Genomic DNA, 142,719 nt, shown 5'->3' on the forward strand with positions numbered 1-142,719 from the left:
ACATTCAGCAAAAACTGTCAGAGTACGCTGTTGAAAAGTGTAAACATGTAAACAGTGTGTGAGTGTGTGCAGATGAGAAAAGACTTGGTCGCTGCTGATCTGTGTGTTATTTCTACAAACTTCTGGCTGTTCTTTATGCTGATTTATCTGTTCATACATTCATTTTACATAATTTTATCCTCAGGATCTGAAAGCTGAGGCTGAAACATCATGTCTGCAGGTTGACTGTAAAAGGGTTCATCTTCTACATGCATGTGTAAATTAGCATAATGTAGTTTAGAGTTTTAAAGGTTAGACACTGTTGTCCTCTCCACCCTAACCTCACTGAGCCGGGTTCTGATGGGGGTTTTCTTCCTGTTAAAAGGCAGTTTTTTCCTTCCCACTGTCGCCTCATGCAGCTCAGGATGGAGGATTGGATCCAAGTCATGACTCGATGCAATCAGTTGGTTTCTATTATAGGATATGTATGAATTGGCTTGAAATGATGTGTATGTAAAGTGTCCTGTGACAACATTGTTGTGAAGTGAAGCTATACATATAAAGCTGAATAGAATTTAATTGTAAAACCTGGTGTTAAGTGACTGGAAATCCTATCAGAACTCTGTCAGACTGTAACTTCCAGGACTTCTCGCTGTTTAGGATCAGCCATATCAGGACCATAGACTGTATATAAAAGATGGGCGGAGCCTCCGTGACGTCACCCGAAGGTTTCTGAAGAGCTGAATTGAAGCTCTGTGGGCGGTTCCTACCATCACCATCTTGGCAGGGGCATGCGTGTCGTCTCGGCCGGAAAATACAAATATGGGCAAAGAGGTGGAGCTGAGAGGGGGGCTGTGAGCGTCATGGTGGATGATTGACATCGAGCGAACACCGAGCTGCCTGTAGATAAGAGCTAACCAGGAGATAACAAGAGTTAACCAGCTAACGGAGGTAAGCGAGCTAAAGCTAAGTCACGTTGTTAACCGGCTAAAAACCGCGGTTGTTCTACGTTCTTCTGACTTGAAGCGGGAGATCGGGTACCTGTCAATCAAAAGGACACGCCCCTAAATGTGCCGAACTTTGAGATTAAATTACTTTTAAACGGGAGAGTTAGAAAAAAATTCACTCCCCCCACAGTTGTCATGAAGGTAAACCTGACCTATTAAACCTAAAATGGAATTTTGAACCAGGCTGTAAACATGTTTATTTCTGCTGTAAACGTGTTTATTTCTGCAGCAAACATGTTTATTTCTGCAGCAAACACGTTTATTTCTGCAGCAAACACGTTTATTTCTGCTGTAAACATGTTTATTTCTGCTGTTAAGTTGGTCTTTTTAACATGGGAGTCTATGGGGATTTGCTCTGTTTTGCAGCCCCTAGTGGATGAAGGGGGAACTGCAGTTTTATGCACTTCCTTGCAGGCTTCACTTTTAACCGCTGGAGGCTCCATCCATCTTTAATGTCCGGTCTATGATCAGGATGCAGACCATCCAAAACAGGAGAGAGATGTTTCTCCTGGACGTCCGCCCAGCATCTGATGTCTGACCTTCCTGCCTCGGCATCTCCTCTCTTTACCCCCTTTCGACATACATGTCTCATGTTTAATGAGCAGACAATCGATGTACAAAAGGTCTTTTTCCACTTTATGTGTTAAAAGATGTTTTCTGTCTGTCTTTTGTCCTTTTCAGGATAAGCCGAATGCTGTCAGTGTTTCCGAGCTGCATGGCGCCTTGTCTCTGGACAGCGTGCCAGATAATCGGAAGCTGTTCCTCTTGGCTGCTCAGCTGGACTCTGAAGGAGCTCTGAGGAAGTCCTGCCAGGGTTTGGACACAGTCCAGGAGCTTCTGCTCCAGCTCGTCTGATCTGTTGTCCTCCCACAGAGCAGAGCTGGAGGACGCGGACATCATCCTTCTTTCTCTCTTCTCCTTGACACCGAGGCTGCATGTGAAGCCTGCAGCGTCTGATGCAGAGGAGGCTGCAGAGACGCCAGGATGGAGCAGAATCTTCTTGTCTTACATGCTGTAGGAGGACAGACGGGGGACAGCAGGACGGAGGTTTGACTCGAAGCAGCAGAGTTCATCTCCTGCTGTGTCTAAATGTCGACCTCTTCCAGAAAGCATATAGTTTAGACTGTAAATACCGAGCAGAGCCATGTTTATTCCCTCTTGTATGAAACTTTTTTCTGTTTTTTTTTACGTGTGATTAGATCCAAAGAGCTCGGGTTCCCAGTTTGGAGCACCTGCTATGTGAATTAATTTCCGGGGCTTTAGGAGGATATTCGCTGACTTTTACAGGGTTTTCTAGGATCTGCGGGAATATTTGGTGGGAGTTTAAAAGGAAGCGCCGTGACGTTTTGAAGAGCAGTTTTCTGCTTTTTTTAGATGTGGCTGTCAGCACTTCGAGCTTCATCCAGGAGAAAAACAATGTTTGGAGTGGGATAAAATAAACACATTCAGCGGAAAACAATAAACATGGAAACAGTGACATTCGAGCAGAACTGTAAAAGCCTCAGAAGCAGCAGCTAAAGCGTAACAGTCTACATATCTGATGTAGCTCCAGACTCGTACTTCCACGTCCGACAGGCACCGTGTGATTACTGTATTGATGTGGCATCTATTCTACTGTATGAAGACTTTTACACATCAGGACCGATGCGAATAAACAACATGACATTGCGAATAATTCTGAAGCTACCTCAATCAGTGTTCAACAACTAGAGCAGCAGAACAAACACAAACGTAAGAATTTTCCAGAACGTATCATTTGTAAATGTTTAAAAATGTTAAAAAAAAACCCATTTTGCAGGTCCCTCTCTGCTGTGCTTCAGCTCTGCTTGCAGCAACTTTACAGTGTTCTGTATGTAATTCCCACTTCCGTCTCAGACCTCACTGCATCGATACTTTCTGACGTTAGCGTGGTTTAGCCGACACATCCACCAGGGGGCAGTGAAGAGGTCTGACTTTTCTCCGTTCCACCCATAGACTGTGTATAAAAGATGGGCGGAGCCTCTATGACGTCAACCGTAGGTTTCTGAAGAGCTGAATTGAAGCTCGGTGGGCGGTTCCTACCGTCCACCATCTTAGCAGGGGCATGCGCGTCTGGAAAATACAAATATGGGCAAAGAAGTGGAGCTGAGAGGGGGGCTGTGAGCGTCATGGTGGATGATTTACATCGAGCGAACTCCGAGCTTTCTGTAGCTAAGAGCTAACCGAGCTAACCCGGAGATAACAGGAGCTAACCAGCTAACGGAGGTAAGCGGGCTAAAGCTAAGTCACGTTGTTAACCGGCTAAAAACCGCAGTTGTTCTGCGCTCTTTTTACTTGAAGCAGGAGATCGGGTACCTGTCAATCAAAAGGACATGCCCCTAAATATGCCGGACTTCAATATTAAATTACTTTTAATTGGGCAAAGTAGAAAAAAAATTCACTCCACCCACAGTTGTCATGAAGGTAAACCTGATCTATTAAACCTAAAATGGATTTTTGAACCAGGCGGTAAACATGTTTATTTCTGCTGTGAAGTTGGTCTTTTTAACATGGGAGTCTATGGGGATTCACTCTGTTTTGGAGCCCTAGTGGATGATGTGGGAACTGCAGTTTCTGGGGTTTTTTTTTTTATTTTCTATCCGCCGCTTGCTTCCAATTTCCATTTCAGACAATAACAAACATCATCAACTATTTAAATCCATCATGGCTGCTTCTTTGTTCTTCGCTGGTAGCATATAAGCTAACTGCACAACAATGCTGCCCCCCCTGGTCTCCGGTGGTACTGCTCTGTTTGCTCCGTCAGGGTACACATCTGAAAAAACTGCTTTTCTATAACAAAATTAGTCACATAAATGACAAAGAAGATGGACTAAATGGTCCGTATTTGTCTTTAGCGTGTAGCATTAACCCTGTCGGCACTTCGTTGTTTCCGGGTTAAAATATTCAGCGTACTTTCAGATGAAGTGCGTCTTAAATGGAAAAAAGTAAACGTGTAATATACAGAGTAAAAATAAGTTTGATGTTTGTTATGTAGACTGTTTGTGTGTACAGTTTTAACGTTTCCATAGTCTATTCAGCATCAACCTGAACATCGAGGACATCGATGTCAGTGCTGGATGGATTTCCCTCGGCTTAAAGCCTCTTTATATGTGACTGTAAAGCTCCTTTCACTGATTAAATAACTGTTGCTTCACTCTGCTGTAAATGTTCATGATTCCTTTTTTTTTGTTGTGCTGAAGAGAAAAAAAAAGCAGTTTTTACTGTTGTGTTGTTTCCAGTCACTGCTTTGGCTTTATGTCTCCTGTTAAATGTGCATAAAGCACACCTTCACATTTTTGTATTAAATTTAAGCTGATGAAATAAAATTTGATCTTTGTGACATTTTTATGTTGTGGATTCAGGTAGAAGCTCCAGTTAAAGCAAAGGCAGTACTGTTACATGACACTGACCTCCACATCATCAGAATGACAGCACAACCTTTTCATTCAAGTCCATTGATCTTTTTACCTCAGTCTGTTGTTGCTTCATGTAAAAATGTGACGATTAAGATCTGAAGGAATCTCTGTACACTGGGACAAGGCCAAAAGTAAACACTAGATACGTTAATACAGCGTTAACCCTTTCCTGCTTTAATAAATTAAAAACAATGCAACATCTTTTTAAAATACATTTTACCTCTATCTTTAACTATACTTTTTTTGTTTATTGGTGGTATTTAGAATTTATCATGATTTCTGATTTAATGTATTTTATAAAAGATTTGTAAAATAATATAATTATGTCATTTAAATCTTTTATAAAATATAGCTGTAACATTTTTTTTCCTATTTATTGCAAAGTCAAAGATGCATAATTCCATTATGTTCATTTATATCATATATTTATTTATTCTCCAATGAGTGGAAATGTATAGGATGACTCACCAACATCCACTGAAGTGGTTTAATTACAAAAATACCATCCTCATTCATGAATATGCAAGAAAAAAGCTTGTAAATAGGTGTCCAGTACAGGGCCACTATGCATGCAAGGGTTAAAAGCAGACATGATTCTCTACTAAAATCACGGCATGAACTCAGGAAGACCTCCAGAAGTCCCCGTCTGTGAACACAGTTCACCCTGAAACGATGCTTAAAGCTCCATCATGCAAAGAAGAAGACATTCGTGAACATCGCCGTCTTCTCAGACAAATCTAATTTAAAACAGTTTTAGAGCAACTTCTGCTCTAATCCAGAAAAAATGTCTCTTTCAGGGAAGACCTTTCAGATTTCAGCAAGACGATGCCGAACCACATCCTGCATCCATCACAGCAGCCATCTCTGGAGGCTCTCGCCATTCGCCGACTGTCTAGAGCATACATGTCAAACTCAGGCCCGCGGGCCAATTTTGGGCTGCACTAAAATTATATTTGGTGATGATTTCAAATATGTATTACATCTGGCCCGCCGATCCATTATACAGCGCACGTACCCCTAACACTACAAATCCCACAATGCTATCTTGGTGACTTTGAAGCCAAAAAATGTAGATTTGAACTTTTTAGCGACCAGTTTGTGGTTGATGTGAAAAGCGCACCAACCAACCTCAAAATGGAGCTTATTGAGCTGCAGTGTAAAGACACGCTCAAGTCAAAGTATGATTCTGTCGGTGCTGCACAGTTTCCACCTTACCTTCCCGACTCCATGCCCAAGCTGCGCTAATGCTCTCTATGTTCAGCAGCACATATCTGTGAGCAACTGTTTTCATTAATGTAGATGAACAGAACACACCTTCATTCAGTCCTGAGGATTTCCTCAGCTCAGATCCTGACTCCACAAACTGATGACTTGCATGTAAAAAGCGACGCCAAGTATCTGGAATGGAGCCTTGTAAATCATCAGAGTAAATAGAATCAAACTGGATAAATATGTTATTTACTGAAGGCATGGTCTGTCCAAAGTTAAGAGATAATTATTTCTTTTAGCTGCTGGCCTTGATGGCCTGTGATGAAAAGATTTAGGTTACAATTAAGATGAATATAAAGTTCCAGATATAGAGGCCTGATATTTATTTCAGTTTTTGTTTTTTTTTTTAAATCAGCTCCAGGTTCAGGTGTTTAAGTAGAAATACGCCCAACTATTATTTGATATATGACAATGTTTCATACAGTACTGTATCTCAAAGACAAGGAAAACACGAATAACAGCCGTCACACTGAATAAGAAATGAGTTTGGCCCTTCACTTTGCTCCTCTTTTTAATTTTGGCCCTCTGTGTATTAGAGTTTGACACCGCTGGTCTAGAGAGCTGCACAGCAAACTCACAAAGAGTTTTAAAATGTTATGGGATTAAAAAGAATCGAAAGGACTTGGGCGTATTTGCATTGCCGTGTTTGGACAAACATTGCTAAGATTCACAGTGGAGTCTCTCTATTGGCTGGATGGACAGCTTATCCTGGGAGAAGAAGGTCAAGGTTAAACATCTGAAAATGTCAGACTATTTTACATTCAGCAGCTGCCTCATTGAGCCAAAACACCCTCATTAAGTCAGGGGAGAGCAACACGCTTCGTGTAAAGCTCATCATGACGCAGGCAAAACCCTGAAACTGGATGGAAAATAAAAGCAGAACAAATCCACTTCTAAGAATCCACTTCACGGATAAACCGAGGAATCTGTGGCCATAAAGGGATGGACGTGTTCAGCAACAATACTCAGGCTGTGGTGGTTAAACCACGTCACGGTGGTACTAAAGTACATTTGTGCATCAATAAGAAGATATCAGATATAAAGATGTCAGTGAAACACAGAAGTTCATTTTCTACGTTGAATGAACAGTCCACAGAGTGTCTGCAGAGGAAAATCAGCTCATTTACTCAGTTCCACAGGAATCAGACTAAACTTCTGGATTCCTGGAAAAAAGTCAGATTAAATTTTGGTCACATTTTCCACTGAAAAAGAATCATTGCTGAGAGCACTTTGTTCTATTAGTCATGTATTAGATAATGTCCAACAAAAACGTCCAAAGTGTCTTCATTTTGTCCTGTTTTGGTGGAAACGGGGCTTTAAGCCCATTTATGCTCGACGCAGAAGACGGTTGTACAATTTCGTCCAACTCCTGCGTCTGTTAGCCGCGTAATTTGGGTGGTTTTCAAGGTGCTTAGCTATCTGTCAGTACCACCAGAAACAGCAGGGGGCAGTGCTGAGTTGTACAGCAGAACAAACCAGAGAAGAAAAGAAAGAACACGGCTGTGTCAAGAGGGTCCTGGCTGCAGACTGGAGAATGAGGCGGGGCTGGGTGTCTAACCCCGCCCCCTCAACACTTTGATTGGTGGCCCTTGCTAACCCTTACCCCTAACACCCGTTGCCCGTCTAACCACGCCCATTTGCAATCTAACCACGCCCATTTGGCGTCCAACTCTCCCCATTATCCAGCCCCGCCCCATTGGCTGTGTCCGAATGTCCACCACATTCCCTAACCCCCCCATTTACTACACAGGGCTACTCTACATACTGAATTGTTGGTGATTCAGACACAAAGCTGGCGATTTTCTCCTCGTCACAGATCACGTGACTATCGACTGTCACCACAGCAACCACTACGCGTCGTTCACAATCCAATCCAAACTCGTGAAAATTTCTTTATGTTCTTTGTTGCATATTTATTCAACATATAAATATATAAAATGAAAGATCTATCACTTTTATGAACCTGCTTTGACGTTCGTGTCACTTCAAAATCCTGCCCACATTGCATTGTGGTCTATATTGACCCGTCTAGTGACCATCGATGCTCACTACTTTTCCAGATTTTTCTCTCTGGACATCCGGACACCCCTAGAAAATGGCATGAGCATTATATAGCGCACTTTGTAGTGAATAGGGTGCACATTTGGACACAGAAAGCACCAAATAAAAAGCGCACAAAGAAGGTGGAGAAGCATAAAAACTTAGTTGGTTTATTCCTTTTCTTCTTCTAGTGTTTTTGGATGGTTGTAGAGAAATTTGTAATGGTGCATTTCCGCTACCAACTGGTGTTGAACCGGTGGAGGTGAAGTCTTAACACTGCCCCCTAGTGGAAGAACTGGTTTTTATGGGATAACCCCCAGCTGCAGCCTGCAGAATTGGGCGGGGCTGGATATTGGGTGGAGTAGGATGTCAATTGGGCGTGGGGTTAGGACTAGGGTTAGAGCATAGACCAGGGGTGTCAAAGGGGGAGAGAAAGGGGGGTGCAGTCCTGGAGGGCCGGTTTTTGTTGGAGACAACATCTTCTGATCTCAGAGGCACCTGCTTGACTTGCCTACATTATCCTTTTTCCAGCTAAGCTCCCAAAAAACAAACTTTTCAAACAAAGAGACCGTATTTGTCAACCTCTAATGGCGCCACCTGTAGGCTAATAGATGTAAACATAACAGCATTGTCAAATAAAGTTGATATTTTCAGGCTAAATGTCATATTTTTAAGGAAATGATTTACTGTAACTCTGCAGCTATCTAAATTCTCTTAAAAAAAAAAAAAGCTTTAAATAAAAATGTTTCATGTTCCGGTCTTTTAATCCTGGTCCTCCCACCGCCCTGCACGTCTCATAGGTAACCTTACTTCAACACACCTGACTCAAATCAATGGCTCAACTTAACGGCGAGCAGTTAAGTTAATCTGCATTAAGCGTTCTGGAGTTGGTCGGAACTAAAACATGCAGGGCAGTGGGCTCCGAGGACGAGCAACACTGCCATATTAACAGCCGCAGGAACATAAAAGACGCATGGAAATATGAGGACGTCAACGTTTGAAGGCTTGAAATGGACATACACTTGCATGAACTTAAGTGAAGGTGGTGCCGGTCGGGTTTCCACCAGATGACATCATTTTCAGTGACGATGTTGGTCCTCGTCTGATCTTTCAAAACCAAGTTAACAGATAACCATAGTCAGTTGTATGAGGTAATTTACGGGGGGGGTTATTTCACAAATGAACCATTTGGCCGATTTGCACATTAACAGGATTAACATCACAGATAATCTCCGTAATTATTACAAAGGACATGAAATTGGAGGTAAAACCAGTCCCGTTGGAAAAGATCCAGTTTTATCTACCAGTACAGGACCGGATTAAAAGTGCACAGGCCCCTGGGCCCAGATTGTCCCACCGACCCCCCTTCCCCACCGCAACATTGTGAAAACTGTGTACGATAGTGTGAAACGACATTTCTAACGCCTCTCAGCCAGTGGTAACCAGTAGCAACACACTGGACACTGTGGTGTAACTATCTGGCTTTTCTGTACATTTTGTTTCACGTCCAAACTGCTGATGTATGGCCTAGGTGGGCCCCACTAGTCTCCAAAAGGGCCCCAAGTGGGCGTTGGCCCCTGGTGGGCCTGTAATGCCCATTGTATAATCCGGCCTTGAGTACATGTTCCTGCTTACTTTTGTTTAAGAAAGCACAATATTTTATTCCGATGTTATGCTGATGATACTGAACTGTATCTCCACAAAACCCTGATTCAGTCCATTCTATATTGATTTCTTTTATTAATGACTTGTTTATTGTTTTCTTCTGATGATTGCAGAGAACTTTGAATGTTTATCCAGAATGCAACTCACATGAAAAATGTCTTTCTGATCAAACCTTTAAAAAAGATACTGGATGAAAAATTTCTATTTAAAACCAAGTTTTATTCTTGATCAAAAAGTTAAATAAATGGATCAGAGGGAAACAGTTGTCACAGAACTCGTCAATAACACAGATCTGCTGACAGCAGATACATGAAGTTTGGGTTGGTTTGGATCCATAAGCAACCTCCTAACGAACCAATTAGCTTGCTCGGCAGTGCAAAACATGCTCGTTCTTTGCATATGTGCCGAGCAGGCAGGTCAGTGCAGTTATCTCCAGTTCTCCATAAGATCCAGGTGTTGCTGGGCAAAGATCTACCAGAGCAGCCGAGTTTACATTTAGATGAAACACTATTTTCACTGCGGGCACAAAGCAACACGACTGAATCACAAACACACGGAGTGAAAAGCTTGAAAAAAATAAAGTGAATCACGATGCGAGTCAGCGCTTTGCTTCATCAGATGGTTTCCAAGTGGGTCCAGACCAGTTCTACAACTGGTAATGAACATTTTACAGAGTAAAGTACCGATGCGAGGCTTAAGAGTGAAAGGTTCGGGCATCTGAGGTCTGTTTGTGAGACAACAGTTGGAGATACAGTGGATTTTACTGCAGTGATCACATCTACTGAACCCCCTAAGCCCCCAGCCTGTAAATACGGAGCGAGATATCGGTTATCTGGTCGGTACGATGTAGCCAATAATATCACTACAGATACCAACATCCGAGTCGGTGTTGTTACAGTCGGTACCAACGTTGGTATCTTTACATTACAGGTTTTAACAAAATAAAAGCTTTATTTCTAAGATTTCTTTGCGACCATTTCGCATTTACTGCATGAGCCATAATTCTCGAAACCTCCGCGGAGAGGACGGCGATACAAAACATTTCGCGTTTTTGGTTCCACGACCACTGCTGCTGTCCTCATCAGAAGTCGTCGTCCGTATGCATCTTTACTGGTAGTGAACTGGTCATGTGACCCTCTATGTAAACGCGAGAAAAAGGTTTCCATTACGCTTTGGTGACACGTCTGAAAAACCACCTCACGAGTGCGTAAAAATATTTTAGAAGTTTTTAAATTGAATTCTAGCAGATTCTGATGTGAATGGCAACGCAGCTCGTATCTATTCTATAACGTCACGACTTTACGGCCTGAAAACTGTCAGAATCTTCATAAATAAGGAGGACGAAGTGGTTTTTGGCAGAGTCGGTTCGCTGCCGTGAGGAGAGGCCTTCATGCTTGAAATCTGCTTTTTACTTAGAAAACATGAAAATGGGGTTTTTATGCCATCAGTAAAACTGATCATTCTAAAAGTTAACACATTAATTCCATAAATTCATCTCTTTAACACATCATCAAAGTGGTTCTCATGTTTTTCACAAAAACACCGGTAAGGATGGGCTAACTTGTATGTTTTTACAGCTAACGGCTGGAAAATGTCAGGAAATAAATGTTGGATTCTCCAGTTTACGGAGACGGGTCAACATGGTTTTATTTATCTGTATAAACATTCATCCTCCAACATCTGCACAAACATCTGTTAAAAATATAAAAGTTTTTTTTTATCCAGCTGAGAAGCAGAAAGACGTCGACGGGCGGCGCTTTCTACTTCCGTCCTGCTGCTGTGGATTCGAGCAGGTTTTATGTTCAGTCCTCTGCTCCACAGTCTTTCCAAACGCAGGACTTACATCAGTCCGACTGTCCAGGTTCAGTCCGGACCCGGCTACAGGACCATGGGCTCCGGAGCGGCGAGCGAGCTGATGAAGGCGTCGTAGTGCTGCGGGTGGCAGCGCTTGTACTCGCTGATTTTCCTCTTGATCTGTTTTGGCGTGTCCTGGTAGTAGTTCTTCTCGTCTCTGGCCATCGCCTGCGGGGACGAAGACAAAGGTCAAAAACAGATGGAATATTTACTATCCAGCACTGAAAAGAGATCTGCAAACAGATAAGGAGGAATATTCGTCAACATCTGTCGCCTTGGAAACGGCAGGCTGATGTAAAATATAGTTTTAAACTGTTAAATGTAGTTTTATCAGCTTAGATGAGCTGCGTCTTCCTGAAAGTCTCTACTGCCAGCTGATACCACATGTCCCCGTGAAAGACCACGTTAACCACATGTCTGACGCTCACAAGTGACCTTAAACTTGCCTTGAAGTTGTCTTTGTGTTCTCTGATCATGTGCTGGACGTACTCGATGAGGTCAGAGGACAGCGTCTTGCAGTCTTTCTCCGGGACGCTGGCCTCCTCCTGCAGCTCTGCAGGGAGCAGAAGCAGCATTTTGAGAAGATAAAAAGGGAAAATAAGGACCAGTTTTTACTGGGATAAAACCAAAACAAAGTCACTCTGCAGAAATCGAAGCGCTTCGGCTCAGAGTGAACAAAACCGCGGCGTCAGCAAAGAGTCCATTTATAGATCTAAACACACGACTCACTGTGGAGGATGTAGGGCTTGGTGACGACGCTGGCAGGACGTTCGTCTTTGCTGAGAAGCTGCAGGGGTGAACAGAAACACGTCAATCCATCAAACAGCAGATCGTCCATCTTCCTCTCACCTGACAGGTGAGGAGGAGGAGGAGGAGGAGGAGGAGGAGCGCGTCTCCGGGTCTACAGAGGGAGCGTTGTAGTCTGGACATGATGGATGGCTCTCCGCTGCCCTCTTCTGGCTGGAACTCAGACTGCAGGATGACGAGACGTCCTGAGCTGGATGTGAGGAGGGTTTCTGTCTCTGCAGGAATTAAAACTCACCGTCGGCTTCTTTACCGGCAGAGAGCGGTTGGGATCAAACGATAGACCCATCTCCTGCAGGTTCTTGGCCATGGACTTCCTGTCATCCCAGGCGGTTCGGATGTCTGGACTGAAGACATGAAGAATGAGGACATGTCAGACAGACAGTTTGAACTCATCTCATCAACCAGACCCAGAAAAAACCTCATTCTGTACATTGGGAAAAGGGAGGCGGGGCTTGTTGCCACGCTGCAGTTGTCTTCTCAACCTGAAGCCGCAACAGAAAAATGGTTTACAGTCAGGCGTCACGTCTGAGCGGTGGGCATGTCACGGTAACAGATTCTGCCATGCGATTGTCTCAGAAATTATTGCGATAAACAATAATATTGTGCATTATTGTTGTAATTTTAAATAGACCATTTTCAACTAAAATAATAATCCCATAATAATGCAAGTACACCCTCTCAAAGATGAACAAACTTATTTCTACAGAACGTTTAGCTGGATGTGCAGACTAGACTCATCCAGTCCCCAGTCTGTTAAAACCAATCAGGATTTCTCCTGCAGTTTTGGCAACGTGGTTATCTGGATCATATGGTCTCTAAACATCATGTAACACAGTTATGCAATCTATGGTAAAGCTCATAAATATAATATATATATATATGTATATTATATTTATTTATATATATAATTATATTAATATTTATTATTATTATTATTATTATATAAATATATGGGACATGTTTGGACCTGACCAGAGGTGGAATGGTAAAATGTTATTTTTCATGTCATTGTAAAGTTGTGGAAATGCCGTTTGTAACATGAATGTTCATCCAGGTGATTCATACTGGCTGCGAAATGTTTGCAACATTTTTCAAAATATCGCCTTTTTAAGAACATTAAATAGCAGCATTGCTTTACTAACCACGCTGTCTGAGTGCACGCCATGTTGTCCTGTCCTGGTTGTATTTATCTGTTGGTTAAACACCGCAGTGATCGTGGACCATCGGGACGATGGAACTAGCCAATCTGTTAATGTCCTTTTTTCCCAGCTGGGAAAACTGCTGTTGTGTTTTAGGAGCAGATGGAAGCTTGTTGCGTTGCCGTCTTTAGTTAACATTGTCTTAAAACAAATTCCATCTCACTTTGGGTGAGAGAGTGAGCGACAGAGTAAAGAAAGATTTGCTTATTGCAACAGGTCTACTGAGCGACGAACGGTTCATGGCGAGCGGCGGTTCACCGCTCTGTAAAAGATATGAAGCTGATGAAGTGATGAATCAGACTTGTTAGAAGAAACTTCAGTCACCGCTCTGTTTTATGCAAACTTTAAGCTACAGCTAGCTGGAACAGACACGGTTTGGAGAAACTTTGTGGTCATTTGTCTGTTACTGAAGCAGCACTGAGCCAGCCTACCATTTCAGACACTGTTGCCATGGCAGCCATCACCTCTTCCTCTTGTCTTTTCACATTAAATTCAAGTCAAAGAAGCCGCGGAAGAAAAATTGGACAAAAGATATGAAAATAATACAAATACAACATAGATACCAGAGACTTTGATCTGGGTTCATGACTGTAAAATTGTGTCAACTAAACAATAATTTATAACAGAGAAATTCTGAATCTGCAAAGCTTTGTATCTTATTTTCATTTAAAATGAATTTGTCACATCCTGATGTGGTCTCGGCTCAGCAGCTGGAAAACTCCTGTTTTACAGTGTTGTTTCCTTTAAAATGGTCTGACTCAGTAATCTACAGCCGACCTCCAGCTGGACGCCACTCCCGACCCGGAGAGGACGATCCGATCCCGGCCGAGCATCCAGCTGCTCAACAAGCCGGAGATCCGCTGACGTTTCTCTGAAAAACCTCCTGAACTCCAGAAAGTGAGGCGCGTCTTACTTTTGAGCCTGTTGCCGTGGTAACTGGAATACTCAATCTACAAAGGCCCTGCAGGTTTTCAATGTTTCCATGCTCCAACAAACCCGACTCAAATTAAGGACAAGTCAGTTCAAGCTGCAGAACGCTGCAGTAATTTCTCTGGTCCTGTGAACGTTTTCGCTCCCTGCTAGTTAGTTAGAAGATGGTGTTACTTAGATGTCCTCTTCGGGTATGAAGTCAAGACCGTATAGAAAAGATGGACGGAGCCTCCGGCTGTTAAAAGTGAAGCCTATACGGAAGTGCATAAAACTGCAGTTCCCCTTCATCCACTAGGGGCTGCAACACAGATCAAATCCCCATAAACTCCCATGTTAAAAAGACCAACTTCACAGCAGAAATAAACATGTTTACAGCCTGGTACAAATATCCATTTAAGGTTTAATAGGTCAGGTTTACCTTCATGACAACTGTGGGGGGAGTGAACTTTTTTCTAACTCGCCCGTTTAGAAGTAATTTAATCTCAAAGTTTGGCGTATTTAGGGGCGTGTCCTTTTGATTGACAGGTACCCGATCTCCCGCTTCAAGTCAGAAGAACGTAGAACAACCGTGGTTTTTAGCCGGTTAACAATGTGACTTAGCCCGCTTACCTCTGTTAGCTGGTTAGCTCCTGTTATCTCTGGGTTAGCTCGGTTAGCTCTTAGCTACAGAAAGCTCGGAGTTCGCTCGATGTCAATCATCCACCATGACGCCCACAGCCCCCCTCTCAGCTCCACCTCTTTGCCCATATTTGTATTTTCCGGGCGAGACGACACGCATGCCCCTGGCAAGATGGTTATGGTAGGAACCGCCCACCGAGCTTCAATTCAGGTCTTCAGAAATCAATGGGTGACGTCATGGAGGCTCCCTCCATCTTTTACATACAGTCTATGGTCTGAAGGCAGCGTTTGGAAACGTTTTTAGGGACGTGACAACAGACTTCTTGCATATGGAAGCTCTGTTAGAGAAGCTGGTTGTTTCTAAGTGTTGCTGACAAACTTTTCCTGAAGATCCCTATACGAAAAATCTGTTTGATGTGTGTTGGATTTTGTTATTTTTTACAACTTTATTTATCATTTTTAATGATTTATTATTTGTATTTGATTTATTTATTATTATGAATTTCCCTTTGGGGATTAATAAAGTATTTTTCATTCATTCTGGCAACATAAATAAAAGATAATGGAATCTTTGGTAACGTGAATTGATGGAAACCGAATGTAGAATAAAGTTGTATAGTCGACAACGTGTGGATGTTAATAAAACCTACAACAACCCTGGATCCATTTTAATACAACCCAGAAATGTGTCAATGACAGCAGATTCCTCCAGTTTAGGTGTGACGGACACGATGTTCCCTCCTAACACCGGAGGAAGAGAAATACTCTGACTGCTCCTGCTGGAGCCAACGTTTCTGCATTCAGCTTCCTGGGAGGGTCACCTGGTCGATGTCCGAGTCAGATCTCCATTCAGGGGAATGTGCTCACCTGCGTGTGTGTACGCACGCATCATGCAAGTGGCATCCAGGTGGAACTTACAGAGCTACAACATGTCATCAATGTTTTCATTATAACACAATGCCTATGTGCTACGAGCAACAGGTAGTCATTAAAACGTATTAAAAATGAGCTGCAAATCTGTAAAAACTGGGTTGAACCCAAACTGCTGGAGCAGAAACTCAGCCTGAGGCCCTGAGTGATTAACAGAGAACATAATGTAAAACGCTCCAGCTGTAGTCTGATCAGTTTATATGGTGGGAAAAATAAAGAAATGTGATGTTTTCATTCAGGGAAACAAAGAGGATAAAAATAATCTGAAAACTACTTATTATGGGATGTCCAGTTAGTGAAACATGTCTCCTAAAGATGTCAAACATATTCTCCTGAATAAATATCAGTTAATAATGTCTCCCAATAAAAGTCTCCATTTTATTATGCTATTAAAAAGCTGAAAACAGACATTTATATTCAATAATTAATGATCAATAAAAGTCCCTATTTCAATATGTTATTAAAAAGCTACAAACATATTTATACTAAATAATTATCAATAAAAGTCCCCGTTTTATTATGCTAATAAAAAGCTACAAACACATATTTATATTTAATAAATAATTATCAATCAAAGTCCCTGATTTATTATGCTATTAAAAAACTAAAGACATTTATATTTCTCTGAGATGCAAACTTTACAGATTCTGCAAAAAAATAAACAAAATATTTCACTCTGATCCGAGAAAATGTTTACTTTAAACTTAAATATGCTGCAAAAAAGACTAAACTGTTTGCATACAAAAACAATTTAAAAAACAAACACTGAAATAAAAACATCATCCTGTTGTCATGGCAACAGCGCCTCTTACAGGTGATTCGCTGACTTCAGGACTGTTAAAGCCGCAGTTTGTGAACCATAAGGCGGGAATAAACACCAGTAAACCCAGTAAACAACAGCAAGCAACAGTAAGCCCAGTAAACACCAGTAAGCAACAGTAAGCCCAGTAAACACCAGTAAGCAACAGTAAGCCCAGTAAACACCAGTAAGCCCAGTAAACACCAGTAAGCAACAGTAAGCCCAGTAAACACCAGTAAGCAACATGTGAAGCCTCGCCGCGTGGCGGCTAGCGCTAGCAAACATGCTAACTCTTACTGTTCGATCCTCGGCTTGTTTTTCTTCAGGAACTTCTTCTTCAGCTTCTTGCGGTTCTTGTTGTAATCAAAAGTGTTCTTCTTGCTCTTCTTCTTGGCTTTGGGCATGTTTGCGACGCTTCCTGAGTGATTTTAAAGGAGAACAACAGCCGGTGGTTTGATGCTGTGATGGGAGGAAAGCTGCAGCGTGGAACAGCAAACCGGAAGCACGTGTTTGTTTGCTTCCGTTTAATTTCAGTCAGGTGACACGCAGCCCCGCCCACTTTCCCAGTTTAAAAGAGAAACTTTATTCTATTCTATTCTATTCTACAGTCATTTAGCAGACGCTTTTATCCAAAGCGACTTACATATGAGTGAGAACAACACAAGCATGAAATGAAACAGTAGAGGACATCGTAGGAAGTTGCTGGTGGACTGTTCAGTTGGACGCAGGTTCTTCCATGAAGTGCTACAGGCTTGTTTTGTTTGTTTGTTTGCTTACTCCCTTCCCACCCCATAATATCACCTATGTTATAATACAAAGAATTAATACCATAAAGTTTGTTGCAAAGAACTGGGCTAAGTTCTCCAACTTTCCAACAAATACAGCTATACTAAGTGTTGAAGTTCTCCTTGAAGAGCTGAGTCTTCAGCTTGCCCTTGAAAGTAGACAGGAACTCTGCAGAGCGGAAAGAGTTTTATCTTATTTGATTTTTTTTTTTTTTGAGAATATACCCTTACTTGTCAATACATTTATTTTGTTTAAGTAATTAAATAAATTAAGACAATAAGGTGTTAAATTAATTGATCATCAATGGTATCAGAATACATAAAAACGTCAAGTTGATTTAGATGATTTGGGAAAATATTCCACATAATATCACAACTTTGTTGAAGTTTTTTTGAGCCAGCGGATTTTCACAACTTAGTCTAATTATGTAGTAAAGATTAAAACTATAAGCCTCTCAACATTCATAGTATTGAACAATAACAATGTTGAAAATCAACACACTTCAAAGGTTTTTTACAATTCAACCCAAACTGAAAATAAAAGTAAATTCCTTAAGTTGTTTTTTTTTTTTTAAATCCGACACCAATAAAAATACCTTGAAGGTGAAAGATAAAAAACATACAACTTTTTTAAAAATTATTTTAAATTTATTTACTTTATCAGCACTGAGGTGCTGGTGCTGTTATCACCCTGTAGGTGTCACCCAGACCTAAAGAGTATTTCACATGAGGAAACAGTTTGTTCAAACCAGCAGCAGGGACACATGAAAACCCAGAATCAATATAAAGTTGTTTCCCTTTCGCGTCTTTATTTCCAGTATTTTCCAACAATGTTAATATATTATAGATATTTTGGTTTTCACTTGGTTCAAACAGACACATTTTTAAACTAACATTTAAATAAGTTTTTTTTTTGTTTTTTTTTTAGGAAATCAATGTCTTATGAATGAAATTAAATTCCTCAAACTAAAGTTTAAGAATGAACTGATTCAGCTCAGTAGCAGACTGAAAAATATGATTGTGTAACCCTTATTACTGTGTAATAATAGTGTAACAGACGAATGATCTATGACAATAAGTGGACCAGCTATAGAAGAAGCCAAGCCCTTCAGAGCCAGTGGTTTGACCACAATAATGACAGACAACAATGGTCTGTTTTGTTGTCGCCACTTGTTTAAACAAAAAAAAAAAAAAAGAAATAGAATAACAATAGAACACAATGTGAACAGATGATAAAATAATAAAGCCGACAAGTGTCTGTCTGAAAAACCAGTTCCCAGTTAAGTCTTGTTGCTCGTTGAGGCCGTTTTTGTTCAAATCACTGTCTTATCGATGTCAGTATCAGTGCAAGTCAGTCTCACCCCACAATACGTGAGGAAGGGGAAGTGGGATCCCGAATACATGCTTGTGCTCGTGGTCCAGTTGGCTCTCCTCCCAGTTCATGCTGGGAATCTTTCTGGGATTTAGGACGGTGATATCTGGTGCAGATCCAGTCAGAAGCACCTCAGTTTCAGGTCAGCGACTCCCATCCATCCATCATCTGCCACTTATCTGGGGTCGGGTCGCGGGGGCAGCAGCCTTAGCAGGGAAGCCCAGACTTCCCTCTCCCCAGACACATTTGCCAACCACACCGATCCGTCTGTTGAGCTCACGCTCCATCCTTCCCTCACTCGTGAACAAGACCCCAAGATATTTAAAGTCCTCCACTTGAGGCACGACCTGACCCCCGACCCGGAGAGGACAATCCACCCTATTCCGACTGAGGACCATGGTCTCAGATTTGGAGGTGCTGAATTGGAGGTGGGAGTGTGACTCCCATTTCACAAATGTCACTGGGGGGAAAGAAACCCTGACCTACAGGGTGAACAGAGGAAATCCAAGAGCCCATTACATTCACATTCATCATCATTCTACTTTACTTTCTTTGTGTTGTATTATCCCTCCCTGCTCCGCTAACAGTGGGGAATGCACTAAAAATTGACCCCAGAATAACCATGACAAGAGAAATAGGAAATATTTAGACACAATATTATCTGTTTTTCCACATACAGTTAACATTAGTTTGGTAAAGTAGTGTAAAAAATTCCATTTTTACAATGGCTAGGCTAATATTAGCAATATTAGCATTCATAGTAGCGTACCGGGCGACTATCACAGCCATTCAGCAGCCTTTCTGGATTGCATCTCATCATGCTTTACAAGCATGAGCTTTAAAAAGGACCAAGATCACACTAATTGGCTTTAAGAGTTATCCGACCCACATATTTATAGATGGATGTCATGTGAAGCACCATGCTGCATACTCTCCATGATTTGTTAATGACTGCAAGTACAGACTGCCAGATTTAAAGTCTCATCTACTGTGCAGAAGATTTTTCTCCAGACTTTAATTAAGTTAGATGCTGTTTTGTCCCTGCGGATTGGTGCATCCTTTCTACCTTCCTTCAGAGGTTTATAAAGGCATCCATTTGGGGGGAAAAGCCCCAAGGTGGATCCATAATTAGCTGGAAAGACAATATACCCCATTTGGTCTGGGAGTGCATCAGATTAGCAGGAAGTGGAAAAGCTGGGGAGAGGGATAACTTAAATACCGAGGTCAGCCTATTACCACCACAAGCTGACCTCGGCTCAGCAGAGGATGGATGGATTTTTCTCTTTGTCTCTATGTATTATCTAGCTTTATTGAGGTATGCAAACACACAAACCCAACATTATTATTGACCTCCATTTTCTTCCTTCACTTAACTACAAGACATTCAGAAAGTCAGCAGAGTGTGTCGCTTTGCACACCACAAACATCACGAGTAGCAGCTCAACCCCTTTCAGAAAGGATGCATACTGTCTCTTTTAAGCTTATACAAACTGGAACTTGATTGCATCTTCGTCGTCATTGATACTACTGATACTCTCACGAGAGCCCACCGATACTCCTACTATTACCCACCGATACTCTTACTATAGCCTACTGATTCGATTAGCAACTTTTGCTTTACTGAAGACAAACCGTTGTAGCAAAGCAGTGTGAAAAACAAGATGTCTTGATGCTTTTTCTTGATCAGGAAACAGCTTTCAGAAATTATGAATCGGTGATACATACGGTCTCTTTTAAGCTTGTACAAACTGGAAAGTGATTGCCATCTTCGTCGTCATTGATACTACTGATATTCTCACTATCGCCCGCCGATGCTCTCACTATCGCCCGCCGATGCTCTCACTATCGCCCGCCGATACACCTACTATCGCCCGCCGATGCTCTCACTATCGCCCGCCGATGCTCTCACTATCGCCCGCCGATACACCTACTATCGCCCGCCGATGCTCTCACTATCGCCCGCCGATGCTCTCACTATCGCCCGCCGATGCTCTCACTATCGCCCGCCGATACACCTACTATCGCCCGCCGATGCTCCTACTGTAACCTACTGATACTCTTACGATTACCTACTGATTCGATCAGCAGCAAAGCAAAGATTGTAGCAAAGCGCAGTATGAAAAACAAGATGTCAAGATGCTTTTTCTCGTTTAGGAAACTCCTTTCTGAAAGGATGAATCAGTGATGCATACTGTCTCTTTTAAGCTTGTAAAAACTGGAAAGTGATCGCCATCTTCGTCATCATTGGGCAGCTGAAGAACACGGGTGAGACTGAGCACTCCTCCAAATGAGATTTCAGGCAAGGAAACACGATTACCAATGAAAATCAATAACTATCAACGAACTCTGAGCCTGGTGTGTAACCTGTATCAGCATTATGCATGACAAAGCAGTGAATGCCTTTTCTTAATGCACCTTTAATGCACTGTGGTGCTGATTTTATTGATCTGGGCAGGGAAATCCATTTCCTGCAGCTGCTGGGTGAGAGACGAGCCTAACAGCTCTACAGACAGGAATCTGTTGAGGTCTGGATTTTTAACAAGGCGTCACTTCTCTCAAAATGCTCCATTTAAGGTTTCTTTTGCCAAATGAAAGCCCGATTTCTACAGTTTGGACAAAATACAAACTGCGATTTGCAACCGTTTCTACTTTGTGCAAAAGCTACGGTTCATGTAAAATCTGGACTGCGTGACGAGGTTTCTGCAGGTGGCGATGTTTCAGGGTTTTCGACTTGCTGTCGAAAAGCCCTTCTCCTTCATTTCTCTTTCTAATTCCTCGTAGAACTCAGTACTTTGCTGTTTTTTTACAATCAAGGACGTTAAATATTAGGGCTGTGACTATATGCTTTTGTCCCGATTTGATTAGATTTCAATTTTTTGTTTGCCGATTTGATTTAAATTGTGATTCTCACAATTCTTCAATATTTCTGATTTTTGTATATTAAAAACAAAAACAAACAAAAGTATAAAACTTTTTTTGCTCGTAATTTTCCCTTAATTTCAATGAGGAAAAAAAACAACCAATTAAACAGACCGTCATTCTCTTGTTATAAGACAAGTAAAAAGATCAATAAAAACAATACAAATTTTATAATGAATTATTTTTGATCTATTTGAAAAAAAAAAAAAGATATTTTAACAAAAAAAATCTATTTAAAAATTGAGAAACAAAAAAATCCCAATGTTCGATTCGATTTTCCCAACCCTATTAATTATATGTTATATTTGATCATTTAGATAAATATTTCCTCTCCTCCTTCGTCCTTAGGTACCAACAAATGTGAAAAAAAAGTGTTTTCACTTTGCGATACATCAGCACATCTGAAAAGCCACTTAGAGCGTAAAAGGTTTTTATAGATATTTGGGAAGTTTTTGAAGTGCAGGTGTCCATTACCATGTTTTTACTGCGATATTTAAGTTTCGTGCGATTCTAAGTGTAACCAGCGCCACCTGGTGGGTGGAGGCTGCCTCTGAGTTTATAAAAGGCAGGAAGTGTGAGGACGTGCCGGGTGTTTTTGAGGCTGGTGATGAGGTGAGCCTCATGTGGGGAGCTTGGTAAGCAATTAGTATTTTACATGAGTGTTTTTTGTTTTTAGTAATATTTGAATGTGGATACTTTTTAATATTATTTTTTACATTGCAGTGTGGCCACAGATTTTAAAGAAAGTTTGACGTGTTTATGGCTTCGGTGTGGGCGGCACCGACATGGCAGGTGATTTCCATCATTTCAGTATTTTTTGTGTTCGAGATGTTGCAACAGAAGATGTCTGCCGCTGGATACGAGCGTAGCGTCAACCAACTGGTTAATAAATTAAAAAAAACTTAAAAAGATTTCAGGGACCAGAAGACCAGAAGAGAGAGCTGGGACGTAGCGGCAATGGGCGGCCCAGAAAGAACCCGTAACTTGGACTCCGTTCTTGGTGACCAGCCAGTGAATCAAACCACCGGCGTCCTGAACTCTGCCACAGTTAATTCAATTTCCCAGATCATGGCAGATGAAACCCTGATGGCTAGCAATACAACATTTATGCAATCCGGTAAGTACAACAGGAGGATATCCTGCAGTATTAGATGTGGACTGAATAGATTTTGACCTGTTTAAAACTGTTTTCTTTTGTTAGTGAAGCTAACATGCTAACAAACAAATGAGTCACGTGATTCACGTTCGCCGGTAATAAACGCGACTGTCCCTGGATATGCATGCGTTGTCCTTATGATGTATAATGTGGCGTAAAAAAACTGATTGCTTTTTTTCCCCTATGTTTGCAACAGAGCTGGCATCAGTGGAGTTGGAGCATACACTCTCGCCCGCGGCATGCAGCTCACCTTTGCCAGGAATACATTCTTCGCCATCCTCCACATCCACATCACGGTCTTGCAGACTAGATAAACAAGTTAACTGCACAAATTCTTTCAACAGGTTAGTTTAAAGCACTTATGCACTGTTTGGGAATGTTTTGGTGGCCCATGTGTCGTCCGGTGAACAGGTAAACGAAAGTGGAACACTGATGCAGACCTGCTGATTACCCGGAAAGGTCGGAGGACAGAGTACAGCAGGACAGCGAGAGGGATGAACAATTTACTGTTGGGCTACTGGAAAGCCTGAGAAGGATGGAGGACCATAGCAGCACCATGGTTGGACTGATGGGCATATGGTTTCCGTAATAGAAGGACTCTCTAAAAAATAAGTAACTTTTTTGATAGACTTTTTTTTTTTGGTCTGTTTTTATCCAATAAAACCATTCATTGTTCAAGTGGTGTTTCTGTTTATATTAATTCTGTGGGTTTTGTGCTATTACTGTTTTCTTTTTATTTAGTAGTCATGAGACGTGCAATAGCTTGTACCTTTAAACAATCCTTAAACTATTAAACAACGTCCAACAGATAACGTAAGAGCAGGTAAGAAATATTCAAGTCAAGTTCAGAGTGAATGCATTTTGTTTTTAGCTCACAAATGTGAAGGAGGTGTGAGATCATATGATCAAATCTGAGGTCTAATGTGTACTGGATACTCATAAGAAAACAAAAGCCATGTTGAACAGTTCAGGTTCATTTTTATTGATCAATTGAGTTAGTTTTGCAGCATGCAACTGAGTGTGACCAATATATGGACATGCTCACAGTTGTTGCTGAATTACTCCATTAGCTAACCTTATGTGAGACCCTTCAGCATTGGCGTTGTCTGGTATTGTTTGAACAAGCGGCTGGTTGTGATTTTGGATGTCTTGGACTGGCTCAAAGTAGTCATTGTGCTCCTCACAAATATTGTGAAGTACACAGCAGGTCAGCACCATCTTCTTGCACAGCTCCAGTTTAGAGTCGTTTCTTTTTAAAAGCGACCTCCATCGCCCTTTCAACCGTCCAAAAGCCATTTCAACAACTGACCGTGCACGGCTCAACCGGTGGTTGTAGGTTAGTTGCTCATGACTGAGTCTTCCATCGTCTGAGAAGGGTTTCATCAGCCACTTCTGCATCGGGTAAGCAGGATCACCAATGAGGTAATGTCCCATTTCTCAACCAGATATTGAGACCTTGTTTGACCCCATGAACTGGCCATCGCTAAGAATTTCCCATAAAGCAGACTAAAGCAGAACTCTGGCATCGTGCACACTGCCTGGAAAACCCACACACATCCCAAAAGAGTCCTTTCCCATCCACCACTGTTTGCAAAACAATTGAATGCCATCCTTTGCAGTTGTAGTAGTCCCTGGGATAGTTCTCTGGTGCAAGAACTGCGATATGACTTCCATCTATTGCACTAACACCCTCCAGCGGTTATTAAACATGTGGCCATCTGCATTCATTTTAAGGCATCCGGAATGACGATGTGCACCGGAAGGAACACTTTAATGACGGCGTCACAAAAATCCTGAACACAGTTATACACAGTGCTCAGACCAACTCCAAAAAGATGGCTTATTGTCCTGTATTCTCCACCAGCGGAAAGCTTCCAGATGGCAACCGCAAAACGTTTTTGGGCAGGGATGCTCAGACGATAATTGGTGTCCTTCTTCGAAAGGCTGCCTTTGGTTTGATTGCAGATGTACTGGAAAGATTCCCTTGATACACAGAAATTTTGCACAAACTGCTGCGCGGTAAAATTTGTAACAATGGAGTCCCACCAGTATGCTGACCGTGGATGTGCCCAGACGACTGGAGACCTCCTCATTCCGATCCGTCTTAATATCATCTGAAAACAGACATGATTGTCACTTGTTTGCTTAGTAAGTATGCCATCTGAATATATACAGCACATGCTAAGCTGAGATACATCTTGTAGCTAACAATGGCTACTAGTATAGTAACAATAATTATACAGAATAATTACCCTTCTCCATAGACGTAGTTGCCGTTCTCTGCGTCTGATTGTTAAACGCGGACGTACAACCGTTAAGAGATTAGTAGCCCCTCTGTGATACCCCACACAAAATTGGAAGGCCAAGAGCAGAGCTTGCAGGAGAACCACACACTCCTCCATTGTTCACTTTTCTGCTTCGTTCTTCTTCTTTAGGGGGGGCGTTTTAGATGACGCTCAACAATGACGCAGCGCCGGCCAGACTCATTCGGTCGAAACCAAAACGGGTTCTTTGATTGCGCCGGAGCTGAACCGGAGCTGAACCCCCTAAGCACTGGCTCTAGCACCAGCACCAGTTCTTCGTTGGTCGAAAAGCCCTAACACACACACAGGTCACATTAGGTATCAGTAACGTCTGCTAAGTTAACAATGCAACGTAAATGAAGAGCTGAACTAACTTGTCATGGCAAAGAGAGTGTGTCATATGTAGCATGTAGCTCCGCTCAGCCCTGTAATGCTGCCTGACTGTAGCTCCTGTACGTTACTGAGAAGACAGCGGCGAGCGTTGAGGATTGAGTGGAGTTAGAGCTCCATCTAGTGGACAAAAGCTGCAAGGCCATAATCCTGCCCAACCCGATACTGAACTCCCCAACTAATGTCGACGTTGTTAGTTGATTGAGTGAAGAAGGTATCGTCACTTCACGTAACTTTGAGGGCAGCTATCTGCTGCTCTCCTTCTTTGTTAGCTGAATACCATCGCTGTGGGATAGCTCCTTTTTATGTTATTTGATTTTAATTTAATTTAATTTTTTCTTGCCTTTTCACGTCGTTTGGTTTCATGTTGTTTGTGGTCTTCCTGGATCCTTTCTGCGCATGTGCAGAACAATGGACTGATCCCATATATTGGAGACTGAAGTGGGGCCCCGAAACACACATAATGTAATATGCATTCTGCTGGCAGTTTAGGGAATGCATTTTAATCAAAAACATAATTTATGTTAGTAATAAGTAACTAAATGATAAATAACCATAAGTGTATGACAAGTTTTATGGGGACCTAAAGAACTGGGGGCCCGAGGCCTAATGGTAAGTCCGCCCCTGCTGAGAGTACAATAAATAAGAACAATAACTGATTGAAGAAGTAGCTCTGTGTCCTGCCAAACAGATGAAAGATCATAAAATTAATTTTTCTTGTGTTTATTCGATTTCCATTCAACAAACTCTGACAAGTGGACTTTATATTATTATTATTACAAAGTTTAAAAAAAAAAAAAAAAAAAAGATTTTTGGTTTGTGGTGTGCCTTGTGATTTTTTTGTGAGAAAAAGTGTAACTTTGTCTTAAAAAAGGTTGAAAAACATTTATTTAAAGTAACAATAAAACATTACGGGAAATTTAAGCAGAGTGAGAGGTCTGTTCGCTATATTGCATCACAAAAAAAGAGACTTTTGAAAGTACGAAGTGAGCACTCTTCGCTTTTTCTCCTCTTTGGGAGGTGCTTCAGGGCGGAGAGGCGCGGGGAGGAGGAGGAGAAAGAGGAGGAGAAGAGGAGGAGGAAGAGGAGGAGAAGAGGGGAAGGGTGCGGAGCGCTGCCGGACAGGACTGTAGGAAAGCAGAGACTGAGGATCCAGTTTTTGCTCCTTCAGTGGGCGGAGGAGGTGACGGTGTTCAGAAAGGAGTGCGTGACTGTGACGCAGGAGGGGGGGACCACCCGGAGCCCCGCGTGCCGCTGCTGTAACCCCGCACAGCATCAACATGGAACTGGAGAACATCGTGGCCAACACGGTGCTGCTGAAGGCTCGGGAAGGTAAGGATGGAGGCGGCGGGCACGCGCACGGAGCCGGTCCGGCGCGCACAGCAGGGATGCAGGAGGGACGCCCCGGACAGCGGGGAGGGGGGGGTTGTCAGGATCAGGAGAGGAGTTTCTGCACTTCCTCTTTGCCTCTTGTCAAATCTTTCTGCGTGATGCGAAGCAAAACAGGCGCGTGGGAGATTTCTCGTGAAAGCGCGTGAAAGCAGGTTTGCTCCTGCAGGAAGCTGCACGTTTTTCACCCCTGAAGCCAAAAGTCTCTGAAACTTTGTCACACTGTTTTCTGTGTGTTGCTGAAGAAGTTGGAAAGTTGTGGGTAAAGTGCTGCGCATGCGCAGAAGGTCTCCCTGCTGATGCTGCTGCATCGTCCTGCAGGATGTTGAGGCGCGAGCTTCCCTTCCTCACGAGACCTGCAGAGTGGAGGTCCAGGCAACCTCTGCTGTGACGTCATGTTGTCTCCTTGACATCATCATCCTGAAGGATTCTGCTGGAGGACCCCTTCCTGTCACGTTACCTGCTGGACTGGACCAGAACCTGGACCTGGAGCATGATGAGAACGAGGACCAGGAGGAGCAGGACCAGAACCAGTAACAGGATCTGAATCAGAACCACGAACAGGAGCAGCAGGACCACAATTAGAACCAGGACCAGAAACAGAACCAGCAGGACCAGAACCAGCACAAGGATCAGTAACAGGACCAGAACCAGGACCAGAACCCGGACCAAGACCAGAAACAGAACCACCAGGAACAAAACCAGGACCAACAGGACCAGAACCGGGACCAGCAGGACCAGAACCGGGAACAGGACTTGAACCATGACCATGATGAGAACCAGGATGAGCAGGATCAGAACCAGGGACAGAAACAGGATCTGAATCAGAACCAGAACCAGGACCAGCAGGACCAGGACTAGAACCAGGACCAGAAACAGAACCACCAGGAACAGAACCAGGACCTGGACCAGGAACCTGACCTGAACCAGGACCAGAAACAAGATCTGAATCAGAACCAGGACCAGGACTAGAACCAGGACCAGGAACAGAACCAACAGGACCAGAACCAGCAGGACCAGAACCAGGACCACCCTTCCAGCGGCGGACCTTGGCGACCTCTGACCTTTATAGAGAATAATTCAGATCAGCAGAACCGGGTGTAAACCTGCTCTTAGGAAGCGGTTTGTGTTCCATGCGGAGCTTTGTTCTGCTGTAGTGAGACGTAAACCGTCTAAAGGGTCGATCCCGACACATTCTGGATTAATCCGCATGGATTAAACCCTCCTCTTGGGGAGCCAGAATTTTCCCGTGTATGAAGAAACCGTCCCCGGTTTGAGGCGTTCAGGGTCTCGTCCTGTCAGAGTAAACGAAGCTAAAATGATGTAAAATGTTTTGAGACATTCCCACGTCCTCCTGCTACTATCTACCTGCTATCCTCACTGCAGCACCTCCACCTCGGCTGCATCCCAAACGTCTTCTTGGCTTTATTCCAGCCATAGAGGATCATTATTTTCCTGCTTTTCTCATCACTTGTTGATCTTTGGCTGCTCCTGATTGGACGTTACCGTCAGTTTAAGCTCTCTGATTGGTGGAAAGTCTGATAGGAAGTGACTTCATCATAGTTTCTGACGTCTCTTAGCAACATACTTGTGATGGTAATCTTTCATTCTTTTAAATAAAAATGTGATCGATATTGATGTTTTCATTGATCATGCAGGGTGGCTTCATCACATGATCCACTCCACTTTGCAGCTGGATGGTGAAGCTTCTGGACGGGATGTAATTATCATTTTAACATCAGCAGCTGGATTTAAGGTGTTTTTCCTGCCTTATTTTTGGAAATTCTTGAGTTTGTGCTGTTCAGTTGGGATTAACTGGTACTGGTCGACCATTACTGGAGCCAGTGGGAAAAACAGATGTGTCAAAACTAAATGACTCCAGTATATTTAATAGATTTCTTTTTTCGTAAGTAGCAACAAACGTTTGTTTTCTATGTCACAGTTAGGTCCTTTCTGCCACGTTTAGTTACGCAGACCTAAACCTGCAGGGTCCACTTCCAGATAATATGTTGTTTTTTAAAAATTTCTGTCATTTTTTATTGTATCTTGGGCCGATGATGACGATGATGATGATGCATATCAGCTTTCATGAAATTCCATTTTTTTTAACATTAGTTTAATTTAAAATAGGCTCAAAAGAAATTTAGGACCCTGTAAATAAATCATAATACTGTGTTGATTCATAGAGCTGTGTTAGAACTATGAGATACTTGTACTATAATCTACTGATACTCTTCTTATAACCTACTGATACTCATAATAACCTACTGATACTCGTCCTATAACACACCGATACTCGTCCTATAACACACCGATACTCGTCCTATAACACACCGATACTCGTCCTATAACACACCGATACTCGTCCTATAACACACCGATACTCGTCCTATAACACACCGATACTCTTACTATAACACACCGATACTCTTACTATAACACACCGATACTCGTCCTATAACACACCGATACTCTTACTATAACACACCGATACTCTTCCTATAACACACCGATACTCGTCCTATAACACACCGATACTCGTCCTATAACACACCGATACTCGTCCTATAACACACCGATACTCGTCCTATAACACACCGATACTCGTCCTATAACACACCGATACTCGTCCTATAACACACCGATACTCTTCCTATAACACACCGATACTCGTCCTATAACACACCGATACTCGTCCTATAACACACCGATACTCGTCCTATAACACACCGATACTCGTCCTATAACACACCGATACTCGTCCTATAACACACCGATACTCGTCCTATAACACACCGATACTCGTCCTATAACACACCGATACTCGTCCTATAACACACAGATACTCGTCCTATAACACACCGATACTCGTCCTATAACACACCGATACTCGTCCTATAACACACCGATACTCGTCCTATAACACACCGATACTCGTCCTATAACACACCGATACTCTTCCTATAACACACCGATACTCTTCCTATAACACACCGATACTCGTCCTATAACACACCGATACTCTTCCTATAACACACCGATACTCTTCCTATAACACACCGATACTCGTCCTATAACACACCGATACTCGTCCTATAACACACCGATACTCGTCCTATAACACACCGATACTCGTCCTATAACACACCGATACTCGTCCTATAACACACCGATACTCGTCCTATAACACACCGATACTCGTCCTATAACACACCGATACTCGTCCTATAACACACCGATACTCTTCCTATAACACACCGATACTCGTCCTATAACACACCGATACTCGTCCTATAACACACCGATACTCGTCCTATAACACACCGATACTCGTCCTATAACACACCGATACTCGTCCTATAACACACCGATACTCGTCCTATAACACACCGATACTCGTCCTATAACACACCGATACTCTTCCTATAACACACCGATACTCGTCCTATAACACACCGATACTCGTCCTATAACACACCGATACTCGTCCTATAACACACCGATACTCGTCCTATAACACACCGATACTCGTCCTATAACACACCGATACTCTTACTATAACACACCGATACTCGTCCTATAACACACCGATACTCTTACTATAACACACCGATACTCGTCCTATAACACACCGATACTCGTCCTATAACACACCGATACTCTTCCTATAACACACCGATACTCGTCCTATAACACACCGATACTCGTCCTATAACACACCGATACTCGTCCTATAACACACCGATACTCGTCCTATAACACACCGATACTCGTCCTATAACACACCGATACTCTTACTATAACACACCGATACTCGTCCTATAACACACCGATACTCTTACTATAACACACCGATACTCTTACTATAACACACCGATACTCGTCCTATAACACACCGATACTCGTCCTATAACACACCGATACTCGTCCTATAACACACCGATACTCTTCCTATAACACACCGATACTCTTCCTATAACACACCGATACTCGTCCTATAACACACCGATACTCGTCCTATAACACACCGATACTCGTCCTATAACACACCGATACTCGTCCTATAACACACCGATACTCGTCCTATAACACACCGATACTCGTCCTATAACACACCGATACTCGTCCTATAACACACCGATACTCGTCCTATAACACACCGATACTCGTCCTATAACACACCGATACTCTTACTATACTCCTCTAGCAGCTGTAACTCGCTGCATTTCAGCTGTGAAATAATTTCATCTTGACTGAAGGTGCAACAGATGCTGCTAGAGCTGACGAGCAGTGTGCATGGAGGGGTCAATGTCCTTCAGGTCACAAATGGGGGGGGGGGGGGGGGGGGGGGGCTGTAGCTTGCTGTTACGACGATGGAAATACTGCATCTACTTTTATGAGACGTCTAATATCCAAATCAAATATTGTGGTTCTGGATGACACAGAAAGGCCTGGACAGACAGGTGCAACACTGTTTCTAAAGACACTAAAATGCAAATTAAAGACAAACATGGACTTCATGTAGACCTGGATGCAGCTCGTCACACATGCGGTGATTTAACCATCGTGTCTCAGGATATGGTGCAAACACAACACAAAGAGACTCCTTTTGTCTTCGGCTGGTCTCTCTCTGCTGGGAAACAGTCTCATGGCTTCGTTTGGGCTTTCCATGCAGACACAGACTTTTTTCTGCAAGGTAATAACTGGAAGAAAGCAGCTTCATTCATCAGAAGCTGCAGATTGGAGACATTCGCTCCACCTGTTCCATTTCCGATCTTATCAGCCAATCACATGGCAGCATCTAGTCCTGAAGACGACATGCTGAGGTTCCTCATCAGAATGAGGAAGAAAGGAGATTTCAGTGACTTAAACGTGGCATGTTACTGGTCAGAGGTCAGACGAGAATGGGCAGACTGGGGATGAGAGAAGGGTGACAGGAAGTTGTTCTAAAACAAACTATGCAGCTTCATTTAAATTCAACAACCAGCTTTGTTTTGTGTTTGAGGTCATTTTACTGCTAGATGGACAAACGATCACGAGTGAGGGTGTCAGGGTTTGGTATTAAAACAGTGTTTTCATGCACAACATGTCCAGCCTGGAAGCAGATGGTCTCCAGCAGCAGAAGACCACACCGGGTTCCCTCCTGTCAGTAAGAACAGGAAACTGAGGCTACAATTCACACAGACTCACCAGAACTGGACAATATTCATCCATCTTCTGCTTCTTATCCGGGGTCGGGTCGCGGGGGCAGCAGCCTAAGCAGGGAAGCCCAGACTTCCCTCTCCCCAGCCACATTTGCCAACTCTGCGGGGGGGATCCCGAGGCGTTCCCAGGCCAGCCGAGAGATATAATCCCTCCAGTGTGTCCTGGGTCTTCCCCGGGGTCTCCTCCCAGAGGGACGTGCCTGGAACACCTCACCAGGGAGGCGTCCAGGAGGCATCCTGACCAGATGCCTGATCCACCTCAACTGGTTCCTCTCGATGCGGAGGAGCAGCGGCTCTACTCTGATCTCCTCCCGGATGACCGAGCTCCTCACCCTATCTCTAAGGGAGAGCCCGGCCACCCTGCGGAGGAAACCCATTTCAGCCGCCTGTATACGAGATCTGGTTCTTTCGGTCACGACCCACAGCTCATGACCATAGGTGAGGGTAGGAACGTAGATCGACTGGTAAATCGAGCGCTTCACCTTCTGGCTCAGCTCCGTCTTCACCACGACAGACCGGTGCAGAGTCCGCATTACTGCAGACGCCGCACCGATCCGTCTGTCGATCTCACGCTCCATCCTTCCCACTCGTGAACAAGACCCCGAGATATTTAAACTCCTCCATTTGAGTCTCCAGTTCAGCTCCACATTAACATGGTAGGATCAGAATTTGCTGGAACCATCATGACAACATGGATCCATTCTGACCATGTCCATCCCTTTCTGAGCACAGTGTAGCATCTTCTGATGGAAACTTCCAGCAGGATGATGCACCATGTCACAAAGCTCACATCATCTCCACCATGACGATGAGTTCACTGTCCTCCAACGGCTCCACAGTCACCAGATCTACATCCAGCAGAGCAGCTTTGGGATGTGGTGGAACGGGAGGTGTAATATTAAATACATTCAACAGCGGATTAGTTTAAGACAGGTGTGTTGCAGGGATGTGATGAAACCCTGCAGGGCTGCAGCCTTGTGGCTTCATCCACAGTCAGGTTTGTGGCTGACTGTGTGGACAAACTCTGTGTTCATGATCATTTAATTTGATTTGAAGGCCTTAAGACTGAAATCTCCTAAAAATCTGATATTCTTGAGCTTCTTGTGGCATAAATCCAAAAGCCAGACAAATTGGCAAAAAAGCAGCACGTTTCTTTAGTTTGTTGCAATTTTATCTGATGTTGCAGAGTCTTAGTGGAAAGTTGGAGGTGATCTTCATATAGTAGAGACTTAACTTTAAGAAAAACACTAAAAGGTCGAACATTCGTTTTCTACCTTACCTTAGAAGTTTGAAGATGCTTTATGTCCGCATGGAACAAAATCTGAGGAATGTTTCCAACACCTTGTGGATTCTGAGACTATGAATTAAAGCCATTCTGTGGGAAACAGGGGGTCCAACCTGGTCCTGGAAGGTTGACCTCACAGAGCGACCAGTGAGTATAAATAACAGTGTCATCAGCATAAAAGCGAATGTCCCACCGTTGCCCAAAGCTGAACCCTGAGGAACACCTTCAGCCATCTCCAGTCGGGTTCGTGGCCGTCCACATGGAGAATTTAACCGTCCGAAGTCTGAATTTGTTCAGCGTGAAGCATGTGCAGCAACATTGTGATGTTTCATGTCAATGTGGAGCAAAATCTGAGGAATGTTTCTGGCACAAAGTTTTAGAGACTTCGTTTAGAGACCTTATGGCTTAGAAGACTCTGAGGTTTTTTTCTGTGCCATTTTCTGCACATACAGTGCGTTTATTTCCTGGAAAGCTCGAAGGAAAGCGGCAGAAGCGGGAAATGTTAGAAGAGGAAGTGATTGAGATTACGGTTCAGAAGAAACAGTCATCTCTGGACGGTGTGACCAGGTGACCCACTCTCTCCAGGGTATTAAAATAAGACTGGTTTAATTATGTGGAGGTTTTCACACAAATAAACATTAAAAAAGTTTCATTAGTCTGACTGAAAGCTGTTTCCGCTGCTTTGGGAAGCCGTTACAGAAGAAATGGAGGAAATAAGGAAATAAAACAAAAGAAATCAACACCATAAGAGAATTACCAGACTGCATTTAAAGCTTGTTTTTTTTCTACATTCTTGTAAATTTCTCAGCGAAAGAAGGAACTCAAAGCTGTGTATTGACATGCTAATGTTCAGCCAGTATGTTGGAGTGAGAGAGACGAAAATGAAACCAGTCCACACAGGAAGTGAAATTACAAAAAAAAAAGCCTTTTTTGCTCGGCTGCTCATGTGAAGCTGCGTGACACACACATTTCTGCTCATCTACATTGTTAAAGCGGTGAAGAATTCTCATTAATTTCATGAAAATCCAATCTGCTGAAATCCTCCAAAACCTTTTATTTCTTACTTTTATGTTGCTGTTTTGCCTTTTTCTTTCTTTAAAGTTGAAATCAGTATGCAGACGCGGCGTTTTCAGGGCAGTTGTCAGATTATGAGGCTGAAATGGTGCAAAATGAACTTAATAGATAAGGCATCTTATAAGTCCAACCAGCACAAGAAAGCAGTTTATTACCATCAGTACTGTGGGCAAATGATGACAACTGGCAGAGTATGAGGTAAATATATATGGGGTGAACTAACAAGCAGCAGGTGAAGCTAATTAGCAAATAAAAGCAGGTGTGCTGATGAACAGGAAGCAAACAGAAATAAAAACCTACAAAATAAAACAGGAAACTGGAAGGACTGACATTAACATTAGAACAAGAAATAAACCAGAAACCAACCTATTATGACACGTTTAATTGGAATAATGTCATTTATTATTGCTAATTGCTGATCTTTGACCCACATCTGCTTCCATCTTTACGTAATCACCCAGTTTCAGCTATTTCCAGTGAACAGAGACTCATTGTGCGAACCATGCGCTCAGATTACATCCCTCACATGTAAATAAAGAATTAATACCTCTTAAAACTGTCATTTATCCGCACAGAACAGTGCATTGTTGGCTAAACGTACAGGGGAAAGTTCTCCTGGGGAAATATCGGTGGAACAAGCAGAAAATGATCAGAACAAAGTTGATTCATGAGACTCGGTAACATTCTCTTCGAGGCTCGGAGAGTTAATGGGTTGTAAGTGCTTTCTGTGCTGTTGTCTAGGACCTGAAGGTTTTTCAGGTGACGTAGGAAAACAGGAGACGAGTGGAAATGCAGCAGAAACAGTTTGAGGGAGTTTCAAAGTGAATGTTTGGTTTGAGCAGCGTTTTTCTTCTGCTGTTGGAAAAAGTTTCAGTCAATTGTGTTTACAGGTCTTCATGTTCTCCACCGTTGACATGGAAACGTTCGCCAATGTCAGAATTCCATGTTTCTGTCTTTTGTTCTGTTCTATTCACATGATCCGAAACTGCTTCACTGAGGTGGAGGTCCGGTTCTGGGGAGGGTCTATCCTCCCATCAGACCCGTTAGGGTCTGGGTTCTGGGGAGGGTCTGTCCCCCCATCAGACCCGTTAAGGTCCAGGTTTTGGGGAGGACCCGTCCTTCCATCAGACCTGTTTCCACTGATCTTTTGTCCAGTTCTTTGTCATGTGACCTCATCCTTTTCTGGCTTCTTGAAGCGACGTTTCCATGGAGACCATTTCTAATGAGGCTTCGGTCAACAGGAAATGGATCAGCTGAAGGTCCAGATGCATTTCTCAGGTCCTAGTTCAGGTCTTTGCTGGATTTCAGATCCTGTAGACAGTTTTTAAGTCTGTGTTCTTCTTCTTTTGTCCTCCACATGTCCAGGTTCTGCCTCCATGCTGAGACATGTTAACCGCTAGCAGCTAACTGCTAGCAGCCAACCGCTAGTAGCTAACTGCTAGAAGCTAACCACTAGCAGCTAACAGCTAGAAGCTAACCACTAGCAGCTAAACGCTAGCAGCTAACCACTAGCAGCTAACCACTAGCAACCGCTAGCAGTTAACTGTTAGCAGCTAGCAGCTAACCACCTGGACTCCCAGACTCTGTAATTGAAGGTTTTTGGGCTAAAAGGATGAAATTGATGGATTTCAGAGTTCAATAAGCTTGGAAACAGTGATCTGGGTGTAAGATCTGGGGTTGTGTTGGATCTGGAAGCCCTGGAATCTGTGTTTGGATTTACTGTAACTCTGCATCCATCTGGCATCTGTCTCTTTTGAAGCTCTGTCTTTTCTCTTGCTCTACCCCTCTCGTCTTTTCCTCTGATGTCCGCTCGGGTTTCTTTAACTAATCGACCATAGTGAGCGTCGAACAAGTCCATTGTGTTGATATCCAGTTGCTGGGGTGTGATCATAGACTGTATATAAAGAGATGGACGGAGCCTCTGTGACGTCACCCGTAGGTTTCTAAAGAGCTGAATTGAAGCTCAGTGGGCGGTTCCTACCGTCGCCATGTTGGCAGCGCCATGCGCGTCGTCTTGCCCAGAAAATACAAATATGGGCAAAGAGGTGGAGCTGAGAGGGCAGCCGTGAGCATCATGGTGGGTGATTGACATCGAGCGAACTCCGAGCTTTCTGTAGCTAAAAGCTAACCCGGAGATAACAGGAGCTAACCAGCTAACGGAGGTAAGCGGGCTAAAGCTAAGTCACGTTGTTAACCAGCTAAAAACCACAGTTGTTCTACGTTCCTCTGACTTGAAGCGGGAGATCGGGTACCTGTCAATCAAAAGGACACGCCCCTAAATATGCCGAACTTTGAGATTAAATTACTTTTAAACGGGCGAGTTAAAAAAAATTCACTCCCCCCACAGTTGTCATGAAGGTAAGCCTGACCTATAAACCGAAAATTGATTTTTAAACCAGGCTGTAAACATGTTTATTTCTGCTGTGAAGTTGGACATTTTACCATGGGGGTCTATGGGGATTTGCTCTGTTTTGCAGCCCCTAGCGGATGAAGGGGGAACTGCAGTTTTATGCACTTCCGCATAGGCTTCAATTTTTTACCGCCGGAGGTTGCCATAACCTGGGGGGTTTCTCAGGGTTCAGTTCTGGGTTTACTGATTTTTATTTTTATGTTTCCGTCAATCCTCTCATGAGATTTGTTACCATTTAATGTTGGTGACATTCAGCTGTATGTGCACGTTGAGCTTCTTCAGCTGCAGTCCTGTCTTATCCTGTACCAAATACAAACACTCCCTAATAGTTCCACGACTCCTTCAGTGATAAAATCATCAAATATTTACCTTTAAATGCCAATATTGCTCTTCTTTATTACAGTTTGCTTTGTAGTGTATAAGCTGGAGCTCTGCAGACTGTTGACAGGAATGACAGACTCTTTAAAGTCAAACTATTTCCCAGGAACAATTAGAAAATAGATTAGATACGACGTGAGAGGCTACTGGGACTGACTCCTGCTGACGATGTCCCATAAAAAAGGATAAACATGCTGGAAAGGATAATTAAAAAAGAAAATCTCAGCAATATTACATTGGATCAGTATGTCTACGCTGGCTTCCAGTCTGTTACAAGATCCAGTTAGAAGTTTTATGACGTTTTATAAGAGTCCTTAAAGGCATGGCGCCAGTGTACCTGTCCAGCTTTTACAGCCTCCAATCCAATCAGCTGCCAGATCCAGACTACAAGGCGGCTGATGATGGAGTCGTTCATCAGAGACGCAATTGTTTCCTAACTTTGTTTAATTTCATCTTGTTGACTTTTAGACATGTCTGAGTGGCATTACCTGATTTTTATCAGGCAAACACTGTTAAAGAGTGCAGATGAGGATCCCGTGTGGTTTTTATCCAGTTTCCACAGTGACCTCACCTGGGTTTGCCCATATGGGTTTGTACTGACTGGGTTTCAGCTGCCCACTTACGGCCCACATGGGCTCGATGGGGCTCGTACGGCCCACATAGTGCTCATACTGCTCACATGAACCCATGTAACTGAAACCATGTGGAAACAGTTCAAGCCCAGGTTAACTCAGTACCCACATAGCCCAAATTTAACCTTGACGGGCCCCATATAGACATGCTGGCTGGGATTTGGGTACCTATGCCCTACATGGTACCTGTGGACTTCACCAAGTTGGTCCCCAGCTGAAAGCAGTCAGAACCAACTTGAAGCCCATGTGGGAAACCACCGGTGAGGCCACCATGGAAACTGTGGCCTAAATTTACCCCCAACATGGACATGCTGGTGGGGATTGCAGGGGCAGATTTCCAACCGCCAACTTTATGACATTTCATGGTGGAGGAATTGCAGAAATCCAAACTTTCTAGATGCTTTTCAGACCTGAACTGGAAAACAAAGTTTATTTTACATCTATGTGTTGAATCACTACCATCTGAATAATAACCTCCTAATGCCTACGTTAGCATGATGTTTTTTTATTCAGAATTAATAATTCGGAATTAATGTATTTTCCTACGAGTTCACATGAAAATAATAATTCCGAATGAACGTTTACATGAAACACGTCCTCAGTTAATTCCTCTTTAGAGCGGCGGGTTGGGAAGGGTTCTGATTGGACAGAGGGTGCATGACGTATTCCCGAAATAAACAAAGTTGGCTCCCTGCTTCTCGTCTTTTCAGTCGTAACTTGTAAAAACTACATAATAAGAACCAGTTTTTATTATAAATGTGAAGTAGCAGCTCAACACGAACATACTACTTCACTTTCTGCAGCAACTGAGAAGGTGAAGAAAGATAGACCACCGAACACGGGAGGCAAAACAACGCGTCATCGGGACAGGACAAGGTAATGAGCATGCTCAGAACGACCGGAATTAACTTAAAAGCGGAATGAAGGTTTACATGACAGAGGAATTAAATAGTTCGGAATTAACATGCGAATAAACCAGCCACTTACATCGGAAGTTTAATTCTGAATAGAAATTAGCATTAGGAATTAAGTGTTTACATGGTCATTTTTCATCAGTTTAAAGTGGAATTAACTTTCATTCAGAATTAAACAGGAATTAAAACTCCCATGTAAACAGACAGAGTGTTAAACTAAAGGACCATTTTTTGCTCCCATATGTATGAAAATAAGGTAGTTCATTTCAAACGGTGTGATACGTCGCCACTCCCATGGTTACGTTGACTTGGTAGTAAAGTCAGTTCATCCACTAGTGGGCAGTGCTGAGTTCAGAGATTGTTTCAGTGTTCTGACAGCAGCTTGTAGCGGTAACACATCGCTACAAATTTGTTTACAATTGACCAAAAAAACCAGATGAAGAATAAAACCAAGATGTTTTTTTGATTTTGCAGGTGCTTTTTTTTTTTGGCAGTTTTCTGCGTCTTCTTCCTTTTCCTTTCCTGATCTTGTTCAGCTGTAGAACTCAGCACTGCCCCCTGGTGGTTTCCAGTGGTATTGTCCCATTTCTGCCGAACCAAAAAGGGACTAAATTATGCACGTAACCAATGCAGAAGACAGACGAAACTGTCCATCTGTCTGCATCAAGCATGAATGGGCATTAAAGTGGAACTATTATGTTCATTTCAGGCTAATTTATTTTTATTTCTGAGCCCAGAAGGGCTGGGATTGATGGAGTTATTGTCACAAATGGCTTTATTTACTTCAGACCGACCCTCTCCGTAGGCTGTCAGATCAGCCTGCGGGCAAAACGAGTGGATTGAGACTCTTCCGCATTAAGCCCCGCCTCCCGCCACTGCACTACATCGGGAGCGCGCACCGCACCTGCTTTCACCGTCATTGTAACATCTCATAAACAGAAGGATTAGGCTCATATGAACTCAATTAAAAAAACAAAATACAATGTCAGCACATAGCATACAGCCCTACATGTTGGAACCTGAATCAGAGCCTGAAAACGAAGTGGAAAACAGCAACCCACAGCAACGAATGCAGCAGGATGTCTCTCTTTGGTAAACTCACCAGCCATCGTTGGAAATAACTTTATCCCACGTTTTCCACCCGCCTGATGTATTTGTACATGCCCTTGTTAACCAGTAGAAGGTAACCAATCACCGAACCTTATCCCCCGGGACGTCACAAGGATTTCCAAGTAGAAAAAACTCTCTAAAACGATGCGTTTTCCGTCGCCATGGAAACCGAACGGAGAGAGTGCTGGAACTCAAACTCAAACATGCGTTTAGGTGATAAAAACAGTGCCGTTCACATGTCTGATGAGGATTCAACACTGTAACACTGTAGAAAGCTCAGAAAACTCCAAATACCATCATAGCACCCCTTTAAGAATACAAAAATATAGTTTAATTCGACAATTTACGTTTCTGTCTTTACATATTTAACACTTTCTTACATGCTGATGAAGGCAGCTGAACTCTTCCTCTCTGCCTGACTGGACGCTAGCTGGACTGTAACTGTGCGAGGAGGTCATTTCATGTTTCAGTGTCTTCCTGTGTTTTTCTGCTTGTCGTGATTTACATAGTCGCTAATGCACACGGTGGACATCAGGCATCAATCAGCTTATCTGTAATTCTGATATTATCATCTGTTTCCTGGACACACACACACACACACACACAGCATCTTGTTTGCAGTGTATCTAGGACAGTAAACGATTTTTTTCTGCCAGAAGCAGCTGCCGTGCAGGATTTGAATAGTGAATCCTGTCAGATTCACCACCTGGTGGTGAGTTGGCTCAGGTGGTGGGGGACAGTAAATATTTCAGCGGCGCTTCTGAAGCGAATTAACAGCAACAGATCTCTGCTGCGGATGTGAATCCGGTTAATTTCTGACCCTTTTTGAGCAAAAGATTGATCATTTAGTTTCTGTTAGATTGGCTGCAGAAAACGCTCGGCTACAAGGGTTCACCGCTTTCATTACGGTCCTAATCTTACATTGTTCCCACTGATAAAGCCCTCATTCATACGCAGATCTATCAGAAATAAGGGTCGTTAATGCAGTCGGATCTGAACCTTTTTTAAATGAAGCTCATCTGATGTGATTGTGGTTGAAGAAATCGAGGCAGTAATCCATTAAAATGACAGATGAGACATTTTCACTGCAGAATCCACAAAGTTTCCTGGAGTTCGGACAAAACAATTTTCAGATTTTCACACATCGTTGCTTTTCTTTCTTCTACACTTCTTCAGATGGTCGTCGTTATGGAAACATCAGAAATTGTTTTGGTCCTACAAAAAACTCACTACGGTCATTTATGGAAGCAAATTTCTGCCACTAGTAAATGAAAAATGTTCACAAAGTATCTGAAAATTACAAGATTAATGTTATTTTGTCAACAAATTATCTACTTTTTTTTATAAAGACAAAATGTATTAGGTTTCCAAAACGTGCATCAAATAGAAATAAAATAAATTTAATCAGTCATGAAATTAAATAGACACTTTCAGATGTGGCTTTAGGATTCATTATTGATCAATTCAACTGGAAATCACAAATAAATACTGTTGAAAGGACGACTTGCCTAAAAATAGCTTTTATTTTTTAATTTTTTTTATTTTATTATTTTTTAAAATATTTTTTTGTTATAAAAATTATTTTATTTTATTGGACTTCTTTGTTGTTTCATATTTGACACTTATCAGACAAATACTGATGTAGTTTATTTACTTTTCTTAAAAATTGTATTGTGAACCAACAAATCCACCATTTAATTACACGCTGAAATGTAGAGATCTAGTAGAATAAAACAATTCAAATGATAAATAAAGTAAAAATAAAAACCTGCATTCTGTTTAAAAAGAGAAAAATGTTGCAAACGTAGACGAAATCCATCCATCTGGTTTAATAATAAAACATGACATGCTGTGGGTAATATGTATATAAGTTGCTTTTATTATCGCTGATGTTCTGAGTCTTTTCTTTATTTAATGTTATTTCTGCAGAAGTTTTTGTATTTCACCAGGTAACGGTGTGGTTTTCCTTTTCGTTACGTTCATCCTCACATCTCTCCTCTTGAACCAACGTCCTGCTCCGTCAGCCCATCATTTACATTCCGGTTCGGATGGAGAAGCGCTGAAGTATAAAGAAAAGCAACATCACAGCTGCTAAAATGCTGCAGAACTTTTCAGCAAATCTGCTCAAAGCAAAGGTCGTTTCTTTATTCTTTATTTAGCCTCCTGCAGACTAACGGACCTCGGCTGAATCAAACAAACCAAGACGGCTGATGTTATGCAAGGAAGATGCAAGATGATGTCCGACGTGAAAACATTAAGAAAGTTTCAGGCTTTGAATCGGAGAATTGAATCTCATCAGGTCATATTTTATTCCCAGAAGAAGAAAAACATATCAGATGATGGAACAGATTATTTTAGATCTGATGGCAGCATCACATTTATCAGAAGATGGAGCAACAAAAGGTGAAAAGTCTGATTGAAAGATTCAGAGGATCAGGAGGGAATCTCTGTATGCTGGGACACATCTAGATGTTAGTGATCTTCTGCATTTACTCTTTGTGGCCGTTTTTGGGGATGGATAAAAGTAGCCATCTTCAGTTTGGTAAAATAACATCTTATTTCACTGTTACCAGGCGGTTTTATTAAAAGCAACTTACACGTGAGAAGTGATCAGTTAACCTATGTCTTGTGGGCGGGAGGAAGTAAGTACACATGCAAACACATGCAAACACATGCAAACTCCACACAGATAGGCCACTGTTCAAACCTGCCAGCTGAGGCTTGAACCAGCAACCTTCTTCCTTGTTTGATGTAAAACTGTGAAGGTTTTGAAGATCTGAGGGAATCTCTGTGTGTCCGGACAAGGCAGAAAGTCTAAACTAAATGCTTACAAAGCGGGATCCTCTGGCAGAAATACATTTAAACTCATCTAAAATAGTTTAAAATGGTTTTAGAGCAACATCTGCTCCCATCGGAGCGTCGTCTCTTTCAGGAATGACCTTGCACGTTTCAGCAAGACAATGCTGAGCCACATCCTGCACCCATCACAACCACAATGCTATTTTAGTTGTACATTTAAACATCCATTCATCAATAACATGCTCTTGTATTCCATATAAGAACACAATGAAACTACTTTTACAAAGGAAGTTTTCAGCTGTATGAATGTGAACTTTGACCTTTGCCACAGAGAAAGCAGTGAATTCAGAAGCATTGAACCCACTTTATACTCCGAGATCAGAGAAAAAGGCTGAATGAAGGAGCTGTTTTTCTTTCAGGATCTGGTCAGAGCCACACAGAGAGTTCTCTAAACGTCTGAGGTCACAAGACTAATTGTTTATCTCAGGACTGTGAGAAGGTTGAAGTCATGGTGATCCTCCCGGCAATGGCTGCCTCTCAGAAGCAGCCGGAGAACGAAGCCACAAGAGAAACCAGAGGAAGTTGGTGAAGCTGCAGCAGCCTGCGAGTCGCAGTTTCTGCTCCTGCAACAGTTTTCATTCACCACAGAGCAAGAAGCAGAACAAGAGCCGACACGACGGCCGTGTTGCAAGTCTCTGCAGGCTCATTTTCTCCTTGTAATTTTAACTTATACTCTTGTTTTTCTGGTTTTTTTATGATCTGGTCTGATGAATCCTTCCCTTGTTTAAAGTTTTTTGTGCGAATAAGTATCTGCTCAGAGAAAACAGCTGGAGGTGATCATTTGTTCAGGTTGCAGATGGTGCAGGTTAAATCAGTGTTGCTCAAAATGAATAATAATGCAGGAAATATAAAAATTAAAATCTGGGAAAATTATTACACCATAGGCTGTCAGCTGCACAGGTTTTAGTCATCTGCTGAAATCCATTTTTATATATATGTATATAATATATATATATATATATATATATATATATATATATATATATATATATATATATATATATATATATATATATATATATATAAATATCCAAAAAGAGGAGAAAAAATATTGATTATTATGACACATTTTTCTGGGCATGTACATTTTTGCCTTCAAGTCCCCAACAGGAATTTCCTGCCCTGCATAAAAGACTCATCCCTCTGATGTTTATTGTATCGGGTTTTTACAGTTTTTTGTAATTAAATATTCTAATTTTTTTGTAAAAATTAAAATTTCAAACTGGCATTTAAAGTGTGTTACTTTTTTTAGGTGAATATATGTTGTTTAGGGGATTTATTTAAAATAAAAGCTGAAAAAATATTAATGTTAAACAATTTTATTGCAGTTTTTGTACGTGGACACTTTTGACTGCCAGGGTCAACAGTAGCACTAAATTTGAGGAGGGTGTAATGTTAAACCATGAATCTTCGAAGAATAATGCCAATAAAGCGGTGATTGAATGAGCTCAGTTCCACTCCAGTAGCATAAATCTGATTGATTAAAGTAAGAGATTAATTGCATAATTAGCATAAGTAACTGTTTCCTCTTTGACAGGAGGCGGTGGGAACCGGAAAGGAAAAAGCAAGAAATGGAAGCAGATGCTGCAGTTTCCTCATGTGAGTCTTTGTGAGGAGCTGCGACAGAGCACAGGTAAAACACCTTTCCTCCCGTCTGACATGGCAGGGCTTTCATCTCAGGAGTCTTTGTTGTGTTTCATGTGCAGATTGTGTTGGAGGCCTTTGAGACGGATCATAACCATGGCAACCTGGTTGTTGATCCATCTGAACACATCTGCAGTTGTAGTTTAATCATCATAAAATATCTGAGTTACAAAATTCATCTGAAAGTGATTGAAGAGATCTTTTGAAACAATGTTTGATTATGATATTTTGTTTCATGAAACTTCAAAATGTATAAAGTGTAATTCCCCATAACTTCCTCGAATTTCTAAACAAGACTTAAAAATGCAAGGTTTTTTTTTTAATACAGTTTTTGTTATTTGGCAAAATTTATTTTGTGTTTTGTGCCATTAAAACCTAATATGGCTGTTTATGAACAGGAAGTTAGTGTTTGAAAATGCTTCAGAGATCATTATTTTAAAAATATGTTAAAGAACAAAATTACTAGCTAAGTGAAAGTACGGATGAAACAATACTGTACAGAAGAACTAAAAAAATATTTGAATAGTATTTTATAAGAATAGTTTATTAATTGTCAAAATATTTCATCCATCTTCTGCCGCTTATCCGGGGTCGGGTCGTGGGGGCAGCCGCCTAAGCAGGGAAGCCCAGACTTCCCTCTCCCCAGTCACATTTGCCAACTCTGCGGGGGGGATCCCGAGGCGTTCCCAGGCCAGCTGAGAGATATAATCCCTCCAGCGTGTCCTGGGTCTTCCCCGGGGTCTCCTCCCAGAGGGACGTGCCTGGAACACCTCACCAGGGAGGTCCAGGAGGCATCCTGACCAGATGCCTGATCCACCTCAACTGGTTCCTCTCGATACGGAGGAGCAGTGGCTCTACTCTGATCTCCTCCCGGATGACCGAGCTCCTCACCCTATCTCTAAGGGAGAGCCCGGCCACCCTGCGGAGGAAACCCATTTCAGCCACCTGTATACGAGATCTCCTTCTTTCGGTCACGACCCACAGCTCATGACCATAGGTGAGGGTAGGAACGTAGATCGACTGGTAAATCGAGGGCTTCGCCTTCTGGCTCAGCTCCTTCTTCACTACGACAGACCGGCACAGAGTCCGCATTACTGCAGACGCCGCACCGATCCGTCTGTCGATCTCGCGCTCCATCCTTCCCTCACTCATGAACAAGACCCCGAGATATTTAAACTCCTCCACTTGAGGCAGGACCTGACCCCCGACCCGGAGAGGGCAATCCACTCTATTCCGGCTGAGGACCATGGTCTCAGATTTGGAGGTGCAGATTCTCATCCCAGCCGCTTCACACTCGGCCGCGAATCGCTCAAGCGAGAGCTGGAGATCACAACCAGATGAAGCCAACAGGACCACGTCATCCGCAAAAAGCAGGGACCCAATCCTGAGGCCACCAAGTCGGATCCCCTCAACACCTCGGCTGTGCCTAGAAATTCTGTCCATATAAGTTATGAACAGAATCGGTGATAAAGGGCAGCCTTGGCAGAGTCCAACCCTCACTGGAAACGGATCCGACTTACTATCGGCAATGCGGACCAAGCTCTGACACCTGTCGTACAGGGACCGGACAGCCTGTACAAGGGGGTCCGGTACCCCATACTCCCGGAGTACCCCCCACAGGAGCCCCCGGGGGACACGGTTGAATGCCTTCTCCAGGTCCACAAAACACATGTAGACTGGTTGGGCAAACTCCCATGCCCCCTCCAGGACCCCAAAGAGGGTATAGAGCTGGTCCACTGTTCCGCGACCAGGACGAAAACCACACTGCTCCTCCTCAATCTGGGATTCGACTATCCGGCGGACCCTCCTCTCCAGGACCCCTGAATAGACCTCACCAGGGAGGCTGAGGAGTGTGATTCCCCTGTAATTGGAACACACCCTCTGGTCCCCCTTCTTAAAAAGGGGGACCCCCACCCCAGTCTGCCAATCCAGCGGTACTGCCCCCGATGTCCACGCAATGCTGCAGAGGCGTGTCAGCCAGGACAGCCCCACAGCATCCAGAGCCTTAAGGAACTCCGGGCGGATCTCATCCACCCCCGGGGCCTTGCCGCCAAGGAGCTTTTTGACCACCTCAGCGACTTCAGCCCCAGAGATAGGAGAGTCCACCCCTGAGTCCACCAGCTCTGCTTCCTCATCGGAAGACATGTTGGTAGGATTGAGGAGGTCTTCGAAGTATTCCTTCCACCGGCCCACTACGTCCCGAGTTGAGGTCAGCAGCTCCCCATCTCCACTGTACACAGTATTGATGGAGCACTGCTTCCCCCTCCCGAGCCGCCGGATGGTGGACCAGAATCTCCTCGAAGCCGTCCGGAAGTCTTTCTCCATGGCCTCGCCGAACTCCTCCCAATGCCCGAGTTTTTGCCTTGGCAACAGCCAAAGCTGCATGCCGCTTAGCCCGCCGGTACCCATCAGCTGCCTCCAGAGTCCCACAGGCCAAGAAGGCCCGATAGGACTCCTTCTTCAGCTTGACGGCATCCCTCACTGCTGGTGTCCACCAACGAGTCCTGGGATTACCGCCACGACCGGCACCAACGACCTTACAGCCACAGCTCCGGCCGGCCGCCTCAGCAATAGAGGCACGGAACACAGCCCATTCGGACTCAATGTCCCCCGCCTCACTCGGAACATGGTTGAAGCTCTGCTGAAGGTGGGAGTTGAAGCTCACTCTGACGGGGGACTCAGCCAGACGTTCCCAGCAGACCCTCACAACACGTTTGGGTCTGCCAGATCTGACCGGCCTCCTCCCCCACCACCTGAGCCAACTCACCACCAGGTGGTGATCAGTTGACAGCTCCGCCCCCTCTTCACCCGAGTGTCCAAGGCATGTGGCCGCAGGTCCGACGATACGACTACAAAATCGATCATCGAACTGCGGCCCAGGGAATCCTGATGCCAGTTGTACATATGGACACTCTTATGTTGGAACACGGTGTTTGTTATGGACAATCCATGACGAGCACAGAAGTCCAATAACAAAACCCCATTTGGGTTCAGAAGGGGGGGACCATGCCTCCCACTGTCATTGCCCACGTGAGCATTGAAGTCCCCCAGCAGAACAATGGAGTCCCCAGAAGGAGCACCCTCCAGCACTCCCTCCAAGGACCCCAGAAAGGGTGGGTACTCTGAACTGCTGTTCGGCGCATAAGCACAGACAACAGTCAGGACCCGTCCCCCCACCCGGAGGCGAAGGGAAACTACCCTTTCATCCACCGGGGTAAACCCCAACGTGCAGGCACCAAGCTGGGGGCTGATGAGAATGCCCACACCTACTCGGCGCCTCCCACCATGAGCAACTCCAGAGTGGAAGAAAGTCCAGCCCCTTTCGAGGGTACTGGTTCCAGAGCCCAAGCCATGCGTCGAGGTGAGTCGAACTATATCTAGCCGGAACCGCTCAACCTCGCGCACAAGCTCAGGCTCCTTCCCCACCAGAGAGGTGACGTTCCACGTCCCTAGAGCCAGCTTCTGCAGCCGGGGATCGGACCGCCAGGGTCCCCGCCTCTTGCTGCCGCCCAGCTCACATTGCACCCGACCCCTACGGCTCCTCCCGCAGATGGTGAGCCCACGGGAGGTGGGGCCCATGTAACCCTTTCGGGCTGAGCCCGACCGGGCCCCATGGGTGAAGGCCCGGCCACCAGACGCTCGCTCTCGTACCCCACCTCCAAGCCTGGCTCCAGAGGGGGGTCCCGGTAACCCGCGTCCGGGCAAGGGAATATTCATGCCCAGGTTGGTCATCATCATAGAGGTCGATGATGGCAGTAGGAGTTAAAATATTTCATGACATTGAGTATTTATCATGCTAAAATAAAATGGATTTACTACGGTAACATTGAGTTGATAAGCTAAATTTTAGCCACGTTAACATTTGGTTGATGAGCAAATTGAGCTAAATGTTAGCCACGTTAACCTTCAGTTGATGAGCTAAATGTTAGCCACGTTGACATTCTGTTGATGAGCGAAATGTTAGCCACATAAACGTTCAGTTGATGAGCGAAATGTTAGCATGTTAATATTCGGTTGATGAGCTAATTGTTAGCCATGTAGACATTCTGTTGATGAGCGAAATAATAGCCACATTTACGTTCAGTTTATGAGCAAAATGTTAGCCACGTTAACTTTCAATTGATAAGCTAAATGTTTGCCACATAAACGTTTGGTTGATAAGCTAAATGTTAGCCACATAAACGTTTCGTTGATGAGCTAAATGTTAGCCACATAAACGTTTGGTTGAAGAGCTAAATGTTAGCCACGTTGACATTCAGTTGATGAGCTAAAAGAGCTAAATGTTAGCCACGTTAATCTTCAGTTGATGAGCTAAATTTTAGCCACATAAACATACAGGTGATGAGCTAAACGTTAGCCACGTAAATGTTCGGTTGTTGAGCTAAATGTGAGCCACGTAGACATTTATGTTGATGAGCGAAATATTAGCCACATTTACGTTCAGTTGATGAGCTAAATGTTAGCCATGTTATCCTTCAATTGATAAGCTAAATATTAGCCACATAAACATTTGGTTGATGAGCTAAATATTAGCCACGTTAATGTTCAGTTGATGAAGTAATAGTTTGCTACATTTACGTTCAGTTGATGAGCTAAATGTTAGCCATGTTAACCTTCAATTGATGAACTAAATATTAGCCACATAAACGTTCAGTTGATGAGCTAAATGTTAGCCACGTTAATGTTCGGTTGATGTGCTAAATGACAACCGCGTTGATGTTCGGTTGATGAGCTAAATGTTAGCCAAAATATTTGGTGTGCAACTCTAAATAAATTCAGGGATCGACTCAAATTGATTTTGTATTGTGTTGTATCACTACTGTATTACATCGTGATCATAGGTGAGATTGCGCTTTATAACCTTCAATCCAATAATAATAATACAATTAACATTGGTTATCTCCATTGTTACTAGTAGTACCAGATTCTTTAAAGATACCCTTTTCACATAAAGTTTGTACAGGAAATATCTGCTTCAAATTCTACATAAACCAGCCAGAATTTCTTGTTTTTAAACTCAGATAATCATCTCAAACATAAATTTACCTTATAAATCTGTTTAAAAGTGGAAAAGTCAGAAGTGATTTTTGTACACGTCAGTATAAAATTTCTTAAACAAATACTTAAATACTTACAATTAAGACTTCTTCTGAACTTCAGTGACTGAGAATATCCTCCATATCTGCTTCCAGTGTTTTCCAAGTTAACAAACAGAAAACAAAATGTACAAAATAACCTAAACTGTACAACACTGAAGAAAAAAAACCAACATGGGACTTTAATTTGAAAATGACCTTTTTAAGTAGCAGCAGCTGATTTTTGGTGCATGAATGGAAAACACTGATGGGACGTCGAGACTGACCAACGGCTGCATCAATTCCAACACAAAACAGCTGTTTGTTTGCACTTCTGCTCATCAGAAACTCATTCTCTTATCTGGTCGTTTCACTATAGGTTCAAACAAGCAGCAGTTGTAACCTAAATTCTGCTGTTCTCACTGGTTGGTGTTGGTATGGTGGCCCTGAGGTTCATAATCTCAATCAAACAAGTGCAGAACACACAGAGATATGAAATGCTATCTGATTAAACTGTAATGTAGCTGTAATAAACATCGCAGGGAATATAATCAGTGTTGATTTTTCGTTTCCTCTGTATACAGTCACAGCATTGGCAAAATAATGCTGTGCAGAAATAAATGTGATAATAAGCAGCAGAGCTCTTGTTTATGAAATAAAGGGACACATGGATGGTTTCCCCCTCCATGCATACAACAGTATTACTTTCTTATGACAGATAAACTATTTAAAACCACAAATTGTACAATCTAGAATCATAATTGGATTACAGGCAGAATGAACTCGTTGTCATTAGCATTATTTGATTTGTTAATATACTAGTTTTTACATTTCAAGCATGCAACTCTTTTAAACATATTATTGGGATGGGGCCAGTTAAGTGATATGAATGGTCCTCGAGGGACTCTATCAGGCATAACACACTTGATTCAAATCAAATGGCTCCAGCAGCTTCTTGTTAAACCACTTATTCATATTAGGGAGGTGTGTTGGAGCATGGAGACAACAAAAGCCTGAAGAATACTGGCCCTTGAGGACTGGAGTTTCACACCTGTGCATTAAAGACTGAGGAGAAAAGGGTCTACGGATTGCCAAAAAAATGTGTTGGAAATCAGTTAAAAGTTAAAAAGTATTCTTCCTTGTAGAACGATTGGAAGGGATTTACACATTAGGTTGTTTGGCGACTTTGAATGCAAGTGGAAAAGGAAAATGTATCTTGCGGAGGTAGTAGTGCAGAGAGAAACTGGTTGTCGCTGGAGGAGAAGGCAGACTAGGGTTTCAGCCAACCGTACAGACACTTTCATTTTCACATGGGATGAATTTATGACACCAGACAGATAATATCAGGTCGTTGTGTAGCCTTGTCTGAATCCATCCTGCACGGAAATATGATGCTGCTGTAGGTCTGTAGGAGCGTTTTTGTCTTAAAAAATGTAATTCTGATAAGACAACCAGTACAGGGTCTTAAGGCGCCGCCAGCATTTATAACATGTTTCATTACCAACATTTAAGGACACCTTACATCTGGCTTTACTTTAAAATGGTTCTATTCACATTTTTCTGGACTTACAAACCCAGGAAAATAAAGTCTGGGGCACCGCAAGGTTTAGTTTTTTGGAGCTATACGTTTTATTTTACGCACTTTACTTGTAGGTCCGATAATCCAGCAGCACCCTGACATGTCATATCTCCCCTATGCAGATGACATCCACTTGTATTTTTCTGTTAAGTTCAGGGATCTTAAGCAGTCATCGCTGTTGGAATGCTCAGCAACAGAAGTCCTAATTGTTGTCCCGACCTCGGTATCCCCGACATAAAGAAACACCTCAGTAAATTAGGCTTGTTAGTCCGGCCAAGTCTCCGAAACCATGGCGATATCTTAAAATCTTACTTATAAAAAAGTTCTCATACTGCAGAACTTAATACCATTGTAAAAAGAACTTAACGCTGTCTAAATGTATGCATTCATGCAGAGAGATTAATCTGTAGTATTAACACGCTAGTTTAATTTAACAGATAAAGTGATACAAAACAAAATCTGGCCTCTTGGTGAGAGAAACTTATGAACCGAATCTACCAAAAGCCACGTTATTCATTCTTCATTAAGATTCTGCTAATTTTCAAGCTTTACATGAAAAATTCGATATATCAGACAATTAACTCAGATGGATCTGACCTGCTGGTCCACACTTCTTACCAGTCGCTGTAATGAGATTTATAATAATCTTAATTGGACTAGTATGTTTATTTTGTCTGCAGAGTGCGAAAATGTCCACGCTACTCCAAATGAAACAATGCCAGTGTGAATGCACCCTCAAGGCTAATTTATGCTTCCTTTCGTATAAAAGAAGATGGCCGTTTCAAACGTTGTCATGAGTCTGATGTTACAATGGCTGTTAAGTAATTTCATCCATTAGGGGACAGTGCTGAGCTCAGGGTTCACTTCAAGTGGTAACCTCCAGTGGTTTAAAGTGAAGCCTATGCGGAAGTGCATAAAACTGCAGTTCCCCCTTAATCCACTTGGGGCTCCAAAACAGAGCAAATCCCCATAGACTCCCATGTTAAAAAGACCAACTTCACAGCAGAAATAAACATGTTTACAGCAGAAATAAACATGTTTACTACCTGGTACAAAAATCTATTTTAGGTTTAATAGGTCAGCTTCACCTTCATGACAACTGTGGAGGGAGTGAATTTATTATAGCTCCTCCATTTAGAAGTAATTTTGTCTCAAAATTCGGCATAATTGGGGACGTGTCCTTTTGATTGAGAGATATATTCTGCTTAAAAAAGGAGGAATGTAGAACAACCGTGTTAGCTCTTAGCTACAGACAGGTTGGAGTTTCCTAGATGTCAATCATCCACCCCCACGGTCAGACCTTCCCTCAGCTCCACCTGTTTGCCCATATTTTGTATTTTCAGGGAGAGACAGGAGAAACTCTAGAAATCATTGGGTGACGTCACGGACACTCCGTCCATCTTTTTATATAGTCTATGGTTCACTTCTGGGCTTTGAAAGCTGTTGGCTGTGGTAATGCAACCTGTTTACAACCGTCTAAAACACCAGAAGAACAACAATAAACAAAACTTTTTATTGGCTGCTTCCAACTTCCTCTTTGGGTGTTCTGTATTTGGTGGTTTCTTCGTCGTTTTCCTCCCTGATTTATTACTTTCTCTGGCTGTGCATCAGTTATACAATTCAATACTGCCCCTTCAGGAGAGAGATAAAATTGTCTTTCCATGTGCATATCTGCCTTTTGTGACCTGCAGAAATGGGCGTTTAGCGGGTGGAAAGGACGTCAGTCATCTAGGAATGGTTCAGAAGAACCAGGTGGCTCAGACGTCTAGTTTGGATGCTTCCTGGCTGAGTTGAGGCATTTCAGACATGTCCTACCAGGAACCACCAGGAGACACTGCAACATCTTGGTTGACTGGTTGATACCTCTGGATTTTCCCAGATAACAAGGAGTATACAATTAAATCAGATCACTCAAGTTGTGCTGCATTCTGTTGATGAACTGATTTTCCTTGAACGCACCACTTTCTGCCATTAGAAAACACATTTCTTGGCTTTTGGCTAAAATTCGTCCACACAAACTAACCTAACATGGAGACTTTCCACATCAAACCGGAGTTTGACATCCTCGGTTTTCACTAAAATAAATGATGTGAGAAAGTGTCAGAATGCCCCTGAGGGGGGTGAATTGATTTTGTTAACAAAAAGCAATTGGTATCAAAAGCTGTTGCCACTTTTGGGATTTGGTTCTTAGTTTCAGGAGTACGTAGACAAAGAGCTGATTGAGTTTGTTGGCGGAAGGAGTTTGTTTCAGCTCCTCAGGCTTTTACTCAAGTTATAAGCATCCTCGGGTTCATTTGTTTTTCCATTTCTGCCTCAGTTCACATTTATTTGAACAGCTCTGGTGATAACCTTGTGAACCACACACAGAATCTCACTTGTTGCTCGGTGGTTATTTTTAATCGCCTGTTTCCTTCCTGTGAAACTGTATGTTGAGGAGATTTATTGTATTTATTGTAGATGTATTGCGGCAATGATGTCTTTTTCAATGACAGTTGTATTCAACATGGAAATTAAGAAGCATATTCTCAAACTGTTTGGTTCTCTGCTTTGTTTTTTTCCTCAGAACTTTAGGCTACACAACAAATTTTAGAGCTGATGGTTAAAAAATGCACAAATAAATCTAAATTCCTCATGAAGGTCATGGAGACCCAAATTTGAGCGAAAGAAAGTGAATTTGAGGGATGCAAACACTTCTCCATGTGAAAATTAAATGCATATATTAGCTACACTTTGCTCTTATGTTTAATAAATTGTTTTAAAAAGTTATTTTTGTTTTCTTTGAGACAAGAAGTTTGCAGCGAGCTCTGTCTCCCAAATCGGTTTCAGACCATATGACCTCCATATGATGTGAATTATTACAGCAGAGTTCCCATTTGTTTTAGTGTTGCGGTGTATGCATCTCTGCAGAAATCAGCTTGTAGTAGACATCCATACACTCTGATCAGGACACAGCACAGCAAACACACAGGCCGCATTGTTAGCCAGAGGAGGATGAAGATGAGGGAGGAAGGCATGCTGATGGTGACCTGAGATAAAGCTTGTTAACCTCGAGGTGCAGTCTGGTGGCACATCGACTAGGCTTCAATAAAACTGAAGATTTTCTGTAAGAATGGGCTTGTTTTAGCTTTTACAGAAGTAAGACCAAAACTTCCTGTTAGAAGTGGTGAAGAGGCAGGATTTTTTTGGGGGCTTTTTCTTTTCATTTTTATCCATATTTCATGTTTTAGCTGGTTGATTAATAAATTCATTTTCACATATTGGCTATTTTCAAAATCACCAACGATGTACTCCACATACCGGTTGCTAGCATCTGATATGCTAACATGTTGCTGGCATGAGCTAAATGGACTTCTGTCTGTAAAAGCAGAACAATAGATATGTGAAGATTTTATGCAAATTACACATTTGTTTGTGTTTTTTGTCATTTTGTTCCTATTTTCATTTTTGCATTTCCATATTTCATGTTTTAGCTTGTTTACCTTTTTAAATTTAGTTTCACATTGAGGCTGTTTTCAAAACAACCTGCTTCATGCTATCCACTAGCTGTATGTAAGCTCAGTTTTTTTTTTTTTTTTTAGCTTAAAGGAGCATTTTGAGCAAGTTTATGGTTTAGGAAAGTAGAAGTGAAGTTTTTAGTTTTTATACAAATTAGACCCAGATTTTCTGTCTAAAATGGAGCTTTTCCTGAAGAGATAAAAACTTTTTGGGTCTTGTTTTAGTTTTGATTGTTGCATTTCCATATTTCTTGTTTTAGCTTGTTTATATATTTATTCAGTTTCATGTATGTTTCAAAACAACCTGCTACACACTCGCCACTAGCATGTGGTATGCTAAAATGTTGCTAGCGTATAGTACGCTACCTTTTAAATGGCTCACTTGGTAGCTTATTTTTAGAAGGTTTATGGCTTACAAAAGCTGAAGTAAACAACAATATATCCATGTAAATATTTTCTAAATATTTTCTTAGAGCACATTAAATTTGAGCTTTTAAGACTTAAATTCATGAGAACTATTAGCATTAGACCCAAACTCTTCATCTGAAATGTTTTTATTTGCTGTATTGTCTATTTAAATGTCTGATTTTTCCATTTCCATGTATCATATTTTAGCATGTTTTTCGTTTTCCATACTAAATACTGCTGTGTTTATAGATGGTTTTTGCAATTTATGCCACATGCATGCTTTGTAACTACACAAGAAAGGTGGAAAGCCTGAATCTTCATGTAAATCTCAACACAGAGTCGTCTTTATAAGGGAAATGAAAACAATGCCAGAGAGTTGTTGCATGTTTGAATGTTCCAGTTGAAAAGGAGAGAAGTCACATAAATGGGGAAGAAACGTTCATCTCTTTCCTGTGAAGAAATACCAGCGACCTGCTGAGTTTTATGAACCAGTGAGACCAAAAAATACACTAATGGTCCCAGAAACACATCGTACCAGCAGGAAAATGGCCAGCCTGTGTATGGGGTTCAATGGGAGGGTTTTCTTTCTGTACAAGTTGCCTTCGGCTGTTTTGTATCAGATGTTTCATGAACAGAATACAAATAAATAAGTATTTTCCTCAGTACACAGCAAAGGAGTAGAAACTGATTTTTAGTCAGTTGATACCAGAAAAAGCCAACGTTACAAAAGACTGTTGGTCTGACGTCCCCGTTGATGTCTGTTTGACAGCTCCATGCAAAGCCAGAAGGTCCTGATGACCTGCTCATTACCAAGGAAACAGATGTATATTTATAGAAATGCTAAAGTGGGCAAAACCTGGAGACTTTCCTCATTCATTGTCCAAAATAACAAAGAAGAAAATTAAAATCCACTTAAAGTCGTTCAGTGTTTGATCCTTCCCCCTATGTTTCAGACGGCTTCTTCGGCCGGTTAGAATAACCTTTGGTTTTCTCTAATGATTGTCTTTTCTTCTAGTCTGCCTCTATGTAAGCCGTTTCCCCTGAATCTGAAAACATATCCCCACATTCAGTGTGAAAATAAAGTGCAAATAAACTCTAAGGACCTTCATTGTTAGGTACGAGCATGCTCGAGTGACTTATTCATAAACTACAAAAAATCTTTTAACGTGAAAATCTTGTTTTTTTAAGTTTAAGTGTCTTGTTGACGTTTGACATTGTATCTTAAAGCAACAAGTCTGGGAAGTTGTGAAGGCTACAGAGATCTCTCCGGCCTCAACGTCCACAATAAATGTCAGCCCTCTTTAAACCGAGTCTCCAGGTTCAAACACTTCTTTAGTGTTGCTTTAACAGCGGAAAGCACAACCAGCAGGTTTAATGGGTACAAATGAGACCAGATGTTCAGGTCTGAGCTGCTCTGATGGTTTCAGGACGAGGATATAAATTTCTTAGCGTGATTAGCTCTGAAACAATCTTATTTTTAACCGGTTTAATCAGGACAAGAGCTCGCCTGATGTACAGAATTGACGTTTTTTTATGTGACATAAATCAGACTTTGTGCGCTGAGCTCTGATTTCGATGAGTTCACAGAGGCAGGAAGTTCAGCGAGTAGCGGTGCAAAAAAAACCACTAAGCGTGTTTCAAGATAAATTCACACAGAGAAAATGGGGGTGAAAGAGTGTTGTTTTACACAAGAGGAAGAAATGATTCATGTCTGAGAAGCTTCAGCAAAAGCTGTCTGTTTTCTCGAATGAAAAGAAGAGTCTTCCTCGACGGTCACAAGCAGGTTGTTCTCTTTCTCCCTTTCATCTCCTGACATGTGTTACATTACACGTTCGTTTGCATCAGGCTGTGAGAAATACGCAACCTTTTTATGTTGCACAACAGCATCCTGTTCCTGCCGTGTTTCAGATTTTCTTTCAGTGAGAGGACACATCTTCGCATGTTAAAACAGCGGTGAAATGATTAATCTCACTGGAAACATTTATCACATGCAGAGTGACGGGAGTGAAGAAGCAGTTTGCTCGGGTCAACTTGTGATGTTACCATGAAAAGCTTTTCCCAAGCGTGGCTTCATGGCTGAATCCCGACTGAAACTTGTGAAAAGCGAAGCCGATGACGGCGCCGTGTGACTGCAGAGCTGGGAGAAACGAGAGGATGTCTGCTGTGTTTGCACTTTGTGGACATCCTGCTCACCGAGCCTCAGACACGTGCAGGAAATTCGCTGCACATGTGATTGCTGTTTGCACAACAGACAAATGCAAAAACGAAGCATGTCGAGTTTTTACAGGTGCTGAAATAAGGTTCTCATGTTTGGAATTTAAAAATGTTTTATGGGTTTTGTGACACTGTCTCAGTAAATTGAGTTGATTCTACGGTTTTTTTTTGTCTTGGAAGAGGAAATTTCTCAGTTGAGATGCTAAACAAAAGCACACTAAAGGCCCATTTCTATCGTACGTAAATGGGGACGTCTGAATGCTGTCCTCATACTTCCAGGCATTTTTTATCTTACTATAGTTAAGCCATGTTATCCACTAGGTTGCAGCGGCGAGTTCACAGTTCATGTCCCTGTTTTGACACGGGTCTGTAGCGGTAATGCACCGATATAAAGTCGTTTTAAATCCACAATGTTTGTTTTTTGCATCTGCGTCTTCTTCTGGTGCTTTTTATTTGGCAGTTTCTGTTCAGTCTTCTTCCTGTTCATCTCCTTTTCTGGCCTTCTAAACAACTCAACACCATTTTCTACTGCTGTTGCTCATCAGTAGACGAAGAAGTCCTTGCAGAAGTATTTTCACCTGAAATGACCTGGCCATGTGACCCCCTACCTGTAGTAAATGTGAAATACGTCTTCACACTTCTGCGATATACTTTTACATCAACATGCCTGAAAAACCCCTTCATGAGCGTAAAAAAAGGAACAATATTTGAGCATTTTTTTAAAAAATGTAAGTGTTTCAGTCACCATGTATTGCTAAATTTAGGTTTTGTGCTTTTCTGAGGGTAGTAGAAATTCAGCAAATGATATCTGAAAAACTTGAGCACCCTCATGGCAGTGAAGAGCTTTAGGTAGGGTAGTACTTTTCTATAAACTGTACAAGTTGGTTTTTTTTGCATCAGGTTCACAGAATGCCAAAGAGGATAGAAAACTCAACAAGAACATTTGTATAGCTCGTCATTCGCTCATCTAGGTGTTTACCTGCTCCAAAGACTGACACATTAAGTCTGTTGGACTGCAGGGACAGAAAGTTGTGTATCGTCTGCATAACAGTGCTCCCTGATGTTGCGTAATGATTAACCCAAAGGGAGCAGAGACGTGTAGAAAAGAAGAGGCATGACTTCTGATGGAGCAGAAAGTCCAGTCCAATTTTCCAGCCTGTGCACCAGCCTCATAGCCATTCTAGCCTCATAGCCAATAGCACATTCATAACTCGGTGCTTCATCAATAAACGAAAGACATTTAACCATTTGGACTGTGAAACTCAATTGTGATTGTTTTTCTGCAGTGGAATACCAATTATCATGATACAGACCTGAAACAGAGCCTTGAAACTTAAACCCCAAACCTTTTGTCAGCAGGAGAAGTTGATTTCCAAACTAAGAATATCATGTAGGAATCAGTGTGAAGCAAACCGGTGGTTTGATGACAACAGCATTGGTAAGATGGCTCGTATGAGGAAATCCAACTTGTTGTATGTGCTAAAGCACCTGGCGCCATGTCTTCCCTGTAGCGACATGAGGCCTATAGAGCCTGACAGAGGCCTCTTTGTCAATGTACAGCATGTGCTGTACAGTACTGGAGCTCCTTTTCATGTACATTATACCTTCATGGATCTATTGAGAAAGTCCACTGATCCACAACCAGAAAACCATAAATTCCCAGGAAGTGGAATGTCATATTTCACGCATGAGGAGTTGCTGTGAGACTGGACCAAGCAGCTTTTTGAAGTATCATGATGCTAATTTTTGGCCTTTTTTATGCGAAGAAACCAATGGTTTTGGAATGTGGTTTTGGCAGTATAGTATATTAATTAGTCACGTTTTCGTTGACCTTCCACATATTTTGGTTTTTCATTTGACTTCCTTTGTTCTTCAGACTTCTTCATTGTTTTTCACATTGACCTGCTCTGTTGGCTTCACAGTCAAACAGAGGAGGAACATTAGAGAGAAAAGAGATCATTAGTGTTAGAGCAGAGGGGATGAAAGAAGCATGGCGATAACTGGAGCAGAAAAACTCAAGGCATCACAGAACCTGGCCAAACTGGGCAGCCACCAGTCACTGGGTCACATAGGAAATGACTCGGCAGAGATATAAGATGCATTAATGAAGCAATCATCCACCCAAGTTATTTATTTACTGCGTTGTTGGGGTTGGACATGCCGGTGCTGCTGGTTGAACTTCTCTACATCAAGATGCTTTTATGAATGAAAATGTCCCTCCAACAGTAAGATGAGGAATAAAGTTTTTCATTCATTCATTCATTCATTTTTTGAACCGCTTAATCGAATTCAGGGTCGCAAGGAAGCTGGAGCCTATCCCAGCTGGCTTTGGGCGACAGGCAGGGTACACCCTGGACAGCTCGCCAGTCCATCGCAGGGCCACACAGAGACAAACAACCACTCACGCTCACACTCACTCCTCTGGGCAATTTGGAGTAACCAATTAACCTAACATGTATGTCTTTGGATGGTGAGAGGTAATAAATTTTGTAGAAAGTAAATAATAAAACCATGTCTTGTGTATATACAAAGCCATTTACAAACAAATTTGAGTAAACACTCTATACGATAGAGGAAGTAGAGGGAAGAAGAAGGAAAATGTGAAGATTGTGCAACCAGTTGGCTGCTTATCTGTTCAGTAAACTTCAGGAGTAGAAGTTGTTCTGGTACGTGTTCTGGTCCCGGTCTGCCAGGTTCTGAGATGCCTGCCAACTTCTTGTATTGATGGAGAATCTGACCACCATGCAAAGCTGTCTCAAATGCATCTCTTCTTACCCAGATGCTCCATCACTCTGGAATCAAATCAAAGATACTTTATTAATCCCGCAGGGGAAATTCAAAGTTTAAGACAGCTCGTCCAAGATTTGACAGACAGACATTTAACATTTATGACAGATAAACAGGTCTGAAGTGAGACTTAGGCCACAAACAGGGTCAGTCTGGACTCAGACCACATGACCTTCTTCCAGATCCAGAGTCCAGTCTTTCTGCTTTGTCTCTGGTTCTCCTCACTGGTCAATGGTTTTCTTCTGGCTCATTCACATTGTTCATGTAAAAATGTGTTTGTTTCCTAATCAAACACGATCCTGAGTTCTACTGTTGTTTTTCTTCCATGTGGTTTGACCAAATGTTTAAGTGATCACCATCATTTAGGATGTTTTTCCACCACATTTCTTCCTGGAAGACGATTCTTACCCTCCTTCCAGCTTTTAATGCTGAGTTGGACAGTTCTGAACCCAGTTTTAGTTATTTCTTCATCTCCTTTCAGGTTTTCTCTTTAAATCTTTAATAAATCTTTTCCACAACCATAAAATGTGTCTTTTGTTGAAAGGAATGAGAATCTGCTCATCGTACCAGTTGGAGTTAAATAACTTGTTGCCAGATGACCACCCTGCAGGAATTATCCAATAGGAGGCGCCTAGCTGTTGGCGCCTAGCTGTTGGCTCCTAGCTGATAGCGCCTAGCTGATGGCTCCTAGCTGATGGCTCCTAGCTGATGGCTATCTAGCTGATGGCGCCTAGCTGATGGCGCCTAGCTGATGGCGCCTAGCTGATGGCTCCTAGCTGTTGGCGCCTATTGCTGGCTCCTAGCTGATAGCGCCTAGCTGATGGCTCCTAGCTGTTGGCGCCTAGCTGATGGCTCCTAGCTGTTGGCGCCTATTGCTGGCTCCTAGCTGATAGCGCCTAGCTGATGGTGCCTAGCTGATGGCTCCTAGCTGATGGCTCCTAGCTGTTGGCGCCTATTGCTGGCTCCTAGCTGTTAGCGCCTAGCTCCTAGCTGTTGGCGCCTATTGCTGGCTCCTAGCTGTTAGCTCCTAGCTGTTAGCTTGGCAAAATGCAGTTGGAGAGGTTTTCTTTTGGCCAGGCAGTGTGTATAGTTGGGAAAAAATTAGGTGTGACTGTCTAGAAAACAAGATCAGATTTTTTTATGTCCCAGTCGGAGTTCGGTAATTGTTTTTAGAGAAATTTTCAGCAGACTGAGCTGCAGTTAACTGATCTGCCTGTTCTCAGGAACATATGCAGTGGGTTTTAGTGTCAGAATTCAGGGCGACCCTCTTTCTCTTGTTGTTTTTTTCCTTGGAGCTGTGGGGGAGATTGTCGATGTGATATTGGACCATAAAGACAACATTCAACCTGAATCACATTTGGTTTTGGAGATCAGCTTCTTTCATCTCCAGCCAGTGTCTCTGGTTGGCCTTGAATCACATTTGTTTGTGAGCAAAACACCTGGAGTTGTTTTGCATCTCTTTTCATCGCAAATGCAAATATATTTCCTTAATATTGTGTTTCGTCTTGAAGCAACTGGAAGGATGAACTCAAACAACTTCTGATAAACATCTAAAATATGGAGGTATGATTTAAAGATTACATGTTTCTTTGGTATCATCCCTTAAATGTTTAGGTTTAGAGATGGCGAGATGTACTAAAGCTACATGGAGAGATTTGATACAATTCTTAGTGAGTTAAAAGTGAGCCCCTATAAGCTTAACTCTGGCAGTGTAGATAAAGAAATGTAACATGAATTTAAAAAAGAAATTCTACCTAAAACCCACTATATTGACAGTAAAAAAATAATCAGCTGGTTAAAATCTCAAGGAATCTATTATATTTTACACAAAATGTCACAAAGTTTATTTGTACATCACATTTCATGTGGAAGACGACAAAGTGTTTTACAGAAGAATTACAGATGGTTCAACAAAACCATTAAATAGGAAAAGGCAGCAACAAATGGCAAAAATCCCAAGAAAATCATATATTAAAATGATTAAAAGCAAGATAAGTTTGAAGTTACCGTACAGATTTCATGAGAAACGTTTTACAATTGTGTTTAAACTGTTTGTGAACCTCTCATCTCTGCTGGCAGCTAAATTCTGCTTCTACATATTTGGTCTGGGACTCTGGACTGGGACTCTGGACTGGAATAGGTGACCTGAGTCTTTAGATCAAATCTGCAGGTTTATATTGTCTGAATATTAGGTGTATTTTGGGCCTAAACCTGGTCGGTGGTTTTAAAACCACAGAGTCTCCAGGTGTTTACCAACGCTGATCTTCTTCTCTTTGCTTCCAAACAATCATCTCAGTTTTATCTTCATGTAGTTGTAGACAAGTCTCTCATGCAGGTGTTGATTTGCTTCAAACACTGACACAAAAGTCTGTAAGACTTCAGTCATCTGGTGACAAAGACACGTAAAGATGTGCATCATCTGCATAAATAAGATCATTTATGTTAAGTTGTGTAATATTTGACCCAAAGGGAGCAGATACAAGCTGAACAGAAGAGGTCCAAGAACAGAACCCTGGGGAACTCCTGTTCCCCAGGGGAAGTCCTGTTCACTAAATCAGATTCATCAGTCTTTAAAGTAATTTATTTATAAGGAATTGTGCAAACGTAAACATAAAAAAAAAAAAAAAAACCCTGGTAATTTTATAGATGTTTTTACCTGTTTATATCAAGGCAAAACCACTTAAATGTACCCGAATTCGCCATTTGACCCTTCTAAGGTACACGAGTGTAAAACTATATTTTAGCAACTCAGCTGATTTTTCATTCGTTCATTATCCTAACCGCTCAGTCCGACAAACGGAAGCTGGAGCCAATCCCAGCAGTCTTTGGGTGAAAGGCAGGGTACACTCTGGACAGCTCGCCAGTCCATTGCTGTTCTTTGACTTTTCCAGCGCGTTTAATACCATCCAGCCCAGCCTTCTCCGGGAGAAGCTGAACATCATGGCTGTGGACCCTCACCTCGTGACCTGGATTTCAGACTATCTGACTAATAGGTCACAGTTTGTCCGAGTGGGGGGGTGTAGGTCCTCAACATTGACCTGCAGTATTGGAGCACCTCAGGGCACGGTGTTGTCGCCCCTCCTCTTCACTCTTTACACCTCTGACTTTCAGTACAACTCAGATACATGCCACATGCAGAAGTTCTCTGATGACACTGCAATTGTGGCATGTATTAGGGAGGGTGAAGAGGGGGAGTACAGGGGCCTGGTGAAGGACTTTGTGGAGTGGTGCCAGCACAACAAGCTCCAGCTTAATACATCAAAGACAAAGGAGCTGGTGCTGGATTTCCGCCGGGCGCCCCCTGCTGTACAGTCCATCAACATCAGTGGATCTGAGGTGGAGGTGGTCTCTAACTACAAATATCTGGGGCTGCAGCTGGATAACAGTCTGAGCTGGGCAGCTAACACAGATGCTGTGTACAAAAAGGCTCAGAGCAGGATGTATTTTTTAAGAAGGCTGGCATCCTTTAGAGTCTGTTCAAAGTTACTGTACATGTTCTACCAATCGATTGTATCTAGTGCTCTTTTTTATGCTGTTGTGTGCTGGGGGGGGCAACGCTAAAAAGAGGGACACTCAGAGGCTGGACAGGCTCATAAGGAAAGCAGGCTCTGTGGTTGGACTCGGCCTGGACTCTGTGGAAAAGGTGGTGGAGCAGAGGACGCTCTCTAAGATCAGGGCAATCCTCTCCAATCAGAGCCACCCCCTATATCTTGTCTTCTCTCGGCAGAGGAGCTCTGTTAGCTCCAGGTTTCTCTCATTGGGCTGCTCCACTGATAGACTAAAAAACTCTTTCATCCCTCGTGCCATCAGGCTGTATAATGCAGCCACTTCAGGGAGGAGCAGGAGAGACTGATACTAGTCCTGAACTTTGTTTTTTTCAGTGCCTTAACTTGTAGCACCTTAACCTGTAGCACTTTATCTTTTAATGCTGTTGAATTATTTATTTGTCTGGTTTTTTTAAACTTTAAATTTTCTCTTTTGCTGTTTTATGAATGTGAGCAACGGACAACTGCACAATTTCCTTCGGGATTAATAAAGTATTTATCTATCTATCTATCTATCATTGCAGGGCCACACAGTGACAAACAACCACTCACACTCACTCCTAGGGGCAATTTAGCATAACCAATCAACCTAACATGCATGTCTTTGTACGGTACCCAGAGAGAACCCAGTGAGAACATGCAAATTCCACACAGAAAGGCCACTGTCCAAGCTTCACCCTAGCCAATTGAACCAGCAACCTTCTTGCTGTGAGACCACAGTCGTAACCACTATGCCACCACGCAGCCCTCAGCTGATTTTTATGACCCCTAAATCACCGATTAGGTAATAAAAGAATAACCCCCACACTACAATGGAAAACGTTCTTAATCTTTTTTTGAACAGCCTTCATGATCATTTTAATCTATTATAGAGTCATGACAGAGCACATTAGTAGATTTTTTACAAATTAGACCAGAAAACACCAAAAGAATGACATACTTTATGGCTTTGCGAAGTGCTTTTGCTACTGTTATGGTGCTAGCTCACCGAGTTTTGGTTGCATAGAAAATACACAGACATCTTCGTAATCAGAGTATCTGCTTTCATATGGGAACTTGTTTTTCTGGTTTGCATGAAGTTGAGAAATTAAGAAAAGTGTTTTTATCATAGGTTTGGGATTTGATTATGCGTTGTTCAGATAGCAGTTGTTTGGTAGTCTTTTAGCTGAGATTCTCCCTGTTACTTTAGCATTCTGCATGCTAGCATTGTTGCTGTTCATGTGACAAATATTTGTACATGGAAGAGATTAAATTTAGAGAAGGTGTCTTCTCCCTCAACCAACACTGCGAGCATGTTTGGCTACAGGGAGACGTGGTAACTCAAGGTTGTGCTTTTCAGTTCACTGTTGGAAACTATATCGAAGGCTTGTTGTGATTGGATCCAAAAACAGTAACTTCCAGAACAAAATGTTGAATTTTGCAGTATAGTTGAACATCATCTGCATAGCAATAGAATTTCTGCACACAACCCAATAATTTTACCTAAGAGAAGCACACAAAGTTAAATGTATCGGTCCATGTACAGAACCCTGTGGAACTCCATGACTAAATCTGCTGTGTGACCAGAATCATGGTTTAGATTAATCTGAAACTGATCAGATAAATATGGTTTAAACTGGCTGATATGTACGATATTTGGATTGCTAACCAGTGAGGTTTTTAGAGATAGCAGTTCTATTTAGTTTGCATCAATTACAAACAGAACTTGTTTGTAAAAATGGGGATTTACCTGAAGGAGCAAATAAGAATAAACATTAATTTATGGGCTCATTCACATCAGCTTTTTGATTCGAATCAGAGTCTGTTTGCTCGGAAAGTCGCTTCATTTGAGGAAATGTGAATGTGCCAAACGAATTCTGATTCTGACCAAAGAAGTGGACTCGGTCCACTTACAAAAACAATCCTGGCGCAATTCAAGCGGACCAAATACAGGAAGTGGACTACAAAAAATAGTAACTTCCTGCATGTGGCGTAGCATTCCATTGTGGGTAAATCCATAGTGATGGCGTTAAAGGTCCTCTGCCTCGTCTGGTGTTCATACTGCGTCCATTGTTGCAGTGGATGTCTGCAGTATACTTGCATAAGACACAATAAAAACCCAAAACAGCCATAGTTTCGTCTCCATGTTTAACTCACAACAGAGTTTTCTTCTTCATTTTCTTCTAATGCTAAATACTAGCACAGCACCACCTCTGGTGGGAATGGGGATATATTATTCCAATGGTTTGGCTGGTTTGACCAAAGTGCAGCATGAACACGATCTCGGTCCTCATGGAATACACCCCCCTACAGCTGAGATGAGTCCCTAATTGGACCGAGTCTAGCGGACTGTCCTGATGTGAATCCACCCTAAGAACTGAAAAACCTCATGAAACAATGCTGGAATTACACTAAAATACTTATAGTTTTAGTTGTAACTGACAGTATTTACTGAACACTTTCAAGAAGCAGCTTTTTCCCTTTATACCAGCCTCAGAATCTTTGCATTTCTTCCACAATCAAACCGTTTGTTCTGAGTTGGGTTGTAGTACAGTGGGTGGTGACAACTGAGGCTATTGTTTTGTGTGTCATGGATCGTTGCTCAGCCAATTGGGATCAACAGGGGGTCATTTAGACTCCGACTCTTAAGTTTCTAAACTGATGAGCTTACACCCCCCCACAAAAGAAAAAAAAAAAAAAAAAAAGTTTCACATCTAATATCCGACTGAAATTTTGGGATCCATCAAATTCCGTATATTCCTACATCTTCATCATTATGGAGCTGAAAGCATGCAGGAAGTGGCAAAGAGCAGCCAAACAGAACAATCATCAGCTGAATAATGACATTAACTATTAAAAAGTTCTCAGCTTAACTCATCTTTTTAATATAAGGAACATTTAACAAAGTAAACCAAAGGACAGAAATGATTCAGTTAAAACTGGCCACTATGCCAGATGTCCGGTCCGTCCCTGTGTGTGGAGTGAAAAGAGACGATTTTCCTTCTGTAAAGTCTCCTTCAACAGTTTAGTACCAGACGATCAGCGAGCAGAACGCGACAAATAAATGATTATTTTTCTTAGTCTTCTTTAGTCTGTTCATATCAGAAAAAGCCAAAACAACTGCAAAACAACGTCTCCAATGACGTCAGTTTGACAGCTTTATGCAAAGTCTGGAAGGTCCCAATCAGCAGGTCGTTACCGTGACAACAGGTGTGTTTGTAGGAATGCAAACCTGGCCAAGCTTTCATCAGTCATTGTCAAAAATACCGAAGAATAATCTTAAAAGTCCACTTGAAGACGGCCGATGCCACCTGCTTCACGGCATTGATTCTTTTTGTTGATAAAATTGTTAAAGACGTTTTTAAGGCTTCTTGGGAAAGTCAGAATAACTTTTGGCGATCTCTAATTCTCTTTGCTTCAGATCTGCGTCTGTGTAAACCATTTCACTGCAATTTAAAATTCAATAAGAAAAAAAGCAAATAAACTCTTCTGACCATCTTTGGCTGTTATGAGCATGTTCTAGTGATGTTTTTATTCTGTGAATTATTGCAATGTGTTGTCTTCAAACCTGTAATTTACACCCGCGGAAAATACTCCAAATATTAAAACATCAAATAAATTAAAATATTGACCAACATTTTCCATCAATGAAATGAAAATTATTATTATTATTATTTATTATTATTATTATTATTATTATTATTATTAATAATAACAATAATTTTAAATTAAACTATTAAATATGATATGAAAAATATTTTTCAGTCATTCCTCTAAGCTTTCCAAACATTTTGCATCAAACAAAAAAAATCTAATTATTAGTATTATTATTTTATATTAAAATTATTATTATAATATTAATTATTATTATTATCTACTATTTATTATTATATTTGACATTAAAATATTAAATATAATATTGAAATATTTGTTTTCAATCATTCTTCTAAGCTTTCCAAACATTGCATCAAACAAAAAATATATATCTAATTATTTTCATATTTTCATATTATTATTATTCTTCTTCTTATTATTATTATTAATAAAACATTAAATATAATATTAAAATATTTGTTTTCCGTCATTGCTCTAAGCTTTCCAAACACTTTGCATCGATGAAATGAAGCTCTGACCCAGAAGGAGGCAAACGATTGAACCCTTTACGGTTCTCTTGTGCTTTGTGTTTGTAGAGAAGGACTACAGCAGCCTGTGCGAGCGGCAGCCCATCGGACGGTTACTGTTCAGACAGTTCTGCGAGACCCGACCCGAGCTGAGACGCTGCGTCAAGTTCCTGGACGCCGTGGTAAGAACAGGCTTTTGTCTTGTTGCTGGAAGGGTTTGTGTTTCTGCAGAGTGGTGACCTAAAACAACCTCTACATGAGTGTTGGATGGTGAATGTGGACTTTTTGTTTCTGTCTTCCCTGAAATGCTCCTCTGTTCCTGGTATAAAACGACGGAGACTGTGACGGAGATGTGTGCTTTCTGATTCAGAAGGAAGTCAGGTGTTACGGAATGAACAAAAAGGTTGAATAAAAAGAAGGAATGCATCACAAGACGACATGTGAAAGGTCCCTCGTCGGCTCTCCTGGACGGGGGAAAGACCCCAAACCGTACCGACCCTGCGCTTGTTTACATGTTTGTGTTTGTTTTGTTTTTCTCGTTTATTTTATAGGAACGAAGCTAATTATAAAACAAAACTTCTGAAAATAGCAGATTGAGGCAAAATGCTGGATCCTGTCTGTGGTCCCAGTGAGACATCGAGTCTCTTTATGGTTGTTTACATGTTTGTTTGTTTGTGATGTATTCATCATTAGTTTGTGTGTTTTGTGTTGTTTTCTTTTTACAAACTTTCAGTAAATGTTTGGTGTCTTTGCTGCCGGTTCCCCGTTCAGCAGAGACGCACCTGAAAAGGAGCGGACTGATTAACCAGCGCTGGTTACCATGGTAACCGATCTGGTACCTTACGATTGGATGAGGATTCAGGGAGCTACGAATGCGTTATTAAATGATGATCATGATTTTCATCCGTCACGCGGGTGTTTTTTCACTCTGTCTCAACATTTAAACCACTTTATTCTTCATTCAACATCTATTAATTCATGTGAACTATTTTATCATCACTATTTGCGGAACCATAAATAAATCCATTACATATCAAACCTATTTTCCATATTTTCTTTAAATGTTTTCCTAAATTTTCAGGGAAAATATGTCAGCAGTTCGGAACAATGAGCAGCTCTGACTGGGCAGAACCAAGCTGCCATCACGTTTCCAGCGTCACCATTTCATTTTGTTTTGGTGTGAAGCAGCTTCCATACACAGGAAGTCTCGTCTGTCCTCATGTCCATAAAAATGTCTCCAAACACTTCAAACCCGACGGTGAAGTCTCAGCTCTGTAGCAGCAGCTGTGAGGCTAGCTGCTAGATTCCTGCTAGCTCTGCTCTTTACTGCCCGGACACTTTAGGGAGACGGACCGGTCCGTCCCCCTAAAGCAGGTCTCTAAACGGCGGCCCGCGGACCACATGCGGCCCAGATTTAACCCCGCCTGGACTGATAAGTATATGTTTATTTTGCCGTCACAAACCGATGTGTTTAATATACGATGAGTGTGTGGCGGTTTTTATAGATTATAATGTAAGGAGGCACCACATCGAGAAGTTAAGTTTGATATGAACTTTTTATGTTAAAAGTTTGAAGAAAAATAAACTGACTGGATTTTTAATTACTTTATTTTTTTCATTCGTCCTCCTCATGTGGGACTGAATTTAAAATAGAAAAATAAATAAACTACTTATTTTTCAAAATGTAAATGTGTCTTTATTTAAATTTATTTTTCCTGATTTATTTTCCCTTACTTTATTTACTGGCTCTGATAATTTTATTTTATTTGAAAATCTGGCCCACCTGAACGTCTAATCGAGTAGCCCTGAAGCGTCCGGGCAGCAACGCGACTTTTAGCTTTACAGCTGCGTCTTGCATGTTTAATTATTTTCATTATGTTTGAATACTTACTAATTGTCCTTGAATCGTGTTGCATCTATGAATAGGTCCACCGCTAGCTGTTGTCCTGGTCCGGAGCAGGCCATAACTAGTTGCCATGGTAACTCGGTCACTGGTGTCATGGTAACTGGGACTCCTCTCTCCCAGTTTCACGGAAAACCTTCAGCTGTGTCTGTTATTTGTGGTTAGTTGTTGTTTTTCTTTACATCTTTTGTTTCGGGTTCGTTTGTGGATCTTTTCATTTCGGCTTTTAAAGATTTTTTTTAGGTTTTTATTTCTTTTTCCAGCTTTTAAGATATTAAGATTGTGGTTTAATCATTGTTTCTATGGTTTTCTGTCGACGTTTTGTGGTTGTGCTTTTTCTTTGCTCGTGTCGTAATTATAATCCGTATTTCTGCATTTCTTTAGTTTATTTTTTAGTTTATTTTTGCGGGCTGCATGTGTGGCCTCACGGCAAGGAGGCCGCTGGTTCGAGGCTTGGTCAGTGGTCTTTGTGTGGAGTTTGCATGGTCTCCTCGTGTTCTCTCCGGCTTCCTCCCACCGTCCAAAGACATGCATGTTAGGTAGGGGTGGGAAAATCGAATTGAAAAATCAGGATTTTTTGCTTCACAATTTTAAGAGATTTTAAAAAAAAAAACAAACAAACAAAAAAAAAATCCCTTTTAAATTTTTTTGTAATTTTTCATTGTTTTTGTTGATCATTCACTGTCCATAAAGAAAAGTGAATGAATGAATTTTCTTTTTACGTTCTTTCTTGCCGTTTCTCTCCTTCAGCTGGTTGCACTTTGAGCTTTTTTGTGTTTTGTAGAGTCAGAATCACATGGTTCAGATTTTCTTTTTACTCTTTTTCTCCTTTCATGTTTGTTTTCCATCATTACAACCAACCCTCTTTTTAATCACTCGGTGAAACATTAAAAAAGTTTCAGTAAGAGGATCTATTGTTATTTTATTCAGCACTGAATGCTGAGTTCTCTGTTTTAGGTTCGCGTCATCTTCTGGGGGAAATTTCCAACTCTTAATGCACTAAAAAGAGTTTAAACATGATGATTTTCTGTAAGTTTAACAGGTTTGTTTTACAAGCTGCGAGTGAGCCCGATCCCCTACAGATACTGTGGGAAAGTTTGCTTTTTATTGTTTGGGTGATGACATTTTCAGCAGCTGCCTTTTAAAAAAGTTTTTTAACAGGATGCAGCTGAAAGTAAAATCATGTTTGGCCTTTTATGCAGGAAGTTTATATATCCTGAAACGCCTGAATGAAACAGTGGAAGTTTGGAGAAAAGAGGAGGAAACAGAGTTTATTGTCTGTTCAGCGAGTTGCAGGAACTCTTGACTTCTGAGAAGAAACTGCGTCAGTGGGTCACCCTCTCCTCCCTCCCATGTTTCATCCCAGCCAAAAACAGAAAAAGGCTGGTCTTCATCACGCTGTGAGACCCCTCATTTAGATTTCCCCTCAGTCGCTACAACCTGAAGCCTAAACCTGTCTCACCATCGACCCCCTGAAGATGAACGGTCATCTGATGCTGGCTTGCAGAAACCTTTATTCCCACCAGTTTGTGTGGTGAGCTGATGCTAGTGACGTTTATGATGAGAGCACCTTCGTAAATGCACCAATCAAACGGAAGTTTAAAGGAAAAAATGCTCCGATTTATTTATGTAGACATGAAGCTCAAGCTGAGCGTCAGAATGAGGAAGAAAGGAGGTTTGAGGGACACATGGCTGTATGGGGGCAGAGGCGCCATATGGGGCCCAAAAAGATGTATAAACTATATAAGAAAATCATTAAACCTTCATTAAAAATAATACTTTTTTCAAAGGTTGTAATAAAATGCAGCAATAATATAAACTGATAAACGATATATATTAAAATAACCTAGTTAGATGTCTGCACTGTGATTTAACCCTTTATAGGGCACTCAATAAAATACCATCAAATTAGAAATTTTAACCTAAAATTGTCCTTCTGGTATGAACCAAGACTTCCATTCTGTTACATTAATAAAAAAATATTTATAGTTTCATGCTGAATATGAAAGGAAACAAAGTGATCAAAAATAGTCACTTGCCCCATGAAAGCCTTATTATTCCCATGAAAAGCTTTTTTTTTTTTTTTTATCAGCTTGAAGCAAAAACAAAAATCTAAAATTTGCGATCAAGTGGTGGGATCGATGCCGTCGTCTTTCATAGGGCCCATTATTCCTGGCGGCGCCCCTGGCTGCTGGGATTTTCACACTCAACCATCCATGTGTTGAAGCAGATGGTCTCCAGCAGCAGAAGACCACACCGGGTTCCCTCCTGTCAGTAAGAACAGGAAACTGAGGCTACAATTCACAGCTCTTTCACACATAAGAGTTAATTTAGTTCTGGAGGACTTGAGCTTAATTTCCTCCTGGTGTGTATGCGACAGGTTCCGTGTGCGTCACCATCTCCGAACCTAATCACGTTATGGTCAATGGAGCCGTTTGCACTGCAGTACATGTCAGGTCCGTCCTAGAGGTGCCTCGTTACTAAATATACCTTCCAGGTCTGCTTTTGGTGGACCATGCTTTCAGATGGAGCCAGACAGGAAATCAGAGACGACGTCAGTGTAAAACAGCCACTAAATTTTAAAATAAAATCCTACTAGATGTTTGAGATTGCTGAACTCATTACTGGTGACAGGTTGGAAGGCAGTCCATTGGTGTTTTTTCCCATCATGGAAGACGAGACGTCTATCATGGGAGTGGAGAATCAGAAGGTTTTCTTCAACACCGCACATCCTTTTTATAAGAACAGCAGAAAAACAGAAGGGTGCACCGAAATATGAGCAGTTAGGAGAGTAGATGGTGAGTTTAACGTACTCATTAACAAGATATCCCCAACCACGTCATTTTGTTGCCTCAAACAAGAAAAGGATGCAGCGGCCTTTAGACATCCTACATCAATGGGAAGCTGCGTCTCTGCTGTCAGAATGGTGGGGAGTAGATTTATTGGTCTCAGTTGAATTGTTTTAGTCTTTAAAATCCCATCTGGAGCGACAACGAACTCGGCTACGACTGTCGTCACAGCAGGAAGCCCTCCTCTCTGATTGTTTGCAAATAAAACTGCAGACTTCACCAGTCGCTCCCTCTTCATCGGCTCCGGAAAGCTTTTACTGCTTTTAGTCGTCCAGCGGATACGACTCGCATCCAGAGCAATTACGTCCTCTTTTACCTGACGAGCGTTTCCCGTCTCACTGGAGGGCACGAGACCGAAAAGCAAAATGGGATCTGAACCGTCTCCACTGTCACTAAGCATTAGCTTACAGGTTCCTGCTGCAAGAAGAAGCACTTTGGTGTTTTCCAGTTAGGTTTGGCTCGCCGCCGACTGGATCAGATCATACGCAGAACACACACACACACACACACACACATACTGGTTTCCGTGGGGCATGGGGACCAACTTTTTAAGCATCACTTGTGGGGACCACCCTTTCTGGTGGATCTACAGACTAATAAAAAATCAGGGATAACATTTGAAGCTGTATTGTCCTATACACGGCTTCAAATAACTGAATTTCAAAAGTAAGTTCATCAACCTGTCTGGACAATGCTTTATGAGGACTCATTAACTTTCGAAAAAACATGACAGATGGGGACCAGATTTACATATAATTTGCATAATTTACACATACTAACTTACCAAGTGGGGACCATACCTCTGTTTGAGATATTTACTCAGTCATATTTGATTTAAACCAAACCATCAATAACAACTGTTGCTAACATAAATAAAAAAAAATTCTAGGAAAAACAAACATTGCAGAACAACTTTTATTGACTTCCTGATCATCATCTGATGAAGATGAGGGTAATATTTTAGGTTTCCTGGACGGTGGTGATGCCATCTTGTTCCCACTTTCAGGAAGGATTTGCACTGCCGATGGTTCTATGAAAATTAAAGCAACATGTTTTTAATGGTAAAATTAAAAGTTAATGTAACAATTCAGACATTGCGTTGAAATTGGGGAAAAAGGCAAATTAAAGATTTTTTAAAGAATAATTCAATTTCAAAAATATATTTCAATTCTCAGCATTGCCACATTCTGTTAGTGTTTCTCTTTCCAAAAGGTACATTTAGTTACAATGGCAAAAAGTTAATATAAGGCAACTTCTGTACTGGTAGCATATTAACTTTTTAACACTCTTACCAATAGCGGAGGAATTTTCCTCGACAGCATTGTTGTCGTCATCTTCACTGCCACTATCCTTTTCATGCAGGTTGAGAATATTTTCTGTTTAGGTAACAAAAACAGTTTAAATAAATGCTAGACTCAATTACCATGTTTGTGGAGGATGAGGCATGTGATGCAACTGACTGTAGTTGATGTTCATAATTTTTAAGGAATATAAATTTGGACAACAAATTGCTTCTTTCAAGTCTAATATTTGAAAGAATACAATAAAACTATAAAAAAAATATTACAACTGGTTTTGGTGTTTAACACCCCTCAGACATGAGTCATGGGGACCCAACACACACCCTTAGTTACATGTCCTTCTGGGGACTGACTTTGCTCCAGCTCTGAACACACTAGTTTACACTTGTTAACATGTGCTGTGGGGACCCCGTGAGTGTCCAAAAAAGACACTTAATAAACACATTTAGAAACCATGGCGTCTCATTAAATTTTGAATTATGGGACACTGTCCTACTCAACAGCATCTAAAACATGCCACTTAGCTGTCCAAAATGCAGACTCATTTGCTAAATCTGTCTCTGAGAACCAGGATGTATAAGAAAGATTTGAATAGATAAATGTATATGTAAAAAACAAACACTAGGTAAGTGTGGGACTATATATCGTATGCAACTACCTGTTCAGAAAGGCTGTCATCCTCAGGGCCATCGTTGGTCTGCTGAGAGCCTGAACGAGGCCATGGAAGACTGGAAGTCAATTCTGTTGGTTCCATGTTTGCACTGGTCAATGGCTGGAACATTTAAGAAAGACTTGTTGGTACACAAACATGGACAACAAATTGCTTCTTTTAAGCCTAATATTTGAAAGAATACAATAAAAACATGAAGTCAAATAATCATGCTGAAGTCCTAATGTACATTAAAATACACATCACAGAAATAATCCAAAAGCATCCACATTGTTCAGGTATTACAACTGGTTTTGGTGTTTAACACCCCTCAGACATGAGTCATGGGGACCCAACACACACCCTCAGTTACATGTCCTTCTGGGGACTGACTTTGCTCCAGCTCTGAACACACTAGTTTACACTTGTTAACATGTGCTGTGGGGACCCCGTGAGTGTCCAAAAAAGACACTTAATAAACACATTTAGAAAGCATGGCGATGCATTAAATTTTACCCAGATGCAGCTCGGCAACTGCATACACAGAAGATTTAACTGATTGCTGTAGTTAAGGACATCTGGCCATCAAATGTCAGTCAGACCTACGCCATGTCAACACATCTCATAGTCAAGGACATCTTAGCCTTACTATTACATTTGCTTCTATTACTATCTGTATCCAAGTTTTCAAATCCTACTGCAGTGTTACTTAACCTATGACCTGGGCCCCACTACCCTGCACGTGTTGTAGGTAACCCTACTTTAAACACACCTGACTCAAATCAATGGCTCATTATCCGAATTTAATAGAACTTGGCAAGCAGTGAAGTTCATCTGCATCATGTGCAGTGGAGTTGGTAGGAACCATAACATGCAGGGCAGTGGGCCCCGAGGACCAGAATTATGGGACACTGTCCTACTCAAAATCATCTAAAACATGCCACTTAGCTGTCCAAAATGCAGACTCATTTGCTAAATCTGTCTCTGAGAACCAGGATGTATAAGAAAGATTTGAATAGATAAATGTATATGTAAAAAACAAACACTAGGTAAGTGTGGGACTATATATCATATGCAACTACCTGTTCAGAAAGGCTGTCATCCTCAGGGCCATCGTTGGTCTGCTGAGAGCCTGAACGAGGCCATGGAAGACTGGAAGTCAATTCTGTTGGTTCCATGTTTGCACTGGTCAATGGCTGGAACATTTAAGAAAGACTTGTTGGTACACAAACATGGACAACAAATTGCTTCTTTCAAGCCTAATATTTGAAAGAATACAATAAAAACATGAAGTCAAATTATCCTGCTGAAGTCCTAATGTACATTAAAATACACATCACAGAAATAATCCAAAGCATCCACATTGTTCAGGTATTACAACTGGTTTTGGTGTTTAACACCCCTCAGACATGAGTCATGGGGACCCAACACACACCCTTAGTTACATGTCCTTCTGGGGACTGACTTTGCTCCAGCTCTGAACACACTAGTTTACACTTGTTAACATGTGCTGTGGGGACCCCGTGAGTGTCCAAAAAAGACACTTAATAAACACATTTAGAAAGCATAGCGATGCATTAAATTTTACCCAGATGCAGCTCGGCAACTGCATACACAGAAGATTTAACTGATTGCTGTAGTTAAGGACATCTGGCCATCAAATGTCAGTCAGACCTACGCCATGTCAACACATCTCAGTCAAGGACATCTTAGCCTTACTATTACATTTGCTTCTATTACTATCTGTATCCAAGTTTTCAAATCCTACTGCAGTGTTACTTAACCCATGACCTGGGCCCCACTGCCCTGCACGTGTTGTAGGTAACCCTACTTTAAACACACCTGACTCAAATCAATGGCTCATTATCTGAATTTAATAGAACTTGGCAAGCAGTGAAGTTCATCTGCATCATGTGCAGTGGAGTTGGTAGGAACCAAAACATACAGGGCAGTGGGCCCCGAGGACAAGAATTAAGGGACACTGTCCTACTCAACAGCATCTAAAACATGCCACTTAGCTGTCCAAAATGCAGACTCATTTGCTAAATCTGTCTCTAAGAACCAGGATGTAAAAGAAAGATTTGAATAGAAAAATGTATATGTAAAACAAAAACTAGGTAGGTGTGGGACTATGTATTGTATGCAATTACCTGTTCGAAAGGTCTGTTATCCTCAGGGCCATCGTTGGTCTGCTGAGAACCTGAAGGAGTCCATGGAAGACTGGAAGTCAATTCTGTTGGTTCCATGTTTGCACTGGTCAATGGCTGGAACATTTAAGAAAGACTTGTTGGTACACAAACATGGACAACAAATTGCTTCTTTTAAGCCCAATATTTGAAAGAATACAATAAAAACATGAAGTCAATTAATCATGCTGAAGTCCTAATGTACATTAAAATACACATCACAGAAATAATCCAAAAGCATCCACATTGTTCAGGTATTACAACTGGTTTTGGTGTTTAACACCCCTCAGACATGAGTCATGGGGACCCAACACACACCCTCAGTTACATGTCCTTCTGGGGACTGACTTTGCTCCAGCTCTGAACACACTAGTTTACACTTGTTAACATGTGCTGTGGGGACCCCGTGAGTGTCCATTCAATTCAATTCAACTTTATTTATATAGCCTCAAATTCCGGCAATGCCATCTCAAGACACTTTACAGACAGAGGGGAAAACATAATGAAAGCCAATTCATAACAACCTATATAAGGAAACCAACAGATTGAGTTGAGTCCAACTCAATCTCCCATCCTGAGCAAGCACACAGGCGACAGTGGGAAGGAAAAAACTCCCTTTTAACAGGAAGGAAGCCTCCGGCAGAACCTGGTTCAAGGACAGGCAGCCATCTGCCTCTGCTGTGTGGGGGGAAGAGGACAGAAAGACAACAGACAACAGGAACTGCTACTCCCGGCCAGGGAGACCTGCTGAGACAGGAGACATACATGTTAATGATGCTACACTGTTATTGGGGGGGGGTAAAAGAGAGAGATAAAGAGAAAGAAGCTCAGTGTATCAGGAAATGTCCCTCAGCAGTCTAAACCTATAGCAGCATAACTAAGGGATGCTAACCATCCCTAGTTATAGGACTTATCAAAAAGATAAGTCTTCAGCCTAGTCTTAAAGGTGGGGAGGGTGTCTGCTTCCCTAACACTAACTGGGAGCTTATTCCATAAGAGAGGGGCCTGATAACCAAAGGCTCTGCCTCCTGCTCGGCTCTTTGAGACTCTAGGAACCACAAGTAAGCCTGCAGTCTGCGAACGAAGTACTCTACTTGGTATATAAGAAACAATGAGGTCTTTGATATATAGTGGTGCCTGGTTGTGGAGGGCTTTATATGTAAGGAGAAGGATTTTAAATTCTATTCTAGATTCAACAGGCAGCCAATGAAGAGAGGCTAAAACTGGAGAAATATGATCTCTCCTGCTGGTTCTGGTCAGGACTCTGGCTGCAGAATTCTGGATCAGCTGAAGGCTTTTCAGGGCATATTTAGGACAGCCCAGTAATAGAGAGTTACAGTAATCTAGTCTCGAAGTAATAAAAGCGTGAACCAGTTTTTCTGCATCACTCTGAGACAGAATGTCCCTAATTTTGGCTATATTACGTAAATGAAAGAAGGCTGTTTTAGTAACCTGCTTAATATGTAGCCAAAGGACAGGTCAGGGTCAAATATTACTCCAAGGTTTCTCACTGTAGCACTGGAATCTAAAGTAATGCCATCCAGGTTCATTACAAAACTGGAGAATTTAGCTCAGAGTTTTTCAGATCCAACGAGAATTACTTCAGTCTTATCTGAGTTCAAAAGGAGAAAATTTCTAGACATCCAAGTCTTTATGTCTATGAGAAAATTTTGTAGCCTATTGGGCTGATTTGTTTCATCTGGTTTAAAGGATAAGTATATCTGAATATCATCTGCATTACAATGAAATTTTATTCCATGCTGTCTAATAATTTTGCCAAAATGGAGCATATATAGCGTGAAGAGTACTGGTCCAAGTACAGAACCTTGAGGAACTCCATGACTTACTGTAGTTTGGGAGGAGGACTTGTCATTTACATGAACAAACGTGAACAAACTGAAGTCTATCAGATAAATATGATTTAAACCAGCTTAATGCTGTACCTGTAATTCCAACCACCTGTTCTAGTCTCTGTAACAGAATGTTATGATCGACTGTATCAAATGCAGCACTAAGATCAAGCAAGATAAGTACGGACACAAGTCCTTTGTCTGAGGCCATAAGAAGGTCATTAGTAACTTTCACCAATGCTGTCTCAGTGCTATGATGAGCTCTAAATTCTGACTGAAACTCTTAAAATAAATTATTTCTGCTCAGGTGGGCATGTAGCTGAGCTGAAACTATTTTCTCCAGAATTTTGGACATAAACGGGAGATTAGATATAAGTCTATAATTTGCTATCACCTCTGGATCCAGAGATTGCTTTTTAAGTAAAGGCTTGATTACAGCAGTTTTAAATGATTGTGGTACATATCCTGTCACTAAAGACATATTGATAAGATTTAGTAGTGATGTATCAATTAAAGGGAAAATGTCCTTAAAGAGGCTCGTTGGGAGAGGATCTAAGATACAGGTGGATGGTTTAGATAAAGCTATTATTTTAGTTAATTCAGAGGGTTGGACAGGACAGAAACTATTTAGACACAAGTCAGATCCTGGTTCTAAGGATGCTTTGGAGACCACAACAGACTCAACATTATAAGTAGAAGGAAGAATATTGTGAATTTGATCTCTAATAGTATCAATTTTATTCCTGAAAAAATACATGAAATCATCACAGCTAAGTGAGAAAGGAATACGTGGCTCCTCAGCGCTCCGGCTCCTAGTAAGCCTAGCTACAGTGCTGAAAAGAAACCGAGGGTTGTTTTTGTTTTCCTCTATCAATGATGAATAATAAGCTGTTCTTGCCGTACGTAAGGCTTTTTTGTATACAATTAAACTTTCTTTCCAGGTTAAGCGAGACTCCTCTAATTCTGATGAACGCCATCTGTTTTCCAAACGCCTTGACGCCTGTTTTAGAGCTCGAAGCTGGGAATTAAACCAGGGAGCCTTCATAATCTTACCTAATTTCTTCTTCTTTAGGGGAGCAACATTATCCAAGATTGTACGCATTGAAGCTATTATAGTATCAGCATGCTGATCAATCTGAGCAGGAGTAAAGCTTAAAGGGGGACTCTCAGACATGCTAACACATGGTAGAGGTGAAAAAATTTATTCAATTGATTGTTTAAATTTTGTAATATTGTCTGATAAACATCTACTATAGTAGAATTTATTTTTGGTCAGTGAGTAATCAAATAAAGTGAATTCAAAGGTTAATAAGAAGTGATCAGGCAAGACAGGGTTTTGAGGAAATACTTTGAGCATGGACATTTTGTGAAAACCCAATTGAGTTTAGAATAAAGCTAAAGGAAATGATTAAACTATCATTTTCATCGTCAACATGAATATTAAAATCACCTAGTACAATGACTTTATCAGTACTCAGCACTAACTCAGACAAGAGATCAGAGAATTCGGTCAGAAACTCGGAGTAAGGTCCAGGTGAGCGATACACTAATGCTAAAAGGAGCGGTTTCTCTGAATTCCATTTTGGATGAGATAAATATAATGTCAGGAATTCCAAGGATTTATAGTTCGTTTTGTGCTTAGGATTAATTAAAAATTCTGACTGAAAAATAGCTGCAACACCTCCTCCTCTGCCTGTAGTTCTAGGAATGTGAAAGTTTAAATAGTTAGCTGGCGTAGCTTCATTAATACTAACATAATCCTCTTGCTGTCACCAGGTTTCCGTAAGACAGAATAAATCAATGTGGTGATCACCTATCAAGTCATTGACTAATAAAGACTTATTTGGGAGGGATCTGATATTCAGTCGGCCACACTTTATCGTCTTATTTTCTGATTTTATTAGATCTATTGTTTTTATTTTTATGAGGTTTTCACGATTAACCCCAGAAGTGTTTTTGTGTTGTTTAATTCTTACTGCTGGGAAGTTGTATAAGGTCGGAATGGGGTTTTGGGTGGGCGGCGGCAGGTGGGAAGCTGCAGAAAAGTGTGTAGGACTACAATTCTGCCTCCTGGTCCCAACCCTGAGTTGTCAATTTAGCTGACTAATGAAAGAGTCCATATTGCTAGATAAGAGAGCGGCTCCATCCAACATGGGATGGATGCCATCTCTCCTAATAAGACCAGGCTTTCCCCAAAAAGCGCTCCAATTATCTATAAAACCCACGTTGTTATCGGGACACCACCTAGACAACCAGCGGTTGAAAGATGACATGCGGCTAAACATGTCATTGCTGATTAAATTTGGCAAGGGACCAGAGAAAACTACGGAGTCCGACATGCTCTTGGCAAAGTTACACACCGAAGCAACATTAATTTTAGTGACCTCCGATTGGCGTAACCGGGTGTCGTTACCGCCGACGTTAATTACAATCTTACGGTATTTACGTTTAGCCTTAGTCAGCAGTTTCAAATACGATTCAACGTCGCCCGCTCTGGCCCCAGGAATGCATCTGACTATGGTCCCCGGTGTCTCTAGAGCCACGTTTCTGACTATGAACTACCTATTATCAGGGTTTCTGCCTCAGTGGGTGTGTCGCCGAGCGGGGAAAATCTGTTAGAAACGTGAACAGGTCGGTGGTGGCCAGTGGGTTTTGGTTTGGGGCTACGTTTCCGCCTGACCGTCGTCCAGCCCGCCTCGGCTCCCGGCTGCGCGGGAACTGCTGAAGGACCACTAGGTGGGCTAGCTGCCCTGGCTGGTAGCGCCGCACTGGCTAATGGGGGCTTGCTGACTAACTGCTTTCCTAACTGAGTGCGGAGCTGGGCTTCTAACTCGCAGAGCCTTGCCTCCAAAGCTGCCAAGCTGCTACACTTAATACACCTACCATTATCACTAAAGGAGGCGGAGGAGTAGCTAAACATCAGACACACCGAGCAAGAAAAGGCAGGGGACCGGGGTGTGGGAAGAGAGCTAGCAGCCATGCTAAAACCGAGTGCTTGAGCTGTTTAAGTCAAGTAAACAGAAAGCCAAAGATCCCGAAAATAAATGCAATATATAGAAGAGTGGTTTGGGAAGGTATTGTGCGCTGAAGTGAGTGGTTGGTTAACAATAGATAGAAGTTAGAAAGAAGTTAAAGGAGCCAACTGCTCATAGCAATCCGCTGTGACACTCGCTAGGCAAACAGGAAATGACAATATGTTACCGCAACGTCCGCAATGTCCACAAAAGACACTTAATAAACACATTTAGAAACCATGGCGTTGCATTAAATTTGACCCAGATGCAGCTCGGCAACTGCATACACAGAACATTTAACTGATTGCTACAGTTAAGGACATCTGGCCATCAAATGTCAGTCAGACCTACGCCATGTCAACACATCTCATAGTTAAGGACATCTTAGACTTACTATTACATTTGCTTCTATTACTATCTGTATCCAAGTTTTCAAATCCTACTGCAGTGTTACTTAACCTATGACCTGGGCCCCACTGCCCTGCACGTGTTGTAGGTAACCCTACTTTAAACACACCTGACTCAAATCAATGGCTCATTATCCGAATTTAATAGAACTTGGCAAGCAGTGAAGTTCATCTGCATCATGTGCAGTGGAGTTGGTAGGAACCAAAACATGCAGGGCAGTGGGCTCCGAGGACCAGAATTATGGGACACTGTCCTACTCAACAGCATCTAAAACATGCCACTTAGCTGTCCAAAATGTAGACTCAGTTGCTAAATCTTTCTCTAAGAACCAGGATGTATAAGAAAGATTTGAATAGAAAAATATATATGTAAAACAAAAACTGGGTAGGTGTGGGACTATATATTGTATGCAATTACCTGTTCGAAAGGTCTGTTATCCTCAGGGCCATTGTTGGTCTGCTGGGAGCCTGAACGAGGTGATGGAAGACTGGAAGTCAATTCTGTTGGTTCCATGTTTGCACTGGTCAATGGCTGGAACATTTAAGAAAGGGTTGTTGGTACACATGACCAGTTCTTTGCTTGTCACTGAAAAGTCTACATGAACCGCAAATTTTAAGGAAGCTCCTTTGTCTCCTGTCTTACATTACAGGATGAATTTATAAATCCAGGTCTGCTTGACCTCAGTCGACACAACGGCAATGATCAGACACACCTGGATTAATCAGGTCTAATATTACAGTATTAGTTGTAAAATTGAGGCTCTGTGATATACCAAGACAGTAGACTAGTGCCGAACAAAAGTTTAAAAAAAACTAAAGAAAAAAAAAACGTCAACAACAGTGTGAACATATACAAATAAATACCCAACATGCTTAGAAGATTTGGCAACTGAGGCAATGAGATTCTGGCTTCTTAGGCTAAAGTGCAGCGTGAAAGCCTCCAATAATCACACAGCCTACAGACTCGTCTGTTTGTCAAGAAACGCAGGGGGGGGCGGGCTGCTATAATTGCACAAGTGAAGGACCTCTACTTTCTCCTTAACGAGATGTCACATATTAATAATAATAATAATAATAATAATAATACTTCAGGAATGGTATGTTGGAGTGGTTTTGAAACCATGACTTTTTCATACTGTGGTATACCTTGAAGCCTGTAGCCAGCCTATTCTTAACTGATAATGAGCATACAATATGATTCCCATGTTCTTTTACGGATTTTGGAAAAATGTCACTTATGGGGACATCGTCATACCAGTAATCCATGCCTGCTGCTACCTACATGTGTGATTTAAGCCTTAAGATAATAAACCAAATCATAAATCCCAAATTATTTTGGATGGAATTTTCCCTACCTACAATGAAATTCATGTTTAACCACACAACACTGCCAAATTTAAAAGCAACAAATGGATATATCCAAAATCTGTGACACAAGCTAGCTACCTAGCTAGCTGAGCTGCACATTCTCAAAGAAATCACAACAGACAGACAGCAATGCTATGTTGTCAATGCATAACTTAAATAATAAAATCTTAATACTTACGGACATGTTCTTTAGTAGTCACAGCTTTAAACTCCGGTCTCATTTCCTCATCAACTGCCCTTCGAAAAATTGTGAGAAATTAAGCTACTGCTAAATAGTTGCTACTTCCTGCTGTTTCAAAAATAAAAGCCGGCGAAAGGAAGTAAAGATTAGAACAAAAGATATCAAATCAAATTTGATTTGATTTGATTTGAGAACAAAATATAGTGTGTTTTTGTTAATTTTTTGGCGTATTCTATCTATTTTAAATGGATAGTATGGAATACAGTTACAGTTCTTTGTAAAATCAGATTTAAATGTTGGTGTTTCTATTCAACTGAATTCATTAAATAAAAATAACATCAAAATCTACATCTCAAAGCTACAGCAGTTAACATTTTAAAAAAAGATGTTTTCTTTACATATTTTTTTTAAAAAATCTACCATTGTTTTAACAGCATAATTTTAGACAGATATCCCGTTGAATTTCCAGGTTTCCTCCCTCTTTTGGATTCTACTGCCATGCAAGGGCTCAATTTTAGCTACACCATTGGGGGTTTAAGTTCACCACCTAATTATTTATTGAATCTCCTAATTTTGTCAAATGATTCAAGATACTTTGGTGTGTCTTTATTAGAAACATTTAGTGCTTTTACTGTGATTTACTTTCACATCAGATCAGCATTTTAAAAAAGGCTTTCTTTTTCATATTGTTGTAACCCTTTTAAATAGTATCAATTATTGACATATTTTATTTGATTTTTTTGTATTTGTTAGTAGTGTCAGTGAAATATAAGTAAAAATTTAAAACAAAAAAAGGTCCCCTGGGGACCGGAAGCCCTACAGGAACTCATGGTCAAATTGGACCTTAACTCTACCTGGTAAAATTTTCCTGACAAGAACTCATGGTCAAATTGGACCTTAACTCTACCTGGTAAAATTTTCATGTTCTGTGACAAAGCTGCCTTGTCACTGACACCCACACCCCCAACCACCTACCTGACTGTGTTCCGGGTCGTCAGGCCCAGCAAATCTCTCGCAGTCCCACGTAGCTGCTTTAGTTCAGTCATGCCACCTGTCAGGTAGCAGACTAATAGGGATGCACACCTATTGGTTTTGCTACAAATACTGGGAGCACTACTGGGGTGTCATCTTCATCTTCTGGGGGGTTGGTGAAAACTGGGTTAAGAGGTTTACCTGTGTTTTATGGCTGGAGTATGCCGCAATGCGGCAAAGACGTCATCGTCCCGTGACTAACGGATTTTCAGATTAATACACCGTAGTATTATGTTTTTCTATGTTCATCTGTGGAAATATGTATGGGGTTACGTTCATGAACTTTGTTGATATGGTTTCTTTGGGTGGTTGATATATTATTGGGAAATTTGGGGGAAAATCTCTTTTATTTGTAGTAATGGGAAGTTCATGGGAAGGGGCGGGGCATTGTGTTTTTAAGACGCTCATGCAGAGCTCATGCATCTATCCATCCATCTTTCCATTAGTCTATCCATCCATATATCCATCTATCGATCACCCCATTTATTCATTCATCTATCTATCTATCCATCCATCTATCCATATATCTATCTTTCCATCTATTCAACCATCCATCTTTCCATCCATCTATCCATCCATCTGTCCATCTATCTTTCCATCCATCTATCCATCCATCTACTCATCCATCTATCCATCCATCTATCTTTCCATCCATTTATCATCTATCCATCACCCCATTCATTCATCCATCTATCCATCTATCCATCCATTTATCTATCTTTCCATCCATTCAGCCATCCATCTATCATCCATCTATTCATCCATCCATTCACCTTTCCATCCATTTATCTATCCATCTGTCCATCTATTTATCCATCTATCCATTTATCTATCTATATTTCCATCTATTCAGTCATCCATCTATCATCCATCTATCCATCCATCCATCTAAATTTTCATCCATCAATTGATCCATCTATCCATCCATCTGTCCATCCATCTATCCATCTGTCTGTCCATTTATCTTTCCATCCATCTATCTATCTATCCATTCATCTATCTATCTTTCCATCCATCAGTCTATCCATCTGTCCATCCATCTATCATTTATCTATCTTTCCATCTATTCAGCCATACATCTTTCCATCCATCTATCCATCTTTCCATCTATCCATCCATCTATCCATCCATCTACTCATCCATCTATCCACCCATCTATCTTTCCATCCATTTATCATCTATCCATCACCCCATTCATTCATCCATCTATCCATCCATCTATCAATCTATCCATCCATCTATCCATTTGTCTATCTTTACATCTATTCAGCCATCCATCTATCATCCATCTATCCATCCATCCATCCATCCATCCATCCATCCATCCATTTATCTATCCATCTGTCCATCCATTTATCCATCTATCCATTTATCTATCTATATTTCTATATATTCAGTCATCCATCTATCCATCCATTTATCTATCCATCTGTCCATCCATTTATCCATCTATCCATTTATCTATCTATATTTCTATATATTCAGTCATCCATCTATCCATCCATCCATCTAAATTTTCATCCATCAATCGATCCATCTTTCCATCCATCTACCTATCTTTCCATCCATCTATCATCCATCTGTCCATCTATCTTTCCATCCATATGTCCATCCATCTGTCCATCCATCTATCCATCCATCTGTCCATCAAAATATCCATCCATCTGTCCATCTATCTCTCCATCCATCTGTCCATCAATCTATCCATCCATCTGTCCATCAATCTATCCATCCATCTGTCCATCCATCTATCCATCCATCTGTCCATCCATCTATCCATCCACCTATCCATTTATCGATCTATCTTTCATCTATTCCGCCATCCAGCTATCATCCATTTATCCATCCATCCATCTATCTTGCCATCCATCTATCCATCCGTTCATCAGTTTAGCCAGCATGTGCATCTGGTGTTCATTGTTATATTTTTAATATAAAAGAGCGCATCAGTTCAGCGGACGTGTGAATCTGAGGGGTATGAAAGGAGCAACAGCTGGACAGACACGTTTCATGCTGGTGTCTGAACTTCCCAGTGCTGCAGCGGATCTGATTTTTTCATTGACATCATATTCTGGTGTAGAGACCTGACGACGCAGCCAATGTTGACACATATCACGCAGCTACACTCAATTCAGAATTTACATTGCTGCTGCGTGCAACTGTTTGGTCCAATGGCATGCGGCAGTGCTGTGGAGTTCAGATAAAAGCATGCAACAACTCCAAAAACGTTTCACACTTTTGTCGTTTCTTTCCCACTTTTTTTTTTTTTTTTTTTACTAGCAAAGCAGTGCTGCTGGTGCTGCGTGGAGCAGAAACTGCGCTGCGCTTCTAAATAGTTTTATCCTCCGCAATACAGCTGCATATATATTTATATATAGCCTATATAAATAGATATTTTTTATTTTCTTTGTACAGATCAAGAACTGTCCGTTATATCAGCTGATGTGCTGATGACTCAGCTGCCATGTAAAATCACTCCAATCCCGCAGATCTGGCGACACAAATGTTTCATTAGAAATGTTTCATTCATCATGTTTCAACACATGAGTTTTTTCAGTGCTCTCAGGTAAAACTCTCAAGACAGAGGCATGAGCTAAAACTTTGCACTGGAGGGGGTGGAATGGTTCCTCATGACAGCGCTAAATGGGGCCTTTACATGAAAAACGGGATTAGTGATTTGTGGGGGGACTGCAGGCTGACAAAAATTCTCGTAGCTCTGGGCCTTTTAGTGTTAAAAAGAACTGTCTTCTCCTGAACATCTCCAAGACCAAGAAGGTTGTGGTTGATTGCAGGAGATCTGCATCACACAGAAAGCCAGTGTGTATTGATGGAGAGAAAATAGACTGTGAAGACCTACAGGTACCTGGGGGTGTTTCAGGACCAGAGGTTGGAATAGTTAGCCAATACAGACACAACATGCAGGAAGGGACAGAGTCACCTTATCTTCTTCTGATGGCTCAGGTCCTCTGATGTCTGCAGTGACCTGCTGCAGATGTTCTATAACACAGTCATCAAAAGTGTGATGGTTTACGCTGGTGTCTGCTGGAGGAGCAGCATTACAAACAAGGACTGCAAAGGACTGGACAAACTGGTCAGAAAAGCTAGTTCTGTCCTTAGTAGAAGTCTGGACCCTATCAGAACTGTGGTGGAGCAACGATAGCTATTCTTCTGGAAGGACAGAGAGACTGGTCTCATTTTGATGCAGGACTGAATGGTTCAGCAAGTCCTTTATTCCAGCAGCCATTAAACTGTTTAATATTAATCTTTAATTTTATCTATTTATCATTGTAACAAATTTTTGTGAAAAAGGGAACTGTTGGAACAACCTGAATCCCCACCCCTTATCTCCTTCCTGGGAATGAATAAAGCATCTCTCTCTCCCCATAAACCCCCCCCTCCCCCCCCCCCATAAATTATAGATAGATAGATAGATAGATAGATAGATAGATAGATAGATAGATAGATAGATAGATAGATAGATAGATAGATAGATAGATAGATAGATAGATAGATAGAGCATGTGTATATGTGTTGTCTGTCCTAAAACTGCAGTGTGGAATATGACCTTATAAAAAAATTGCACAAATGCTCACCCCTGTTATGTTTTTATGCAGTCTGCACGAGTTTCAAAACCTGTTAATGAATTAAATCTCTAATAAATTTACACTATGAACCCCATTTTTGCCTTTTGTTAAATTTTCATGAAAGTTCAGTGAACAGACAATTATCTAAGTGAAAATTCAAATGTTTAAGTACTGAATTACAGAAGTCCATCTTTATAGATAAATGTCCACTCATAGTTTGAGTTCGAAATTGTCTTTTAAATTGAAATAATCTTTTAAAACTGATCATTTCATGCTATGGTCACAATCCATATCTGTGGGGACCAGGAAGAAGGCGGTGCCTAACCATATTTGGAAAAGTGTGTGAATTTACAATCAGGTGCTATACCACATATGACCTTTGAGGGGGCGCTCTCAGTACACACACCTTAACACAAAAAGACAGATAAACATTACTTATGGGCCAATGCCTGAAACTTTGCCAGCACCTTCATTTTACCTTTTAGAGTCATTTAAAGTGGAGTTCCTTCTGGGGACCAGCTTTTTGGTCCCCACAAGGACATTGGTCCCCATTACGTGACTGTGTAAACAGATTGATGTCCCCATACCGTAACAAAAACCAGAACACACACACACACACACACACACACAGAGGTAGTTCAGCTCACCACTAATTCAATGAGACTGCTTATTGACTTTTAGTGCAGTCATCGATGATATGATCAGATTTTAGCCCCGCTGAATGCTAAATAGGTAATGAATGAGCTGATTAAAAACTGTGGCTCATCATCCAGTTCACACACACACACACACACACACACACACACACACACACACACACACACACACTCTACAAACCTCAATTTGTCCTTATCAACTCCTAAATTAGGTGAATTAAACAAACACACGACATGCTGATGAAGACCACATCACACCTGCTTTAGCGTCTCTGCAGAGCCGACCTGTGCGCTGCAGGATCGAGTTCAACGCACTTTTACTGGTTTTGAGCCTCTTAATGGTCTGAATCCTACGAGTTTATCCAATTTGCGCTGGTGTTCAGACAACTTTTATCCCTAAAACTAGAACTGCAGTCACGTGACCTGTTCATCTGGAAAGTTTCGACACTTTTAAAAGAAAATATTTGACTTTTAACTTGTATTATTGAGTCTTCAGCATTTTCTCGCTGCGAGGTGTCGAGTGACACACCGGTGCTGCTTTTATTTCTATGAAAAGTGATGCAGAAATAGTTTTGCTGCGTGCTGAAAAACTGGCCTCACAAGAAATATGATGATCTGTAGCAGTTTATTTTTTATATTGGTTTTACTTACTATTTATTCAGTTTGTTTTAATTCCATATTCCTTGTGTGACCTGTTTTATTGTGTTTATTCGCATTTGAACTGTTTTATTCTGTTTTTATTTTGGCCAACTGTGTACAGCACTTTGTTTCAACTCTGGTTGTATTAAAGGGCTTTATAAATAAAGTTGAGTTGCTACGGGTCAACGCACCAATTAACTGATTATCAGTGTGAGCTCTTCCATAAAGAGTTTCTCTAATGTATCGATTACGAGACAATGATTAATTTTCTGTTATATCCTCCATCACAGATGATGTCAGCTGGAATTTCAGGCTAAAAGTCTGCAAAAACAACAGAATCATTCTCGTTATCTGCCTCGACAAGGATCAGATATTAAACTATTAAAGATTCACACTGTACTTGATCAGTGGTGTCCACCCACAGTGATCAGTTGCACAACATGTTACTGGGTCCTACCGCCGGGAATGCAGGGTGAAAAATGAAAATCAAGGAAAAAAAAATTGGGAAAACTTCTGTGTTGTTGTATTTTCAATTACAATTCAGCTTAATTAGTAAAGTACCACGTCACAAAAATGACCTATCAGGGCTTTACTTTAATGGATTATATTTATTTGAAAAAAAGATTTATTTATTTATTTTTTTTTTTTTAAACAAAAATATCGATTTTAAAATTGTGAAGCAAAAAATCCTCCTTTTCGATCTTTCGGCTTCGATTCCCCATCCCTAATATTTATGATCAGATATTTGGCTTGTTGTCATGATCCGTGGCAGTGGGAGCAGGTAGATGCTGAACAGAAGGAGGCCCCAACATGGAGCCTTGGGGAACTCCACGCTGTCTTTGAGTAGATCCGTAAATACCAGGCAGGACAAAGTAGCCCTGAACCTTTAAGTAGGACACAAACACATTCATAACGGGAAGTTTTCTTGTCTAACAGGATGATACGGTGAACTGTGAAAAGCTCTGACTTCAACCAGAACCACAACTGATCTTCTGCTTCTTTAGATGTATTAAAAACAAACTATTTGTTGTGAAAGAAGCTCCTAGAAGCAGCTGATTTATCTGATCGGATCTCTTGATACACCTGAAGGATGAATTAGGCTTTCTGCCTTCTGTCCTCTTAGAGCAGACACATTCCCTGGTAACTAAACCACTTCTTGCTCCTGATCTTTGCCGCCACGTCCACAACATGTTCACTTTCGGTACTTTTTCTTGTTGCTGTTCTTCCTCTGTGGTTTTTATTTTACCACAGCCAGGACTTCCTGTTTACTTCAGCATGTGCTTGTATGAGAAACTTTAGAATCTATTTTCAGAAGATTGTTTCCACTTTTTTCTATGAAACAACCTGATGCAGGCGTTGATGGAAAAGAAATTCTGCCAAACTGAAATGGTTTTAAAGATGTCTCCTTCGTGTGCAGATGATTTAAACATGTTTTTGGATGGCGGTCAGAAACCCTCTGATCATCTTGAGTTTTGTGTTTCTGTGCAGGCGGAGTACGAAGTGACTCCAGACGAGAAGAGGAAGGAGTGTGGTCAGGAACTCATCGATAGATACTTCAACCCAAAGGTAGCTGCTGCCGTCATGCCTCTCTCTGACATCACGCAGTGGGCGGAGCCACAGTGATTAGTAATGTATAGCTGAGTCTGTGTTTTAATCCATCATTATGATCTATTTACAATTGTACTCATATTTATTCATACCTTTTCATTGAATCAGGGAAGAAAACAGCTGCCTGTAAAATAAGCTGAAATTTATTACATTATTTTCTAATTCTGGTTCAATAGAAATATTTTTTTAAAAAAAGCAAACAAGATAATTACATATTACATCACTCTAATATTTTCTTGAACAATCCTTTAGTGTTTCCGCTCCAGTCAGGTGTTTTCTGTTCCTCTCAGTCAGACTTCTGCACCTGTTGACAGGTATTTTGTCCCACTGTTCAACAGAAAAGTGTCTAATTTATCCAGGAGCAATTTGTTTGGGTTTTTTTTCCCTCTTTCTTCAACTCAATTAAATGAAAAAAACAGTGTCTTATATTACTAGATTATATTTTTGCAAATTTTTTAGTTATTGTTCCTTTTTTAAGTCTCCATTTATTTAAGTGTTTGTTGTAAATTCAGCCTTTTCTTTAATGAAAGGGGATGAAGACATATGAGCACAACTGTACATGTAATTTATTTCATTTAAGACAAAACATGTCCTGCATCTGAAAGTTGACAGTAAAAAAAAAAAAAAAAAAAAAGCAAAGATAACTAAAAAAGAAGCTCAAATATTTATTTATATGCAAGGCAATTATTTAATATAATAATCGACTTTATAAGAGCCAATTTTTCCACGATTATTGTGCGCTGTATTGCTACCTGGGCAGGAGGAGTGGATAAGAGGAATACGTCACTTGTTAATCAGATGTTTGGCCCAGAAGGGCAAAGGGTTTTTCCCTCAGAACCAAGGAGTAAAGATGACTGAATCTAAAACAAAATAATCAGAGTGGAAAATCAATTATAGATAGAAAGCACATGTCAAAGCAGCGCGTCAGACCTGCTCCTGGGCTGAGCTATCTCAGTAGCTTTAGCTCCTTTAACAGAAGTCTATTTCAAACAATGGATGCAAAAAACTGCTTAAAATTTATCAGTTTTCCAGTAATTCACAATGTTGAGATCATAAATACGAACTTCTGACTGACTAGAGCCTCAGCAGAAGATCGTACAGAAGACGGTTGCAGACACCAGCAACGCTAACATGTAGCATAGCAACATGATGGTGAGAAGCTCAACTAAAAAACCACCAGCATTTGCATTCAAACCAAACAACTACATGGTCAAGTAGGAGAAACGTGAGAACATTGCTGTCCGCTTCGGTTTCTGATCATTTCTCCGCACACACAGCCTAGCGCGTCGTACGAAAGCAGAGACTCTGCAAAGATGTCTGGCTCATGACAGCGAGAAAAAAAACTGTGGAAGCTAGCAGTCACCATCACACATGTCTTACGTCTGTTTTATGGCGAAAAGCTTTATTCCAGCTCTTAAAAAAAAAAAAAAAACTGCTCATATGCCACTTATGCCTTTGTTGGATCATGAAGGGCCTGCTAGTTTGGGGAAACAGGTTAAACAGCACTGATCACAGCTGGATGGAAGTTCTGGATGTGAGGAGAGGAAAGACTGCTGCTTAAATAAAGAGCAGCGCAGGTGGAGAGAATCAGTAATCAGGGCTGATGATTCATTGTCTTCAGCTTGGAAAGACTCACCTTAGCCTGATGTTTCTGTTTGAATCTTTTTTTTTTTTATATTCAATGCTATTTTGGCTCACTTTTATATCAAGTACAATATGTTTATCTAGAAGCTTGATGCACTGTCGTTTCCTTCTGCTGTGCATCTGGTTGGATGTTCTTCAATGAAAATATGGTCATCTCAATCATAATTAATTAATTAAATAAATCAAATAGATTAATTAGTTTAAAAGTCTGGAGAAAAAAAAACCCCAAAAGAACTAGCTTAAAACTCACATCATTTGTTAAATAAAAAACATAAATTAAATTTAAAAAATCATCCCTTAATGGTGCATGTGTTTTTGATTCTTACAGTTTCTGAAACATTTTGCACCATTTTATTCCAAACTTTGCTCAAAACTACGTCAGATACTTGTTTTCTGCCCCCCTGGTTGGACACATATTGCACTACCCCAATTTTAAACATCACTTGTTACTTAAATGTAAATATACAAGAAAAACATTTTTTTGTTGATTTTTCACACCTGAAGAAGAATTCTCCACATTTTATGGGTTTCAAGCTGACTTTAAAGATTTAAAAACTGCTTGATAAAAAAGTGTTCTTCTTTTGTGAAAGTCCAGAAGATTTTCCAAATTTTCATCGGAATTAATTTCTTTAATGAACCAAATTAAAAAAAAAAAAAAAAAAAAAAAAAAAAAAAAATTATATATTTATATATATATATATATATAATATATTTATACCAAAAAGAAAAGAATCCAGGATAAAAAAAAACTTTCCTGAAAGAGCTCAACTTAAGATTTAAGTAAGCAGAGAACAGGAATATTTTTTTAAACAAAATTTCATTGTTTGATATAGGCTTTTTTTTTTTTTTTTTAAAACCGATTTCTGATATACCAATTTTGTCCAACTCTTAATTTCCAATACTGATATATGCAAAGTTGTCCACAGAAAACAAGAAAATCTAAGTAATTTTTGTTGTGCGCTGATTGCAAATTATGCCATAAATAATATTTCAAACTGTACTTGACATATTTAATATTTACACTTTGAGTAAGAGGAGTCGTAGCTGAAATTTTGATGTACAATATTTTCATGCTGTGAAAAATTTGTGTCCTTAAAAAAATGTAAAAACCAGTACTGACAATATCCAATATTATAGTTTAATAGCGAATAACGGCTGATAGTATCAGACGTCTCTGTTAAGAACTGTTGATAAATGAGGCTGAAAGAGCGAAAACTCCCGGAGATGGCGCTAGCCGCGTTTCCATGAATAAAAGCAATTTTTCTGAATTTCTACGAGCTATAGTTGCGATTTGTAGGTGTTTTCACAGAACAGTGTTTAGCGTATCGTCGTGATTATCGTGAAATTTTACGTAAATTGCAATTTATGCTAGTTTACGAATGGTTCTCCGCAGCTTTCTCTAATTTCTTGTAAAATTACGCATTTCGCTGTTGTTTGCTGTCAACGATGGAGGTTTTATTTTCTCTTTAATTACCTGTAAAACAGATCCTCCGTCCATACACAACGCGCCATCTTTACCTGAAATGAAGTGGTTATGTGACCCCTTACGTCGCACCAAGGGACGTGTAAATGCAAAAAAGTGTTTCCATTCCACTTTTGTGATGTACTTATATATCGACACGTCTAAAAAACCCTCCTCATGATTGCGTAAAAACTTTTTAGCAGTATTTGAGAGGTTTTTCGAAGTTCCCTTGTTTTTTTTTTTGCGATATTTAGGTTTTGCGTGATTTTAGGGGTGATGAAAATGCAGCTATTGAGAGAGAAAAGAATCTCACGTCAGGAAGAAATGATATGATAAACTAGATGTGCTCTAAAATGACTGGTCTTTGCATGATTTTGATGTGAAGTTATCATGAAATCTCTTCGGTCTGGTTGAAGCTTCTGATTCAGTCACATACGAGTCTGAACATGCAGTCGTTTGCAGAGTGTGGATGATAACGTGTCTCAGACCCAGTTCATCCAGACTTCAGCCAACATCGCGGTTGTTTTTCTTTGTTTCAGTCGGACGACCACGTGTCGGAGGTGGAGGAGGCCATGATGGCTCAGTGTGCCAACAGGCTGCAGCAGGACTCCTGCAAAGACCTCTTCAAGGACTGTACCAAGTAAGATCTCCCTCATAAAGCATCTTTTTCAACTGGATTTGCTTCGGTTCTGATGAACAGTCTACATCAGAGTGTCTATGGGAGTCAGACCCTACAACGGACGTCACCAGACGTCCTGTGATTTGGAAATGATTTGTTTATGCAAAGTCAAGCAGGGTTGTGGTGAAATTAGCAGCTCCAGTCCGGACGGCTGGACAGTGGAAGGATGAAGGATCTTATAACAGGAAACACTGTTTTCACACAGACACACTGTATTTTACACAAAACAAGTTTTCTTTAGAAGCACAACTCCAGACATTGATTACATCTAAAAACTCAGGGACTCATTAAAAGTGCTGCAGTTGCCATGGAGACGGGGTAAAGGGCTGTTCCCGCTGGGGAAATAAACGATGCTCCTGAAACTGATTATTGAAGTGGTTTTCTGCTCCTTTACGTACAGGAACAGGGACATGAAGGGTGGGGGCCTGGGGCCTGCTCTCTGTCCGCCCTAAACGGCTGGTGCTCAGCGGAGTCGGCGTTTGCCAGTCTTAGCCTGCCGATGCCATTTTAGGTTTAATAGGTCAGGTTTACCTTCATGGCAACTGTGGGGGAGTGAATTTTTCTCTAACTCGCCCGTTTAAAAGTCATTTAATTTTGAAGTTTGGTATATTTGATTGACAGGTAGCCAATCTCTGGCTTCAAGTAAGAAGCACGTAGAACAACCACAGTTTTTATCCGGTTAACAACGTGACTTAACTTTAGCCTGCTTACCTCCGTTAGCTGGTTAGCTCCTGTTATCTCCGGGTTAGCTTGGTTAGCTGTTAGCTACAAAAAGCTCAGAGTTTGCTCGATGTCAATCATCCACCATGGTTTTCCGAGTGAAACAACACGCATGCCTCTGCCAAGATGGTGATGGTAGGAACCGCCCACAGAGTTTCAATTCAGCTCTTCAGAAACCTACGTGTGACGTACCGGAGGCTCCGCCCATCTTTTATATACAGCCTATGGTCGTCACTCTGGTTACAAACAAAAACAGGAAAAGAGGTGGAGATAAAAGGGGGACAGTGAGCGTGGGGGTGGATGATTGACACCCGACAAATTCTGAGCTGCCTGTAGCTAACAGCTAACTACGCTAACTCAGAACTAACCAGCCAACGGACGTAAGCAGGCTAAACCTAAGTCATGCTGTTAGTCGGCTAGAAACTGCGGTTGTTCGACACTCTGCCTTCTTGTCGCTGGATATCAGGTACCAGTCAATCAAAAGGACACGCCCCCAACTATGCAAAATTTCACGATTAACATAACATCCAAAGCAGAGGTGCTAAACTCCAGTCCTCGAGGGCCAGTATCTTTCAGGTTTTTGCTGTTTCCCTGCAGCAACACACCTGATTCACATCAAATGGATCCGGCAGCTTCTTGTCAGCCCATTCAGTCAGGTGTGTTGGAGCATGGAGACAACAAAAACCTGCAGGATACCGGCCCTCGAGAACTGGAGTTTGACACCTGTGCTCTAAATGGGTGAGTAAAGTTGGTGGTTTTAACATGGGAGTCAATGGGGATTTGCTTCCTTTTGGAGCCGCTAGAGGACGAGGGGGGAACTGCAGGTTATGGCTTCACTTTTACCCGCCGGAGGTCGCCGCTTGATGGAAATCGAGTCGGGTTTTTCAGGTTTTGTTTCATTCGGCCCAGAAAAGCCCAGAAGTCAGACCTTCATCCAGGGGAAAAACCCTGTGATTTATTGTTCCCACATTTTTAAAAACAAGATGTCGACTGTAAGACAAAACTCTTTGTTCCATGAAACCGTCTTCTCTGAGGCTAAATCATAACTTTATTTCTTTATTTATCAACACTCTGCAGACATAAGACAAAACTAATAATTTACGGCAGTTTCTACGCGGTCACTCAGCTCTGCTGACGGGAACAATGAGACTTTCTGTATTTTAATGTTCAGCCAAAGTTTCCATTCAGCTCCAGGTCGTTCTGTTATGCAGCTTTTACTGTTTCCATTCAGAGTCGGGGGAAACCGACACCTTAAGGGCTGCATTTACGAGATTTTGGTGGAAAAAAATAAACATATCACATGATAACATCTTATTTTTTTTATATTAGCATCCAATATATGAAGTTAAAATATATGACGTTCATTAATAAAACTAACAGATTTTTCTCCAGAACTCAAAGATAAGCTCTAATCAAAGGATTTTTTAAATGTAAAGGTAAAATAACTAAAAACTTTGTTTTCCAAACCTTTATTTCTTACATCCAAATAAACACAAAGAACGAGATAAAGCTTGTTTAAGAGCTTAAAACTGTGGCTTTCAATGCAAGTCAGTGGCTTTATCCTTATATTTATCAATAAAAGGTAAAAGCATCTTGGAGATGATGTTATTCAGGTTAATCATTTATTAATTATGTTTATCAACAATGCAGAAGCCGATCGTAGCCGGTTAGTGATCAGATGGTAATAAATCACCTGCTTGGTGCAATTTCTGGTCAGAAACGTCTTCGTTTAACCAGATAGAGACGACGCGTCCCTGCAAAGACAGACAGCAACCAGTCATCTGTGTTTGGTTCAGTCAGCCGTCATTCATTTAAAACACACCTGAAGTTACAAAGAAAGAGATTAATATTTAAAATCTTCTGAACGATTCGAACGACAGCAGGAAAAGATTCAGGATCAATCTATCACAACCACCTTTTATATTAAACTATAAAAACTATTAAACTAAAGTATTTTAACCCTTAATGTACTGAAGTTTTCAAGCTTTCCAGGCAAAGCTGCTGGAAATGAGAAAAATCTCCATGGCAACAAAGTTACTCGTCTCATTTCGGCGTCATAACTGGATGACGATGCGGCTCTTCCAGCTGCACAACGGCTCTGAGTTTACTCTCCATTTCCACCAGCATGTCCGGGTTGGTCCGGTCCAGTCCGGTACGTGTCCCTGTGCATCCGTTTTTCATTTCCACTTGGAAGGCTAGCAGAATATCCGACCCCAAAATGGCGAAGCTCAACAAACGTCAATCCCTTGGTTTACGACAAGTTTTTTGTTGTTTGAAGCCAGAGAAGATGGGCGTCCACCCTTCTCCTCCGCTGTGTCGGTTCTGTTTCATTTCAATTCAACAAGACGTGTTGCTATGACGCCATTCGATCACTATCCAGCTGATTGGCCGTCTACCTGGTATGGTTGCTATGGAAACGGACCCGTTGGTGGAAACTGAGCTTTTGTTTCACTCCAGATTTCTGGTTTTGTGTCATGGTTTGCTTTGGCTTTATTGTTGGCAACCTGAAGCACATATACACATAACCGTGTGCATTTAATACACGCTACATGTATGTGTCCATGTGTCTGCACCGGCACCAACGGACAAATAACGTTTAGCTCATCTTAAACATGTTATATTTGACTTAATACAAAAAAGTTTGAACCACAAACAAATCAAACACCAAAGCTTTAACCTTCTAATGCAGCCAGAAGCTGCTTATTTGTTGGATTTTTGCTAATTTTTTCACGCTTTTCTGCATGTTAGCGTTTAGCTGCAGCACTGCATGCCTTCCTGTCGCTCTGGAAACCGGGTCCATACAGACTTCTCACCGTCTGCCGTCCTGCTTTTACACAATGGCTTGATCCAAGTCATGCTAGTGTGTGAATGGTTAAGTTGTACCCAATATTTGTTCTTTTTAAAAGTCTTTTTTAGTTAAAAATAAATTGTCATAATAAATAAAAGTGGTTAAGTTGCTGGTCCATGAAGCCAAAGTCCCGCCGCCTGACTGTTTCACAGCAGAGGATGAAGATTCAACTCTTCTCACTCACTTTAAAGATGCTAACTCCTCATCCTCCACATCCTTTTATTTACACCCATTTATGTTCATTTTAACCCACATTTGGTGAGAATTTCCAGCTCAACAGACAAATGAAGATATGAGAAAATGGTCCAATCGTTGGTGGTAAAACTGATTATTATGAACAAAAAGTAAAAACATGACTTTAAACGACACTGGGATGCATTTCTTCCTCACGTCTCTGAGGAAGACCATCGTTCTATCATCACATTCAGCAACATCCTCCAACGGCTCTGCTCAGGCTGGTTGTGTAATCCAGCAAACCTCTGCCGTTTGTCTTTTCTACTGTTTTCTGTTCAGAAACCAGCCTCATGACAATCCGGACGAAGGGTCAGTGCCCTCCTGCAGGACAGGGTCGACTCACATGAATCCTATTCACAATATTTAGTTTGATTTGATTTAAGTTCTTGGAATCACGTGTTTGGATGATTTTAATCACATTGCAGACAACTTGTAAACAAGTAAACAGTTTTCTGGGGTTTGGATTCAGCTGCAGGAGGTTGATCAGCTCGGTGGTCTTTGCGGTCGGACCAACACTGTCTGGAAACGTTGTGTCGGCGCAGGACTTAACAGCTACCAGTCAGAAAACATTCATTTATTAAACTTATACCAGCAGATCTTTATGGTCTCAGCTGCACCTCCAAACTGAACATCTAACTTTGACTTATTTATATTTTCTAGGGACAAACGTTTGACTGTAAATGAAGTATTTACCTGAAGATGTGTTCAGGATCAGCTGGAATTTGGTGCAGGCAGCTTGTTTTATGTGGGAGTTTTACCAGTTTCTTCATGATTCAGTAACTTTCCATCACGTTATCAGATCGTACCGATGAAGTTTAGAGGACTTTGTTAAAACTGTCAGGATGTATGGAGGATTCGGAGCAGAACCATAGACTGTATATAAAAGATGGGCGGAGCCTCCGTGACGTCACCTGTAGGTTTCTGAAGAGCTGAATTGAAGCTCGGTGGGCGGTTCCTACCATCACCATCTTAGCAGGGGCATGCGTGTCGTCTCACCCAGAAAATACATAAATGGGCAAAGAGGTGGAGCTGAGAGGGGGGCTGTGAGCATCATAGTGGATGATTGACATTAAGCGAACTCCGAGCTTTCTGTCGCTAAGAGCTAACCGAACTAACCCGGAGATAACAGGAGCTAACAGAGGTAAGCGGGCTAAAGCTAAGTCACGTTGTTGACCGGCTAAAAACCACGGTTGTTCTACGTTCTTCTGACTTGATGCGGGAGATCGGGTACCTGTCAATCAAAAGGACACGCCCCTAAATATGCCGAACTTCACGATTAAATTACTTTTAAACGGGTGAGTTAGAAAAAAATTCACTCCCCCCACAGTTGTCATGAAGGTAAACCTGACCTATTAAACCTAAAATGTATTTTTGTACCAGGCTGTAAACATGTTTATTCCTGCTGTAAACATGTTTATTCCTGCTGTAAACATGTTTATTTCTGCTGTGAAGTGGGTCTTTTTAACATGGGAATCTATGGGGATTTGCTCTGTTTTGGAGCCCCTAGTGGATGAAGGGAGAACTGCAGTTTAATGCACTTCCACATAGACTTCACTTTAAACCGCCAGAGGCTGCGTCCATCTTTCACATACGGTCTATGAACAGAACGCAGGACCGAAGAGGCAGACATGCAGGAACTGGCAAACTAAAATGGCACAGATGTACTACAGCGGCGGGGAAGCGATGATTTGGCAGCGAATGAGTAAAAATGCGGCGCATATTACACAGGTGAGGCTATTTAAACCAGGTGTGCTGATAAAATGATAAAACAGGAAGCAAGTCAGGAATTAGACGAAAGCAAAAGTCAGGAAAACCCAAAGCGAATCCCATCGATTGTGACAATGACGTCTAAAATCACATAAATAAACCAAAATGGCCGACTTCCTGTTGCTTTTGGCGCAATGCTCCAAGACGATGTTTTTGCAACCCAACATGTAGAACATGTGTCTCAAATTTTGTAAAGATCAGTGAGGCGTAGTGACAGGGTTGTGTTTAAGCCCCAAAACATGCATCCTCGTCTTCCTTCAGTTCATCTTCTTCTGTGGTTTGTTCCTCTAGCTGGTTGTGTGTCTAAGGTGTTGAGCTATAAAACACAACACCTTAAACGCACCAGCTGACTGATAACCGGTGTCAGGAAGAAACCAGAGAAGAAGAGGAACAGGAAAAAGGTGCAGAAACCATCAAATTAAAAGCACCTGAAGAAGAAGCAGATGAAGGTGAGAGCATAGACATATATACATAGACGCCTCATTGAGCACTGGAAAGTGAACCAGAGTCGCGCCCCCATATTGGATGGGTCTTTGCTTTCGAGTCTTGCTGCAGAATCAACGTGAAACGGCGAAATATTGAAAGCAGATTGTGTGGAATTATTATTATCATTTCACAAGGTTGACCAGATAAAAATAGATAGATAAATCCAAATGCATCAATAAACAATCAAACATGTTAGTATCGAATTCATTTATATTGTAGGTACCTTATGTCTTAGTTAAATAGCACATAAAAATATTTTAGCATAAAAGCACATTGTTTTTAATGTTTTACAGAGATCTGTGTCATAACAATATCTCCTTTGTATGTCCTTTGTAACAAACCAAACTGTGAGAAAAATCAGGTAAAATTTGGTGAAGTTATTGTTGTGATTGGACCTACACCTTACAAATAAAAGCATTGGAGGCGCATGGAGACCCATCCAAGATGGCGGCGCGATGAGACGTCAGCTTGCGTAGGCAGCGTGATACGATGCGGAGCCTATGTATATATGATATCTACGGGTGAGAACAGCAGAAACCTTTGTGGTTTTCTTCTTCTTCTGGTGTTTTTGGACGGTTGAAAACAACACACAAGTGAACTAAACTCAGCATTGCCCCCTAGTGGGTGAACAAGTGGTCAGTATGACAACGTATGAAGCGGACGTCCTCGTTTACGTACGTTGGGAAGCTGAAATGTGGCGTCATTCCTCTGTAATTACCCATGAAACTGAAAACCCTGAAATATCTGCAGTTTCTGACTTAAGCTCATTTCTCAGATGATTATTAAATCCAAACATGAAGTAAAGAGGAACAGGGTGGGGATTCAGCGTGGACTGTAAAAATGACCTCAAATGGTGGTTTGTTTGTGTTTTCCAGATTGATCCACGACTACCTGAGCGTGGCGCCCTTCGCAGACTACCTCGACAGCATGTACTACAACAGGTTCCTCCAGTGGAAGTGGCTGGAGAGGTAAAGCCCTGGCGGATCTATGCCAAACTATCTCTTCATCCATGTGAGCTGTGAAGTGCGAGTAGCAACAGGCTCAGCGTTGCTTCACAACTTCCTGTCAAGTGTGTCCTCATCTCTGAGTAACAACAACATGGCACGTTTCGCAACATGAGGTCCAAATTGCAAAATTGAAAAGGTTTTACTTTTCTGGTGAATTTCAGCCGTTAGAGTGGAAACTATAAGGAAAGCAGCAGTGTCTGAGCAGGTATAAGGGCAAAAATAATAAATATTTACCTGCAAAACTGAAGCAAGAAACATAAGAAAGGAATTAAAAGTAAATCAGTGGGACTTTTCTCTCGGTGAAGTGCTGGACTGTCTAGACGATATGTTTGAATCCGCCTGTTTTGAAGCCGTCTTTTTTTTTTAACACAAATATATATATATATATATATATATATATATATATATATATATATATATATATATACATATATATATATATCAAGTCTTCTAGACACGAACAGTTCTTCAGAATATGTACCATGAACGGTTCTTCAGAAGATGCACCATGAACAGTTCTTCAGAAGATGCACCATGAACGGTTCTTCAGAACATGAACGGTTCTACGGAATATGACGAGATTTCTGTCCACCAGGTGTCCAGAAACAAAGTTACTAAGTCTGATTTAGAATAGGAATAAGTTTAAATGAGTCTGTCTGTACTTCAGACTTAGATCACAAAGCAATCCTCTTGAAATTCCTTGATTAAGTGTTTTTTCTTCACACAAAATGGTGAAAACATTTTTTCCAAACTGAAAAGCATCTCAAGCTGTCCCAGGCAGATTTACTGATCTGAAATGGCAGGAAATTTAATTTCAGACATCAACGTTTGTTTTGAGTTTGATCAGACTTGTTTGCCATCAGAGATCTTTCTCTCGGATCTGTGATGGTTCCCAGACGCTGCTACAAAACCTCTGTGATACCGCAAACAAAACTATTCATCTGCAGCTCCTGGAGGATTAACTGAAACAACCCAGCTGAGGAGATGAATGGTTCCCAGACAGTGAAAAACACGACAGAAAAGGTGGATTGATAGATAAACAGTTGTGTGTTTGTGGTGTTTACTTCCTCAGAAACGAGGCCTCACATGATGCAGACCAGATAGAAACGATGTGCCATGCATCTTTAGCTCTTCCAGGAACCGTGGAGCAGCTTTGACCCCGAAGTTCATCCCGTGGGAATGGACGACATTGTCCCAAACTGGTGGAAGTTCTCTTTAGATGAAGGATATTTCTGCCTTGAAAAAGCACCATTATAATTATAATGATTAAAAGAATTATTCACAAATGAAACAGCAGAAGGAAAAAACACGTTCTGAGAAAAATGAGACTAAAATATATGTTGTAGTTTTTTTTCTTTGTGTTGTTTTGTAGAATTAAAATAAATTGCAGTAAAACCCGTAAAATCCGAAAAAACAGATTTTTTTTTTTTGTGAACTTTGTGAATATTTTAAATTATTCCAGTCAGATTCCAAAAACTTACTATTTCCACAAAAATTTTCCTTTGAATTCATAAAAATACATGGAAAAAAAACGTCGCTGAGCTGTAGGTTTGGATCGGCCGCTAAGTTTGCCACGATGAAATAAAGTACGGAATTTCGTCTGTTGTCTAAATTTCACAAAAATTTGATCACAAACTCTAGAAGCTGCTGCGAACTTCACTAAATCCTTCAAATCGCGTTAACCTGAGCACCTCAGGACTTTCCGGGTAATATTCCTGTTATTCAGAGATTTCTGGAATCCGAGCCCGTTTACGTAACCATTATGGTCTGATAACTGGGAGTAATCTGATGACTGTAATAATATGTGATTGTTGCAGTTATTATCTTACTTTACGCATTTTCACATACTTCAGTCTTTTGCTACGTTTTAGTCTATTATCAAATTTCTTTCGAAGTACGTACGAGTTAGTGACGTAACTTCCTGTTATTTTTTCAAACATCTGGTATTTGTTGAACATGGCGCCAAATATGTGAAATAGACTAAATTTGAATCATGCTTTTTCTTGTGTGTGTTCTCATCACATCGCAACGCCGTCACTTCTGCATTTTTGTTGGATGGCGTCAAAAAGATGGAAGAACATAATTATTTTACACATGCTCAAATGTAAAAACATTAAATAATATCAGATTTACGTGTCTACATCCATGGATGGATGGATGGATGGATACGTGTCTACATCCATGGATGGATGGATGGATGGATACGTGTCTACATCCATGGATGGATGGATGGATGGATACGTGTCTACATCCATGAAGAAATGTAATCGTGAGTAAGTAATCTGATATCCTCAATCAGATGATGGAAGTTATCTGAATATAAAAAATCAGATTAATGGGTCCAAATGGCAACTTGAATTATCTGATAACTCCAGAAATCTGATTATTATCAGATATTTGGTTTGCATATAAACAAAATCAATGTCTGTTGTCTTAAAGTTACTGCAGGAAAAAAGACACATTTATCTGAAACACTTTAATTTCCAATTTAATGAATTAATTAATTCATTCATTCATCATCCTAACCGCTTAGTCCGATGAAGTGTTGTCATTATTAAATAGGTAGCTAGTTCATGGGTTAATATATACTGTCCAGCTGTATATTATTTACACTTTCGTGACGTGACACATATTTACTCATAGAAACATTCATTTAATTCATTCATTATCCTAACCGCTTAGTCCGATGAAGGGTCGCGGGGAAGTTGGAGCCTATCCCAGCAGTCTCTGGGTAAAAGGCAGGGTACACCCTGGACAGCTCGCCAGTCCATCACAGGGCCCCAATTTATTTTATTTTATTTTATTTTATTTTAAATTTTTTTATTTTTTTATTTTTTATATTTTAACAACAATTCAACAACACACTGCAACAGAATATTTATGAATAAAAAACCAAAGTGGCAGAAATTCTTTCTTTGAAACTTTTACATGTTTTCTGCTTCAGCACACCTGATAATGAAACTGATCCCCCATCTTGTCAAGTTCTGCACAATGATCCATTCTTTTTGGTTGAAGTGACATTTTTCTCCTGAAATCTAAATGCTGATTGGATCTGGAACATGGCTGACGGCAGCACACATGCAGCCAAAGTCCGTGAAGTAACTGCCTTTTGGTTCATCAGACACGGTAAATGAGAGTGATGGGGGACACAAAGCAACGCCAGGAGTCAGATTTAAAAGACAAATAGACCCTTTTTATAAGTTTCAAGTAATGCCAGAGGAGAGTCATGTGTAGAAGGCCAGCGCCAGGAATAATAAAACATTACTCAGCTTTTAAGATCCCGCATTCACAGACGTACGGTAATGAGCTGACTGAAGAAGGCTGAGGAAGAGGACGGGGCCTCCGGAGGCTTTGAATTTCATTGTTTTGCTGATTTAATCTGTCGTCAGTGTCTCCAGCAGGATCAGACAAGTCTCTGCTGTTATTGTGAACGCTTACTCCGTCATTTCCATCTTAGTCGGCCTCAGAAAGCGGAGAGAAATGACGCCTGAGAGGTGATTTCTGGAACGTTCCTGATGTTGAAAACAAGTCATTGGGCGCATGAAACTGTAAATACCTTGTCATATTTAATGAGTGCATGCCCCAGGGTCCGTTAAATTCACAGAACAATCCCAGAGGGAGGGGGTGTTCATTACCAGCTCTATCTGGGATCCTGATGAATCCATGAGGACGACGGTGGTGTCAAAGCTGGAGTGTGATAATATATCTGTGTGATAATATGCACCTTCTATCTTTATATAAATCTGTAAATTTAGTGTTCTTTTGCCTAAAAAATCTATATGTGGCACGTTGTTGAGCCCGTTAATCTGGTGTATTTCACGTTTACGCTAGTCGTGATGGGAAGTTCAGCTCTTTTCAAAGATTCAACTCTTTTGACTCAGCTTACTTAGAAGAATCGACTCTTTCGACTCCCAAATGGTTTTCATTCAGTTTCACTCAGAACTTCTATTTTAGTCTAATTTAGTGGTTTTGTGTGGTTTATTTTTGGTAAACAGATCTTTATCTTTTTTAATCAAGCTCTTATTTTTGTACATTTTTCACTAGAAAATTATTATTTTAATCAAAGCATACCGTGAACAACTGAACGCAGAACCACAACAAGTAAATAAAAACCAAAATCTGAACATTATGAAACCCAAAATTTGCTAATTTCTTCTTCCAGTTCTCCCTTTGTAGCTGGTCTGTATCACTACAGCTCCTGCCTTTAAAGAGACCCTTCCTTCTTTAATAATTCCCATGGGAATTGAACACAGGGTATGTCCATCAAAATAGTCTCTTCTAAAGATTTGGTTCTCTTAGACAGGAATTAGTTGTTCTTGTTCATTACACAGAATCAGCTCTGAGAACCAACTGATTCATGAACGACACATCACTTCTTATAGCAAGGAGAGCGAAGAATCAAACAAACAAACTGAAAGACAGATTTTCCTATTCACTACAAAGAATCAGCTCTCAGAGCCGATTCGTTCTTGAACGACACTTCACTGCTAAATGCTGTAAGAGCGAATCAGCAATGGGAAAAAAAAAGAGCTGGTTATTTTGATTCAGTTCAAAGAATCAGCTCTTCAGAACTGTTTTGTTCATGAATAACATCACTGCGTTCCACTGAGAGACTGAATTAGAACGCCGATGGGAAGCAAAAAGATCAGCAAAGCAAGCGTGCTGTTTCCAGCTCAGCTTCCATAACTCACCTTGTGTGATGGGATTTCATTTTCCAGACCTCTTGCTGACCCCGAACGACGGGATGAATGTGTTCCTGCCATCGAACCAGATACCTGGAAGCCTCTCAGCTGTGTTAGCAGCACGTTGTTGCTGTTAAAAAGCAAGAGAACAAGAAAATCGTACTTTTCTCTCAGTGTAAACTGCGACTGTGATGAAGTTGGTCGGATATTTGGACAAATTAATGGAGACAAAATAATAAAAAAAAAACTGCTTTTCTATTTTATCACGCAATTATTTGGGAAAGTAAAAGCAAAACACAGCTGGTTGGTTTTCATTCACGTGTTTTCCCTAAAGCCTGCTGAATAAAAAAAAAAGTCATTACACTGGTATTGATCTTACCAATACTTGTATCAATCTGCGCAGAATTCTACATTACATGAACATTTTCCGTCATAGTAAACATCGTAGAAAGCTAAATATTGGAGCGAAATCTCCGTCAGTTGGCAGTTCGGAGTTTTGTAAAGCAGGATTTTGGAAAATCGACGTCTGACATGACCACGGATAAGATCTCAACTGTTTGCTGGCATCGTCGTCATTTAGAAACAAACAGTAACGGTAGCTAGCTGTTAGCCTCCCAACACTGAGAACTGTTTACACTACAGTTGTAAATAAAGTTGCTCTTTCTGTCCAACAGGCAGCCGGTGATGAAGAACACATTCAGACAGTACAGAGTTTTAGGAAAAGGAGGCTTTGGAGAGGTAAGTACATCCAGCTTCTCCTCCTGAACTTAAATTATTAAACATTTTTCTGTATTTTCTTTCGCTAATCTGCTGAAAACAATTAAATTAATGTAGATTGTCTCCAGAAAGCAGCAGGTTGGAGTTGGATTTGTGGGGAAAGTAGGTAAAAAGGAGCGTAAATGAGGGAAAAAGGGTAAATATGTAAATAATCTGACAACTGAGGCTGTCCTGAAAGCATAAGGTCAGCCAGCATGCTTTCATGACCTTATGGCCTTTTAGAGACGAAACTTTGACCTTTAATCATCCATGAATGTGTTTGTGTTTAATCCTCACGAAACATCTAAAAACTTTATTAAAAATAACAGTATTGTGTAAACGGATGCAGTTTGACCCGCTCTAAGACCCGAAAGCTTCCGGCTAAACATGCTGGAAGCGAGCAGAGCTGCAGGGTTTTAACTCAATCTTCTCTCTGGACGCTGACAAGACGACCTTCATCCATGACGTCTTAATCCCATTACACGCCGCTGAATGGCGTCTCTGTGCGACATATTTGTGTATTAAGCTGAGTCTTTTGATTCCATACTGGTGTTATGGTGATAAATGATTAAAGGTACGAGCGTGGGGTCATGAGATAATGAGGGGCATGAAGAGAAGTTGGACTCCAGGTTGCTGTTGTTGGTTTGGCTCATGTTGGCCATCATGCTGCAGAACAGGCGCATTGTTCTTTTCTTTTATTTATATGTTAAACAGAAACAAAAGAATGACATGTATCAATGTGTAAAAGTTTCTAAACATATTCATTGTTAGGATTTATTACCACTGAAATCCTTAAATAGGCTCAGAGTTTACAATAAAATATTAAAATCAGGAAGTAATAAATATATATAAACTTCTTTATAAATTTATATAAATATAATTTTTTTTTACACATTATTTACCTGAATTTATTTACTATTATATAAACAGAATTAATGCAGGAAAAAAATGAAAAAAGAGAAATAATGAAATAAAAACAAATGCAATTAAATATTAGACAAAATAATAATAATTTATAGAAATAAATTATATAGACTATTTGAAAATTATTACACAAGAGTAAATAAAAGTAATTAAAGTGATCAAATAATTAGGTAAAATGTTTTAATGCTTTATAGTCTTACCATTTCTATCTGAATTAATTTACAATTATATAAAAAAAAATTAAACAAGCAAAAAAAAAGAATGAAATTGAGTGCATTTATTAAACAAATTAGCATAGAAATAAAGAATGAATAGTTAATACAAATCTTAACACACAAGACTGAATAAAAGTGGAAAAAAATAAAAAAATAATAAATTATAAAAGGGACATAAATACGTTATTTAAATAACTTATTAATTTTAAGAAATTAAAAAAATAAATTTCAAATAATATAAAATTTATTCACAAAAACAATTAAATTTAATAAATTTAGGGGAAAAAAAATCAAATTTACTTGAACATAATGACAAATATTAAAATAAAACAAAAATAAAATCAAAGAAAACAGAAAAAATTGAAAATGAGTTGATTGATGATAAAGTTATAAAATCCTCTAATAAATCTTTAGTCATAATCAATACAATGCATTCCATGTCTTATCATAAAACAATAGTGTGAATGATATTCAGTAAATACCAATCAATATCTCCCTGATAGACTATGCTTTGCCATGGACCTGTGTAGTCATGCTAATAACAGGGCAACAATAATAATAAAAATACTACTACTACTACTACTACTACTACTACTACTAATAATAATAATAATAATATACCGCCAGTATTGTAATGATAATTTTATCCATATTATCCTGTATAATCTATAAGTTTACAATAATCAATGATGGAGTAATGATGCAGAAAAATACTGTTTTCATCGCTTAATATCGGAATTTATAATTATTTTAAAAACTCAATGAAGGAAAAATTAAAATAAAATGTAACATCAAACAAAAACAACTATTTGTTCTCTTTATCTCAATCATGTCTGTAATTTCTTGTCAATATCAACTCAACAAATCCTTTTGACTCAGTTATGAGTTTTTATTTTACTTTTTATGAGGGCTTCATTTTCATTTATGCATTTACTCTGAAAACACACAAATCCTGAACTGGTTTTCTGTTTCATTTCTGCATGCGTGTTCTGCAGGTGTGTGCATGTCAGGTACGAGCCACGGGGAAAATGTACGCCTGCAAAAAGCTGGAGAAGAAGAGGATAAAGAAAAGGAAGGGCGAGTCCATGGCCCTGAATGAGAAACAGATCCTGGAGAAAGTCAACAGCAGATTTGTTGTAAGTATCCGGAGCTTCTCTGTTATTTACGTAGGTATCTGCTGCCCCACGAAGGCAGAGCGCTGCTAACGCAGAAAGCTTTGACACGTCTGCAGGCCAGTTCGGCAGCAGGACTCGTCTCCTGGTGGACGCAGGATGTGGTTTAATGTCGTCTTACTGAAATCTGTAAAGCCAAGCTGGATGCTCCCTTTCCAAGCCGTCCATGCTTTCCTTGAAAGAAATTCACATTTTCATTTTAGAAAATTAACCTGCATGTGTGAATTTCAGGGTGAACTGTGAATCATGTCTGCTTTTAACGCATAAGATCAGCATTCAATTTGTCTCTCAGACCTATCCCCAGCATACAGAGATTCCTCCTGATTCTTACTGGGATCCTTGAAGGTTTCAGAATTTCATGTGAAACATTTTTCTGAAACTTTTTAGCCTCATTTTGTCTCAGACTGGTGAAGCTCTGCCCATCTTTACATCTGAGAGGCTCTACCTCTTTGAAATGCTCCTTTAATACCCGGTCATGTTTCTGACCTGTTCTCCATTCATCTAATCAATTAAACATTTTACATAGCATTTATTGGCCTGTCTGTAATTTCATACAATTGAACTTTTTAGAGGTTTTTCCAGGAGGAACTCAAACTTATTCAGCTGGATACTTTACTGTACAAAATAATTAGACAAGAACTATGAAGCAAAATCCTATTGAAACGTGCAAACATAAAAAATCTTAATTTATGTTTTGTTAATACTAATCATGTTCACCTTAGCTCTAATGAGTTCCTCTTGACAAAGATAATTATTATAATTCAGTTTATGTAGTTTTAACTATCTATTAAGTTAGTGGTTGGTTTAGTTGTCAGGTTGTGTTATTAGCTTTTTTATGTTAGCTGTGAATTAAAAGGTTTTTTCAGGGCTACGACACTACGTTAGTCATATTTGTGATTAAGTTTGTTTTGCTCTAAAACAGGCTAAAATACTGGCCTGAAAGCAAGCAAAAGCTCAGTATGACATCAACTTCATGTTCTACAGCTAGCTTTTATAGCTTTAGCTTTTAGCTGCACAGTTAGCTGTGTCGTAAATTATTACTTTATTAACTTTGGATAACGGTCAGCTGTTTCTACAACTAAACAGTTAGCATATTTCTGTGGGCTGAATCACATCAATAACTGTTTAACTTTGTAACAATTAGAAACATTAATTATTTTAGCTATTTTGCTTTAGTAGTCTTCCAGCTTTGTAGCATTAGCTATAAAGCTAGCTCTTTTTCTTAGAGAGCATAGTAATTGTGCTACAGAGGTTCTAGCTAATTTAAAATTTAACATTGATATTGTTTGTTGCAAAATGTGTCTGGAAGTCATAAGTACTGATTGGTATAAAACTGGATTTACCAGAAGCAATTATAACCTGCTGATAACGCTATCCACGAGAAACAGACAACTGTTAGCGGTTATGGTAAACTCTGAGATCAGTAACGCTGTCTCCTGGAGCGTTTTATGTGAATTTTAGGGTGACAGAATCTCCCATAAATCTGTAAAATAAATATTTTTAACTTAAACAATGACCTTGTTTGGTCTGATTTAGCTTCTTCATCTGTTGATACAAAATCTGCTGCTGATTCCAGCTAAAAAAAAAATGCCACCATCAGCACCAAATGCAAAGAAATGTTTCATTAGTTTATTGTCAGAAACGTGTCTAATGTTTCGCAGGTGAGCTTGTGGTGTTTTGCACCCTTTAGTTTTTAAAAGAACCCAGACAATTTAATGAAATGTTGCAGTGCACATGTGATTTTAGTTATGTTTTTCATGGATTATTTTCATTTCATGACCAGGTTTGTCATTTAATGTCAACATTTTGAACATTTAATTGCTTATTTCCCCTTGAAATAAAACATTTTTATGGTTAAACATCTCAAATTCACCACTGAATCTGCAGTCCGAGCCAATCAGATGTGATGTATGCAACATTTAACTCCTACAATAATTAGTAAAAAACACAATTCTATGTTCTTATTCATCTTATTTCCTTTAGATGGCCGTTCGTTGGCTGCAGCATCAACAGAAGTTAACTTAGTTTCAGACTTGCAGAACAAATCCTGAATCTTCTTATGAACTTAGAAGTTCTTTAGTTGAGGTTTATCAGCTGATCTTGATCAATAAAACACTGCTGCTGTGTCCAGGTGAGTTTAGCATACGCCTACGAGACGAAGGACGCTCTGTGTCTCGTGCTGACCCTCATGAACGGCGGAGACCTGAAGTTTCACATATATCACATGGGCGAGGCGGGTTTTGACGAGAGGAGAGCCGTCTTCTACGCTGCAGAGATCTGCTGCGGTCTGGAAGACCTGCACCGAGAACGTATTGTGTACAGGTGAGCTGTCAGCGCACAGGTGAGTTTGTCTCAGTGGCGTTCGACTTGGCTCTCATTCTTTATCCTTTCTTCATGACCCACAGGGACCTAAAGCCAGAAAACATCCTGCTGGATGACCACGGTGAGTATGCAGTGGTAGGAATTAGTCAGACGTCTGATAACACTCCAGCAAACCGCGAAAAGAGAACTGGGCTCAAAATCCTAATGTGCTCAAGTCATTTATTCTAATATAGAATTACTTTAACATTTTCAGTGTTCCAACTGAGCGGCTTTGTGGAATTTACGTAAACTTTGACAAACATCAGCAGATTAACCGGTGTGAGTGCCAACGTTGGGTATAAAAGCAGCATTCGCCAAAGGTGTGGTGTTTTTTCCCCCAAAGACAAGTCACGGCTCATCACACAAAATTCCATCAGAGAATCAGCAACAAATATCTGTCTTAGTGACAGATGGTGAAGAATTTTGGACTTTCAGCATCTGCAGAACAGAATATTGAGAGAAGTTTCTGGGAATCTGAGGAAACCTCAGCGTGGAAAAGACCCTCAAACCCTCAGGAACCTACAGGAAACTATACTCCTGGTCCTCCTGTGGACTCATAAAGACCAGAAAAACCATTGTCACGCTACAGTTCCAGATACAAGACCAGGAACTGGAGTACACAAAGAAGACAAATACGGACTATTTTCAGTCGATACCGTTAAAAACTGGCATGTGAACCCACTTTCTAACGAAGAGAAAGATCAGCTGAATGGACTCAGATTTCTCTGGAAAAACCAAAACAAGCAGGATCCTCACTTTCCAAAGAAAAAAAACCCCCTAAAAATCTATTTGTTTTACAATTTTACATGATTTTTTCATTTCTTTAAATTGAAATTCAAGCAAATTGTCTGAGATGGAGATGGAAAGTGAATTAAATATGTGTTATTCTGATGCCAGGCAGAAGAGGGCGCAATAACTCCAGCAGTGATCTCGTCTGCCACCAGCAGCCGATTTAAAGGAGTTTATAAAGAGGAAATAAAACGTTCAGGTAACCTGATTTGCATCTTCTGCTGTCTTCAGGTCACATCAGGATATCAGACCTGGGTCTGGCTGTCCACGTCCCGGAGGATCAGACCATCAAGGGTCGGGTGGGAACAGTTGGATACATGGGTAAGAAACTGTACTGCATATCACAGGAAATCTGACGTTTTCATGCTTTTATTTTCCTTTTTTCTTCATATTTTCATGATGTTTTTACAGCTGAGTCAATAATAAGGTGGGAGATACAAGACATGAAACCCAGTTTAAAACAAACAATTAGAAAAAGATGCACAATATGAATAGTTTTTTATTAAAACTCATAAAAAGCAAGATGAGCTGAAATCTGTACATTTTTTCAGTCTTTGCAGCAGAAATCAACATAAATTTAAGTTTCACTGCAGATCTGGTGTCTGCAAGTAGTGCAACAAAAATCTTTTTTTTTTTTTTTAGTTTTTTTTTTCAATGTTCTGGCCACTTTATTAGAATTTACATTTACAAAACCTTCCAGTTTAACTTTTTGCTGTATTCTGAAGAGTTTTACAAACTGCTTTTTTGTTTTTTCATTCCAGATTTATAAAATAATTAACTCCAAAAACATTGTTAAAATGTTTTTCTGACTCTAAGTAGTATTTTATAATTTGCAAAGTGATAAAAAGATCTAAAAAAAATCCCTCGAAAAATCTTAAACTCAAATCTGTCAATAAAATACAAATAAACTTTCAATCTTGATTCTTCCAGTGCTGAGACTTTTTCTAGAAGCGTTTAAGGTCACATTCAGATCACCTTTTCTGATTCAAATCCGAGTCCGAGTCCGAGTGAACGCACCAAACTAATTCTGATTCTGCATGTGGCGTAGCGTTGCATTGTGGGTAAATCCATAGCGATGGCGTTAAGGGTCCTCTGCCTCGTCTGGTGTTCATACTGCGTCCATTGTTGCAGTGGATTTCTGCAGTATATTTGCATAAGACACAATAAAAACCCAAAAGAGACAGTTTTGTCTCCATGTTTAACTGGCAGGTGGAGGAAACAGAGTTTTCTTCTTCACGCCTATCTTGTCCTCTCTTCTGCTAAATACTAGTGCAGCGCCACCTCTGGTGGGAATGGGGATATATGAAAAAATTACCTAAATTACGGCACTTTGGCTCTGTCCTGTAATGCCCAATTTGTTTATTGAAACATAAAATTTTTTAGAAAAGTTGCAATATAAAACATGCTAGTTTTAATGTATAACGGCACCGTTTTTTATCACCTAAACACATGTTTGAGTTTGAGTTTGAGTTCCAGCACGCTCTCCGTTCGGTTTCCATGGTGATGAAAAACGTGTCGTTTTAGAGAGTTTTTTCTACTTGGAAATCCTTGTGACGTCCCGGGGGATAAGGTTCGGTGATTGGTTACCTTCTACTGGTTAACAAGGGCATGTACAAATACATCAGGCGGGTGGAAAACGTGGGATAAAGTTATTTCCAACGATGGCTGGTGAGTTTACCAAAGAGAGACATCCTGCTGCATTCGTTGCTGTGGGTTGCTGTTTTCCACTTCGTTTTCAGGCTCTGATTCAGGTTCCAACATGTAGGGCTGTATGCTATGTGTTGACATTGTATTTTGTTTTTTTTTATTGAGTTCATATGAGCCTAATCCTTCTGTTTATGAGATGTTACAATGACGGTGAAAGCAGGTGCGGTGCGCGCTCCTGATGTAGTGCAGTGGCGGGAGGCGGGGCTTAATGCGGAAGAGTCTCAATCCACTTGTTTTGCCCGCAGGCTGATCTGACAGCCTACGGAGAGGGTCGGTCTGAAGTAAATAAAGCCATTTGTGACAATAACTCCATCAATCCCAGCCCTTCTGGTCTCAGAAATAAAAATAAATTAGCCTGAAAAGAACATAATAGTTCCACTTTAACTCTTAATCTTCCCTTTAAAAACTTCATCTGTACACTAAGCACAAACATGTCCACATAGATCATAAGTCATAAGACAATTAGGTTTTTCTTTTTTTTATTCTTGAAACCAGCATCAGTGTTGATTATATATATCAAACTAAGACATTTTAAAATAATTTTTAACCCTTAACTTGCCAGGTTTTAACTATGGTGCAGCTCAGTTTTCTAATAATAAAAACACAAAAATTAATTTATTTTTAAATGTACGTGATTCAAGCTGGATCATCAACGGTTGGCTTGTTGCATCCTGGTAAATATTAACAGTTAGTAACAACATTATATAACTGTTGTCTTTCTCATATAAATCCAGTCAGATGAAAGATAGAGGAAAAACGCATCGTTTTATTCTTTTCCTCTGGTCTTTCATCACCTCTGCAGCTCCAGAGGTGGTAAAAAACGAACGCTACACCTTCAGCCCCGACTGGTGGGCGCTGGGATGCCTTCTGTATGAGATGATCGAGGGCCAGTCGCCTTTCCAGCAGAGGAAGAAGAAGATCAAGAGGGAGGAAGTGGAGCGGCTGGTGAGGGAGGTGGAGGAGGAATATTCCAGCAAGTTCTCTGAAGACGCCAAGTCCTTCTGTAAAATGGTGGGTGGACGGCGGACGAGCTGTAAAACAGCTCCCATCTGCTTCTTTTCTACCTAATCTTGGCGTTTAGAATCCTCTCATCTGCCTCCGTTGTCTCAAATCTGACAACATTCCTGCTTTAACTCTTGATAAGGGCTTAAACGGACGGAAAAAGGCAGAAACTGGAATTTTTTTTCCAGCTTTTGCAAAGGAAGGTGTGAAACTTCAGGAATCTGGCCAATCGGAGCGAGTCCTGGTGGGAAGCCTGTAACTAAGCGTTGATGTTTTACCCCTGAAGGTTGCAGGCAGTGGGATCTGGGTGGTTTGCAGGGGGTCCTGCCCTTTGCCTCGTGGCCTTTAGTTGTAAAATGAGGAGAAATCCTCCCAGCCTGGACAGAAGCTTCACATCTCTTCAAATTAAAAGGCGATGAGGCCGACAATGTGGGACAATGTGTAGGCAGCAAAATGTGGGAATTTTTTAGAGGGTCTTGGTTGCAGCCTGGACAATGTGGCGGGGCTGGATTTTGAACGCCCAACCTTGCCCCCTCAACATTTCGATTGGATTAACCGAAACCCTAACTCAAACCCTAACCCTCACCCATTTTACATCCAACCCTGCCCGTTTGACACCTGACCTCGCCCATTTTCCATCTGACTCCGCCCACTTTACATACAACTCCGCCCATTTCACATACAATCCCCATTGGACGTCCAACCCTGCCCGCTCAACAATTTGCTTGGATTAACTGCAACCCTAACTCGAACCCTAACCCTCGCCCATTTGACATCCAACCACGCCCAATGGATGTCCAACTCCACTGATTTGACATCCAAACATGCCCATTTGACATCCAACCACGGACATTGCACATCCAACTCCGCTGATTTGACATTCAACCACGCCCATTGGACGTCCAACCCCTCAACATTTTGATTGGATTAACTGCAACCCTAACTTAAACCCTAACCCTCACCCATTTGACGTCCAACCCCGCCCACTATCCAGCCCTGCCCCATTCTCCAGGCTGCAGCCGAGGGTTATTCGAATTTTCTGCCATTTCAGAGCAGGACTGACGTCGTGGTGGATCGTTTTTGGTTTGTTATGCCACAGTGTGCAGCGCATGCTGGGTAACGTAACATGCAGTAGGTGTAGTGCTGGAAAATGTTCACTGCTTCCTGCAACTGCGTTGCTTCCTGACGTTTGTGGATCTCTGCAGCACAGATCCTCATTTCTCTATTTTAACCCTTAGCTTCTGGCCAAAGATCCTGCAGAGAGGCTCGGCAGCCAGGGGGGCGGAGCTTCTGAGGTCAAAGGTCATCGCATCTTTCGCTCCATCAACTTCAAACGACTGGAGGCCGGCATGCTGCAGGCGCCCTTCATTCCTGATGTAAGTGTGCTGTTGATTTCTGCTTCAAAGACTGGAAAATGTTCAGATTTCAGCTCATTTTTATGACTTTTAATAAAAACTCTGGATATTTTTATCCATATAGTGTTTTTAGCATGTGTTGCTGCTCATGTGATTCTTACATTTATTCTGAATTCATTAGTTTTCTTTCAGTTTAAATGTATTAGTATAAATCCATTCCTGCATTTCAGGTGTGCAGGACTTCTTAAAAGTTGCTTTACATCCGTCTTTTCCCTCCAACCAACCGTTAAAACATCTTCCAACCCTGACGGTAAAAAGTGATGAAGAGTTTCAGGTGGTATTTTGTCCCATTCTTCCTGCAAACACGCCAGGTTTCACTTTAAAAACGTGCCACCGTTCTCCATGTGGAGACATTTCCTGACATCCCCGGAAAAGACGCATTTGCTAAAACCCAAACCAGCAGCAGAACAAATTTTCAGGAATTTATCAGGAATTTTTGAGGCAACATTTTGACCTTCATGTTTTCACCTTAAATGTCTTATCTTAAAGTCTGAACAAAGAAAAACTGCAGCAAATTTTCAGTTATTTAAACTCTGGAGTCTTTATTTGACCCTGAAATAAACTGAAATAAAAACGGTCCAATAACTTCTGTATATTTACCTTTTATGACCATGTGGTGTGTTTAAATTACTGCCGTGCAGAAGGTGTTCACCGGCGGAAGACGGAGGGTTTTGGTCAAGTTTTTATCATGCAAACAGTCAGTATGTCTGGTGTGATGATGAAGTGAAATCATTAGATTTTCTGGTTTGTGGTTTTGTAAACACAAAAGCGTCTCAGATCTCTCTGCGGCTCAGGAAGTTTATTCATCTGATTTATCAGAATATCACTGAAGCTCAGACCTGGTTCATACGCCAACCCTCCCCTCCCGTCCCAATGTGAGGGGGTTTACCTCATGTCCTTCTTATAGAATAAAATGTGTATCCTGAAGCTGCAAACACCAACTGGTTTCTCTTGTGTCTGCCCCCCCCGCAGCCTCAGGCCATCTACTGTAAAGACGTTCTGGACATCGAGCAGTTCTCCACGGTGAAAGGAGTCGAGCTGGAGCCGAAAGACGAGTCTTTCTACAGCAAAGTGTCCACGGGCAGCGTTCCCATTCCCTGGCAGAATGAGGTGAGAGCGGTGAAGAGGGAGGGGTCCTCATGCCTGAACTGCAGCTTTCTGTTGGTTTTCATGTCGTCTGAAACCCGGCGAAATGTCCCAGTGGTCTTCCAGTTCGGGTTTCACTGCCGATGACCTGAAATACACCGAGCCGTTGTAGAAACCGTTTGGCGTAAATGATTGTTTCTGTCACTTTGTTTTAGGGAAATATTTCATCTGCCTGTTTGCAAGCAGTGTTTGGCCCAGAAACGGCCGGATCTGGTGGCCCATACCTGGCGGCCCATACCTGGTGGCCCATATCTGGCCCATACCTGGTGACCCATACCTGGCGGCCCATACCTGGTGACCCATACCTAGTGGCCCATACCTGGTGGCCCATACCTAGTGGCCCATACCTGGTGGCCCATACCCGGTGGCCCATACCTGGTGGCCCATACCTGGTGGTCCATACCTAGTGGCCCATACCTGGTGGCCCATACCTGGTGGCCCATACCCAGTGGCCCATACCCAGTGGCCCATACCCGGTGGTCCATACCTAGTGGCCCATACCTGGTGGCCCATACCTGGTGGCCCATACCTGATGGTCCATACCTGATGGTCCATACCTAGTGGCCCATACCTAGTGGCCCATACCTGGTGGCCCATACCTGATGGTCCATACCTGGTGGTCCATACCTAGTGGCCCATACCTAGTGGCCCATACCTGGTGGCCCATACCTGGTGGTCCATACCTGGTGGTCCATACCTAGTGGCCCATACCTAGTGGCCCATACCTGGTGGTCCATACCTGGTGGCCCATACCTAGTGGCCCATACCTGGTGGTCCATACCTAGTGGCCCATACCTGGTGGTCCATACCTAGTGGCCCATACCTGGTGGCCCATACCTGGTGGTCCATACCTAGTGGCCCATACCTGGTGGCCCATACCCAGTGGCCCATACCTGGTGGTCCATACCTAGTGGCCCATACCTGGTGGCCCATACCTAGTGGCCCATACCTAGTGGCCCATACCTGGTGGTCCATACCTAGTGGCCCATACCTGGTGGCCCATACCTGGTGGTCCATACCTAGTGGCCCATACCTGGTGGCCCATACCCAGTGGCCCATACCTGGTGGTCCATACCTAGTGGCCCATACCTAGTGGCCCATACCTAGTGGCCCATACCTGGTGGCCCATACCTGGTGTTCCATACCTAGTGGCCCATACCTGGTGGCCCATACCCAGTGGCCCATACCTGGTGGTCCATACCTGGTGGCCGCTGTCTCCCAGATGTGTGACCACCATGACGTGTCGTCTAGCTCTTCATTTTCAGACCATTTCTGGCCCACAAACACACCCCAGAGAAATTTCTTAATTGGATTATTTGATTTTTATCGACGTTTTTATGATTTTTACCTCCTAAAGACACGTTACAGATCATTTCCCCGCCACACTCCCCCAATCGCCGGCTAACTCAGCCTCCATCTTGCATCCTACCTGACCTGTTAGCTCTCTCCAGCCAGCAGAAGACGATCTGACGATGACTCTTGTTTTGTCTCTTTCTCTTTTTTAAACTTCTTGTTTCTTTGCTAAATCAGCGACGCTGTGTGTCCAGAACAGCCAGTTCCCTATTTCACCATGAAGCCAAATATCACGTCGCGTCCCGGATGTAAACGTTGTATAGTGTCGGTTTCTCAGTCTCGTTATGCTGCTGGGCAGCAGCGGCTCTAGAAATACTTGATAGATGTCACTGTGTCAAGGAACACGTCCGGGATGCAGAGTTTTAAGGTCAGAAAGTTACTGAATGCATCTTTAAGGTCCATTTCTGCGAAATGCATCTTTTATGTTGCCATGCTTGGCAAGTCAGCCCGTCGAGTAGGATGCAGTACTGAGTTCAGCGTTCACTTCCACATTTCCACACCAGTTTGTAGCGGTAGCACACGACTACAAAGTAGTTTACAAGCGTCTGAAAAGACCAGAAGAAGAATAAATCCACAAAGTTGCTTACTGTTCTCAACTTTCTCTGTTGTCTTCATCCTGTTCCTCTTCTTCTCTGGTTCTGAGTTGTGCATCAACAACTCAACACTGCCCCCGCTTGACTTCTGGTGGTATTTCTATGTTTTCTGCATCAAACATAGCGAAGCCCCTTGAAAGCGAACCAAACTACGTACATAACTGACGTCCAACATGAACAAAACTATCCGTTAATCCATAATTCAGCCTTTTCGGGCGATTTTACTGTGTTCACCATCTTAAAATGGATCAGATTAGATCAGAATGATATTTGTTTCCTAACTAGACGTAAGGGTGTCTTCTGAGGTTAACATTAAAACAAAATAAAGTTCTCAGATGTCTTGTCTCCTGCAGATGATTGAGACGGAGTGTTTTGCAGAGCTGAATGTTTTCCACCAGGACGGTGCAGTTTCTCCTGACCTAGACTGGAGAGGCCAGCCATCTCCTCCCCCCAAACAGGGGCTGCTGCAGCGGCTCTTCGGCAGGCAGGTCGGCATCGGCCTCCGTTCTGTGTTTTAAAAGCAAAGCGTGGTTGTGATCCAGCTATTCCTGCAGCTGTTGGCCTTGAGTGTTGCAGATTTTCCTAAGTACAACCTTTAAATATCCTCTTGGACTCATTATTCAGTATTTAGAGAGGAAATCGGGAATTTAACGTATTAATACGTATTAAATTCCCTCATTTTGACACGACACAGTTGCGTCATTTCAAGTCTGACCTGATGGTGGCGCTGGTATTTGACTTTTTGTGCTTTAATTCTTTATGGTTGCATCTGATATGGAAAAAGGATGTACATCACCAGATACTACAGAAGCCTAAAACGGCCATAATTCAATCTTTTTTATTCCATTTTCAAGATCATAAAGTTTCTTTTCATGATTAAAGTTTATTTTTCTCAGTTGATTTTGTGTTATTGCACCAAGAGAGCTCAGGAAAATGTGTTTTTAATTGCGTTAACCCCTGATGATTTTGTTTATTTATGAAATTAATATAATCAATAAAACTAATGGCTTTGGTAATCAGAGGTTTACGTGTTTGCTCTGCCTCCCCCTGCAGGACTGCTGTGGTAACTGCAGCGACAGCGACGAGGAGCCCACCAGGCTGTGACACACTCCGGCCCACTCACACCATCTCTTTTGTTTACAACTTTTGCACATTTGTATTTTTAAGGTAGTACTATCTCTAAATGTCAGAATGTATATTTTCAGCACAGCTGTAAAAGTTTAATGTTATTTAAAAACACGTGAAAACGCCGTTGATGCGTTTCAAACTCGGGACAGAGATGGACTTTTTTCTCTTATTCCTTGTCCACTCAGACACTGAACTCAGAGCTCTTGCTGAGTGCCTCCACTGGAACAAGCGCCTGCTTTAAAAGTGCCTTGCTCGAGGGCACTGTGGCAGTGGTTACGAAGGGATGCCTGGACATTCCTTGACCTCTTCTTTTCCAGGCAAAGCAGGGACTAAACTGTGACCACTCCACTTCTCCGGCCCTCCGGTCTGCTCCGACCTCACCACGTTTTTTTATTCTGTTCCGACGTTGGGAGTTTGACTTTTTCACAATTTGCTTCTGCCATTTTTTTTTATTATTATTATTATTATTAATTACGTATCTGTGTTTTTTTTATGACGGATTTCATGAGACAATCAACTTCGAAAAGTTGTAAAGTTTTACAGGAACTCATAAAAACAAGAATAATTTATGACTTCTGATCACAGAGTTGCATTTACACAGATGAAGTGTGCCTTCCCCACGTCTGAAGTGGGTTTTACTGGTCCACAGTGAGCTTTTAGTTCTTGAACTGGGAAAAAAAAAAAAACAAATACAATAAAAAATTAAATTAAGAATCAATGGTTTCTGATTTTTTAACTGTTTAAAACAAAAGATGTGAAATCAGCTGGAGTTTAGATAAAGGTGTGCATTTCCTGTTTATAGGAACATTTTTGCCAAAATTAAGATATTAATGCAACAATTTTAATCTTTGCAATTGACGCTAATATTTTCAATGCATGAAAAATAAATTTAGCTATAAAAGCTAACTATTCCTAGAACAGTAAATTAAATCAACTAAAAAACACTGAATCCTCATTATTTATGATGTTTACGAGCAGGTGCTGGAGGTTGCTGCGGGAAAAAGTCTTTCGCCCAAACACTGCTGGGATAGGCTCCAGCTTCCCTGCGACCCTTCATCAGAAAGGAAGGAAGGACATCAGACTAAGCAGTTAGGATAATGAATGAGTTTCTGCACTTTTCTTACAAAATGTGACGTTACATCTAACGTGCTACATGATGGGACATCTTGGAACAGTTTGTCTCCTGCATTCCCTGCCATGAAATATCTGGCTCAAATCTGAACAAATTAGTGAAAGGAGAAGGTTTAATCAAACATCTAGGCAGCCAAGCATATAGCAGCATGTAGTCACGCAGACGTGGTGAAGATGAGTTGCTGAAGTTCAAACTGAGCATCAGAACAAGGAAAAAAGTCACTTAAAACGTGAAATGTTGCTGGTGTTTCGTGGGATTTTTTTACACACAACCATTTCTTATGTTCCCAGAAAACATCTGAAGAGACAAAATAAAATTATTTACACAAATTTTTCTTTTCAAGCAAACCAGAGCAGAAGTCTGGTGGTTGAGTAAGGTCTGATGAAGAGGAGGAGAAACTGAGGCGTATTTGTACAGAATAAAACTAATGAGTGAATAATAAACAAGCTGTGGTCATTAGCAAACTGAAACCAGCTGCAACACAAGAGGAGCTTAGCATAGCTTAGTTTAGCCTAATTTAGCTTAGCTTAACTTAGCTTAGTTCAGCTTAACTTCGTTTAGCTTAGCTTAGCATAGCTTAGCTTAGTCTAGTTTAGTTTAGCTTAGTTTAGCTTAGCTTAGTTTATTTTAGCTTAGCTTAGCTTAATTTAGTGTAGCTTAGCTTAGCTTCCTTTGTCAAACCACAGTTGAAGCTTGCAGACAAGGACAGTTTTCCTTTTCCATCTTTTATTTCACTCTGTTACCACGGCAACTCTAAACCAGGAAAGAATCTAAGGAAATTAGTGTACTGCACGCACACACACACCCACACACACTAATTTATTCTCCCACGCAGACACACTGAGGACTGTGTGTTTTCATTAAGCCTCCGACTGAAACCATCAAAGAAGCTGATTGCAGGTTGCAGATGCGCTGAACAGGTGTAGAAGAAGAAAACCTCTCCGTCGTCAGATCCTGAGCTGAGCGAAGAGCTGTGGAGCTCCAGCAGCAGGGAGGAGTGTGTGTGTGATACTTATTCCAGCAGAGGAGGCATCTGAGGAGGATTCAGGATGCTGATGCCTGTTTTCTAGCTTTAAAACAAACCTGGAAGGAGAATATTTACTTTTATTTGGCAAAAATGTGGAAAAGTTAATTTTTTAAATGGAAATAGTTTCACAGTCTTACAGGAGTTCATAAAAATAATAGGAAATAAATGTATATGTTTTGTCCAAACAGACATAAAATAACACCTCACACACCAACAGTCTCATTAAATTTCCTTTAACTGGCTTTGAATGATGTTTCTGCAGATTTTTCTCTTCGCTGAAGAGGTGAACGATGCTGCTGCTTTCTGATTTTTATCCTCAGTTTATTTTCATTAAATTGACACGTCGGAGGGAAGAAAACTTTATTAAAACAGATTCACTGGCAAATCGTCCTCATCGTGTTTAACAGAACAAAATGTCCCAAAGACACGAAGGATTAAACCACATAAACCAGTCATGTTGTACAAAACCCATGATGGTTGGAAATATTTACTACATATAAAACCTCCATTTGGACCAGAACCAGGAAGGTAAACCTCCATCAGGACAGGAACCAGGAAGGAAAACCTCCATCAGGATCAGGACCAGAACCAGGAAGGAAAACCTCCATCAGGACCAGGACCAGAACCAGGAAGGAAAACCTCCATCAGGACCAGAACCAGGAAGAAAAACCTCCATCAGGACCAGAACCAGGAAGAAAAACCTCCATCAGGACCAGAACCAGGAAGGAAAACCTCCATCAGGATCAGAACCAGGAAGAAAAACCTCCATCAGGACCAGAACCAGGAAGGGAAACCTCCATTAGGACCAGAACCAGGAAGAAAAACCTCCATCAGGAACAGAACCAGGAAGGAAAACCTCCATCAGGACCAGAACCAGGAAGGAAAACCTCCATCAGGATCAGAACCAGGAAGGAAAACCTCCATTAGGACCAGAACTGGGAAGGAAAACCTCCAGCAGAACCAGAACCAGGAAGGAAAACCTCCATCAGAACCAGAACCAGGAAGGAAAACCTCCATCAGAACCAGAACCAGGAAGGAAAACCTCCATCAGAACCAGGAAGGAAAACCTCCATCAGAACCAGAACCATGAAGGAAAACCTCCATCAGAACCAGAACCAGGAAGGAAAACCTCCATCGGAACCAGAACCACGAAGGAAAACCTCCATCAGAACCAGAACCAGGAAGGAAAACCTCCATCAGGAACAGAACCAGGAAGGAAAACCTCCATCAGGACCAGAACCAGGAAGGAAAACCTCCATCAGGATCAGAACCAGGAAGGAAAACCTCCATTAGGACCAGAACTGGGAAGGAGGCTCATCTTTCTGGACCAGTTTTGGAGCAGACAGGAAAGAGGGTCAACCATCAGCGTGACTCCTATCCAGGGATCCTGCTGAGAAACAACAGAACCAAGAGGAGCCCAGTGCATCATGGGAAATCTCCCAGTGCCTAATGGGAAGTCTCCCAGTGCTGAATGGGAGGTATCCCAGTGCCTAATGGGAAGTCTCCCAGTGCTGAATGGGAGGTCTCCCAGTGCCTAATGGGAGGTCTCCCAGTACCGAATGGGAGGTCTCCCAGTGCCTAATGGGAGGTCTCCCAGTGCTGAATGGGAGGTATCCCAGTGCCTAATGGGAAGTCTCCCAGTGCCTAATGGGAGGTCTCCCAGTGCTGAATGGGAGGTATCCCAGTGCCTAATGGGAAGTCTCCCAGTGCCTAATGGGAGGTATCCCAGTGCCTAATGGGAAATCTCCCAGTGCTGAATGGGAGGTCTCCCAGTGCTGAATGGGAGGTCTCCCAGTGCCTAATGGGAGGTCTACCAGTGCTGAATGGGAGGTCTACCAGTGCCTAATGGGAAGTCTCCCAGTGCCGAATGGGGGGTATCCCAGTGCTGAATGGGAGGCCTCCCAGTGCCTAATGGGAAGTCTCCCAGTGCTGAATGGGAGGTCTCCCATTGCCTAATGGGAGGTCTACCAGTGCTGAATGGGATTTCTCCCAGTGCTGAATGGGAGGTCTCCCAGTGCCTAATAAGAGGTCTCCCAGTGCTGAATGGGAGGTCTCCCAGTGCCTAATAAGAGGTCTCCCAGTGCCTAATAAGAGGTCTCCCAGTGCTGAATGGGAAGTCTCCCAGTACCTAATGGGAGGTATCCCAGTGCCTAATGGGAAGTCTCCCAGTGCTGAATGGGAGGTCTCCCAGTGCCTAATGGGAGGTCTCCCAGTGCCTAATGGGAGGTGTCCCAGTGCTGAATGGGAGGTCTCTCAGTACCTAATGGGAGGTATCCCAGTGCCTAATGGGAAGTCTCCCAGTGCTGAATGGGAGGTCTCCCAGTGCCTAATGGGAGGTATCCCAGTGCCTAATAAGAGGTCTCCCAGTGCTGAATGGGAGGTCTCCCAGTGCCTAATGGGAGGTCTCCCAGTGCCTAATGGGAGGTGTCCCAGTGCTGAATGGGAGGTCTCTCAGTACCTAATGGGAGGTATCCCAGTGCCTAATGGGAAGTCTCCCAGTGCTGAATGGGAGGTCTCCCAGTGCCTAATGGGAGGTATCCCAGTGCCTAATAAGAGGTCTCCCAGTGCTGAATGGGAAGTCTCCCAGTACCTAATGGGAGGTATCCCAGTGCCTAATGGGAGGTCTCCCAGTGCCTAATGGGAAGTCTCCCAGTGCTGAATGGGAGGTCTCCCAGTGCCTAATGGGAGGTGTCCTAGTGCTGAATGGGAGGTCTCCCAGTGCCTAATGGGAGGTGTCCCAGTGCTGAATGGGAGGTCTCTCAGTGCCTAATGGGAGGTCTCCCAGTGCCTAATGGGAAGTCTCCCAGTGCTGAATGGGAGGTCTCCCAGTGCCTAATGGGAGGTGTCCTAGTGCTGAATGGGAGGTCTCCCAGTACCTAATGGGAGGTGTCCCAGTGCTGAATGGGAGGTCTCTCAGTGCCTAATGGGAGGTCTCCCAGTGCCTAATGGGAAGTCTCCCAGTGCTGAATGGGAGGTCTCCCAGTGCTGAATGGGAGGTCTCTCAGTACCTAATGGGAGGTATCCCAGTGCCTAATGGGAAGTCTCCCAGTGCCTAATGGGAGGTGTCCCAGTGCTGAATGGGAGGTCTCTCAGTGCCTAATGGGAAGTCTCCCAGTGCTGAATGGGAGGTCTCCCAGTGCTGAATGGGAGGTCTCTCAGTACCTAATGGGAGGTATCCCAGTGCCTAATGGGAAGTCTCCCAGTGCTGAATGGGAGGTCTCCCAGTGCTGAATGGGAAGTCTCCCAGTGCTGAATGGGAGGTCTCTCAGTACCTAATGGGAGGTATCCCAGTGCCTAATGGGAAGTCGCCCAGTACCTAATGGGAGGTATCCCAGTGCCTAATGGGAAGTCTCCCAGTGCCTAATGGGAGGTGTCCTAGTGCTGAATGGGAGGTCTCCCAGTGCCTAATGGGAGGTGTCCCAGTGCTGAATGGGAGGTCTCTCAGTGCCTAATGGGAGGTCTCCCAGTGCCTAATGGGAAGTCTCCCAGTGCTGAATGGGAGGTCTCTCAGTACCTAATGGGAGGTATCCCAGTGCCTAATGGGAAGTCTCCCAGTGCCTAATGGGAAGTCTCCCAGTGCCTAATGGGAGGTGTCCCAGTGCTGAATGGGAGGTCTCCCAGCAGCCTGGGCCAACAGCAGCAGGACTAAAGGGAGGAGCAGATGGAGAGGAAGCAGCGGAGCGTCTCGTTCTTATCTTGGTGGATAAAAGAAGATTAAATAGATATAAATTAGATAAAAGAAGGATTTCCTGGAAAATGAGAGTTTTTCCGCGATGAGATAAAAGAGAAAACTCAGACTGACCCTCAGATGAATCAGCAGGTGAAAATAAAGAAGTCTTTATTGCTTTCAGGAATCACAGCATCTGGGACTGTAAACTGGTGACAGCGGACATTCAGGACGTCCAGCACAAAGACGTCCACTGTGTGCTGTCACTTCTTCACCCACTCACTCATTTGTCAGCGCTGTGTGTCAGTTTTCTAGCGGCGACTCGGATGAGCGACGTCATCTTGAAGCCACTCAGGCCGCCATGCTGTGGCGTCCACCGGATCACATCATGTGTGTTTTACTGGCGACTCGTTCAGCTGAGTCATTCACACCAGACCGGGTGACTCAGTTCAGATGCTGACAGAAATATCTCTTTATAAACCCGTTTTTTTCCCCCTTTCTTACTATTTTATAAATAAAATAAATAAAAACTATATTTACATGCTTTCCTCATTTTCACACGTCTTCCTGCTACCATCTACCTGCTATCCTCACTGCAGCACCTCCACCTCAGCTGCATCCCAAACGTCTTCTTGGCTTTATTCCAGCCATAGAGGATCATTATTTTCCTGCTTTTCTCATCACTTGTTGATCTTTGGCTGCTCCTGATTGGACGTTACCGTCAGTTTAAGCTCTCTGATTGGTGGAAAGTCTGACAGGAAGTGTGTCAGGCAGAAACATAGGTCTCTTAGAGACACAGCAGTGATAATGATAATTTTTTATGATGAAAATGTGATAATTTATGGTGTTATCACATGGATTTCCTGTATTAAGTCTTTGAATAAACACTACATGTATCGGGATTATAAACCTCCTGGACGGATTGAAATGCTGGAAAACTTTAGACTTACTAATGGGTCAGATATCAATCACAACCTGAGACAGAAGCCCGGACAGCATCATAACCCACAGACCTCACTTCTTCAATGATGATGTGGAACAGGAGATTCTCATGGTGATGAGGTGGAACGGGAGATTCTCATCATGATGAGGTGGAACGGGAGATTCTCATCATGATGAGGTGGAACGGAAGATTCTCATGGTGATGAGGTGGAACGGAAGATTCTCATGGTGATGAGGTGGAACAGGAGATTCTCATCATGATGAGGTGGAACGGAAGATTCTCATGGTGATGAGGTGGAACGGGAGATTCTCATCATGATGAGGTGGAACGGAAGATTCTCATGGTGATGAGGTGGAACGGAAGATTCTCATGGTGATGAGGTGGAACGGGAGATTCTCATGGTGATGAGGTGGAACAGGAGATTCTCATCATGATGAGGTGGAACGGGAGATTCTCATCATGATGAGGTGGAACGGGAGATTCTCATGGTGATGAGGTGGAACAGGAGATTCTCATCATGATGAGGTGGAACGGGAGATTCTCATCATGATGAGGTGGAACGGGAGATTCTCATGGTGATGAGGTGGAACGGGAGATTCTCATGGTGATGAGGTGGAACGGGAGATTCTCATGGTGATGAGGTGGAACGGGAGATTCTCATCATGATGAGGTGGAACGGGAGATTCTCATGGTGATGAGGTGGAACGGGAGATTCTCATGGTGATGAGGTGGAACGGGAGATTCTCATGGTGATGAGGTGGAACGGGAGATTCTCATCATGATGAGGTGGAACGGGAGATTCTCATCATGATGAGGTGGAACAGGAGATTCTCATGGTGATGAGGTGGAACAGGAGATTCTCATCATGATGAGGTGGAACGGAAGATTCTCATCATGATGAGGTGGAACGGGAGATTCTCATGGTGATGAGGTGGAACGGGAGATTCTCATCATGATGAGGTGGAACGGAAGATTCTCATCATGATGAGGTGGAACGGGAGATTCTCATGGTGATGAGGTGGAACGGGAGATTCTCATGGTGATGAGGTGGAACGGGAGATTCTCATGGTGATGAGGTGGAACGGGAGATTCTCATCATGATGAGGTGGAACGGGAGATTCTCATGGTGATGAGGTGGAACGGGAGATTCTCATGGTGATGAGGTGGAACGGGAGATTCTCATGGTGATGAGGTGGAACGGGAGATTCTCATCATGATGAGGTGGAACAGGAGATTCTCATGGTGATGAGGTGGAACGGGAGATTCTCATCATGATGAGGTGGAACGGAAGATTCTCATCATGATGAGGTGGAACGGGAGATTCTCATGGTGATGAGGTGGAACGGGAGATTCTCATCATGATGAGGTGGAACGGAAGATTCTCATCATGATGAGGTGGAACGGGAGATTCTCATGGTGATGAGGTGGAACGGGAGATTCTCATCATGATGAGGTGGAACGGAAGATTCTCATCATGATGAGGTGGAACGGGAGATTCTCATGGTGATGAGGTGGAACGGGAGATTCTCATGGTGATGAGGTGGAACGGGAGATTCTCATCATGATGAGGTGGAATGGGAGATTCCACCACACATCTGAAGAGTGTTTCTGTGAATCTGCTGAGCAGCTTGAAATATTCACAAGCAGCAACAGTTTTTATCACACTGCAGACTTTCAGTTTCCAGGTATTAGACGTTAAACAGCTCCCTTTATGCAGTCTGAAGTCACAGCAATGAGACTGTGACCTCAGCTCGTCGCGTTGGAGGGACATTCCTGGTGGAAGGATGTGTCATCAACCTCCTGAAACATCTCCAGAAATTCCCAGTAAAAGACCAGTACGCATACTGGGAGCTTAAAAGTGTGTGTGAGACGAACAGATTGATCTTTATGAGGCAGGAAATGCTGAACAACAGTCTCAGTGTTCGTCCCAACAGGCTTCAGACGCCACCGTCAGAAGGAAAGATCGAACTGTGTGTGTGTGTGTGTGTGTGTGTGTGTGTGTGTGTGTGTGTGTGTGTGGTTCAGGATGCTTCGTCATCACTGTGATGAGAACTGCTGGTTTCCTGATGAGACGTTTGAGACTCATGATTAACTTTAATCTTTTCTTTGTTTAGAAATGAAGCTTAGGAACTGTTGCTGCTGCGAACGAGGCAGTTTTCATGCAACAACCTGGAACAAACCAGCAGAAACCTCGAAGATCACAGCCTTAAAACGACCTTAGACAGTCTCTGGTTGCTTCAGAGCCCAAACAAAAGGTCCAGACCAACGAGCCAGGAGCTCAAAAGGTCTGTCTCCCCCGCTTGTTGGACTTCTGGGTTAAAAATCTGGTGTTTTAGCTGCAAATATTCCTAAAAGACACAGAAACGTTTGCAGAATAACAGCATAAAGACAAAAAGTTCGTCTCATTGGTAACGAAGATTAAAGCTGAAAATGAAAAGTCAAACAGGAACATGTCGTCTTCACACACCGCCTGCTTCAACACGATTTGAATTCAGTCTAATGAGGAAGTTTGGAAGTCAAATCAGCTGCAGGTGGACTGAGTCATGTGACCAGAGTGGATTTCACCCCTCAGGTCTGGACTCATGGAGGACTGCCGTGTCTGTAGAGTTACTGTTGTTTAACATCTGAACACACAGCTCCGTGTGGAGTTTCATCCTCTAATGGGGAGTTAATATTTAATGATGAGGAGGTGCAGGTGTAATGAGCTGCCATTCGATAAGCAGTTTGTAACCTGATTCAGCTGCTCCTGAATGTCCATCTGTCCAGAACCGTTCAGTTTGTCCCATGGCAGTCCGGTTTCATCAGGTCCGCCTTCCTGTACCCGGCTGGACCCCGGCTGGACCCCTTTTCCAACCCTGACACCCTCACCAGTCATTGTTGGTCCATGCAACAGAAAAACGGCCTCAAACACAAAACAAAGCTGGTTTTGGATTTTTTTTCCTCTAAAAAAAAATGCTGTTTAATTTATCCACCAGTGTTTATCTGACCTCCTGTTGCCTTTCTCCCATCTCCAACCAGTCTGCCCATTCTTTCTACCGTCTCCAACCAGTCTGCCCATTCTTTCTACCGTCTCCAACCAGTCTGCCCATTCTTTCTACTGTTTCCAACCAGTCTGCCCATTCTTTCTACCGTCTCCAACCAGTCTGCCCATTCTTTCTACTGTTTCCAACCAGTCTGCCCATTCTTTCTCCCATCTCCAACCAGTCTGCCCATTCTTTCTACTGTTTCCAACCAGTCTGCCCATTCTTTCTCCCATCTCCAACCAGTCTGCCGATTCTTTTTACTGTTTCCAACCAGTCTGCCCATTCTTTCTACTGTTTCCAACCAGTCTGCCCATTCTTTCTACTGTTTCCAACCAGTCTGCCCATTCTTTCTCCCATCTCCAACCAGTCTGCCCATTCTTTCTCCAGTCTCCAACCAGTCTGCCCATTCTTTCTCCAGTCTCCAACCAGTCTGCCCATTCTTTCTCCCATCTCCAACCAGTCTGCCCATTCTTTCTCCAGTCTCCAACCAGTCTGCCCATTCTTTCTCCCATCTCCAACCAGTCTGCCCATTCTTTCTCCCATCTCCAACCAGTCTGCCGATTCTTTTTACTGTTTCCAACCAGTCTGCCCATTCTTTCTACTGTTTCCAACCAGTCTGCCCATTCTTTCTACTGTTTCCAACCAGTCTGCCCATTCTTTCTCCCATCTCCAACCAGTCTGCCCATTCTTTCTCCAGTCTCCAACCAGTCTGCCCATTCTTTCTCCAGTCTCCAACCAGTCTGCCCATTCTTTCTCCAGTCTCCAACCAGTCTGCCCATTCTTTCTCCCATCTCCAACCAGTCTGCCCATTCTTTCTCCAGTCTCCAACCAGTCTGCCCATTCTTTCTCCCATCTCCAACCAGTCGGCCCATTCTTTCTACCATCTCCAACCAGTCTGCCCATTCTTTCTCCCATCTCCAACCAGTCTGCCCATTCTTTCTACCATCTCCAACCAGTCTGCCCATTCTTTCTCCAGTCTCCAACCAGTCTGCCCATTCTTTCTCCCATCTCCAACCAGTCTGCCCATTCTTTCTCCCATCTCCAACCAGTCTGCCCATTCTTTCTACCATCTCCAACCAGTCTGCCCATTCTTTCTCCAGTCTCCAACCAGTCTGCCCATTCTTTCTCCCATCTCCAACCAGTCTGCCCATTCTTTCTCCAGTCTCCAACCAGTCTGCCCATTCTTTCTCCCATCTCCAACCAGTCGGCCCATTCTTTCTACCATCTCCAACCAGTCTGCCCATTCTTTCTCCCATCTCCAACCAGTCTGCCCATTATTTCTACCATCTCCAACCAGTCTGCCCATTCTTTCTCCAGTCTCCAACCAGTCTGCCCATTCTTTCTACCGTCTCCAACCAGTCTGCCCATTCTTTCTACCGTCTCCAACCAGTCTGCCCATTCTTTCTACCGTCTCCAACCAGTCTGCCCATTCTTTCTCCAGTCTCCAACCAATCTGCCCATTCTTTCTCCAGTCTCCAACCAGTCTGCCCATTCTTTCTCCCATCTCCAACCAGTCTGCCCATTCTTTCTCCCATCTCCAACCAGTCTGCCCATTCTTTCTACCATCTCCAACCAGTCTGCCCATTCTTTCTACTGTTTCCAACCAGTCTGCCCATTCTTTCTCCCATCTCCAACCAGTCTGCCCATTCTTTCTCCCATCTCCAACCAGTCTGCCCATTCTTTTTACTGTTTCCAACCAGTCTGCCCATTCTTTCTACCATATCCAACCAGTCTGCCCATTCTTTCTCCAGTCTCCAACCAGTCTGCCCATTCTTTCTCCAGTCTCCAACCAGTCTGCCCATTCTTTCTCCAGTCTCCAACCAGTCTGCCCATTCTTTCTCCCATCTCCAACCAGTCGGCCCATTCTTTCTCCCATCTCCAACCAGTCTGCCCATTCTTTCTCCCATCTCCAACCAGTCTGCCCATTCTTTCTACCATCTCCAACCAGTCTGCCCATTCTTTCTACTGTTTCCAACCAGTCTGCCCATTCTTTCTACTGTTTCCAACCAGTCTGCCCATTCTTTCTCCAGTCTCCAACCAGTCTGCCCATTCTTTCTCCCATCTCCAACCAGTCTGCCCATTCTTTCTCCAGTCTCCAACCAGTCTGCCCATTCTTTCTCCCATCTCCAACCAGTCTGCCCATTCTTTCTACCATCTCCAACCAGTCTGCCCATTCTTTCTACTGTTTCCAACCAGTCTGCCCATTCTGATGGTTGTTTGTGTGAATAAACATCTCAGTTGTTCAGACAGAAGTAAAACATTACAGGTTAAAAGAGAAAAAATGTTTGTTCATGTTTATTTTGATGTTTTTTTTTTTTACATCTGCATCAAAGTTCAGATTATTGATTAACAAATTCAAACAATCAGGCATCTGGAAAAACAAAATCAAGCAAGATTTTCAACATCTAGAAGTAAATTTAAATGTTTCCTCGTAGAGATTTTATATTTACATGACAGGACATAACAGGTGGAATGGCTGGATGTGGGAGGATGTTGGGTTCACATTTCCTTCTCCAGATGTTCTACATCTTATCGCCCCTCCTGTAAAGTCCAACTTTCCTCCTGACTGTTTCTTTTCTCTGACTCAGAAATCTGACCATCATCATCATCATCATCAACAGCCAGATGTGCTTTTTTCTCCCAAATGTGTTTTCTACAAACTGTCCAGGTAACATGAAGAATGACGTATCTCTGATGTTACACCTCTCCGCCTCGCGCGCCTTTGGGAAACCTTCCTGGGAGGGTTGATTTGTATTCTCATCACCCAGCAGACAGACAGACAGACAGACAGAAGGACGGAGCGACGTGTCACGAAGCGCTTCTTCTGCTGGTGAGGGAGAAGAGGAGGACCTGAGAGAAGAAGGCAGCAGGAGGAGGAGGAGGAGCCGGACTGTCAAGGTGAACCGATGAGGCTGGTTTCCTTGCAGCAGGACACGACGCGCGGCTCTGGAGGCGTCTCAGCGGGCGGTGATGCGCGCGGAGCCGCTGGAGGAGCGCAGACCTGGAAAGTGGGGTTCTTCTCCCTTTTCTGGCTGAAACTCGCGGAGAGTTGAGTGCGTCATTTCTCCCGAACAGCGGAGGATTTAAGGTGAGTTTCCACACTAAACATGACGCTCACGCGCGCGCCGACCCGTGGAGAGTTGATTATCTGCGTTGATGTGAGAATCTGCGTGAGGATGGAAAGAAAGGAGACATTCCTGAAGGCAGCCGCGCGCCGTTGCGTAACGTGGAAATCGATCAGCGTGTTTTTCTTTAATGACACACAGACACGACTCAGTCCGGGGTCCGGACAGACATTCTGGCACGCTGGGGCCCCGGAGGCCCCTGAAGTTAACCCACAGATTGGATTGATTTGTGAGGAAGAATTTATTTTCCATTTAATGAGAAGAATCAGAAGGTTAAAAGTTGGAGAAAAGCCACCTGTAAAAGCAGGAGGGCCCCCAGGAGCGGGATTATTCAGAGCAGACCCCTGGTTTTCATGCCAACCTGACAATCAGCTCCATGTTCACCTTTTAGGACTGGATTTTTATTTCATATGAAATCAGTTTTTGTTTGGTAGACCTCTGTAATCATGTTCTAACAGCAATTTGTTTGTTTGTTTACTGTTTGTACAAACATGGCCTGTTTGGGCTTCCGTAGATCATTATGATTCATATTTTCAGGTTTCAGGACAAAAATAAATATGTCAAGAAACAGCAAACACTGAAAAAATACAAAAGTGTGCTGAAGAAAAATGCATTTAGAGGTTTTTTGTTGAACCCAGTTCCGGTCCTCAGGACCCCCTGCCTGCATGTTTTATAGGCGACTCTACTTTAAACACACATGATTGAAATAAAGTCCCTTTAACAGGCTGCAAAGAACTTAAAGAATTGAAGAAAAAGTTCAATAATCCTACTCAGATGCTTTGGAGGAAGCTCTCTGATTGGTGGAAAGTTTGTCATTGTTGCTGAGGTCTCTTAGCAACATCGTAGCGGTGGGCCTGATGGCCATTTTTTGGGATTAAAATGTGATCAATATTGATGTTTTCATTGATTATTGTGGATTTCCTATGTAGAGTCTCAACACCACGTTTTCTGGGCCGGGGGAATGCATAGCTAATGTATAACAACTAGGCACACGATTTATGAGAAGTTCACATGCAATGCCACTTCCCACCACTTAGTGGCAGTAATGTGTCGGACCCCAAGAAGCAGAAGACGCTCAGCTAGCCGCTAGCAAACATTCCTTATAGGCAGAAATCATAGACCGTATATGAAAGATGGACGAAGCCTCCAGCGGGTAAAAGTGAAGCCTATGCAGAGGTGCATAAAACTGCAGTTCCCCCTTCATCCACTAGGGGCTGCAAAACAGAGCAAATCCCCATAGACTCCCATGTTAAAAAGACCAACTTCACTGCAGAAATAAACATGTTTACGGCAGAAACAAACATGTTTACAGCAGAAATAAACATGTTTACAGCAGGAATAAACATGTTTACAGCAGGAATAAACATGTTTACAGCCTGGTACAAAAATCCATTTTAGGTTTAATAGGTCAGGTTTACCTTCATGACAACTATGGGGGGAATGAATTTTTTTTCTAACTCGCCCGTTTAAAAGTAATTTAATCTAAAAGTTCGGCATATTTAGGGGCGTGTCCTTTGATTGACAGGTACCTGATCTCCCGCATCAAGTCAGAAGAACGTAGGACATCCGTGGTTTTTAGCCGGTTAACAACATGACTTAGCTTTAGCCCGCTTACCTCTGTTAGCTGGTTAGCTCCTGTTATCTCCGGGTTAGCTCAGTTAGCTCTTAGCTACAGAAAGCTCGGAGTTCGCTCGATGTCAGTCATCCACCATGACGCTCACAGCCCCCCTTTCAGCTCCACCTCTTTGCCCATATTTGTATTTTCCTGGCGAGACGACACGCATGCCCCTGCCAAGATGGTGATGGTAGGAACCGCCCACCGAGCTTCAATTCAGCTCTTCAGAAACCTACGGGTGACGTCACAGAGGCTCCACCCATCTTTTATATACAGTCTGTGGTCACACACTACCATTCCTGAGAAATCGATGATGACATAGTGATTTATAAGGATACGTGTAACTTTTGGCCACCAGGGGTGCTAAACCTGTAACTTCCCACAGCCCACACATCCCTGTCGCACAATTACAACCGTCTCCACCATAATCTACAGTTTTTAGTATCAAATGAAGCAGTAAATTTGCCACCATTCATGTCAATACCTGACTGTTATGAAGGTGTTAGGCTTTGCCGTTAGCTTATTGAAAACCATAAAATCAAACCAGGCCAGTTACCATATTTCTGGGATTTAAGTTGCTACGTTTTCCACTTGATTGAGACTAGTTTATGTGGATTTACTGGCTAACAAGTTATTTTGCGCTTTAAGCTCTGTATACTGAGCCCAGAAATCATCCATTATTACCCAGAATTAGGTTAATCTGAGTAACTTTAGAAGTTACACGGTGTCCATTTAATGCAGTTGGATAAGATGATGGATTAACTTCATCCCAGTATCCAAACAATCACCAAATCAGAAGTCAAAGACAGAATTTTAGGCTTCTGCAGTTTCTTTGAAAACAATGTTTGTTGGCATGAATCCATTTGACATCCTCTTAATTGTTTAGCTTTATTAAGTGGTGGGCGGAGCCTGATCAGGCCACAGGAACAGACCAATCAGAAAAGGCTTTCCCAGAAAACGTGTTTCTGTTCAAGCTGTTAGCTGCTAATATAACCAACCACACAGCTATAAAGCTCTGCACTGCCAGTTCACGGATTTCAAATGCAGAAAGAAAGAGGAAAATGGGGTCTTCTTTCTTTCCCAAAGTGTCAAATTCTGTTGTTCTGTCAAACCCCTGCTGTGTCTTTGCTGTGCGTTAGCGACATGCTGAGAGAAAATATCATTTTAAAGATGTTGAACAAACAGGAAAGGCCATGTGATGTGACTGGAGGGGAGGTGGAGGAAAGAAACGGGTCTGGGAATACGAGAAGAAACATTTCAGAGCGACAGAAAATAAAGTGTGAAGGAAGGCGACCTAATGAAGCAGAAATATGTCGTTGTTGTGAAAACTAGCTGGAGACGACAGCAGCCCAGACTCTCCAGAAATGTTCAAACACCAGCTTTTCCCCAAAACAACCAAAACTTTCACAAAACACAGAATTTCTAACCAAGTTTTCTGGGAAAGTTTAATAAAAATAAGAATAAAAAGTCAGATTTCATTGTTGGTAAGGTTCAAGTAAAACTCAGAGCAGAGAGAAACCTGCAGAGCATGGAGGCGAAGCGTCCATCAGCGAGGAAAGCAGGGAGGATTCATACTGATGGAGCAGAACCAGGTTAAACGTGGGAACAAAAGTAAAACTGGAAGCATGAACTAGATGAATAAACCTTTAAAAGGCTTTAGACCCTTCAAACTCTGCGAGCTGTGTGACCTTTTAGACACACACACACTCGTTTCCTGCCAAACAGAAAACAGGGCCTTGAGGCTTCTACCCGACACCGTGGACACGTGGCTCCGCCGATTACCAGCATTTACCTGGAAGTGAAACGTGACGACAGGTCTGCTGCTTTCTGAGGAGACGCTGCGACCTCGAAGCAAAACACAGAGTCCTCACATGCTCTGCAGCGCACGCGGACCAGCCTGCAGCACGCTTCGTCCTCTTAAGGGATTCATTAGTAATCATTCATCATCAACCTATCAATGCATTCCAGATGAATGAGGAGCATCAAGCTTCCAAAAGGCCAAAAAGATTATTGTCTTTGAACATTTACCGTTGAGACATCATATTCATCGTCAGCAGGTTACTTGGCAGCTTCTGTGCTGCTGTCGGTGCTTTTATTTATTGAAGTTTAATAAAAATAATATAAAAATGAAGCTCTTCTGTTATCAGTCCTGAACTGGAAATGAAGACATGAATAGCAACAGTTCAGACGTCATCGTGACGTTACACCATGACTCTGCTGCAGAACGTTTTCTGTAAACATTAAACGTTGAAATAATTCATTTGCATCAAGGGGTTTTTCTCCGGGTCGGGGGTCAGGTCCTGCCTCAAGTGGAGGAGTTTAAATATCTCGGGGTCTTGTTCACGAGTGAGGGAAGGATGGAGCGTGAGATCGACAGACGGATCGGTGCGGCGTCTGCAGTAATGCGGACTCTGCGCCGGTCTGTCGTGGTGAAGAAGGAGCTGAACCAGAAGGCGAAGCTCTCGATTTACCAATCGATCTACGTTCCTACCCTCACCTATGGTCATGAGCTGTGGGTCGTGACCGAAAGAACGAGATCTCGTATACAGGCGGCTGAAATGGGTTTCCTCCGCAGGGTGGCCGGGCTCTCCCTTAGAGATAGGGTGAGGAGCTCGGTCATCCGGGAGGAGATCAGAGTAGAGCCGCTGCTCCTCCACATCGAGAGGAACCAGTTGAGGTGGCTCGGGCATCTGGTCAGGATGCCTCCTGGACCTCCCTGGTGAGGTGTTCCAGGCACGTCCCTCTGGGAGGAGACCCCGGGGAAGACCCAGGACACGCTGGAGGGATTATATCTCTCGGCTGGCCTGGGAACGCCTCGGGATCCCCCCCGCAGAGTTGGCAAATGTGGCTGGGGAGAGGGAAGTCTGGGCTTCCCTGCTTAGGCTGCTGCCCCCGCGACCCGACCCCGGATAGGCGGCAGAAGATGGATGGATGGATGGATGGATGGGTTTTTCTACATGAGGATCTTTTGTTCCAACTGTCACATGGATCATGTTTATGTACAATGAGTTAAATGATCACATTTTCCATGGCCACAGCTGCAGAACATGGAACAGGATGAATTGCTTCCAAAAGATGGAGTTTTTAGTCCCCAGATGCTGGAAACACCTCATCTGATCAGTCCTGTGTGTACAGGCTGAAGTTACCATGAATAATTATAACTAAAATACTCCAAACCAGCAAAGCGTTGCATATCATCATAACCAGGCTGTTTACCGTCGTGGCCGAGAAGCAGGTGGAGCTACTTTGCTTGGAGACTGCATTCCTTCATGCTGGAAATGATGACGCAACATCGAGTTATGTCACATCCTGCAGCTTTTATGTTTTCTTCTTCAGGTTTTATGTTGGGAGCTAGTTCATGGAGGGCTTTTAAACACCACAAAGACAAGAGAAAAACAATATATAGTGTGAGTTTGTGATGTTGCCGTACATGTAGGTGTGGAGGTTACGTCTGAGTGTGGATTGCTGCACGCGTGGGGAGTAAACAAAGCGCCTGGCTCCATACCGGCGCTGGGAGATTGAAATATCAGCGGCTGTGCGACCTCATGAAGGCGATCTGCCGATGAGTCACTGCCCCTGAACAATTTTCAACCACAACAGACTCGCTGTGAGTGACTCCCAGAGGTGATGCAGGAGCGGAGGAAGACATGCTCGGCCTGCTATAAATTCTCCCGTAATACGCCACAGGTGTCCAAACACTTCACCTGGATGGATGTCTTTATTCTAAACGGATGGAAATATCATCTTTCCGGTTTAACTGCCTCCGTTTGGTGGCGTAGTCCTGCCTGCAGAGCTTCTCAAAGCACTTCATCACCTCTGCTGCAGAATGCTAAAGAGTGACATCAGATCTGTGGAAGTATCTGAAGGAGACGTATCGGTGATGTGTCTTCGTAAATATAGTCTGGTTTTCTTCTGCTCAGGCCAGTTTCCATCTGAAGGTGGTAGAACTGGTCACATAATAGTTTCATCTGGAATCTAAAGATCTAATCTGTTCACACAGACCAGATCTGTCAGCTGTAAGTCTGCTGAGTTAACATTTCTCAGTTTGGTCTGGTGGCAGGAAACCCTGCAGGAAATTCCTTCTGATTGTAAAATCTGAAGGAAGAAAACATCCCGACAAAGTTCTGCATCACGGCTGGCTCAAAGTTCTCCAGAAATCCAATCTGGACAGAGCCGATATAAAACCAGCTGCTCTTTATGAAATTAGTTGGTTTTTTTGTTTTTTTTAATCGACAAAGGTCAGACAATCCCTGCAATGGACTGGCGAGCTGTCCAGGGTGTACCCTGCTTTTTGCCCAAAGACTGCCGGGAGAGGCTCCAGCTTCCCAGAGACCCTTAATCGGACTAAGCGGTTAGGATAATGAAGGAATGAACGAAATGTCTGACAAGTCGTTGCGTAATCGGCAGCATATTTGGTTGAATCGAACTGTTCTCACTGCAGATCTTCATGCAAATCCATTTTCCCCTCCAGAAATATGACTGTATTTACGCTTTGTGTCATTTCGGTGGTCCAGCTCTGGTGGGTCTTTTTAGGTATATTTTTTTTGCAGGCCTTCTGATGGCTGATTGGCAACAGCTGGTAACGTCACCATACACCATAAAAAGGACCCCCCTGCCCCCCCCTTCCAGGGTGGGGCCTGATCCATCTATCCCTTAGGGCCTGGCATCAAAATTTATTAAAACTAAAGAGTTTTAGGGTTATGTATCTGGTTTACACGACAATATGGCTGCTCTGACTGGTGGTATGACTTCCAACAGCCAAGCGGGCAGAGCCATCGGAAAAATTCATCCACCACCTTAAAATCAGACATCAATGTTTTTAAAACTCTACGGGTGAGGAAGGAAAGTCGCTCTGCAGCGACGAGCAGCAGGAGTTTCCCTGAAAACGTTGTGCGAACAACAGCGTCTGCATTGAGTACGTGCGTTTCCATTACACCTGGAATTGTGCAAACGCTAAATATCGCAATAAAAAACTGCTAATAGAAACACCTACATTTTGCTAAAAAGTTTGCTCTAATGAGGAAGTTTTCCAGACATTTTGATATAGAAAAATATCGCATTAGTGTATTGGAAACACTTTTTTCGCATGTACATGTCCCCAGACATGGCGTGGGGGGGAACATGTGACCAGTTTATTTCCAGTAAAGATGGCGTGGTGTGGAAGAAAACAGTGAATTTCAGAGATTTAGACAAGAAAATGAAGGAAAAAAAACTTCGAAAAGCCGTAACAGATTCTCCGCAGCAAGTAGAAAACCCCCAAATAACGCTACATGGCTACTTTTCCATCAACCGCAATTTTCGTAAAATGTCGCGAGAACGACAAGATAACGAGCTTGTCTCCTTCACCGCATCGTCTCTGTGGACGTTTTCTCTCTAAGCTGCTCTGATGTGTGAAACAGATACTCGCCCCCCCAACCCTAACACCCCCCCAGGTCGGCATCCTAGTCCTCCGTGCACAGCTGAGATTCCTAACCGCCTCTGCTCTGTTTTACCTCCATCCAGTCGTCCTGACGAAGCTCTTCTCCGCCTCCTGTGTTTCTGCAGAGCAGCTTGAGACGGAGGAGTCCCGCCGGGATCTGAAGAGGAAGAACTCAGCGTCCCGACAGCGTGGATGACCTCCGAAGCCCCGTGGCCCCCGAAGGGACCAGCTGCTTGACTTCACGTGGCAGAGCCGCCACCTCCCTGGTTGTTTCGGTGCCTCTGATTGGACGTCCGTCCCACCCACTGATGCTGCACTTAGTTTGTTCTGCATACGTTTTCGGCACCTTTTGCCGACTTTAAATGGATGTTTGCAGAAACTCTACAGCCTGTTGGACAACTTGGACACAGAACCAAACACAGTTTTTATCCCTTTTAATCTCTTTTAGCGTCAGCTTTTTAAAGTTGCTGTTTTTACTGTCATGACCGACTGAGTGGACCAAAGTCCAGAAACTCCTTTCCTGACAGATTTGGTGGTTTTAACCAACAAATTCATCAGTTTTTAGGTGAAGATGATGATGTAAGCCCTCCCACAGCAGCACTATTTTTAATCACTGAACACAAAGAATGTGCCAGAAAGTGTGAGGCGACTTGAGACATCCCGCTCGCCGCCCATCCCGTCACCGCCATGGTGATGTCACAGGGCACCTACACCTTCCTGGCCTGTTTCGCCGGCTTCTGGTTGGTGTGGGCCTTCATCGTCATGCTCTGCTGTTTCTGCAGCTTCCTGCAGCGCAGGCTAAAGCGCCGCCGCGAGGAGCGGCTCAGAGAGCAATGTCTGCGGACGGTGGAGACGGAACCGCTCAGCTGCCACGCCGCCGGATACCCGCCGCCGCCACAGCTGCCACCGCCACAGCTGCCCAGAGAGACGCTGCAGTTCTGCCCTCCTCAGACGCTGTCACCTCCGGTCGCTCTGCCGGTACCTCACCCCATGCCACAAGCCACATGGGTCACCATGCCAGGTAGCGTAAATACCTGCTTATCTTTCCAGTTTCCTTTCCCTCCATGTGAAAACGACATCAGGCCACACAGGGAATCCAGAACACGACATGTTAACATGTTAAACCTTAGCGTACTGTGGATCCACCTGACCTTGTTATTGGACTAATGTATTTATTGAATTCTCTTTTACAAAGTTATTACTCATGCATATTTAAAAAAAGCAAAAAAAACCTTGATTTTGGGCATGAAAGTAGTTCGTAACAACAGCCTGAACTTCAGATGAGCTGAAGGATGACCCGTTTCAGATCTGCATGGTATCAGCCGATACTAAACCTCAGATATCGATGTCAGATTGAAGGGAACGAAGTGGATCAGAGCAGATTCTGAGTCATTTTGGGAGGATAAGGCTATTTCCTGGAATAAATCTGTACCAGTGCAACGTAAAAGAAAACACAGTAAAGCTGGTTTCAGCCATCAGTCTGACACAATGCTCGTCCTCAAGCGGTTACATCTCCAGCTGTGCTCCAAACAGCTGCTTTCTTCTCGTTTCACCACTGCGTCGGATGTTCAGGCGTCTTCAGGATGAACACGGATCAGCTGGTTGTAAAATTACCAGCAGACCTCACGGGAAGTTATTAATGATCCATCATTTCATTCCTGAGATTGGAAATGAGGCGAGTTCAAATCCAAAGCAAAACCAAAATAAGAGCAGTTTGCAGAAAGAGGCAGAGGAGGAGGATTAAATTAAGCACTCAGATTTTTTTCTTTCCAGCGCTTCAGCCCCCCCCCTGCGCGGGGTGTCATGGTGACAGCTGCCGCCGAGGCGGGGGGTGACGGCTGTGGAGGCCGAGCGTGACGGCTCGAGCGACAGCATGGTGGAAAAAGAAAGAGGC

The 142,719-nt window shown here is 42.0% G+C and overlaps 4 protein-coding genes across 4 annotated transcripts in view; 3 read left to right on the top strand and 1 right to left on the bottom strand.

Annotated features, from left to right (window-relative positions):
• The window catches only part of arl10 (ADP-ribosylation factor-like 10), a gene marked incomplete at its 3' end in the record, with an annotated part of 19,661 nt that extends 17,820 nt beyond the window's left edge, over positions 1-1,841 (top strand). The window contains exon 4 of the mRNA XM_079247694.1: positions 1,668-1,841. Coding sequence (XP_079103820.1) covers positions 1,668-1,841 — 174 coding nt within the window. The remainder of the gene's footprint in view (positions 1-1,667) is intronic.
• A 7,757-nt stretch (positions 1,842-9,598) lies between these two features.
• On the bottom strand, positions 9,599-17,018 carry nop16 (NOP16 nucleolar protein homolog (yeast)). The gene is made up of 5 exons (XM_079247259.1): positions 16,829-17,018; positions 12,291-12,399; positions 11,978-12,035; positions 11,695-11,801; positions 9,599-11,416 (listed from the first exon to the last, which is right to left on the bottom strand). Exons 1-5 carry the CDS (start codon positions 16,933-16,935, stop codon positions 11,273-11,275), a joined length of 525 nt encoding a protein of 174 aa, XP_079103385.1. The 5' UTR covers positions 16,936-17,018; the 3' UTR covers positions 9,599-11,272.
• A 9,718-nt stretch (positions 17,019-26,736) lies between these two features.
• Positions 26,737-121,420, top strand: grk6 (G protein-coupled receptor kinase 6; the record flags this gene model as incomplete). Its single annotated transcript, XM_079247110.1, has 16 exons — positions 26,737-26,788; positions 44,249-44,344; positions 67,627-67,739; positions 90,665-90,742; positions 94,430-94,530; positions 101,500-101,592; positions 106,988-107,051; positions 109,204-109,344; positions 111,512-111,702; positions 111,786-111,823; positions 112,762-112,851; positions 115,040-115,248; positions 116,478-116,615; positions 117,627-117,764; positions 120,100-120,234; positions 120,800-121,420. 16 exons carry the CDS (start codon positions 26,737-26,739, stop codon positions 120,848-120,850), a joined length of 1,728 nt encoding a protein of 575 aa, XP_079103236.1. The 3' UTR covers positions 120,851-121,420.
• A 20,092-nt stretch (positions 121,421-141,512) lies between these two features.
• prr7 (proline rich 7 (synaptic)) overlaps positions 141,513-142,719 on the top strand; it is a gene marked incomplete at both ends in the record, with an annotated part of 14,359 nt that continues 13,152 nt past the window's right edge. Inside the window, one exon of the mRNA XM_079247946.1 lies at positions 141,513-141,846. Within this exon, the coding sequence (XP_079104072.1) occupies positions 141,513-141,846 (334 nt within the window). The remainder of the gene's footprint in view (positions 141,847-142,719) is intronic.

Source organism: Telmatherina bonti (assembly GCF_933228915.1).
Source record: "Telmatherina bonti genome assembly, chromosome: 10".
In the NCBI taxonomy this organism is placed as follows: domain Eukaryota; kingdom Metazoa; phylum Chordata; class Actinopteri; order Atheriniformes; family Telmatherinidae; genus Telmatherina; species Telmatherina bonti.

Bases quoted from the DNA above. Each gene is read 5' to 3' on its own strand.
- nop16 (XM_079247259.1), bottom strand. From the start codon at position 16,935: ATGCCCAAAGCCAAGAAGAAGAGCAAGAAGAACACTTTTGATTACAAC. The intron at 12,036-12,290 runs GTGAGTTTTAAT...TCACCCCTGCAG, and splicing joins TGCCGGTAAAGAAGCCGACG to CTTCTCAGCAAAGACGAACG. The intron at 11,802-11,977 runs GTGAGTCGTGTG...TGCTCCCTGCAG, and splicing joins CAAGCCCTACATCCTCCACA to AGCTGCAGGAGGAGGCCAGC.